Source organism: Perca fluviatilis, chromosome 16 (assembly GCF_010015445.1).
Source record: "Perca fluviatilis chromosome 16, GENO_Pfluv_1.0, whole genome shotgun sequence".
Taxonomy (NCBI): Eukaryota; Metazoa; Chordata; class Actinopteri; order Perciformes; family Percidae; genus Perca; species Perca fluviatilis.
Window position 1 is genome coordinate 20137706 of NC_053127.1, and position 113570 is coordinate 20251275.

The following is a 113570-nucleotide window of genomic DNA, read 5'->3' on the forward strand; positions in this document are numbered from 1 at the left end:
TTGACAAGTTAAGGACGCTGTAACCTCGGTGCTTTGAAACTTACTGTCTAGTTTGTCCTTTGATGACTGCAGGCCACAGTCGTTTTTCCCCAACATGTACTTCAATGCCATTTGCATTTAAAAAGGGAGGAGTATAACAATGAAAATAAAAGACAAAGAGCCAGTTATGAAAATGAAAGAGAGAGAGAGAGAGAGAGAGAGAAGAAATGTGAACTTACCTCTGCAATGAGCTGAGACAAGTGGCTGTGTTACAGCGATTAGCTGGCCCTCTGTGAGTAACATTAATAATATTAGTAAACATTATTAATCATAATTTCATTGTTTAATATAAGTATTAACTTAAGTGTAATTAACTAACTAAAACCTTTAGTGCGTAACTTTTTGATATTAATAAACGTCCGTTACATCCAAGCCATTGCCAAATGAGTTGCTACAAAGCTAATTAAGACTATCAGCTCCACACAACTCTCTCTGTATTTCTCAGCATGGCTATGCTCAGAAGATTGTGTGGTCCGGTGGGGGGCTTGTATCATGTGGATGCGCGGATCACTTAGAATTCCTCATATGGGAGACAGAAACTATGCACTATAGCTTTAAATCAATTTACCATTTATTAGTGGTGGTTATTATTAGTGTAAGTGTTACTGTAGACTCTGTGGCCAAAAGTACACTAACTTACTTTTCAGTGTACTAAGATATAGATTTTAGAAATAAAAGGTTAGAAAATTAAAGAATTTGTAAAAATAATTTTATGTGTTAGGTGGTCCTAACACCTTAGAGAGTTGTTGCTGGATATGAATGAAAAACGAAAGAAAAACAACAGGATATGACCAGCAAACTCTAAACCTAGTAGTTCTGCCCAAAATACTTTGATGCTTTTGATCCAAACCAATCCTGAGTATTTACAGTATTATGTGTTAACTAGGACAAGCACTTGTATCCAGAATACATATAGCAGGTAAACACAATGGAACTCTTGAATGGACAGCACGACTTATCTATAAATGAAACAAGGACACCACGTGACTTTTCTTGAATATCTTTTAATACTATGTTCTCCCCAAAAAGTACAAATAAAAGCATCAACATATTTTGTATACATTACATGTTGAGCTATCTCATTCCTCGTCCTCTAGGCCTCCTACACTACAGTTACATTTTGACACTCACAAATGCAGAGAGGTAAAAGAAGAGAAAGGGAGAGCGAGAAACAGCAAGGACAGAAAAAACATGCTTCTATTATTTTGTTGGTGCACTAAGACACAACTCATGTCGTAAATGTATTTACATTCAAACGTACAAGCAGTGCCAGAACAAACAAATTCAGAAAACTTTGTCTCTGGACCAAATCCACACAGGGTAATTATACAGCTTACCTCCTCAAATTCAAATTCTACTGCTGAAAGTTGATAAGCCATGGAAACATTTGCTACAACAGCATTTAAACATGAACATGGATGTTTCAATCCCTAATGGATTAGATAAATTACCCATGTTTCTTTTGGGGAGGCTCAACGAAGTGCTACATATGAAATAGCTGCTACATAGTGGTCAGACAAGAGGTCTTATTATATCAAACAAAATCACATGAATAACTTCTATAAAATGCAGTCATTACATCTTTGACATTCAGCGCATAGTGAGACACAAATGTCCACAGGACACATTGAAGGGTCATTACAATACCAGTTCATTGTTTAGAAATCATAGTCCATTCAAAGGTGAAATATTAATTGAAGATGAAATATGTGATTTTACGCTGCCATTTGTAAACAATAGTTTTTGTTGCATCTTTGTAGACTTGTATGTTTTTGCAGCTGAAGTGACCTTTAGGGGGACCCTGAAAAACCATTCAATGACGTAGGTGAACTGCAATCCTACAACATTCGAAAACACAGTGACACTCTGACTGGTATATTCTTACAATTGATGGTTATGCAAAGACATTCTCAAAAACCATCAGTGTAGGTATAAAATCAGTGAGAATTGAGATACATTTCTCAAATTCCTTTGCTGTATTTGACATTCTTTCGTTTAAGAGCATTTAACCCTGTGTGTCATACAAAAAATCTCGAAAATCCATGAAAAGATTTTTTTTTTTTTTACTTTTTCACGGCCATCAAAAGTGCCGTTATATAGAAATTAAAGATCTACTTAAAAGTCTATTACTTTACTGAAAAACTGGCAACCCAGAAATGCCATTCTTCACATGCTGGTAAAAGGTTACATTTACTCAGAAAAGTGACTAACCCTAACACATGCTCCCATTAGCAATGTTGCTGTGACTGCCAACAGCCAACACAGATTTACTCTCATCCCTTCTCACTGGCCTTTTTTATTTACAGCGGCTCATTTACATGTGTAGTCTGAACGGCCTTGTTTGTTCATGTGTGAGTAAATCACTGAGATTACACTGTATTATACTGTAGTTTTCAATGAAAAAGCCAGATGAAAGAATAGGACCCTGAGGGTAAGTTAGTCAGTAGAGTACAGTACAGGAGGCAGCTATGACAAACTGTATGCTATAAAATAATTCTCATTTTTATATACCAAAGGTTGGTTTCTCTATTGTATTTTATATAAGTGGAAAATGATCCTGGGAAATATCTTGGGTGTATAATGATCTGTAGAGAAGCTATACAAAAGAATTTCTAATCTAAATTTAGAAAATAATTCCCTGAATGATATATTCTTGCACACAGAGAATTCAGTGTAGCTCGCAAAAGTTTGAAGGTAATCCTAAGGGATAAAAAGTGTCATTCAGATAAAGAAACAAGAAGCATCAGAAAAAAGGTTATGAAGAGGTTAACACAGATTTAGAAAGGGCGACACTCATCTTTGCAACACAAGTCACAAAGAGGTAAACAGGGGGTTAACCCATTTTGTTTAACCTACATAGCTTATAGTCCCATTATAATATCATAAGACAGTCCCCTGAACACTACCTATGTATGTGTAATGACAGCAAGTCAGTATAGCTCCTTTCTCCTGGGGTACATCACATATTCCACTTGTGTCTTATAGGTGATATTTTCAAAGTTACAAACACCATTCATTTCCTTCACACCTCAAACTTAATAAATAGACAGACCACAGCAATAGTAAGTTTCACATTACGACTGGAAGACTTTCACAGTACATGCTTGCTTAATTAGCAAAATACATGTAACAAATAAATAAGATATAAACATCAGATTTAAAAAAAAAAAAGAAAAAAGAAAAGAAATCCACAACATTTAAAATAGTGATTCCTGTGTTAGGTTTCCCGCCCCCTGTAGCGTTGAGCTCCCTGGTAGCTGTGTGTTTTTGTTGTTGCTGTTGAGCTAAACAGACACAACAGACTGCACGTTCCCGATGAGGTAAATACAAAATGGCAGACATAGTTTTTGCAAGTAGACCTGAGGGATCCCAAAGTGAAAAGTAGCTCGGTGGCGAGATGCTGCAGGAAGACCTGGCAAAAGTTTGAACATTAGGTTGTCTGGATTTTGCAGGTAAAATGGCTGGGGTTCCAGGTAGGGTTGTCCCACACGAGTAAAACTACCATTGTTGAACTAATTAAAAAATGTTAAATACACCTTGAGGAGGCTGAAGAACATGATTCACTTTGATTAAGAAACCAATTCTTTATCCAAAGTCCTTCGTGAAATAAAAGGTTGGTCGTTCTCTGCTGGTGAGACAGCAAGACTGAGTATAAGGCGCTTTGTTGGGGATTTTTTCAGACGAAAAACAAAAACAAACAAAAATTGACAATGAGAAACTAATCCCAATGAGAGAGAGAGAGAGAGAGAGAGAGAGAGAGAGAGAGAGAGAGAGAGAGAGAGATATTATATAGCTTATTTTATCAAAGACAAGAGCGTGTTTTTAACACACCATGGAATTTTGTTCTGTTGGCAAGAGTGTGCTACTTTCCATCTGTACAGTTTCTGTCTGTGCGGGACTCATGACTACCCATGCAGGGAGGCTTCACTACATGTCGACACGATCTGTGTCACTATCATACAGTATGTACAGTCTGCGTTTCAAGACTCATTGGGGACAGAGAACTGAGCCGCAGTCATCTGCATCCATTTTCCATTACAGTATTTATATGTTCCACATAATATGGACACCACCGGCTGTACGGGCTTGACAAGTTAAGGACGCTGTAACCTCGGTGCTTTGAAACTGACTGTCTGCCTAGTTTGTCCTTTGATGACTGCAGGCCACAGTCGTTTTTCCCCAGCTTGTACTTCAATGCCATTTGCATTTAAAAAGGGAGGAGGATAACGATGAAAATGAAAGACAAGGAGCCAGTTATGAAAATTGAAGCGAGAGCGAAATGTGAGCTTATCTTTGCAACGAGCTGAGAGAAGTGGCTGTGTTACAGCGATTAGCTGGCCCTCTGTGAGTGGGCGTGGCCGGGCCAGGTGAGTAATTCAGATTGCTCGCTGCCCTGTGAGTGGGCGTGGCCGGGCCAGGTGAGTAATTCAGATTGCTCGCTGCCCTGTGAGTGGGTGTGGCTGGTCCAGGGGAGAGATTTTGATTGGTGGCGGCTCTGTGGGAGGGGGAGCAGTATTGAGCCTGCTGGGGGCAGCCGTGGCAGTGGGTTGGAGAGTCGCACCCTGCAACAGGTGAGGAGGAGAAGAATGGGGATGAGGGGACAGGAGAGGTGGAGAAGGAGCGGTGCAGCGGGGAGGAGGCAGGGGACATGAGGGGGCTGGTCTGGAGACGCCACAGAAGCTCCTCGTTGTTCCGACTCAGCCGCTTCTTCTCACAGCTTTCCTTCTCAACCGAATCATGGAGGTTGGCGTTCTCCTCAGACAGTTGCCTGCACGTAAAAAAAACAAAAAAAACAGCACAAAAGGAAGAAAGTGAAGTCAAGTGAAGAAAACAGCATCAATGATTATGACTGAGTGTGTCTTACCTAGACAGGACTAGGTTATTTTCAATACGGGCCATCAGATCTTCATTCTGCTGCTGCAGAACCTGGACCTTCTCCTCAAGGAACACGTTCTTTTGGGCCTGCTCAAAAGTAAAATACAACCACAGTGTAATCTTAATGCACCAGACACGTTTGTGCATGTGTGTGTTTGTTGAGATAGGTTATTTGAGCCTACCACTTTCTCCAGATCGGAGATCTTCTTCTCTTGTTGGTGTATCTGCTGGTTCTTCATTTCCACAACCTCCTTCAAGCTCTTCAGATCTTGCTCAATGTGCTGGTATGGAGCCAAAGCATCCTACAGACACGTGCGCAAACGAAAAAAAAGACAACAAGAACAAGGAAAGATAAGAGTGTGATTGATGGGGGTTGGAAGGATTTTTTAAGATTTGTTTATTTTGATTAGGACAATGCACATTGATCAACATTTCTGTAAATGTGCCAGTGCTACCCAGTCGGCTAATTTTCAACTGTAGTCCTAGTTACCTAGCGCGCATGTCTTTATGGTGGGAGGAAACCAGAGCACCCGGAGGAAACCCATGCAAACACGGGGAGAACATGCAAACGCCACACAGAAAGGCCTGGAACGACCTGGACCTTCTTGCTGTGAGGAAGAAGTGCTAACCACAGAGCCACAGTTCTGCCCTTATAGCAGTGTCTGTGTATTTTCTTATAGAATAGGAGAACTCACGACTATCTGTTCATCTGTACTCCTCCTTAAAGCCTCCTCAAAACGTTTGGCTTTGTTCTTCAGACTCTGGTTTTGAATTGTGAGGGTATCCACTTGATCCTAAAACACCATCACACACACACACACACACACACACACACACACACACACACACACACACATATTAATGACTGATCAGATTTCATGTGAAAGATCACTTCAAAGCGAACATAATCATTTTGACACATCTCCCATTGTGCCTTTCTTTCTTTCACCTGTTCCTGATACATCGCCTCAGTACATATCAGTGCGCATCAACCAAACAATAAAAAAGTATAATTTTTATGGCAACGTACCTGTAGAGAAAGCCGGAGTTTCTCAAAATCCTCCTCGAGAAGCATCTTCTGTTGCTCATGAGCTTTTCTCAAGTCTACACACAAATTCAGAAGCACAATAGAAAAAAAAGAGAGTTGATGTTGTTTCTAGCAGTGCTGGTGTCATATTTATTTTTTATTTTTAAAAGCGGTCTAAAATCACACCTCTCATGGTACGGGCGTGCTCCTCATGCAGTGTTGCCATGGTGATGTTATGCATGTCTCTGAGCTCCTGAATGGCTGCCTCATGGTTGACTGTCATCTCCTCCATCTAACACACACACACACACACACACACACACACACACACACACACACACACACTAATCAGATTATCATGATTTCATGTGAAAGATCACTTCAAAGCAAATATAATTTTGACACATCTCCCATGATGCCTTTCTTTCTTTCACCTGTTCCTGATGCTGAGTCCTCAGCTCCTCCATCTCTGACCGATGCTCCTCCTTCAGGTGTTCCGCCTCTGCTGAGTGACACTTTCTGAGCCCCTCCTCCACAGCAGCCAGCTCCGCCTCCTGCTGCAGCTGCAGCTCCTGCAGCTCTCGCTCAAACGCCACCTCCAGTGCTGTCTTCTCCCGATGGAGTCTCTCCCATCGCGCTGAGTTGGATGCTGTGTATGAAACAGAGTGTATCTTGTGATGTTATCTTATGACAGAGTGCAGAATAATAAAGCTTTACTTTATATTCATGACTATATACAAACTGGGGTCAGGGTTAATTCACTTATATTTTAGCTAAATAAGTCAATATGTAATTAATTTTATGTTTTTTATTATAATTTATATAATCTTTCAAACTCTCAGAACAAATGACTTGTTCAAATCACTAATGAGCCGTAGGTAACTGTGATTTTCCTACAATAGTCCCTTTCCGACAGGAGGGATTTTTGCAGTTCCTAGAACATTACGTTCCTAGAACCCTTTTTTCTCGTGTTCAGGCTGGACCAATTTGGGGATTATTAAGTTCCTCTGACCGCAGTTCCTGTAACTCTTTCAGCTCCTACTTCAGGGCAGGGTTTTTCCCTTTTCCCTTTTCTGCATCTTTTAAATATTGTATTAACGTCACTGTTTAGCATTCCTTCTACTTTTGTAAACAGGTCTTTTACAAAAATTAAAAATATTTAATAGAAAAGTGGGTTACTACAGTTATTTGTACATGCAGACATAAAGGTAGGCCTACGTGCTTGATTCCTGTAAAAAGAGCAGCAGTAGGTTAAATGGCTGTGGTATCATAACAAAATATTGTGGTGGTTAGACGGCTGTGTTAACAAAAAGTCTTTTGTGTTCATACAGCCATCTAATCACACCTGTTGACATTCTTGTGAATTTTTTGCGTTATCATCTCAAAAGGTCTACACTGGCATTCAGACAACTTTGTCTGAACTCCCTTACCCCTCCTACCAGTTCCTATGGCCACTTGGCCAGTGCGAATGCAAATGGCAATAGGGGGAGAGGGAGAGTAGTTAGTAGAACTGTTTAGAAGTGGACTTTTCCTATAACTAAGTTCCTGTAACTACTTGGTCAGAAAGAGGCTATAAGTCATTAGTAATGACTAGTATCTGAAAAAGTCCCACCTGATTTGATTGATAAGGTGTTTCATTTGTTTGGTTCTCACTCACCCATTTCCTCTCTGATCTGTTGCATTTCCAAAGACAATTTCCTTTGATTTTCTTCTGTAGTTTTATTCTGAAAATTGGAGGGAAAAAACTGTTTGACAAAGTGCAGGTTCCAAGTACCATAAGTACCTACAATTAATTCTGGATTATGGATGCTAACAGTGAAACAGCTAGTTAACATAACTGCTGTATAATTTAACAAGACTACGACCCTACAGCCATGCTAGCAGGTCTGTGAGATTTAAACTTTTGGACAGTGGTGCTTTGAGCTAAACATGAACATCAGCATGCTAACATGCTCACAATGACAACAATGCTAACATGTTGATGTTTAGAAAATCATGTAAATGTTGACCATGTTCATCAGTTTGGAGTGATAGCATGCTAATATGCTAACATGTGCTAATTAACACAAAGGTAAAGCTGAGGCTGATGGGAATGTAACGTAGTATTTGTTCAGTTTATTGGTCATAAACCAACATAGAACTGTTGGACAAGCTTTTAGAGCCATGTGCTAGCATGGTTAAAAACAGACCATAGAAACATGCCAACTTTTTTATAAACCTCAATGCATAATGCATGGTTCTACTCCACTGCAAGCAAAGCATGGACGAGTTTGTGAAAGGACTGCCAGGATAACGTAAAGCAGACAATGAAGCTACACCAAACATCACAACTACCAAAACAAAGACAAGAAATACTCTCTCGCTCTCGCTGCTTCACAGAGAAACAGCTGATCTCGATTCAGCTGTTAGTTGTCCACAGCTATACAGTAGCTGCTGTGTCTGACTAATGCCAGCAGAGGGAGCTCAAACATACTCAAATAGATCTGCACTTAAACCTTTCCTGTCTTATACAGTATGTGCATTGTGGGCTTTGTGATTGCAGCACCCAGACAGTGACCATAAAGAAATCAGACAGTCCCTCGACAGTCTGGCAGCAGTATTACAGCTATCGCACCTCCGAGGCTAAATCATTCCATCAGACACAGAGAGCTGGATGACACCAGATCAGTGACATACTGAACTCGGGAGGACCCTACCTACAGTCACAATCACTCTTGCTCATCGTGCTGCTCGTGGACCATGCTGTGAATCTCAACTCTGGATGTGAAATACTATGTGTTCATGTTTGTGTGAGCATGTGTTTTCTACAATCCAGGCTCTGAGTAAATGGAAAGGTTGAATCATTGTTGTCTATTTACATAGGATCATTGATTTACCCAGTAGTAAGTTAACCCTCGTATTATGTTAAGGGTCAATTTGACCCATTTGCGTTTTTGTGTTGACCAAAATACTGGTTAACCTATATTTTTCTTCATGAAATTGTATGACATTTCCTCATTTAGGGTCATGAACTTGTTCATAAAATCTGGACACACTGATGTGTAGTGGAATGTCTGTTCAGAGTTTGTATACAAAGATGATGTTGCGGGTCATTTTGACCCAGAGACTTTCAACACCCATTTAGGTGTGTGTGTGTGTGTGTGTGTGTGTGTGTGTGCGTGCGATGCTATTGACAATCCGGATTGTGAATTTTCCTATGATGAAGAGGATTCAGGGGACCAGTCTGGTGTAGTATACATTAGCTGAAAACAATGGGCAGCAATCATCCTCAACATGGACAGCTAAAGATGCTAACATAAAATGGTCAACATCACCACACTGACGCCAAGGCAGACTGTCATCAAGATGACTCCAAGCCCCACAAGATTTTCTGCCACACTAGTTGATGATATTCAATCACCATTTCATCTCTTCATATCCCAACCAATAGATAGGATCATAGTGGACATGACCAACTTGCAGGGGAGGTGTGTATTTCAAAAGAAATGGAAGCCACTGGATCAGATTGACTTGCATGCATACATTGAAATCCTAGTCCTGCTGCGTCCGCAGCATCCACCCATGCTCTGCAGTGCCATGTTACATCCCGCAACACCCTGCTGTGATGTTCATACGCACAGAGTAGTCGGGATCCGGTATTGGAGACTGCACTACTCAGTACGACACGATGTGCCCTGCTATGACATGAACTTCCATGACTACCTCGAGGTCACTGTTCCATTATCTCTAATGTGACTATTATTTGCCACTGTTCATCACACCCCCAACCGGCCCCGTCAGACACCGCCTACCAAGAGTCTGGGTCTGCCGAAGTTTCTTCCTAAAAGGGAGTTTTTCCTCGCCACTGTCGCAACAGCCACTGATAATGCTTGCTCTTGGGGGAATTACTGTAATTGTTTGGGTTTTGGAATTTATAGAGTGTGGTCTAGACCTACTCTATCTGTAAAGTGTCTCGAGATAACTCTTTTTCTGATTTGATACTATAAATAAAATAAAATTGAATAGTATTAGCTAGAGTGTACAAGTCAAAGGGAGAAGCAATTGTCAGTCTGTGGAATGATGAGAGTGGAAGGCCAATATTTCTAGCAACAATGTCTTTGGAGTCAATTCATACGAAAGCATTGGGTGTTGCGCAACACCAGAGCTGGTCGAGTGAAAGAGACAAACTAGCTGAGATCAGAGATGTATGGGATGAATGGGTCAAAATTGTACCTGTCTTGTACAATCCTGGTCCCCATGTCACTGTAGATGAACACCTTGTTCCATTCAGGGGGCGCTGTCCCTTCTGACAGTACATGCCCAACAAGCCTGCCAAGTATGGCATCAAAATATGGGCATCCTAGAATGCCAAATCTAGCTACTATGCATGGAATATGTAAGTGTATACCGGAAAGATTTTCACTAAATAATTGGTAAAAACAGTTTTGGGGGAAAAAATGTTTGTGATGAGGAAAAAAAGTTTGTTTTGAGTGTATTTACACTGTACGGGTCATTTTGACCCGTAACATCATCAATGTCATTTTTTTTCAACATAATACAAGGGTTAAGAAATCAGAGGTTTGATTGAGGGGGAAATAGACATAATTATAATGATTTGTACTGTCCACAAAGGAGAAGGCTATTTTGCCATTTTAGGCCTTGTCAATATTTAATTAAATGAAACCTATGTACAAAATAACACTACAATTCTATATGGGCAGGTTCCCTAGTACAGGATAGCCTTAATATGGCGAAAGACAATATTCATGTTATTGAGTGTAGTGTATTATTCAAGCTGGCTACCTTGAGGCAGTAATGCTGAGTGGTGATAATAAAGGCTTCCAGACCCAAGGAAGTCTTCCTCAGTTCTTCTTTAAGAGCTCCCAACTGCCTCTCCTGCTGCTCACAGCGTCCCTGCAGCCTCTGAACCTAAGTGGCGAAGAATAACATTATATACAATAGTGCAAACACCAAGTGGCGCTGCAGTTTCTCAGCAACTCACCTCTTCTCTTTGTTCTTCTTTTTCTTTTTCCTCTGCTTGCCTTTCTCTCTCTTTCTGTTGAGCCTCCTCTTTCTCCCTCTGCAGGCTCTCCTGCTGTTCCTGCTGCAGCCTCAGGGGGGCCACGCGGCGAGGGGACCCCGGGGGAAATGACCCTCGCACTGCTGTTGCAGGCCGCTGCCCACACTGGACTGTAGGGAGAGAACAAAACAAATAATTAATCATTTAATCAAGTTAGAAAATGCATTTTTCACCTGGAAAAAACACTGTAAATACATATAATACAGATATTTAAATGATACATATAGCATATGATATATCCCGCTTGTCAGTAATTAGTCATGTACCAATTCTTAAATTTAACTAGGACACACATATCTATAGTAATGTAATAGATGAGTATTCAATCAGAGGAGATTTGACCTGGCCTATTGCTAATGACTGTGCTCACATGATAAATGATAGCAAGTTAATTGAATCTTTCCTACAGAGGAATCCTTTGGGGTTATTCCCTGTCTGGTGTTCTTCATGATGGACCATCTAATCTCATGATCAATGTGATCATTATCAAGAAATGATTGAGCAGCAGCATGCAATAATGTATGGAAATGTGTTACTGAATACTTGAGTATATGAGTGTATCATGTGTATTGTGTGAAAACATTTGGCACATGAAGTAAAGGCCATTAATGATGGAGCTAATGTAAAGGCCAGTCAAACACAAACATGTGAAAGCCATTTTCACTTGGAGGGGGCACAGGCATTAACATACAGGCGGGCCGATTAACCTCTGTGTGAGTCACCTTGTCATGTAGTGTGAGCACATTTAGCCTGTGGAGATACGCACAGCTTTACCCGGATGGACAGAATTCTTTTAAAATGTACCGTCTGTACACGCTCACACAGACTCACAGACAAGCCTGCGTGTGTAAGTGTCTACACACGCACACACAGACACACACACACACACACACACACACACACACACACACAAACACACACACACACAATAACAAAATCTCTGCAGCTCCACATCACCTGCCTAAACCATGTCATTTAGGCCTACTGAAGCATGTGTGTCTCCATGACAACGTGAGGCTGGGCTTGGGGTGCAGGGTCCCAGGTAATGAGTGAAAGATTGGTTAGAAGGAGGTGGGGGGAGGAAATGAGGGGAGTGCTATGGGCCACGGGTAAACGAGAGAAGAGAGTGGAGAGACAAATAATTCAGTAAGAAGGGGGGAAGGTACCTGAAGGTATGGTATGATTGAAATGGTGATAGACGTTTAAGGCCAATTTAGCTTAAGGTATAAATCAAGTGTGCAAGTAAAACCTCAAATAGGGGAATTTCTCTTTGAAAAATGTAAGAAATAAACATTAAAAGGTAAAAAAAAGATTTATTTCCATGGAATCTAATAATCAAGGCTTTGCTTCTAAAAATGAAACGAAACTTCAAATATCAGCAAGTGTTGCAATATTACATCTTCATCTGTGTCTTTGCCTTGAAGGCACATTAGGATTCCCCATCTTTGAAAAAGACTAGAAGTCTTGTGAAAATGATGTCTCCCTCTTTTGCAGGCAGGCACGCACGCACACACACACACACACACACACACACACACGCACGCACGCACACATACACACACACACACACACCTGTAGGGTCTACCTGCAAGGTAAGGGAGAGCTGAGTGAATACTAAATGAGTTTATGTGATTGAGTGTGAAGTCAGCATGCAGATGATAGCAGAGGGGTTGATGGAAGAGGATTAGTGATGCAAGAAACAATGAGAAAAGGTGACGGCAGACCTTGTGCTTGTGGGGTGCAGAGACTAGTGTGTGTGTGTGTGTGTGTTCCTGCCAGGATGTGGTTAAAGCGTAATTCATGAGGTACATTTGATTTCCATTTCTGGTACACTCTCCAAAGCAGTAAACAACAGGCAAGCTACAATGCTGAAAATCAGAGAGAAAGAAAATGTTTTTATTTTGCGACTGAGTGGGAGGAGACAAGGTCAGGCACAAGATGCAGCAAAGAGAAAGGTGAACAGTAACAGCAGCCCTTTGGTGAAGTGAGCTAAGAGAGAAGTGTAGCCTGAGGAGATGTGTGTCAACTCTGAAAGGAAAGATGGGGAGGCCCTCTGCAATTCTGTAAAAAAAATATTTTACCACCGCAGAGCCAAGACGAAGAAAGGTACAGACTGCATGGATCAAATCATAATATTCGAAAAGGATGCAAGCTGCTGCTTCTGAGTGTGGGTGGATGAAGAAGAGGTTAACATGTATGGACAATTTTTGGAAAGGTTTGGGAAGGTAGACAATTACAGTAGGTGGGCTTGAAGAGGAAAATTAGAAGCCACAGTTTATGTATGTGCATGTATGTTATGTATTTTGTTGACGATACTGTACATACATGCATACACAGATGATGTGTTTTGATTATGAGGGAAAAGACTCACCCGGGGACTGAGGTTTGGGAGGAACCACCGCCAGCCTCTTTGGGGACGAAGGGAGAGAACGAGTGACCTCTGAACTCCGCTGAAACTCCTTCCTGCCAACTGTCAATCAACAAGGATCATTGGGAATTACTTTAGTCAGAAAAGCACACAATGACATTTAGATAATAGATTATGAAGTAAATGCAGCAGTAAAAAAAAGCTACCTGCTATTTATATAACATTATGTCAATCAAACGTCCTCCTATATACAGACACAAGCACCAAACCAACCATCCTTTGAAGCAGACTCCTCACTCTCTTTTCCCTTTCTTTGCTGATGTTTCCCCTTTCCTAACTTTTTTCAATCTTTCTGTTACCCTCCTGCTTTCATCTCCAGCTATCTCCCCCCCTGCTGTGTTGTATAACTATGTCCCAAAGGACTCTGGGTCAAAGAGAAGCAAAGCATACTGGGGGAGATGTGCCCATCATCTCCTTGCTCGCTGCGACATTACACTTTGCAGCCAAGGCAATCAAGAACTCTGTGTCGCAGAGTAGGTGAGGTGTGTGGGAGTAGAGAACGTAGCTGGATTTGAAACAATAAATGTAAGATTCCTTACCCAAGAGAAAAAATGTTGGAGAAAAAAAACAGATGATAGTGAAGAAGAAAGGTTTCAGGAGGTTAGCAAGGAATCTGTTGTGAAGCAGAGAGGAGAAATGGAGAGAGGCCTTGAAAAGAAACTAATTAGACCTGTAATGGGAGAGAAGCCTCTGATCCTGAACAAATCCCCCAAATAACCCTGGAGAGATACTTCAGGCCTGCAGAGACAGTGTGTGTGTGTGTGTGTGTGTGTGTGTGTGTGTGTGTGTGTGTGTGTGTGTGTGTGTGTGTGTGTGTGTGTGTGTGTGTGTGTGTTTTTGCGTGTTCATATTGCATATGTTGGTGTGGTCATGCAAATGTTGCTCTCAGAGTGACTCATTACTGCCAAGCGAACCCCCCCCCCCCCACACACACACACACACACAAAGCATACTGCTGCAGCAAGACTGTGTTCAACTTGTACTTGAAGTTGGAATGTAAAGTCTACTTTAAACAAACACTTTCCCAAATACTTTTAGCTTAGCTGAAAACAAAGACTGGAAAGAGGGGTGAACATACTGTATAAAGTAAAAAAATTAATTATCATGCCTAGATAGCAACTCACAAATGATCTTGTTCACAGTCATTGGGTAGTAGAAAACTGGGGATAAACAATATGTTGACATGTGCATAGGCCTGGGCGATGTGGAGAAAATCAAATATCACAATATTTTTGACCAAATACCTCAATATCGATACCGCAACGATATTGTAGTGTTGATATTGTAGTGCTTTCACAAAATATTTACATAATGAGATTTTTGATAAATAATCATCAGTAATGTGGACATAATGTCTAAGTGGGGAAAAGGAAAATAATAGAACAGCTAGAACATTCTGGTAAGTTCAGAAAAGTGAATCACTTTACTGTAATGCAGCCTTTAAAACCAGGAAAAGACACCACTTATGCCATATTACGATATTACGATATACAAAATCTAAGACGATATCTAGTCTGATATCACGATATCGATATAATATCGATACATTGCCCAGCTCTACATGTGCATTCCATTTGCTAATTATACAATTTATTCTGCAGTATTGATTTACAGTAAACAGAGAAACATCTAGTTGGTTTAGTGCTGGATATGTAACAAGACTAGTCTACAGGCATGGTAGTGTCTCTGTGAGGCTGTATAGCCACAGCAGTGCTTAGAGCTAAATGCTATGTCAGCATGCTAACATGCTCACAATGCAGGTATGAAAGTTTAAATGTTTACCATGTTAGGATAGCCTGTTAGCATGCTATCATTTGCTAATTAGTACTAAACGAAGTACAGCTAAGGCTGATGGGAATTTTAAACTGAATGTGTGTGTGTGTGTGTGTGTGTGTGTGTGTGTGTGTGTGTGTTTGTGTGTGAGATAGAGCCTCAGGTGAAAGCTTATTGTGGGCTCTGTGCAAAGTATTTTTGTCTGAAGCCTTCAAGGGCTCAGCAGGTCCGAGATGTCTGTTGACTGATAAAACGTGTGTGCACATGTCTGAAAAATGTGAGTCTGCACTGTATTGAAATAGACAGAGAATAATTCAACATATAGTAAAAAGTAGGCTAGTGTCTGTGTATGGTTGACAGAGACTCCTCAGGTTTCACAAGGTTAGAGAAGTTTTTTTTACAGCCATTACAAGGGCTGGTTATTGTTCAAACAAATTTCAATCACTAGCATTATTAGATCTTGGTAGACACATGCTGCATGCTTATTGGCTTACTGACAATGATGAAATGTACTCCTTAGGTATTGAAATTTGGTATTGAATGACGAGGCATTTTTCGATACTCAATACTATAAAGTGCCTAAAAAGTATTGAAGTCGGTACCCAGCCCTAGGCACTACTCTGTCTGCATACCTAGCACACAGACTGGCTGGGAAAAAACAACACAAGAATGATCTCTACAATTTATTTGCTGTCTAAAATGCATTTTTTCCTGGTGAGTTGTGGTCATTTTTAGATATTCTGCTCACACTACAGCAAAGATAAGAATTCTGTGTCTTTCATTCAATCAGTCAATGCAAAAGTGTAAAGACATGAGATAAATGTGAGTGAGAAAAGTGTGATACTACAGGGCCTCTGGTGTTAATTTCCATGTGTGAAAAATACAACTCTATGTGAAAAGCATCACTACCTGTGCGCCTGAACTAGAGCTGGGTGATATGGATATTTCAGCATTCAAGTTTTCAAGTGTATTTCATATCTTGTATGTAGGGTACTACACAAGGTTAGTCTGGATATGCGAACGGAAATCAATTCATTACTTCGTCACTGTCTGGTATTTCAACATCAAGTGCAAGTCGATTAAAAGATGTGCATGAGAAATTCAATGTAACTGAACTCATTGTACTCAGCATTTGTTAAAGTCTTCATCTCATTTCCAGATATTTCCCCATATCAACGATATTGTTGACCAAATACCTCGATATCAATATTGCGACGATATTGTAGGGTTGACAATTGGTGCTTACAAAAAAATTTACTCAATGAGATTTTTGATAAATAATCATCATTAATGTGTATATAATAACTAACTGGGTTAAGGCAAATAATAGAAAAGCTAGAACAGTCTGGTAAATTCAAACAATTACATCACTTTACTGTAATTCAGACATTAAAACCAGGAGAAGACAACACTTATGTCATATCACGATATTACGATATACAAAATCTAAGACTATAGCCAGTCTCATATAACGATATCGATATAATATTGATATATTGCCCAGCTCTAGCCTGAACAGACCATATTGGCACCGTCAGATGACAAGGTCATCAACACTTATTAGCCTTAGACCATGTCAAATCTGTGGTGTTTCTGTTTCATTATACTTCACCATAGCTTTAAAAGATGTGTATTTTAAGCTTTGAAAACATGAGAAAATGCTGTCATGAACAGGAGTACACTGGAGTAAATGGCCTAAAGAACACTTGAAATGCAATTCCACTCTTGATATCGCTAACGTAGTTCGACACATTCTGTGATTTGATCTTGTAAGTGAGGTGAAGTGTTGAAGTGTGAAGTAAATGGCTTCCAGCATTTCCCAAAATTACTTTCAACAGCCCCTGAAAGCAGAAGCTTGTGATTAGTTAGGTGCTATCTGGAGGCAGAGGAAAGTTGAAAAATAAAAGTTGTGTAGATTATGCACTGAGAACACAGTATTTCTCTGCTACCATGGATTTCTTATGTAAATATTTGTGCAAAGTGCTTATATCTAGAACATACACACTTTCTCTTTGATTCCCAAGTACTGACTATTAAATCTGTTGTTTGCTATTGCCTTTTTAGAAAGCGGAATGTTCCTCTGCTTCTGAACACCAGTACATACATAATACATCATGTATGGTTAGCTGGTTATTAAATAGTTTACCGCATATGTGACAGCAGCATGTGACAATAGGACACAATCTGTTGCTGGTAAAAATTGCTTCTCTCTCTCTCTCTCTCTCTCTCTCTCTCTCTCTCAAATGCATGAAGCTCAGACTGTATTTGCACATGGATTCCCTGCTTGTTCCCTTTCTGACCACGTTTCAATATTCCTGCACAATACTGAAATACACACTTTGACTGTCCATGTAGAAATTGTGCAGAGCCAAATTACAAAAAAATTCAATCAAAATCCAACAAGAATCATGCTCTGTTCTACCATAAAGTCTTTGACTGACCTCCAGGGGAGCTTCGTGGCTGGGCAGGCAGGTAGCGCCGAGGCAGGGCTGGGGTAGAGGGCGGCTGGAGGCTGTTGCTGCGACATGGTGCCCCTCTCTGGTGATCTGTCGACGGAGGGCCAGTGATCACTCTGTGAAGAGGAGGTTCCTCGCTTACACTCAGACCTGGAATACACACAATTATAAATATGTTATGTGTTATATGTTAATTTATAGTATGTATATATACAAATAAATATATATATATATATATATATCTTCAGAGTTCCCTCTTTTGCTATATCTCACTTGCTGTCTCTTCCTTCATTTCATAATCACATATTGGTTTCTTCTATAGCCTGATGGGGCTGTGTTATGTCTGAATTTAGGTTCACTGGACTGAGAAATGGTTTTTAACCTCTGGGTCTCGCTGCTGCTCTCAATCTTCCTTTTGGTTAACCTTGAGCTCTGCACTTATCCCACACACACACACACACACACACACACACACACACACACACACACACACAGTTTGGAACACATGTTTACATAGGGACACTTTAACGCTTCCCACTGAGCACATAGATACACAGAAAAATGCAATGCACACTCACACATAAGCGCACTGTTCATAGCTCATCCTGGCCTATATTGCAGCTATAATCCATTAAATGACTAGCAGATAGTTTACACACTTGCAAGCACACACTCTCACGCACTGTCTATATCCTGCTCATCTCCCCGATCAATAATGACAAAACAGATTGCCTGCACTTGTCCACCTTGTTCATGTGACAAGCGGGGATGATCAGTTTAATGTAAAGCTGCTTGTAAGAAGACATGAGATTGGTGATTACATAAACCATGTAGCACAATCTCTCCACATCCACAAAGATTAGTACAACAGAGTGTAAACCCAGATTTAGTTGTAATGAAACTTATTATTGGTCACTACTTATTCTTTCATGTTTTGTTACGGTTAAAGCCATATTCTTTACTAAATCACATTAGTTGTTTGTAATAATCAGCTTAAGTATGCAGTACACAGATCATATTAAGCAGAGATATCTAAGGATCTTAAGTATGTATGGGAGGGTCGGGGTCATTCGAACTGTTCTGCGATTGAAGCGATGCAAAGGCTCATGGTAAAAAATTATATGTTCTGAACAGTTTCTGTCCTAGTTAAAGTGTGTTTTAATAATGTTTTGGGTGTGCATTTATGTTATCTGGGTTTTAGTTTTATATGGTCGATTTAGTGTTCATGTTTATCTACATTAGGGGGTCTCGGTCATATTGCACCATGACCGAGACCCGGGTGGAGACTTATGGCCTCTGGGCAGTGAGCTGTAGTTCAGAGGCATACAAACTGAAAATAAGTAACTGTGTCTCCTGAGTCAAATTGTCAACACACACAGACACACGGTACATTACATTTGAAGATTACGTATGATATATCATATGTATGATGTCAATGGTATTCCATACTGTTTTAATGGAACAAATGTATTAAATGCATTGTTCTTACAGTTTTTTTCGATTGCTAAACAACAGTGGGCACAACTGGAGTCACATGTGCAAAACTCAAGCCACAGTCTGCATTACCAACAGTCACCTGAGCTAAACAGTTCACCTGCAAAACTCATTCAAAGCAACACAACTCTTAACACACGTCTCGAAACAGACTCAGTGCAGCCAAACACTATGCACAATCCTCACTGATATAACACACACTGTCACTCAGAACACACTGAGAGTAAAAACACTAGCGTCAAACACCAATACAGAAATTACAAACTTTTTCATCTTTACAGTTTGAACAATTTGAGTGACTTGACACTACTCAACAGTTTAATTTAAGGAAAAATATATAGATTGTATAGCATACCAATTTTTACATAAGGTAAACAAGAAGGAATGAAAATCAGCAGTTTTCTTCAATAAAGTATTTTGTCTCTAGTAATTTATGGAATTACTGGGGGAAAAAAACTAAAGGTACATACGTAACAGTACCAAAGAATAGTGTGACTAATTATGCCTCTCTCCAGCATCATGTGGCAAGTTTTCTCCATCACATTTGATATCTGCATCATCTCTAAATACAAATGAATGTGGTGTTTCTATTGCTTTCACCTCCATTACTTTCTGAAAAACAGTATGAATGCAGTTTTACTATTGTAAAGATAGAGGGCCCTATTTTAGTAAGTATGAAACGCCAAACACAAGTAGCTTTGTGGGCGGATCTCGGCCGCTGTTGCTATTATACCGGCGGGATAAATGAGTCTTGCGCCCGACGCAAATCTAAAATGGATTGGTCTGAAGTAGCTAGTTGTGGTTTGGGCGTAACGTGAAAATAACCAATCAGAGCGTCATCTCACATTCCCTTTAAGAGCAGGCGTGCTTGTTCCATGGCGGATTGCTATTATGACGGCGGATTTGCCTGGCGCACGCCAGCGGAGCTGTCCGGGATGCAGCAAAGTAATAAATGCCCGTCTTGGCCGGGTGGCGATGTTGCTGCGGCCTCTCGGGCGCATCTCCTCAAGTCTGGAGAGGATTGCTGCAGCCATGGAGCGGGGCCTCCAAACGCACCACCTGCTCCTGTTGTGCCTCCTTCCCCCCCCCCCCTCCATCTCCGTCCACCCGCTCCCACCAGGAGCGCATCGCGCATTACTCCCGGACCAGATTCCGCCGGAGTGTCCAATCCCGCCGTAGTTCAACATCACGTCTCCTTAAGTCCTCTAATATTTCCTCATTTATGTCATCAACATATCCATGATTCATGGAAATGTTGTGTAAAACACAACAAGCCACAAAGAATGCTGCGACTTTTTGAGGACTGTACTGTAAAATGCCTCCTGATCTATCCAAACACATGAAGCGCATTTTCAGTAATATTTGTCTTTGTAATTATGTATGGTTTTCAAAAATGGGAACTGCTGTAGATGAGAGAAGTGTATGCGCGTTGTGCACACACTACATTATGGCCAAGCATTCGTCCCTAAAATAGCATTTAAATAACGCGCCACTGACTTTAGACCAGGTTTTTCCTGGTCAGTGGCGGAATTGTTTTCTGAAACTGCAAAATAGGACCACGTAACGTTTGCGCCGGAACACGCCTCCTCTTTTCGCTGAACCGCCCCCAGGAGCGCAAACACATTCCCTAATTTACCGACGTGCGTCTGTGGAGGGAGAAGTCCGCTGTGCGTCGGGTGCAAAATAGGAATGATACATGCGTCGGTGTACAAAGGCAATTGCGCTGAGTGCAAGATAGGGCCCAGAGTGTTTTTCACTTTTTTTGTATAGCTGTGTACATAACCTCAGACATCTTACCTGGACATATTGGTATCTTTGCTCTTTTACTTGTTTCTCTCAAACAGTACAGTGTATAATTGTTTCATTCTTATTTGGTGTTTGTATTACAAAAAAGTCTTTCTGAGCTTTCTCTGTTTAAATACCATATATGTTCAGTAACTAGTCTAAAAGAAGACACCTGCTTAGGCTTTCAGCTAAAATTCCAATCAGCAGTGTTTGATGGGCACCAGACTGAAATCTATTCTGTTTAGAATGTGTGGTTAACAGTTTTGACAGCAGTGTGTTGGCATTTGAACAAAGTGCTGTAAATCTACAGTGTTGTGCACGTTGTGGTTAAAGTCGTGGGATAAGTGTGTAGAGTTTTGAAAACTGTGTTCAAGCAATGAAAAACGAACTAGAGTTTGGTCCACATGAACTGCTGCTGTGCAGACTGTGGTTAGGGTTTTGCACATGTGACTCCAGTTGTGCCCACTTTCGTTCAGCAATCGAAAAAAACTGTAACTGTCATAAAGGAAAGTAAACAATATTAATATGAACAAATTATTTCTTTAGTAGTGATAGTAGTTGTATGGAGCTGATAGTCTTAATTAGCTTTGTATCAACTCATTTGGAAATAGCTTGAATGTAACGGATGTTCATTAATATAAAAAAGTTACGCACTAAAGCTAATGCTTATTTTAGGCAACATGACTCCAGAAAAAATTGCTAATGATTTTTAATAATGACTACTACTGTAATGTAAACTGGATTTGTCTACTGCATCAACTTCCCGCTCTCTGTGTTAATATAGTCTATATCCACCATGTTCCACTTCCGGGATTGCTGCGTTGCCATCAGAAATTCCGCCTGATTTCACTCTTTTCAGCCAGATATCAATTATCTTCCGTTTTGTTTGTTTTGGAATTTTAAACTCTGGTGGATTTATGAAGACTATGGTTAACTGCTCCTCAGATCTCTGCAGGGTAAATCCAGACAGCTAGCTAGAGATCTGTCCAATCTGAGTTTTCTGTTGAACGACTAAAACAACGTTTGAACATACACATGTTCCACCAAAACAAGTTCCTTCCCGAGGTTATTTTGCAGAGGCACCGTGGCTTTTCCCGCTACTTAGCGCTGCCCATGACGATAGTGATTGGTTTAAAGAAATGCCAATAAACCAGAGCATGTTTTTCTCCAACCAGGATGGATGGATGTCATGCCAAACATCTGGCCTATCCCGCATGTGATTACAAGACACAGTTATTTTACAAAATACACATCTAATGGTAGTATAAATACAAAGAAAACAACCCAAAAGAACAAAAACACTAAAAAACATTACCACAGATTGTTGTTATTGTCAATACTATGTTGCACAAGCAATGTTATTTTAATCTGTAACTTCAACTGAGTTAAATGACGTGTCTCCCATGGATTAAAAGGAAACACAAGCAGTGGTTGCTTTACATATTTCCTTTACATAATAAATTGAAATTGACTGGTAAAAATGAAAAAAATTCACTAAAGATAAAATTGCTTACATAGTACATATGAGAATTCCTTTATCTATGATTTCTCACTGCTGTGCTGTTTACATGCTATCTCACCCTATACTAGTGATGCCTGTTATATTCCCGAAAGCTTCGTTAGTCAACCCAGAGCTCCTCCAGGAGTTGATTAGTGAGGCCGTTTACAGTATTTCCGCCTCATGAACCAGTCAAGGGCATGGGCAGTGTGTCCAAGTCAGATCTTGGACAGAACACTGCACTGCTGTTACTGAGCTCTGCAATTACTGCTGTCAACATCCTCTACCTGAAGACTTCCTTTGGTTAAAATCTAAATAACAACAACAAATCTTCTGCATTGACCTCCAATGCTTTCACTGGTGTTTTTTTGAGTTGACACAGATGGATTGGCTGGTTGATATGAACTGAGATGCGCTTATTAATCGTAGGTCAAGTATGTACGAAACAAATTTCCAGAGCACAGAGCACAGAGCGGAGAGAGGAAGAGTAAATGATGCATTAGGGTAGTCAGAGTGACAAAATTGAGGAATGCTGTGAATGATAAAAAGGAGAGTGCAATTCAGGGGCTTAGAGAAAGAGAGAAAAGGGATGTATTTCATTAACGGTAAAAGCAAGCTGATATGCATCACTGATTGGCAAACTGCCCGACAAGAATGGAATAGAAAAAGGGAAGGTAGAGAATGGCTGCATGGGATCAGGATGAAGCAAACAAAAGAATATAAAAAAGAGCAACAAAGAGGAACCAGTGGCAAGCTTAGCATATAAAGGTGGATGAAAAATACCAAAGATATTAAAAAGGGACCATGAGCAAGTATACAGCTGAGGACAAAGACATCAGATTTTTCCAGCTCAGTGGGAGGCCATTTTATTAAAGCAGCTTGCACCACAGCAAAACTAATGTCAGTAGAATAATGCTGACTCCTATAATACCTCAGTGCTATATAGCGACTGAAGAGGGAACAGATAGGTCAGAGATTTCCATGTGCATCCTCAGAGTTTTGGTGTTACACACCCTTGGCTTGGTGTATATGGAAAATGAACCAAGCTGCACGTCACCTGCATGAATATCCTACCAGTTTTAATTTGATTGTAAAATAGCCAAATTAAGACCTCGGAGGTGTTTCATTTCACTGTACCGTGCATAAACCGTCCTGTCAGCTAAATCAGCATGTTCACATTTTGCAAAAGAAGCTAGTCAGTCCAGGTTGCTTACAACACAGATGGCACACACCCAGGTGAACACCAGCATACACAACACTGTCAGCTGCAGCCACTGCACAGCTTGCAGAGCTGACATGCCAAAGAAATAGCTCTTATTCTTCAAAAACATATAGCCCCTGGGGAATATGTGAACACTTTAAATTACTGTATGCTTAAAGAAAACAGCAGCATCTGGTATGAATGGACTCATAGGCATATTTAGCGGATAGCTGATAAGCTGGTGGAGGGTTTGACAACTAGAAATGGAAATCATGGGTAAACAAATGAAATAATCTAATCCCACACAGAGAAATCTTTAGCTGTTTAAAGAAATATATAGTCTCACACACTGATCTTATAGTTAATTTGAAGTCTAACTTTAAGTGTGCCTGTTTAATAAGACTACATGTTCTCACAGACAGATGTCCGCTTGATTTAGTGCTGCTCTATATAGGAGACATTGTGTGTAATTAAGCTTGAAGTTTCTCTTCATCAGAGCCTGCAATTTGTCCTGCTTAATAATCGTTGCTTCCTGTCATTCGCTTGAAGCTGCTTTTAACTGTCTAGCTGTTACTCTTCATCCATCAATCATAAAGCGTGGGACACTTTACTACCTATTAATCCTGTGATCTTTTATGTTTTTGCTATGCAAACATAATATATGCACACATCTGCAAAAACCTTCATGCTGTCACAAGAGAAATATGGAAATCGGTCTAAACAACTGTATCACAAAGCAGATCAGTGTCAGTCAGTGTAATTATTTTGTGCCAGGACATTTGCCAAAATGCATAATACACTTGTGTTTTGCAAAAAAATATAATATACTGTATATTGTACTTGATTGTGAAATAAGCTTTAATAACATGCAAATTAGTGTCAGTTTGAGGGTAACAAGATGTGTCTAGTGTATTAGATTCATGGATTTGGAGCTAAAAGAATAACAAAAAAAATGTAATAACAGCTGTCAAAATGTGCATAACTTGTTCTTTGACTGATTAACTCCCCCTGTTAACAATAAGATCTGCAAATGCAAAGTACAAAACTGTGCATCTGCAGCGATGTGTGTGAAAGTCAAGGTTAAAGTTGCATACATAAAGCACAAAGTAATGGCCATGCTGGGACCTGGGCTGCAGACTGCGATATTAGATAACAATGGAGCTGACAGCAGCATCCACAGGCCTCCTGTCTTCTGCCAGGACCCAGATGTCAGGAGATTAAAGGTTCTGTCCATCCAGCCTAGGGTTGTGCACAATAGTAAAGTATCCTTAACAAGGACAGGTTTAGAACAAGAACAAAAGTTATGAAGGTCTTTCCTCGAAACGTAATTGAGAATGCAGTTTCGCTGCATGGGAACGTACATTTTTAGGTGACAGGGTTACCACAGGATGAAAACATTTACTTGCATGTCGGTAGGGAAAACACCAGATTGACAGTGGTCAGTAGATGCTAGGGAACATAAAGTAATTTATTGGCAATGTAAATAGAAAAGAGGGTTGTCAGTAGGAGAGAGGATGAGAAACAGGAATGCTGTCGTAAAAATGATTTGATGAAAATGAGAAGACCAAGGCTCTGTTTTTAGCACAGTGCAGAATCAGTATCTTTTACATGGTTAATTAATTTTGATGGTCCGGTTTTTACATTCCTAATGTTGTTGTCAGTGTGGACCATCAGCTAAGCTCATAAACAGTGATTTACATGGAGCTGGATAAAATACTAGGAGTTTATCAGTTAATGAACAGGCCCATTGAGCCCATCCTCACTGTCACAGCTCTGCTTCTTCAATAAGCCTCTGCCATGTTAGTTTTCCTCTCCTCAGTTGCAGAATGGCAGCCATATCTAATTGGCCCATCTAATTTGCTGCTCTACTAATGTGTGTGTGTGTGTGTGTGTGTACACACTGCATATGCATACACGTTTGTGCATATCTGTGTGCGTGCATGCACCATAGAAACCATCTGTTCACAGTGAGCTAGCATGATTCACAGACCAGATCTGAGCCATGGCATCTGGGGTATGGCATCCACTCTCCTCCCTGTGCCAATCCCTCCATGCATGCCTCTTTCCGCTCTTTTTTTTATACCACATTCTCCCTTCCTCTCATTGAATTTGCTTTTATCACCACATCTCCCTTCATCTGCCTGCTCAGTTTTCCCTTCCGTTCATTTGATTTTCACCGAAAGAGAAGACGGATAGAAGTGATAATGCTCTAATAATACAAAGTTTGTTTTGGCGATTGAGTTTTCCATCATGAAGTCAGTGTGGCTCAGAGGCAAAGGCTTCCTCCTGCTGGATTCTCCGCTCAGCTGTGTAATGGAGTCTGTCAATCACAGTGGAATTAACAACCTATCCCCATAGGCTTCTTACAAGCGTGGATGCTCTCTTTCTAATGCACATGCAAATACACACATCCCTGAAACACCAGAGGGGATGTCAGCGACTGGGCAATTGGTTTAATGGCTAATCAATGTCATATAGAGTAACCTATAGCCCCCACACACACACACACACACACACACATGCTAGACAAACACGTTTTGCATGCATGCTATTATGCAAACAGGCGATACGAATCAATTAAGGCCATACCAGCTAGCTCAATGCCACATTGGTAAACTGAATGTGAGGATGTGTAAGTCATTTCCAGTTTAGTGTCCTTTGATTTGTTTCACTACAAATAATGTGTATCTTGAAGGTTATAGTTTTTACTTAACAATAAAATACTCCAACAATATTAAAGGGTTGGTACACCCAAAATAGTATATTCTAACATACCTCAAGTGGTAGCCATGCAGATAGTTTTGGTTTTATTTCACCAGTTTCCTTTAGATAAAAGTGCATCTCAACACAGGGTGTTTGAATGGAATTTTGTTTGTGATGTTTACAGCATTGGCAATCAATAGAACAAACTGTCAAAGCTTTTTATTGGAACTACTTTCTACCAGAGAAATAGTCCCTATGAAAACTATTATCTGTGTTCAGTGGATTGTTATGATTAACCATAATATGATTATGACTTTTTTTTTTCAAGGCTGTGAGCACCACAAACAAAACCATTCCATTTAACACTGTGTTATTGGGGTGGAGTAATTTGGGTGACCCATTCCTTTAACATTGTTATTCTAAACTAATGCTTGTGCAAAATATAGCACATTCTCCCAATCAAAGTAGTTTTCCTCTGCATCTCCACTCTCTTCTCCACAGACACACAATTGCACATGCACACATATACACACATCCGCATGTTACCCATGTTACCCATTGATCAGAGCAGGTTGACGAGCTACGGCAGTGGGGGGGTTGAAACTCCAGGGATCCTTCCTCTAACCCACTTTACTGGAGCCTAGCAATCCTTTCCTTAATGATTTCTCCTATCACACAGAGCCCTAATGGAGTCTGTTTTGCTTGCTGATCAATGTGGAAAACGAGCAACTGAGACTGGTCTTTTTTCTCACTGTTACAAAAGGAGGTACTGGGTTGCTGCAGCTCCCCCAACATCCTTGATGGAAGCATGTATGAGAATTCATCTGTAAATCTGTCTGTTCTTTGATCTGAGTTAGAGCACGGTGAGAAGGGGAAAAGATTCCCAAGTGGTAGAAGAAAATCATGGTGTCGCAAACAATCTCCACATGCACACTCCATGTACTGATAAACACTCGCCTGCATGCACAAATAAATGCAGATTAAACAGAAACTTAGAAATTTGAAATTGAAGATTGTTTACTAATCTCACTTAACTTTTCTGTCACCATCTTGCTGCCAATCACAACATTGGTGAATGAATGGGTTTGTGTGCAGTGACTCAGAAACATGCCCCAATATTTAAAACAGGGCCTCTGGCTACATAAGGATTTCAAAATGCAATTAATTTTGGATAAAATTCACAATATCTAAAATTCAAATCATGGAATAGCTTAACTTTGAACGAAATGTCACCCCTATTTTTTCAGCTTTTCTAAATTGTCCCGAGGAGAAAGAAAAAAACAAACCCTCAGCATTTTATCATCATGCAGTACCCAAACTTTGCAGTTAACGCTCTGGGTAATTTTTTATTTTTTCTATATCTGGCCCATTTCATAAGGGTTTAGCATGGAATAAATGTAGGTGGGTCAAATGTATGACAACTAAATCCAGGTCCAGAAAAAACAAGACACAACAACAAGACAGAATTTTTGAAATTGTTCAAGCTTTTAAAAAAAAAATGTAAAAGTGTTCCCCAATTTCCCAAAAAGACATCAGACAATCCCCTGGTTAAAGCTCAACAAGCACTCTCACACTGGGAGAGACAGAGCTGGATCTACAGTCAAGCCCAGTTTAGAAGGTTCAAATAGAGAGAGTTCAAATGCCTCACAGCTAAAGGTCACAAGCAGCTCACACAAACTGAGTAAATGTTCCTGCTCTCCCCTCCTGCCTGTCTCACTGTCTATCTCTCTCTCACACACACACACACACACACAAATGAACATCAAAGGCCCTTAATCTTTTGCCTCTCATGTCTATCATCCTTCATTCTGGTCTCACCATGCTCCGAGCAGCAGCAGTTCAACAGCAGGAAGTGGAACACTGTGCTGCAGGCACTGCTTTTAAAACTTCTAGTCTTTTGTGTTCTGCTGGCAGGTGTTCCTGTGCTTTTTGGTTTTTTTACATCAACTTTTTATTGTTTTTATATATTTCAACATACAGTACAGACAAATACAATTGAACAAGAACAAAAACCCTCTCCCACCCCTCACCCTCTGCGGTCTCGAGGAAACCAAAACAAACAAATAAACAAACAAAACAATCATCAAAAATCACACCTTGCTTAGTCACTCTCCTCTAATTCTTGTGATGCTGAGGTCATTAGGACTGATACTTATGCTGCTGCATTTTTCCATAGGTCTATACTGTCCTACAAAGGCAAAAGACCTTTACTCGCTAGAGTGTGAAACTACTTGCTATAATGAAGAAATGTTTGTATGCAAAAATATTGAGCTCAAAATTGACCTTTGACCCTTGTTTGGCTGTTACTGTTCTCTGCCTTTGTATCATGTGCCAAAAACAAGGAGTCATGCAAAGGCAAAAGGCAGTAACTGACATATATTTGCTTGCTGTTCACCATACTTACATCCATTATAAGAACACCTAACCAAGGTCTAGTCATCATGGTATTGGTTTTAAATTAAATAAAAGACCTTTGGTTGTTCCTATTTAGTGCTATAATGATCAGGATAGTGTGGCAACACTAACACAGTTGAACAATAAATATATTATGTTTAACACTTTTGCAAGGCACTGTATCCGTGTAATATTCTCATTAGGGGCTAAGCCCCCCTAAAGGTCTGATCCTAGAATCGCCCCTGGTTAAGGGTTAATGGCCACCAAACTGCTCAAGATGCACAGTCAACGGACTTGACTTGGATTACTACTTTTTAATTGTGAGATGATGTTTTCGCTTTGTTAATCCTTGCTGTAGAGAGCTCAAGCTTAACTATGTCTAGAAAATACGCCAACCACTGTTTTATACAAAGCGAGTGGGGGGAGCCAGCATTGAGCTATTATTTTCTTGGTTGCGGTTGAGCCGGCTAGCCAAACTTTCTCTCCCAAGCAGGTGTAATTTAGAATCGTCATTAAGTAACAAAACAATCGGGTCAGTAGGAATTCGACATCCTATCACATCAGATATTATTGATGTTGTTTTATTCCAAAACTCATGCACCTGTTCACACTCCCAGACCATGTGTAGGAAAGTTCCAGTTTGCTCAGGTTGACAGAATGTGCAATAGGGAGATTTGGGTTCTTGGAACAATGGAAAATGTTGTCCCAAACTGTCTCCCAATTAATTGCGTTCCACTCAGGGCTCATCTCTCGCTCCAATTTCCTTGCTATTGGGAGTTCTCTTATGGATATTTGCATCAGTTTATCATAGATCTTGGACGCTAATCTTCTCACAGGAAAATCAACAAACCTGGGTGACTGTTTCCCCATGGCACTCCATAACATATATATATTTTTTGGGGGGCTTTTCCCTTTATTATGTAGTGACAGTGGATAGACATGAAAGGGGGAGAAAGATGGGGGATGACACGCAGCAAAGGGCAGCAGGTCGGATTTGAATCTGCACCGCTGCAGGACTCTGGGGCGAACGCTTTTACTGGGTGAGCTAGAGGCCGCCCCACTCCATAACATTTTAGGGCTGATCTTAAGCGCAGATACAAGAAGAAGGATGTCCTGGGGACCTCAAAACTAGCTCTTCGGTCTTCAAAACTCAACATACCTTTCTCATTGAATAGCTAGTTTACAGTATAAATGCCTCTGTCACTCCACTGCTACAAGCTAAGGGTTTGTTACTAGACATTAAGGGCCCTATCTTGCACTCAGCGCAATTGCCTTTGTACACCGACGCATGTATCATTCCTATTTTGCACCCGACGCACAGCGGACTTTTCCCTCCACAGATGCACGTCGGTAAATTAGGGAATGTATTAAAGCATACACTTTGCTTCACTCATCTACGCAGATGCAGCAGTTCCAATTTTTGCAAACCATACATAATTACAAAGAAAAATATTACTGAAAATGCGCTTCAGGTGTTTGGATAGGCCAGGAGGCACTTTACAGTACAGTCCTCAAAAAGTCGCAGCATTCTTTGTGGCTTGTTCTGTTTTACACAACATTTCCATGAATCATGGATGTGTTGATGACATAAATGAGGAAATATTAGAGGATTTAAGGAGACGTGATGTTGAACTATGGCGGGATTGGACACTCCGGCGGAATCTGGTCCGGGAGTAATGCGCGATGCGCTCCTGGTGGAGTGGGTGGACGGAGATGGAGTGGGGGGAGGAGGAAGGGGCACAACAGGTGCAGGTGGTGCGTTTGGAGGCCCACGCTCCATGGCTGCAGCAATCCTCTCCAGACTTGAGGAGATGCGCCCGAGAGGAGCAGCAACATCGCCACCCAGCCAAGACGGGCATTTATTACTTTGCCGCATCCCGGACAGCTCCCACTGGCGTGCGCCAGGCAAATCCGCCGTCATGTAATCAGCAATCCGCCATGGAACAAGCGCGCCTGCTTTTAAAGGGAATGTGAGATGACACTCTGATTGGTTTATTGCACGATACGCCCAAACCACACCTAGCTACTTCAGACCAATCCATTTCAGATTTGCATCGAGCGCAAGACTCATTTATCCCGCCAGTATAATAGCAACAGTGGCCGAGATCCGCCCACAAAGCTACTTGCGTTTCACGTTTGATACTTGCGTTTCAGATCGTTAAAATAAGGCCCTAAGTGTGTATTGTGCCAAATTGGGGTGTTCAAATGCCACTTGTTGGTGTAGCATAGTTGCTCCTCCACCTGTTTAAAGTTGGTCAATGTGTTGGTGATAATAGGGCCATAGGCTAACATACACTTTTTTGGACACACACCTGCAAAGACTTAGACTTAGACTTCCAGTAAGGTTTAGCTCTATTTCTCTCCATCGGACTGTGGATGAGGGGTCCATCCACACTCTGAGGGCCCGTAGCTGAAAGGCTCTGTGATACACTTTAAGGTTGGGGAGGGCCAAGCCTCCCGTGTTTGAGGTACGTTGGAGGGTAGAGTATTTTAGCCTAGGTTGTTTATTATTCCAAATATATTGCCGAATTAAGGAATCAAGTTTCTTCCAGAAATGTATCGGTGGGGTTAAGGGGATCATTGTACTTAAGAAATTCACATGAGGAACTATGCTCATTTTAACAACAGCAATCCTGGAGCATAGTGATGCCGGCAGTGCAGATCAATTGGCTAGGTCCCTTTGAACACTACTTAATATAGTTTCATAGTTGTCCTGGACAACTCGCTGTAGGGATACGTGTATGGTGATGCCCAAATATGTAATTTTGCTTTGGGTTGGTATTTTATCACTAATGGCTGATGCCACATGCCTGTTGTTCAATAAAAGTTTTATTCCAGTTCATTTTATAGCCGGGGATGGAGCAAAATTCGTTGAAGATCTTAAGAATTTTTGGAATAGAGTCCTCGAGATCAGCAATGTACAACAAAATATCGTCTGCAAATAATGATATTGTGCTGCTACTGGATTTAATCTGGACATTACAGATTTTATTCTGCCTTATGGCTTGGGCTAACGGTTCAAGAAAGATTGCAAATAGCATGGAGGAGAGCGGACATCCCTTTCGCAAGCCCTGCTTAATGGGAAATGGCTGAGAGTGCAATCCATTGAGACTATGGCCGTGGGATTCACAATATAAAGTACACACCATGTCAATGAATTTGGCCCCCAAACGAAGACTCTCAATTACTTGCCACAAGTAGTTCCACTCTAGGCAGTCAAAAGCCTTTTCCGCGTCCACTGATAAAACTGCTGCTGTTGTTGGAAGGTTTTTGGCTTCTTCTATTACATGATATATGTATATGGGTATAAAACCTGATTGGTCGGGGTGGACTAGCTTCTCGATAAAGCGCACTAAGTGGAGAGCCAGGACAATCCGTAGGATCTTTGCCCTTCTTTGGCATAACGGAAATCAGCGCAGTGTTGGTTTGTTGGTGGAAAGTACCCTTCTCTATGGCTAAAGTTAAAGCTTGTAAAATGGTAGGTCCTAATATGTCAAAATACTGTAGAAGTTCTGATGGAATTCCATCCAACCCTGGCGATTTCCCCTTTTTAATTGTTTTTAATGATGATTTAAGTTCCCCCAACGTTATAGGTTGACCAGTTCTTCTGCCTCCTCTGGGTCAAGAAGAGGCAGGTTTAGTTCTTTTAGGAGCTTCTGGCACTGTGTCGGATCTGGGTTGCAGGACTCATACAACTTTGAGTAGAAGGATTGAAAAGTGGCGCTGATATCCTTAGAATTCGTTGAGATATCTCGGTCTGTGCAGATGCTGTTGATAGTAGCTCTGGATTCGCTTTGTTTTAATTTCAGAGCAAGCAATTTATAAAAAATAAATAAATAGTAACTCACTTTGTGCATTATGAACTCAGCTCTCCTTCTTAGCAGATCACTCAGCTCTGTTCGACTTGTGACTAGAAGAGTATGTGTAGATTTAGAAAAACAAGTCTTAAGAGGTTTCTCTAATGATTTACAGCGTTCTTCCAACTCCGCTATCCTTGCCTCTCTTTTCCTCTTCAAATTGACGCGAAGGAGGATGTAAAATCTCTAATAAATCCTTTAGTTGCCTGCGTTTGATGTGGTCACGCATCTTACAGATAGGGGAGGGGGTCTGTGGTCTCAGAGGGTTAAGTTCTGAAATAGGCTATGTGAAAAACAATTTCTGGAATAAGCTATGTGAAAAACACACCAATCTAGTTGGAGCAACAAGCAGACTATAAGCTGAACAGACTATATCCCTCATGTTCTTTCAGTCTAGCTAAATGTTAACAAACATAGACTGTAAACTGACCAGCCAGTATTTATCATATTTCAGTCTGGTTAAGTTTCCCATCAAAGCTTGCCCCCAAAACTTACATACTGTGTCCTCAGGATTTATCATGTTCTTTTCAGCCCAGTTAAATGTCCACAAAACATAGACTGTAGACTGAGTAGCAAGCATTCATAATTTCTTACAGTCTGGTTAAATGTTCCTTCAAAGGCTGGTTCCAAAACCTACACACAGCATCCTACAGTCAATCTCGGTTCAATAGCCCAGATACCGTTAGTCCATAGGTGCTAAGTCCTCCAGTCTCGGCCCCAGCACCAAACACGAAGTCCCACCGCCGCCCTCCGGTTCCTCTGTCGGAAACAGTCCGCGGCACGGGGCAACCTGTGCGTGCATTGCACCGCCCTCCACCTCCAACTCCAGCCAGAAAATGCCTGGCTCTGTGGCTGCAGCGAAGTCAAACTCTCTCCTTCCGCCCTGGATTGCTCCCAGGGCGGCCCGGGGGACAAACAAGTCTGAGTTGCATTCAGTGTGTAGCTTGTGTTGTGTCCCTTCAAGCACCCGAAGCCACTGGATCGTGAATGTGACGCAGTCAGATTGCTGCGGCTCACTTACCATAATTTCCTGCCTCTCAGGTTCTGCCCTGAATTAATTAATTTCCGCTAACACTCCCTTCACTGCGTTGTAGATCACTGATTCAAGCATACTTAGTTGCTTTTCCAAGACCTGAGCGATTAAGTCCTCCATGTTAGGGATCACGTTAACATCAGTTGCTATGTTAGCTACCGCTCCATTAGTCGCTGCCATGCTAGCAGATTTCTCTGAACGAGTAGATAGTTTAGGCGACAACGAGACCTGCTTTTTCGTGCTTGCAGGCATTTCACTGAGTCACCGTGCAAACAGACCAAACGTGTTGGCGTCGAAGAAAAAGGAATAGACCTGGTTATTTAATGAAATGCGGAGATGAGTGCAGGAGCTCTAGTCTCTTGCAACCATAGCGGGTGCTGTTCACGTCACGTGATCCCTCCTGTTCCTGTGAGTTTGTGTGTGTGTCTGTGTTTACAGATTTAATATTTATAGAGTGGTCAAAATGCATATAGAGGTTTGGACTGCAGGTGATACAATACTGGAGTAAATCTGCACATTACAGTAATATTGGCAGATGCTTACAATAAATAGACACTATGCTAACAAGCAAGAGCAATGCTATATGTTGTACATTTATATTTAGGGTTTAGTTGATGCACTTGTCACAGTAATATAACGAGTCACATTAAGTCTGCTGTACGTTGCTGAGAATTCATTTGTGATCTTTGGCCAGAATGCTACAGCAGAATCTAATTTCATTGATATCGATATGTGCAAGTACTGTACAACTGAAGCTATTATCTGGAGTAAAGGGAAGGGTAAATTCAATACTGTTGATTAAGTTGCATTTGTGTCTGGCATTAAGCCAAAACAGAAAAATGAAAATCCAAAATCCAGCTGCAACCAACGATCATTTTCTTAATCAATTGATTACACTACCCAAAGCTCCAGATGACGTCTTAACATGGCTTGTATATTCATATTTCAGAGGGAACTGGTAAATGTGAAGAATTACTTCAAACAATAATATTTTATCAAAATAGTTGCCGATTAACGTAATCGATTAATCATTTCAGCCCTATTGCAAACACACACACATGCCAACACACTTGGTCAATACTCACAATGCAATTAGAGCACTATTCACTGATTCATCCTTTCTTCTATACTGGCTTTATTCAAACATAAAAAGCCATTGATGAAAAAACATTATAAAATGAATGTCTATGCCTGTGTAAAAAAGATGTGACAAGTTTTTTTTAATGAAAATCTCCACATTTCTGCCACTGTTTTTTTTAAATAAACACATTCTGCTGAGGAAACCCTAGGGAGTCCTCTTTTCTCTGTTTCTCAGGAGCTGAAAAGCTGCCTCCACAACATTACCGCACTGTTTGTAACAATGTCCAACCAATATGAGAGAGAAAAAAGTACTAAAGATGGAACGAAAGAAAGAACGAAAGAAGTGATGACATAACAGGGGGGCCTGACGTGCGTAAGAATGGAGGTGCATACGTCAGCTGTAACTGGGAGAGGAAGAGCAAGCATTCCCTATGTAGGTCACACTAAAAAAAACATGCAGCTATCACAAACTCAGCCAACTAACCAACCAGCTTTCCAAGCATAATTGAAAACACAACTGTAAGTACTCCATGACTGGGAAAATCCAGTTCTCCATGACTGGGAAAATTAAAAGTATTCATACTATACTGTTATTTCTGCGAGAGATGGAGACTCGAGTCTGAGACTCAGACTTGAGTCGCACTTAAGTTGCACAAACAGCTGACTTCAGACTTGACTTGCGACTCGAACCAAAAGACTTCAGACTTGACTTGGACTCGAGCTTCGAGACACGTCAACAACCTGTTTTCATGCAATTATTGCTTTATAAATGTAAATTCATTCATGTATTTCTATTTTCTTTTATTGGCGCATATAATTTGGGGAAACGTATGACGAGCTGCATGTCCCCTGCCCTTTGCCATAATGTGCAACGTAAGGCATGCGCTGTGCCTATGTGTGCACACTCACATAAATGCATTGCCGGAGCTGTGCCTTTTGTCATTAGTTTTGCTTTAAATAACTTTGTGAACAGTGGCAGTAAGCGAACAGCTACATGCAAGGTGTGTGGCACCAAGATAAATGATGCCGGATCAACAACGTCAAACAACATCAGGCATCTCAAAACGCACCCAAATAGGTCAGTCACTTGCTAATGTGAAAGAGACGTTACATTTAGCATATATCGTCACAGGTAACAAGCTAACCATTGCAAAGTGTTGTGCTAATTCTGGGAACAGGCAAATTGTATCTTTAGAGTTGTATCCATATGATGTGACAGACTTAATATTTCACCAGGTTAAATAGCAATACGGAAAGTATCAGTTCTCACATGTTTGCACCATTCAATACAGATGTTTCCCTCAAACTTTGAAGCACTGAAAAATGTAATGCATGATGAGGTTGGGCTTTACAGCCAGTTAGTAACACAGACAAACATGTATTCTTTGATGCAGATAGCAAAATGTTATGTATGTATGTTATGAAATTGAAACTCTTTATTTGTGTTTCTTCAGATTGCATTGCAGTAGACCCCATAAAGTTATCCTACAACTGATTTTGATACTGTACTGTATGGATGGTAGCTACAGGACATGCTTTGAATTCAAAAGATTTAACAATACAGTGTTAGGGACAGATCAGATGGCCAGAGACTTGAGACTTGACTTGGACTCATGGCAAAAGACTTAAGGCTTGACTTGAACTTGCCCCTCAAAGACTTGAGACTTGACTTGGACTCGAGCTTAAAGACTTGCGACTCGACTTGGACTTCCAAAAAATTACTTGTGAACATCTTTGCTTTCTACTACTGCTGACTGACTCTGCAGCACAGACCTAGTTAACAGCCTGCTAAATTACTGATGAGTCCAGGGAATGACATCATGTGCTCTGTTATTTTGTACACACGTTGACTGTAAGAAAAAAAGGTGGCTACAAGCTGAGCTTTCAAATGGGGGAATTTTCAAGCCTTGTTCAGTATATGAACTAATGAATTATCACTGTTGTGGTAAATTGTGAAAATTCATATTATATTTTCTACTTTTATAATGTACCAACTAACAGCCAGCCTGCCTTCTTGTCTGTAATATCACACCAATGTCACACCATATCATCACCTTTTACTCACGAATCCTAAGAATCATCCTGGAGCGTGTTCTACACCTCTAGTCTAAATGATAATGACTTTAATTAACTAATAGTATTGCCCCTATTTGGGTCAATCATATATGAAACATTCACAAACAAATTAATGATTGTAAAGTAATGATGTAATGATGATTAACACCCAGTAACTGGCAATGTGTATTGCCAGGAACATCCTTGATATTGTGTAGTACTGTGCTTTGCAAAACTGCAGCTCTACAGTTGTTATTGACCTGGAGCTTGAGTATAAAAATACAAAGTGAAGAATAACGGGGTGGAGCACAGGAAGAGAAAGCAAACTGTAACATAATGAATGTGGGTGGGGGCTGTTTATGCAATCTGTATTCATGAGGAGAATACATAAAAGGAAGGCAATAAAGAAGAAGAAAAAAGCCCAATCAATGATAACAGTGTACTCATGAAATCGCATTCTCACAAATGGTAGCAGTGGTGTCAACAGATTTGAGTGGACTCACGGTGAGCTGTCCTGCAGGGGTCACTCTGTGTGCTTTCGGCGGAGTTGGCCGAAGAGACGGAAGACACGCTGGAGCTCCTGACGAAGCCGAAGGCTGCCAGGCGGCCTGCGGGGAGACGGCTGGAGCTGAAGCCTGGGGGGCGCAGGCCTGACTGGCTTGCTTTGGGAAGCAGAGACCTGGAGGCCATCGCCTGGGGCTGGGTTGCTGCTGTCGCTGGAGCAGGAGGACCATTATGGGTGAAAACTTGGTCATCTGTTAGAAAAGCACAATGAAGAATTATGTTCAATTTTTATTTTTTTTTTTGTTATCCATTATTCAACAACATTTTGAAAACAGAAAGTTGTTTAGGAGGTAGCATCAATATTGTCATATGGGGTGTCCTTAAACTGAACTGATATTACAGCAGCAGCCAGACAGTATGCAGACAATGATTAACAAAGCAACTCATCATTCCCTGCATTTCAGCTCATCTGGCAATTAATTGCATTCATGCTTAGTTTGTTTGAGCTGCAGCATGTGGTGCTGAACAGACAGCGCCATAAGAAAAAGAAGTAAAATTGTGTGCGTGCGTGCGTGAGTGTGTGTGTTTGAGTAACTACTGTAAACTCATTAACCACCACTCACATCCCAACCAAAATGCAGGACATTCAGCATGGCTGCAATGTTTATTTCCCCTGTGAATCATTCATCATTCGCGGTGACTAAGCTCTCACTGGGCGCCAGGAAGTTTTCTGTGTTATGACTCTGACTGCTACAGCAAGCAAATATAATAACAATATACACAACAAGCTGCTAACAGCTGCCTTTGGATCTGGCCGTGCTGGCAGACTAGGTTGGCGGCCAGCAATTTCTCTAATGCCAACACTGTAATGACGTTCGATATGACACCCACTATTTAGGACACAGAAGATACATCTTTCCAATACATAAATTTGAGTTTAGAGTTCACATGATCAGTAGTTTCTCATTCTTATAGGTAATACAGTGCTCTAACTGTTACCCAAAAGCGGTCTATCATTAAGACTTCTGGACTTTAAACCAGAAAATAAAATAAAAGGTGGATAAAAAGAGAGGAAAATGAAGAAGAGAGATAACACATTTACAATGGAAGATAAAGAAAATGCAGGGAATCAAAGAGAGAAAGGGAGGATAAAAAAGTAACCATAGCCCCATAGTGGCAGCTATTGTCAGTGAGCAATGGGGAGAAATCCTCTTTCTCAGTAATCTATGGCTTCCAACAGCAAGACAGATGAAATGTGCAGGCATGAACAACCAAGGCTGCACACATTTACACACAGTGGGCAGTGGGCAAATCCTTGGATAGAAGCCCCATCTGGGCTACCCAAGCCTGGGGTACAATGTTTAGATCCTGAGCAGAAGAGGAGCATTATACCCTGCTGGCTGCAAAGATAAGGTAGGCAGGCCTTCTTTCCTCAACTATTTGGCACAGCTGTGTGCTCCAGTACATGCTAGAGGGTAACCACCGCATCAATAAAAGAAAGAAAGAACTGAGAGGGGGAATACAAGCTCTGTTGGTAGAGAAAGACAAAATGGGACAGTAAGAGGAAGAACAGTTTCCAGTTTAACCCCCCTCCAGCATCATCAGTGCCGCTGTTCACACTTATCACCTCTTTCCTCCTTCCTCAATATCTGCCTGTGTGCCACGTGATCAGTTTATTAGATTGGAGCTCGCTCCTCTAGAGTGAGAAGGTCAGGTTCATTAAAGATAAATGTCCTCATTTCCCTCGGCCCCCCACCACTCAATTCGTCCCCTCTCAGAGATGAGGGAGAGAAGTGAGCCTAACAAACATCATCAGCCTAGATATCATGGAGCTATAAGCCCCTGCTAAATGAAGATACACATTATTCATAAAAATCTAAAAGGAAATAGGAACGAGATGGAATTATTAATATGAATTTGACTGTCCTGTCTTTCTGTATTTCACTGTCTTCTATTATTTTAGCCCAGCAAAAAAAAATGTTGGTCTCTTTCTGAAGCCTTTTCCTTACATTTTTTACTTTCCACAAATGTCACCTGCAAAATACACTCTACCTAGTAAAGTGTCTCTCAAAAAGTAAAGTAAAAAATAGGGCTACAATTTATGAAAGGGTGAATCATGAATCATAAAACACATCATGAATCATAAAACTATGTGTGTTTTCCAGGCTTATAGTTTCTCCCTTCAGCCATTCGAAATATTTGAAAAGAAAAACACTTTTCTCTCATCTTAGGTCTGAAACACTACCTGCAGACTCTCAACAACCCCTGAGAAATGAAAACATCAGCATCCGAATTTGAGATGAATTATGTAAACTGGGCTCTGAAAAGTCAGTGGGACAGGTGGGATGAGCACTATAATGACCAACCGATTTTAATTACAGCCCAAGGTATGTTGCGTCAACCTGCATAGGTTTCCTCCACAAAGCGTTAAATTGCATGTTATTAAATATGATACTTGAGTGCATTGCAATCTCTGCAGAGCTACTTTAAGCACAGTGTGAAGACAGGAGGATGAGAGCTTCAATATGCAGAAGTTACAATACATCACAAACGTCCTGTCCTGTAAGTTGAGGATCCTCATTATCATAACAATAGAACGTTTAAAACCTACTCTGTAATTATGTGAGTAGTTAGAGTACTCTGACTGCTATATACAGTATAATTACTATAACATGTGTACGCAAGATGGAGAGATTTCCCTTCACAAAAGCCTTAAAAGTTGTAATTCACAGTGATGAAGGACAAAGCAGAAATAAAGTGCTTAATGGCACATTGTTAAGGGTTACAGAAAAGACAACATGAAAACAACAGAAATCCCTTTATAACATGACCTATAAACACAAGGGTAGACACATGCTACATAAACAGTATATATTTTAGAATATATTTTAGCTGGTGTTTATCCAAGCAGTGTGTGCAGGCCAGGGTACAGAAGGGATGAGAGATGATTCCAACAGAAAGATACTGATGTTACTTAAACGTTAATTGCTGTGCACTTCAAAGCCTGTAATTCCCAGAGGGCCAAGCAGCACTGAGACACCAAACATATGTATTAATAGGGATTATGATAAGAAAGCCTGGCACATCATAACACTATACTGATCAATTCTGTACGTGCAGTTTTGGGTTATGTGTGTCTTTTTATGTCTGTCTCTGTGTATTTTTCATTGTGTGTCCGGGTTATTGCACTCAGGGAGAGAGCAGGTCAAATATGCATTTGAGGTGATAAATGGCAGAGCCTTCCAGCAGCGTGCAGGGCGATGAGCAAATTTCATACTTGAATATTCAGCAGTCAGAGGTGGTATCTGAATCAGCTAAATTAGAAATTTGCTGTGTGTTAAGATAAAGTGTGAGCAAGCTTTTATTTATTGATTTATTTTGTTTTGCAGATGGCAGCCTTTTGGAGCAGAAAAGGTCCCCTCAGAGTATTTCTTTCTTAGAGCACTCCAATCAGATCAGCCAAAAGGAATCTCAGAGAATGAAGAATGAAAGAATTTTAATGAGCTGCCTTCATCTCAGGCCAATATGAGGTGGGGAACAGTCCCACCGCTGCTCGTTGCTACAAAGGAGAAGAAAGATAAAGTAGCTCTCTAGTGTGTCAAATTTTTTGGTTGCTGAATTATAATTTGACACAATCAAAAGAGGCCATCTCTGTCTGGTATTCTTTCTGTGAGGAAATGTTAACATGCTCTGAAACACAATGTGGGGAAATCTCTTACCTGTGTTATCCTGGGTTTTGTGACTGGTCGCTGGGCTGACAGGTTGGACTGGCTGGCTGAAGATCAGTGTTGACCTCTGAACTTGACCAGGTCCTCTGCCCTTGGCTGAGCCAGTAGTCGTCCTGGTGACAGCTCCCAGGCCCAGACGCAGACCTCTGCCGGAGCGCAGGAGGCTGCCGCTCCCTCCGGCTTGAGCGGCCGTCCGTGACAGCAGCGCATCCTCAGCAGTACTCCCTTTAAAACTGGCAGATCGCCCCACCTAGAGATCAAAATAATGAAATTAACTTAAAAACACTATTATCAAATAGTATGTACCCTGGGCCCCTGAAACAGAAAATAAATATTAAGTGTGTCAAGCAAAGGGTCACAGTTAATGTGAATAATGATAATACAGGGAGAATTCTTGGTTGATACATGCATGTGTTTGCTATGACTGTAAAAAAAAAACTTTCAGCTTTCACAGATATAAATAGAGGGCACCTATTGGGATTTTCGGCTGGCGTCCGCATACATGCCAATGTGTTAACCAGCAAAGTCTGGCTGCCATGACATGTTAAAATATTGTATATTTTGCCTGTAACAGTGTGGACAGATTGAGCAGCAAAACATATGTGGCACCCTGCAATTAGCCAAAACCATAATTATATTTGACATAAATCATTGTATCCATGTAAACTTAATGCTGTTTGTCATCAAACATTCTGTATGAACAAAGCAAAACATAATGATATAATAGGGCTGATATAATGTGCATTAGATAATAACTGATAACAAGAATGATTCCATCTCGGAGTGTGTCCACAGCTATGTTGTATGCTGTGAGTAGAAGTAATAATCATGCAGGGAAACTGAGCACCAGAAACATGAGCTGTTTAACATCACCAGCATAATTTGTGTTTTCTCTCAACGGCCTGTGTACTGGACAAAATGCTAACGTGCATGCAGTGACATATAAAGCGCTGCGAATCCTCTTGTCCCTGTGGGCTTTGTACTTCAAAATGCATTAACTATTTATTTCCGCATGTTGGTGTTTGAAGCTGTACGAATGTGAATGCCAAATGAAGCTATTAAATCAGAATCAATAAGGGATGATTTTGAAGTGATAATGAGCAGCTCTTGAGAGAGTGGGTATAAAATGCAGAAGATCTGTGATCAATTATACATAGTTTATGTGGGATAGAATTATGGACTTCAGCTAGTGGAACTGGTATGCAGAATCAACACAATTAACAGAAGAGGGTTGTCTATACTTAATATATATAATACAATGTGATTCATAAAGTAATTATCTCCTGCTAATTGATATGGGAAACGTCATAATTAAATCCTATGCTTTTTTGCCGTTTGTGTGAATGTGCTGTGATAGTGGATTGTGCTAAATCTCAGCATGATAGAAAGTCTTTTGTTGAATGAGAATAAGCACAATTCAAACCATAGTAGAAGACAGAATGCAGAATTCATTCTTACAAAAAAAGATTTATAATAAAGGCCTTGAAATCAGATACTTACAAAAGGGGCTATACATAATACTAACCTCTGATGGTACCCCGTAGAAGTTGCTACCCAGTTTCGAGGGTGCCGTGTGGCTGTGTGTGTGTGCAGGGGGGACGGTGTTTGTGTGTCCAGGGGTCCTGATACTCCTGCTCAGCATTCCTGATGGGAAGATGTTTGTCTGCATCTCTTGGCGGTACTTGTCATAAAGCAGATTGGAGGCACTGAGCATTGGGGCTCCTCTGGTTTCTGTGTCGGGCTTGCAAGGGTCTTTAGGGGTGTCTTTGAAGGAAGTGGGTGTCTGGCCGTGTGTGTATGCTGACAGCCTGGATGGTAGAGAGGATACCTGATAAGGTCCGTCAGCAGCCTGAGGCTTAAACTGAGGATTCTTTCGAACGCATGTTATAATTTTGGGCCGAACTCCTTTAGGTTTAAGTTTAGGTGATGGGGAGCTCTCTTTGGGGCTGGGGTTGTGGTTAGAGCTCTGCTGGTTGTTAAGAGGTGCTTTAGGGATTCCACTTGTGCTTATATTTGTTTTGACTGGTGCTCTCATGCAACTGTTGCCATAGCCCTGAGCTGATGTCGTTACAGCAGAGTTGCATCCTGACGGGATGTGTCTAACCACTCCAGGGACATTCCTGGAAACGAGGTACATGGAAGGTTGCCTGCGTGGTGAACCCTGGGGTGTCCTGAGAGGGGAGTGGGGAGGGGTAGTTGACCTGGAATCAACACCCGTCCTGTTGGGACTAGAGCAATTCCTTCTGTATGTGAGCTGAGTCTGGGGTTTCTTCTCTAAAGTGGAAGGATTTGAAGGACTTGAATTACGCCATGCAGTTGGAGCAGAATGTTTTTCCACAGGTAGAGCCTCCCTCTGGGCTGCCTGGTTGGGCTGCCTGGGCTGTAAGACTCCAGGTGCTTTGTATAGGTTGGAGAAATCTGATGGTTCACGTAAAGACGATTTCGTAAACTTTCTGTTTGACCCATTACTCTGTGAATCTGGAGAGGGGTTTGGGGAAGAAGGTTGCCCTGTCTCAGCTTGATGAGCACTGGGCTCTGCTAAGCTCCTCGCTCTTCCTACCTCTGTCTGACAGAGGGGTCTGACGAGCTGTTGCCGTCGTGGTGGCAGCACCCTCTCCTCAAATCCTGCCTTCCTCCTTTGGCCCAGCCCCCCATCAGAGGACAATCCATTACGATGATAACTTCCCTCCTCCTGTCTCTGATCTTGGCTGTAGTATTGGGGACTGCCATGTTTCTCCTGAGGATGCAGTGGTGGGGAGTTCTGGTTGGCATCTACAGGGGCTGCCCTTCTTCTGGTCTGAGCTGAGGTAGTGTTGGTTGTATTGGGAAAAGGGCTGGTCTTGGAGTTGGACAGAGGGACGAAAGACTGCAATTCTCCGCTGCTATCCAGAGCACTTGAAAGGCTCCCGCTGAGGGAAACAGCTGACAGATTGGAGACAAACACATTTGTCTCAGACTTGGATTCCTTTAGACCTCCCCTTCGTCTCTCCCTGTCTCTGCCTGACCTGGTGTCCCTTTTCTCTATTGAGCCTGTCACACATGTGTCTAGCTCTTCTGTGCTATGACAGGCAATCTTTTTCTGCACCTCTTTGCCCCTCTGTATCCTGCTCTCCACTTTGTTGTTGTCATTGTCATTTCTCCTCACACCTGTCGAAGCAGAGCTGGCAGTTGAGCTTGAGGATATGGACATGGGACCCCCATCCTTTCCATCCCTCATACTTCCTCCATCGTCATCCTCCTCCTCATCCTCCACTTCCTGGTCCCTGTTTCCTAAGAATGTATGTATCTCCTGACACTCCAAAAGCTCAAACTCTCTGAGCTCAGGCTCCAAACATTGCTGCCCAGAGCCCCAGATCACTAACTTGTTGGGGGATTCACTTTGTGAGACCAATGGAGGGATGGAGGTTGTGCTGTAACCTGTGTCCACTATCAATCCTCTCCCTTCTTGATCACCAATTAAAGATAATTGATTGGCATTATCATCTCCAGATTGGGGGAACTGAATTTGGCTTTTATTTCCAATCTTTTCTCCTCTATCAACATTGACCCTCAGTCCCTGAAAACCAGTTGGGATGCTCATGTCGGACCGATTCTTTTGACGCGCTCAAAGACACCTGCAGGCTGTTGAGGCCATCTATGGAGTTACAAGTGTTTCTTCTCTCTCTGTCTCTCCTCTTCAGGGTCTGAGTGATGATGGCCCTTCGGGTGATTATTCCAAGGACGAAATGTCATCTCATGGAACCTATTTTACTTCAACTCGCCACTTATCTGGCATTTACTGTAAGTTAACAAAGCTGTCTTTGATGGCTCTTTGTGGAAAGAGAGGACGGTTCAATCTGAAATAAAAGACAAGAAAGGAAACTGTAAGAAAGGGCAATATGTATGCCTGAAATGCAACCACTTGTGCAGAACCACACAGACCCACTTGAGGTGTTTTATATTTAGTATGGTCTGGGTAACAGCAATTTCTGAAATCAGCTGTGCACAGCCCACAATCTTGTGCTCTTTACTGGCTGCCCATGGGGAAAAAAAAGAAACACTGGAAGCACAACAGGAAGTGGATAAGTCTTGGAACTACCTTTGCATCTTATATGTTTAGTAATAGTAGTAGTAATCTTATATAGTGATAATGTCCGTGTTGTAACCAGCAAGAGTAGTACAGCACTCATAATAGGAATGCAATTATCAAACTATGACTGTGTATGGCAGAATATAAAGATATAAGTGAAGAGAGAAGTGGTAGATAGCTGAGAGGCTACAGACTGTTTGTATGTAAGTGGAATAACCCTTGGGGTATCGGATGAAGACAGGCGAGGAGGAAGAGAGAGAAGGGTGCGAAGTGTTTTGTAATGAGCTTTATTCCTCAAGAGACATTGAAAAATAGAAGGCAGAATGAGGATAGGGTGAAAACATCTGCACTAACAGTATGATTAAAGGGTAATAGAATATACATACAAACGCTGTCTCTAATATCAGGTGTTTGCATGTTACCAACATGAAAAGCGTGAAAATTATGTGTGTGTGTTGAGTAAAAACACCAGCTCAGGAGGGATAAATCCATACGGTTGGTCTGATAACTGCAGGAGGGTTAACACATTCTCTCAGCATGTCCTTTTTAACATGCCATATGGCTGATTTAGCTAATGCCACGATTCGATCGTACAGAGCAACAGCACATCCTGCTTCATTTAAAGGCTACTTTCTGCAGGATGTACAGAAAACTGAGATTGTTGTGTTGCTCTGAGTAGACACCATTTTCAAGTAACAGACTGTCTGTGGTGCCACTGAAACATGTAGTCAATAGATGAGCAGATGGCGGGGAGGGCAAAGAGCTGTTGTCATATCATGACGATCGCAGAATAGTTTAATCACAGCAGTATTAAAAAAAAACACAAACTAATAAACAACCACACATCAACGAAAGTTTAGTGACTCTGACAACATGAAATGACTCTGTTATATTTTTGCTCTCAGAGGAAAGACTTCCGGGTGTCTCTTCACATCTCATTCTCTCCATAATTATGCAAAAGCTCTGTGAGGAATTCTCCTTCTGCCTTGAACCAGAAACATTAAAACTGCAGAATATTAATGTACTCCATTTGCACAGCAAGTATCTTTTGTTTATTCGTTTGTAAAACAGCCTATTTCCTACATCATACACAGAACTAATATAGACCCAAGTTATTTGCAATCATCTTGTCTGTATAGGCAGTGAATATTTATATATTTAGACCAAGATGTTCATTATGTAGTCGAATATATGTCTTCAAACCATTACGCTGCATATTGAAGAAGTTTCCAATGTTCAAATAGAACACCCACCCTCTAATTATATGTGCAGTTGGGGAGTGTGTACTCATTAGCAGGTGCCTTCTCCATGTGTCCAGTGGCAGTGAACTGAGTGAACTGATAGGAAGGAAGCTCTCAATGCCTGTGGTGCCTCTGATGCTGCTCCAGTCGGGTGGAAAGCTACAGTTTGTCCAAATGCACTGGCAGGGGAAACATTCAAGGATATAACTTGTGTTCCAGAAGGTAATCTTATAAATAATTTGGACATATTTTCCTGAAGAGTCTGTTAAAAGAAGGTTGTTTTGCATTGCAATTCGAAAAACCATTTTAACCAAATATCAAAACTTTTAACACTCTAGCATACATGTTCACTTGCCAGTGTATTATATTTTATAAAATGATCAGCTGTTAAAATGATCAGATATTGGTCAAAATAAGCATTTCTTTCCTTTACTGGTAATATTCTGATTGAGATCAGTGATTGCAGAGAGGCAGAGGAAAAATCAATTGTGGTTGACAAATAAACAAACAGCATGTATTATAATCCACACAGTCTTCCATACTCACTGTGAACACTGCTAATATTTACCCTTAGCTGGTGCACACAATCAAATAATTAGGTAATTATAAAACACAATTCAGATAGGCGGGGAAGGAGAGGAATTGGAGAGGGAGAGAGACAGAGTTAAGAGAATTCTCTGAGAGGACATGGTGGCAGATCAATTATGGCACTGATGTAGTACCAGAGGTTGTGCTGATGACAGCAGTCTTGGGAGACTGAGCACTAAGCTTGGTCACAGTGAATGAACCACAATAGGCTGCACATCACCTCGCAGCAGAGGCAGACAAAACCAATCTGGCAATACCCTAAACATAATCAGAGAGAGAACAAAATAACCTGCCTGACTATGTGAATAAAATGACCTGTTGTGATGATAAAAAAAAAAACATTAAAATCTGGTGCATCTTGTGATACTTCAGAAGACATTCGTTTGAAGAAAAATTATTTGAAGTTCTCTCTGCTGTCGCACTGCCTTATGTTGGTGACATAGATGTGAAAAGTAAAAAGGATCACATGGGAGTGAGGGGATAAAGCAGGACTGCTGTTGGTGAGGGGCTGATGTTTCCTTTAACTGGAAAATGAATTATGCAATTACAAGTGTAACAAATATGAACATCTTTGATCACCAAGCCCCTTCTCTTTTAGCAGAGGAGACACTGCATTAAAGAGAGTAAGTACACAGGGACCATTTCTGGCTACATGAGTTGTTTATACACAGTTGCCAACAGTGCTCCAAGCTAATATAATAGCTAATGTATTCCTTTACCAGTTTGTGAGCTTAGAATTATAAGGTTCTATCTCCACTTTTGGTCGAAATTGAGTTTTTGACATAATCTGATCCATTAGGTGTTTATCAATGCCTGTGTGGTGTTATTTTTGTAAAAAAATATTTTGTTAGTTAGTTATTAATAGTAGATTATAATACATAACAGTTTTGCCAGCTGGGATGTAAAAACTTTGATGCTCAATATCTCAGAACTACCCTAAACGGAGATAGAACTCACGAGTTATCCAAATTAATAAATAAGATATATTTACCTTCCGATGATATAGTAACTTTTTTTCTGGATTTAAATGTTTAAACGAGCTATTGATTTTGACTTTTTGATGGATTTCGCAGCATTCCAGATAGAACAAGACTGATATTATTCCTGCATATGCATGCTCAGTTGATCTGGGCTGGAATAAGTAATGAAGGTATAGGCTTTGTTTCACCTTTGTTTCACCGAGTTGACGTAATGTCTCGGTCTGAACTACTCTGGGAAAACAGCAGAAGGAAAAAAACTGCCCTTCTTCTGTTGTCATGGCAATGCCATATCCCTGAGAATTGGAGAATACACGTCCTGACCCCTGCGTCTTCCATCAGGAAAAAAGGGTCGGCATTAGAAAGAGACGGGCTGCCCTGAAGGTCAGCTTCATGCTTTTACACTCTCAGCTCATGCATACATTCTGCTGTGCAATGCTTCCACATGCGAAGTCACACCACCACTGTAAACCCAGCTTTAGTTGTAATTAAACTTTTTTTTGGTGGTCTGTACTTATTCTTTCAAGAGTGAATACGTCATTCTTAGAGTTATGTTGTCATAAAGAAAAAACAATATTTATTTAAACAAATTAATTCTTTAGTATTTAAGTAACCTAATCTTTAATATTTGTTATGTTTCTTTGCACGTTTAACTTTAAGGTGCAATATGTAATACTTACACCTAGTGTTTAAAATAGTCACTGCAGTCCAAATTCAGAAATACTGGTTAGCAGTTCTGGTGTGTTAGCATGGCGGTGTTAGCCAGGACCAGTCGAGATCACTTCACTGGCTGTGTCTCAATAGTTTTTGCGAATAACCAACTTGAGTAGTCTATATAATTCAACGTGAGTACACAAATGTTGAAATGACTGAACATGCCTGTCCCTAGTATCGATAGCTAGATAAATTAGCCTGAAGCTAATGCTTACCTTTTCAGGAGGAAATTAGCCATCTCGGCATCCTTTGGGGCTCTAAGCTGTCTCCATCTTTCAAATACATCTCTAATGTTTACCCGGGGTTTGTTACGTCTCTGGTCTTGCAACTGTTTAGAAACACAGAGTTTTTTTTAGGTCAGGTAGAATCTATCTCCGTTGATCCTATTCATTTGTTTGCTGCTTTGTTGTCAGAAAAGATAGTATTTCAACTTAGCATGTTTCCTTAATATCTGATGACATATTGTGGTCATTTTTGGATTAAATACAGTAAATATTACATTTTGCACCGTTAACATGCTTATTTTAGACAACATTTCTCCAGAAAAAAGTTTACTAATGATTTTTAGTAATGACTACTAATGTTAACTTTATTTTTTCTACTGCATAAACTTACCGCTCTGTGTTAGTACAACTTAACCTGTTAAGTTTCACCTTGTGTGAAAACAGCAAAGGGTTTCCACGCAAATGTCTAGTAAAGTCAACTAATTTGGGATAACAGTGAATGCGCAGCCATGGATAAAGATATGTGCAGCCACGGGAACATGTAGTGCACACACAATACACACAGTAGAATAGCTGAGTGAAAGCCAGGTTTGTTTTTCCCCCACCAGGTACATACTGCTCATATAGGAGCAATCCTATCCCTGCAAGAGGGTAGATAGACGGATCGCTGAAGCGATGAGAGGATGGGGCAAGATAAGACGATATCTCAGCAGTGATCAAATTCAGTGAAGGACAGGAATTTGAGAGTCCCTAGCCTATCAAGTGCTGCATCATCTCAAAAAGAGGGCAAGGACGAGCTGAGAACACAACATTATGAAGGGACTGGAAATGGAGAAATACAATATAGAGTGGAGTAGAATTGGAAAAGAGAAAGGCCTTCCCCATCCTCTCTTTTTCTTCACTGAATGTGAGCAGGTCTGTGTGGGTGAAAAGTGAGACAGACAGGAGGTGGGAGTGATGAGACATGCAGATGGATACAAAGAGGAAGAGAGTTGACGCAGCAGAGCTACTGCTTTATAATTAAGCTGATGGAAGGGAAAACATCATTTGAACCTCTACAGTACGAGCTATAAAGCCCCGTTCTGAAGTGACTTACTGGTATAAGCCCAGGAGTGCAGAGTGAAGTAATAATTGAAATTCCTTTACCATATAGTATATTGCTAACGAGCGCTAAATTACTCCCATTGATGAAACTGGTAACATATCTTCTTATATCTTATCCATTTCATACAGTTTTGTTCTGCAGGTAGCCCAGATAGGAGTAAGCCCATGTAAGTGGTACCTATATAAGTGGCCTATCCTATCCTTGTTTCTCTCTTAGGGACTGTATGGAAATTATTGGTAGGGGAGAAGGGGTCAGAGAAGGGGGAGGATTTGTGTTTCTTAATTTTGCTGAAGGGAAGGTAGCCAGAATTTTTAAAGAGAGCAGGGGACTGTGAACTTTTTCTCATTCCAGATTCTTTCTTTTGAAATGTATTATATAAAATACAATACAATACTCACACTACAAAGATAGCTTTTATTTTGATATTTAAGGCTGTGCTTTCTTAGACAGCTGCCTTGAATCATGTATCACTTACTTGATCTGAGGGACAATCAGACATCTGATCTCAGACTTCTCAGATACAGTATTGTCTGATCTAATGCACATACAGTATGTTTTAATTAAGTGGAATGAGGCAGTGGGGCGACAACAAATAAAATAAATAAATAAAAGAAAATCTTTATAATGATGGGGAGGGTCTTGCTTTCAAATTCATCTCTCCTCCCCACCCAAATAGTTTTTGTACAGTCCCTGAAACCATTTCATGATTGAGAATCAGAATAGAGAGAATGAGGAGATTTCAATTGTCAAGAATCTTATTTTTATTCACTGGATCAAAGTTAGTGCTGCAGAGAGATGTATTGCAGAGAAAAACGTTGTAGCACTTGCAGCAGAATCTCATACATCTTTATCTCAATGAGCCTGTAAAGTCAAGCCAGGTAGGAAGTGTAACACACAACCCCTTTTCTTGTGTCAGTCAGTGAGTTGGTTTGCATTTTCCATGTGACAGCATAAAGACTGTATGTGCATATGAGCGCATTGTTTCTCGCACAAACACACTCACCTGCTCAGACACACACTTCAACACATGCATACGCACACTCTCAGCGTCTTTGTTGTCGGTCCAGTAGCACATGTGGCTATTACAGAAGCCATTTGTCTTTGGCACTTTGCTTTATTCCTCTCCTCCCCCACTGGAGAGCAGACAGGTTTTATAGCTCCCTGGTCCCAGGGGAACCCCAACGACACACACATTTCTCCTGTGCCATCCCTCTTTCATCCATATTTACACACACACACACACACACACACACACACACACACACACACACACACATACGCAGAGATGTGAATTCCAGAACACTGAAATATAAGCAAAAGAGAAGGCGGGAACACAAATGGACAGAGCGGCGACATGTGAATAACCATAATTTATGACTCCTGAATGTTAGCACATGACATAATTAGATTTAGTGCAGGATTTACATTAAAATGCACTGTAGCAGTTATCCGTAAACTCCAATCCTTTTAATACAACACATGCGCTTTGCAAGCATGTAATTAATGTCTAATGACATCATCGTTGCATGTCCGTGTACACTTTCCTGTATTGTGTTAGAAATGTTGTTTTGTGTGAAAGTACATTCGAAAATAAACCGTCAAATGCTGCACACACCGAAATCATCCTCTTGTCCATTTTGAAAAAGCGAAATGCAGTACAGTATTCCCTTCTCCTTGTACTTTGTATTCTATTCACATACAATCATCCAGCAGGATAAAGCTTAGTGAAAAAGTCTATTCAGAAAAAGCTAAGCTTTACTCATCCATTCCTTCTCCTCCTATCCCTGTCAGCGACACAACACGGACAGAAATAGCACTGAAATAAGCTAAACACTCACAGAAGACACAATAGACACCCTGTAGACAGAATTTCACAAGTGGTGATTCACTAAACTGTGCCTGAGTGTTTGTATGTGTGAACCAAGCAATAACTCGCTATGCATAGCAAAATGATTGCCATCACAGGGAACAGTGAAGCAGAACTGGGAAATATCCAGTATCCTTCGGTTGCTCTGCACTTTTTGTATATATGTGCATTAAGAAAACAACAACAGAGCAGCTCCTTATCCACAATGTCTCTATCTCTTCCTCCTCTCCCTCCCTCCTCCATGTCTTCTTCCACCCTAATAATACAGAGTTAATGAGGGCAGGGCGAAGCGATCAATCCCATTTTCACCCTTATATATACGGCACAGCAGCAGACTACATCTGCCCAAATAATCCCTCCTCTCTCCCTTTCTCTGTCTCTCTCTCCCACTCCACTCCCACATACACACAGTCGGAAGCCTTTTTGTACCCCAGGGGGAGTCATTCTATATCACAAGGGGGAACTGTAACAGGATTTCTGCAGGATCTCAGGTCAGAGTGGGTGGTCATACCTAACTGAATAAGGAGAATGAGAAAATTAGATCATCTGCAATAAAAGCTGATTTATTTCTGAATTGGGCGCAGGCATGTCGGCATGTAATTGTCGGAAAATCACAATATGCCAATAATAGGATTTATTAGCTAAAGCGAAATGAAAAATAGAGGCATGTTTTCACACATCCATCCATCAATGCATGTTCACACGCAAGGTTTGTCTCTTTGTTATTCACACAGGCTGAAAAGATGACAAGCTGTACTAAAAAAGTAAAACAGAACATCACAAAGAACATTCAAAGCCTAAACTAAGACTTGTCACTTTTTGTATTAAACGTGAGCTCAAAAAATGCCCTTGCACATGTGCATGCAAAGTTACACATAGAGTACCACCTACACACACAACTACACACACTCAGGTAGTGACAAAGAGACAGCTTCTCACTGGGAGAAAATGTGGCACACACACACTTCCTGATAAAAAATCTCCTTAATTCTTATTTTTTCAGTGTTGCTTTTGGCAAGTACTGGGAATAAATCTCCAGTAGATCATACATTGTCCTGCTTTTGCCGGTTTTGATGTGGTATGCAGCCTGTGAGGATGAATTGTAGTTGATATGGATAAAGGGAAGACAAATGTGCAGGAAATGAAAAGAGAAATGGCAAGGGGAATAAGATGAGTTGGGAACAAAAAGCAACGAGGAGCTGGAAAAGAGATTAATGTGATTAGAAATACACTGACTGCTACAGTCAGTAGGAGAGAATAAGGAGAAGTAGGGGGAGACATTAGACTTGGGTTTATTGGTTCATTGAGCCCCACAGTTAAAACATAGACAGGGGTGGCATGGAGGAGAGTAGAAAAACGGTGTCTGTCCATGCTGGTTGCTGGTTGCACCGCATTGTTATTAGCAAAGCCCCTCCACCCACTACCCTCACTCCTGTCGCAGCGAAAAATTAACTCTTGCATGGCTGGTGGGTAAAACTGCATGAGGGGACAAAGAGGAGAGAAAAAGAGTTCACTTCAAATGCAGAGCAGTTGCCGAAAAGGAATTCAATGATAGTGGCATTCTCTGTGGGACTGTAAGGAAGTTGGCACATGCTCACACAAACACACACACAGACATACACAGTCAGACATAAAGCTGGGAAGGTGAAGCAGCCCAGACAAAGAAAAGCCGAGTGCAACTTAGACGGGCTGAGTCACTTCTGTTTATTTTAGGAAAATATGATAATAGAAAGAAATGATGTTGCAGAGAGTGATGAGGGGGTAGAGAGGAATGGAGGGGGGGGGGGGGATTTAGTTTGTATTGCAATGAGTGAGTGTGTGTATGCATGTGTAATGTGCAAGTGGCAAACCCCAGGGGTGTGGGGGAGGGAAAACTGGCAAAGGATCAGTGAGAGGTGAGCGAAGAATAGAGCGAGCTGAGGGTTTTTTGGGGGGTGTTGATGATGTGCAAAAAAATGATGGGAATGATTGAAGTGGCAGTGTGTATGAAAAAGACTGTTTTCATACATTGGACAAAGGAAGACGAGAGAGTACAGGACAGGGCAAAGAACTCCTAAGGATGCTCAGTTTTTGGATTTGCATACTGTATGTTGCCTTTCTGACACATAAGTTTACTTTTGGGAACATAGATGAGGTTCAAAAAGAATGTAGATGTACAGTCTGGAGAAGTATCATAAAAAATTAATGATTCTGTGGCTTTTTACAGTCAAGTTAAGTATAGCTCTGTCCTAAAAACACTGCTACACACATTAGTTTCAGCTTCATTTATAGAGTAGCATTTATTTGCTTAATAAGGGCTGTAGCTTGCTGCCAAATATAATGTAAATTACACAAAAATACATTTAAAAAAAGTGAGGAAAAAAAAAACTGACTGCACAAATTCAGCAAATGGATACACATGCACACACACGCACAAGTGAAAAAGGTCTTTCATGTTGACTCCCCACAGAACGGGGAAGTGTGTATGTGTGTGTGTGTGTGTGTGTGTGTGTGTGTGTGTGTGTGTGTGTATGTGTGTCATAAGCGGAGGCGTGCCTCGCCATTCACCCTATGATGTCCTGCCTGTGACTGCAGGGGAGGAGCTACAACAACCTCATTGCCACCTTGCAGACAAAGACAGCGTGAATTTGAGAATGTGTGTTTGCATGTGTGTTGACACTTCATTCACACTGAATTAACCCACATGCACACAGACACACACACACACACACACACACACACACACACACACACCACACACACATTTAACTACTTCTACAAAATATGTTCCCAAACACATTACTATTCTTCAACTTAGAAACCACTGTGGTATCAAAAAGCACAATACGTTTGTCCAAATTAAAGAGAAAAATAAGTAATACATGTTTTAAAAAAAAGACTCCTTGGGAATACACATAACATGAAAATTGAGAGGCATACTGACATACTTCTCTCTCTCCTTCACTTATCATCTCTATTCCCTCCCTCCTCCTTCTTCTTCTCTGTTCTGTCCTAGAAAATGACCTTGCAGGTTGTACCGGTGTACTACACTCACAGGCTTTGTGACACACTGTCTTACCTGCAGAAACACACACACATACATAGGCACCTGAGGCCAAGCACTTCAACAAAACACACACATGCATGCAGACACACACACACACACACACACACACACACAAACACACACACTGCTGCGAGATGGTTTTCCTGGCAGAGATCTGCTAAATTGATCGCTGTTCAGACGTTGCAGAGGCCAGATGTAATGAATCAATCACACATGCACCAGCCTCTGGAACAGCAGCTACAGCCAAGGCCACAGGCTCTGCTGCCCTGCTTTGATTCAGAGTCAACCTCCACATTAACATGACTGGGAGGGAATGGCAAGGTTTAGCAAGATGGACTGGGAGATCCATAGACGCGGGAAGTCTCTGATATTGGGATCGATAATAGCAGCAGACAACTTCACTTAACAAAAAAACACACTTTTCACGAATATTTTATGCACAGGGCAGAATCTATTGACCACATGTCTGGGCAGTTCAGCCAAATGCTAAACGGTGTACTGTGAACAGTCACACAGTTGCAAAGCTGACCAATTTAAGTCAAGTAAACAAAAGTGATACACCCGAACAAAGACAGGGAAACATCATCCACCTGCACAGTCTCAAGGACAACCTGATCATCAGACACCGATCAATCAAAACAAGAGACAGCTGAGTGTGAAAGACATGCGCTCAATCTTCTCACCTTTGTTTGATCCATTCCTTCGTGTCTTTCCTCTCCTCCCTCCCCTTTAAGTAGCCTAAAGGTGAGGCTGAGGACATGGGAATCGTTGCAAAAGTAACTAAAGCACAAACAAATACTGTCCACTTGACTCCTTGGGCTTTGCACGGGAGTTAGAATATTCTAAAGAATAGGGGTGAGGTCTGGTGGTAAATAAAGGCGGAGAAGATCAAATTGAAATAAAATGGAAGTATTTTACAAAATGAAACCACTATCTGTGCTGAATCGTGCAAAAATATTTCCTTGATGGTTTGATCAGACTCTGAACAAGGCTTATCTTTATTATATTTATCATTCAAAAAACACTTCCATTAAATGGCTAAAGCCTGAGTCACTAGCCCATAACACAACTATAAAACAAATGGCATGTTCTGGCATTTAAGGATTGGGCTTTGTTTTTGTTCTTCCATTTTTGTTTCTTTTGCTTGATGCCAGAAATTATTATAGTATACAATCCAATGAAACTAAAAAAAACTAACAAATACAAATTATTACTAAATAAATACAAATTTCTTGAAAGTCTCTTTGTTGTCACCTCTCAGTGCAGTGGATCATAGCTGGAGTCAGGTCTAAAGCCTGGATAATCTATGTCTGATCATTAGCATCACCCACAGAGACTTGACCTGCTCCATCCATCACAGCAACCTGCTCTTCCCTGTCTGCCCTCACTCTCTCTCCAACCACGGCACGCTATGCTCTCCTTTAAGCCTACTGCTCCACATACAGTACGATCTGCGGGTCAACTTCCATATTACAGTCTTTTTTTTGTTGTTGATGCAGAAACACAAATTCACCCACAAGCTGCACTGCATCAGACTGCGAAAACTAAACGTTCCGATCCGTTTAGCTCAGAATGCTGCGCGAACCGAGTCAGCACCGAGACCCGAATCCTATACAGGCAAAATACGTGCGACACTTCTTCAAGAAACCGATGCTCGACTCCGAAGCATCGTTGCAAAAACAAAACAGAAATACTGGGAGGGTTGTTTTCAGTTGTGCACTTACCTTCAGGTTCCTCTAGAGTTGATTAATTTAAGAATGTCGGTCAAATGCAGCTGAGTTGCAAAACGAAACACAAGCGTGTCTTTCCACTCTCAGAGAGAGAGAGAGAGAGAGAGATGCTGCGGACAGGAGGAGGTGGAGCGGTGCTGATGCTGCAGCCGACACCTGGCAGAGCATCCTTCTATCAGGCGCCCGGGCTTCTCTCTCTCTCTCTCTCTCTCTCTCTCTCTCTCTCTCTCTCTCTCTCTCTCTCTCTCTCTCTCTCTATTCTCTCTCTCTCAACACATTTGCGCTCTCTGCTGGTTCATGTGAGACATATGATGAAAAGCGATAAAAGCAGTGGGTTTCATAATAAAAAGCCCCCCGAAGGAGTCTGGATGTTGATAAAGCTCGTTCTATTGACAATAATTATGCATAGCCTAAAACATACACGGACTTTAACAAAAAGGACAAGGTTAAAGGACAGGCAAAAACAGTGTCTTAACTTAAGGCAGCGAATGCCTGCTATTTAGCCTACACGTTGACAGTGGTATTTAAGTTTCTATGTGGGATTTTGTGATTGGGCATTAGCTTAAGTTTCTAAAAACTAAGATCCTTCTTTCAGCCCCTCATTTTCAGTATCCCTGGTTCAGTTCGGTCCAAATACTACCAGCAGATGGCGCCAAAGTAAAGACATTTTAAATCCCACCTACTGTCTTTCAACGAAAAATATAACAAAAAGGGCAATATGTGTCTTTTTTCTTTGTTAGTCAGTGACATGTCAGACAGTTGTTTAACACTGTAAAATCTGGAAGCCAGTTTATTCTGGCCTTAGGCAGGTGCATACCTAAAAGCTCCATTAAAAGCTAAGGATGAATAACAAAATGAGAAACCATTTATGTGACTCAAATATACTGTTTTTGTGCTTATTCAACATTTACTGTACACATTTTAAACACACTGAAAGCCAACAACGACCAAGGAAAATGCATGCAAAAAAAGGAAAGAAAAAGTCTGAGAGATGAACACATCAAAATGACATGAAGCCATCAACACTGGTGATGGATTTTAAAACATCAGAAGGCTTATTATGTGACAGACGTTACATAAAGCTATAGGTCAGTAGGGGTTTAAAGTAGCATCAAAGAAGAGAAACAAGAAATTCCTTTTTTAATATATTTTATTTATAATATATGTTTTTTTTACATACAATCCTACTCATTTCAGAAAAAAAGTAAACACTGTGGTTTGGCGTGGCAGAAAATAAAAAAAAACAAGTACTGATTACATCAGAAGATATATTTTATACACATGAATTCCTTCGTATATTCACAACTAACAAGGAGACTTAACACTAAAACAGGAATCAGTTGAATTGTTGTTATACTGTGCATAGTTAGATTTCTTTGAAACATTCAATTTTTGGGATTTTGCATGTGCTTTGACCATTTGTGAAACTGCAAGTTTGTAGTTGAGGGATTATCAAAACATACATTGATAAATTTCAGTATTATTACTTTGTGTAACAATTAAACAAGGTATATTAACGTGTTGAGTAAACAAATGATCAAAACCCCTGTCAGAAATGCATTGTTGACAAAATATACTTTCTGAAGAAGTAATGTGATGTCACAGATGTATTATTACACTCCTACTACAGCCCATGACCACAATTTGTGAGCACCACTTGTTTTTGCCACAGTCATCCCAATATCCCAAAGTTATCATGTTATAACTGCACTTTTTAATAAGGCAATAATGGCTAAAGTCATGACAATAAAAGGTGAAGGCAGTGATATTGCCAACCCTGAGGATAAAGTTTCAGTTGCACTGATCAAGTAAACACGATATAAGGAAAACAATGTCAGACACAAACAGGGCAACATAACATAAGCCTTTTCTCCAATTTACAAATAATTTACTACAAGAAATATAAACAAAATCTTATATACATAATCTTGATTGTACATGTTTTATAGAAAGCCACTGTGTTGTGAAGGACTCCCGAAACTACAATGAATGCACTTACAGTAAAGGTTCAAATTCATGGGAACATGATATAAGTGTTCATGAATAGGTCTGAATTTAAATGATGAATTAAACTTTCGTTAAAGGGGAACTACACCAATTTTACACACCAAAGTCTGTTTGCAGTTCTGGGGGAGTACTACTGCATGAACACTTGTGTGAAAACACCTTTTGTTGTGTCTGATTAATTGCCTCAAGCCATGTTACTTGAGGTAACGTCAGTTGGGTCTGAACACCACAAGTTTGAAAATGTAAAATACTGTGGGTGTGGATTTAGAAAGAAGTGAGATTATCAGCAGCTAGCATAACTACTAGCATAACAAACCCAAATCTCCAACTGAACTGTTGGAGGTTGAGTTGCATTGTGGGCAATGTAGGCGCCAGGTTTCGACAAGGAAGAAGAATGCTATGAGTGCATTGCTTAATCAGTGGAGTACTCTTTTATGTTTATGAAAAAAGAAAATATCTAAGCATTAGATATTTTAATGACAACAACAAAAATGTATGTAAGTAAATGTACAAGCGTGACAAAATCCTACCTGATCAAATTCTTCATTGGCTTTTACTTAACTGTAAATATTAAGTTGAATCAGATCCATAATCTGAAAAGCACACTGGAAATGACCGTGTTTTCGGAAGCGGGTAATCAAATAAGAAAAATGAATAAACACGAGAAAAGGCGTCAAATAAATTGAGAAAAAAAACATGTTCTTCCAAATTGAAGATTTTAAGAAGGAAAAATGTCAGCCTGTATTCTTTTTTGAAATGAGAAGCTACATGTTACAAGCTACAGATGCAAAAAGACACAGCAGCCAGCACTGTGAAAATCAACTATCATCTAATGTTACATGGGATTAACTGACATTCAGCAACTCACAATGTCTTCATCTGATGCTCAACATGCATGCGGGCTCACAAACCAGATTCCATATATTTGCCAAGGGTATTAAATATCCCAAATAAGATTTTGCATTTTAACAACTGTCATTAGTATTGTGAAGAGGATGTAAAATCAGGTATCTGAGGAGGGGCTACATGTAGATACCAACCACGTTTCTTGCCACCATTTCTTCCTGTCATCAACCATGGCCAAAATAACCACTATTGTTGCTTTGTACCTGTTGTGGAAGACCCAGATTTGCCAGAAAACCAAACGCTGTCGTGTCTGGATTAATAACATAATTCAAAACACAGCTCAGTCAATTTCACTGCTCATAGAAGGCTACAATATTTTTTTCCTCCATTTCAGATTTAACAAAGTCAGGACTTCAGGAGATGCTGATTGGCTCTCCTGACACAGCATCACGCAAATTCTTTGCGCAAGTTGAAAGATTTAAACTGGCGTGAATGGCGCAAATTTTGCGTCACATCATTTGCTTCGCCGACCACCAATTAGCGTCTATTCTTGTCTTTGGGCATGTGTCTTTCACATTTGGTGTCAACAAAGCATTAGACCAATCACTTCCTCTGTATCTCTGTATCCCAGCGTAAGGAACTGTCCAACAGCACATGTTGTTTGGTGTCTTGTTACAGACATTTCTGTATCACAATTTTCAGCCAGATCCAAGGCTTTTGATTGCTGGTATCAATGCAATCCTTCGGACCTAAAATTGGACTCATGGTAACCGTAAGCTACAGCTTCCTGCTGGCCCACTTATACTGTGCAGCCATTGGCCCAACCACCCTTTTCTGCTAGTGAACGGGGTAATTATATCATTGACAAGTGTGTTGCAGTGTATTGTGCAAGCTCTCACAGTGTCTCCCTGTCTCTCAGGGGAGGACTGCTAGAGCAGCATTTCAACATCAGTTACATAAGAGTTGTCAGGTTTAAAAGAATGTAGCTATTGGAACTAATCTGTATTTTATCTAATTTTCAGAGGTATGTAGATATATATACATAAGGTACTGTAATACAATAATACAAAAGATGTACTATTGTAAAATGTTCCCGTACCCAGACGAAAGCTGTTACACATGTGCACACAGTCCGACTGCCAGCAATGTAACCCAGACCTCAACTCAACCTCCTGAAACACTGAAATGTCTCAAACACGAGCCCCGCCCCCCAGACAGCCAAGCGATAACGAGCAGTTGAAGCTCAAGGCTAAGCAAAAAGGGTAACGTAGTGTATTACAAAATACTAAATTAACAGAACATGTCAATTATGGCTCAAGAAGTTCTACTTTTGCATGAGTATTCTCACGAGTTTTCTACCCAGCAGTCAATAGGTAAAGTCACAGTTTTGTGAATTTTAGGTCAAAGTTATGTATGATTACTTTCCCCCAAAAGGGAAAACTGCCAGTGAATGACAGGGAGTCGTCAAGTCAAAAAATATTCTTACACAGACAGACTGGCGTCAGGGGAGGTCGAGATGTACACAACATGTTTTAATGCGTCCTACAAATCTTCATCGTCCTCTTCCCTGGCATTGATGCCATTGCGCAGGAAGGCCTCTTTTTCTATTGACATGGCTCCTGAATCATGGTCGCACTTGAAGCCATTCATCTCTGTGTCTGGCGAGCGATGACGAGCGCCCTCAATGCTGTGATGAATCCCATAGCCGAAGTAGATCACAAAACCTTAAAAAGCAGTGCAAGACATGTTAAAATCCACCTCTTTTGCTAGATTTTCGTCTATTTCTCGTTCCCAAAGGGAAAAGCTTATTACAGAAGAACTGCAAGGTCAAAATGCATGTATGAGGCTTCATTTGAAACCTAAATTATTCTAGTTTATGGGAATGTGCTTGATTAGCATGAGATTAAAATAAAAACATACACTACAGCAGTTCAAACATGGTTCAAAATAGTTATTTTGGTCCCGTCAAAAAAAAAAAGGTCATTTTTGAAAAGAAATAACTAAAACATACTTTGTGCCACACTATGCAGAACACAACACATACCTTCTACACCTTGTCAACGAGACCTTTATAAAGTATCAGAACACTACTCCTAACCTAATTGTCGCTGGCAACCTGGTGGATGTAGACAGTTAAAGAAATGGACTAGTAGAGCCCGTTGGGATTAGTAATTAGTAATTAAACTTAAACAGCTAATGTAAGTCGAAACTGCCTGCAAGCTTCTCCTGTACTATACGGTAATTTCTCTACTGTGCGACAGTAAGTCGCATGGTTATGACACAATCGTTTGCCTATTTTTATAAAAAAAACGTCTGCTACGGAGCCATAACGTGAGATACAAGGTAATGGAGCCTTTCGTGTTTCTTTAAAAATAAACAATGGACAAATAAAGTCTTTAAACGCTTCAGATGTAAAGTTATTCGCTGTCAAAGTGACGTCAAAATGAATGGCAGTCAATGGGATGCTAACGGCGGGTGAGAGCTAGGTAGCATTAAAATGGCGCCATAGGAGCTACGCGTTGCGGAGAGAGGTTTACCCCCTTGGTTTCGGAGAGAGGTTTACCCCCTTGGTTTCAACAGGTTAAAACAGTTCCTGCTTGCAACTGTGTTTTGCATAATGATGACATAATAAGGCTGACTGAATGGTCACCTTGTTGGACTGCCTATTTTAAGTTACTAAAATAAACAAAATTCCAGTTGTGTGTAATTAGTCTGAGAGCCTCTGCAGTGAAGGGTACAAGTAGGAAAACCAACTATTTTTTTGCCAGAGACAATCAAGTGAAAGGTGTTAAGTCAAAAGACTTTGTTTCCTTTTAAGGGATCAATACAAATTCTAGAACTAGTATGTCAGTTTAAACCCTGAGACTACCTACCTATAGCCATCCAGACAGCAAACCGTATCCAAGTGCCTCTGTCCAGCTGCATCATCAGGAAAACATTTACAAACATGCTGATCACTGGAATAAAGGGTAGCAGTGGAACCTTAGGAGGCAAATATAGAAAGGAGACATGGCGACTTGTGTTAAGCAAACATAAAGTGTGTTGAAATAGATACAAAATCTAATGCAGACTATCCTACACAGATTAAGTTTCTGGAATCAAACCTTGAAGGAAAGTTTTGTCTTGCTCTCAGGCTGTCTCCAGATGATAAAGGTGAGAAGAAGACACACCATGAAGATGACACCGAGGGCTACGATGTTCCACACAGCAGTGCCTCCCTGCACTGCCATTATACTGAACACCAGGATCAATGTTCCTGCAGAAGTACATATGTTTGTATATCATTTCATGTATAACTCTGCATGAGTGCCATTTAATTTAACATGCAGGACTCAGTTAATATATTTTAAATTAATCCATTGAATGTATGATCACCTACCCATGAGAGAGGCACAGGTGTTGACAGCGAAGCCTGAAAGTGTGGATGGCTCAGGGTTATTTGGGAACAGGAGATTCTTAAAGCTGAACCTCTCTTCCACACCAGGCAGGATACCCATACTGGGGACACTGATGCCGTCGCCCAGGTCCACATCATCGTGGGTATTTCCCATCTGATACACATGATTGGGCTGCTCGGGCTGGTACCTAACACAATAAAAAAAAAACAACACATCACTGAAAATAGTTAATAGTCCCAGCGGTAACACAGTGATAAAGAACACATAACCTATTGCAACACCAGTGCACAATGTCTATGAGTAATGTCAATCATATTGTAGTGTCAACTGCAGTCATAATTTGTCTGGTGGTAAATTAATGGAGTAGGAAACTGCTTTCAACAAGGCTGACTTTCACTGTTTGCTAAAAAGAGATATAAACATATGTGGCAGCAGGAAGATAGTGATGGAACTGTTAAAGCAATAGTGTGTAGTTTCTGTTGCCCCCATGAGGAATTCTAAGTAATGACAACAACAGTGACGGCGCGTCCACATGATACAGCCTTCCATGATCGCGCACGCGCCCCCACCCCTCCTCCACGCAGTTGCTAGTAGCCAAAGACTACACAGAGGATTAAAAAAACATGATGGACTCTTCAGAAAAGGTAATTATCTTCAGTCGAGCTTCTGCGCGGGAAAGTCACCGGACGACACAATCTTCTGAACATGGCCATACTGAGAAATGCAGAGAGAGTTGTGTGGAGCTGACAGTCTTAATTAGCTTTGTAGCAACTCATTTGGCAATGGCTTGAATGTAACGGACGTTCATTAATATCAAAAAGTTACGCACTAAAGCTTTAAGTGTTTCAGCTTTAAGCTGGACCAACTCTAAAATAGTGTCCCTGGTGAAAGTCTATAGTTATGTTGCCTCACTGACCTGAGAACCAAAACACAGGCAGCCACTAATGTGTAGGCCAACAGCGTCCCTATTGACATCAGGTCAACCAGGTCCTTCAGGTCGAACAGAAATGCCATGATAGCTAGAAAGAGACAAAAAAAAGAAAGGGTTGGAAAGATTATAATACTTATTTTGATCCTGGGAAGCTTTGTTACTGTACAAAATAATTAGAAAGGACTATAATGACTTTTAGAAACGGTCCTCTGATTTTCCATAAACATGGAGTTTAAATGTGTTGGTCTTGTGTGATAACTTTTACTTTTTAGCTACGCTAGCTAGCTAACATGCTAACATCATATCGGCTAAACATCAGCATGTTAGCATTGTCATTGTGAGCATGTTGTTAACATTAGCATTAAGCTTAAAGCACTGCTGTGTGCTACTACAGCACAAACATTTTCAATTAGAAATGAAATGACACTAAGAAATGGTTTAAATGTTTGGTAACACTTTACTTGAAGGTATCTACATAAGAGTGACATGACACATGTCATGAAACAGTCATGACACATGAACCTAAAGATAACTTGTCATGACAAAAACCGAATGACACTTACTAAAAGAAGCGTCATGTCATAAACGTTTATGACTTGTTTATAATGTTTATGACACGTTCATGAGTGCACTCTTATGTAGATATACCTGCAAGTAAAGTCTAACCAAATGTGCAATGGTTACAAGTAATGGTTATGCCACACTTTCTCTGTTGCTATGTGTATGGCAAAGAGGTCAAAGTTGATTGTGCAGGTTGTACTCTTTTTTCTCTCTTAATTTTTTTAAAATAAACTTTCACATCATCTCATACCTTTCTTCTCCTCTGTATGCAACAGCCCTCTTAATCCCCCTCTCTTCTTCCCTCTCCTTAAATACAGGCCTCTGTTTTCCTTATCTGTTCCTATTTCACATTCCCTATCCATCTTACCAGACATAACCCCGGCAGCAACAGTAGACGTTATGGGGGATTTCCTCTCGCTGACGTGGGCCAGGAAGGAGAAGAGCAGGCCATCCCGAGCCATGGCAAAGATGATTCGGGGTAGGGGGAACATGGAACCCAACAGACTTGGGAAGTGTGGGAAGAAAAACGTCAGATTGGGACGACAGTTGAAGGTGTAATGGTAGAGGAACAAGGGGAAAGGAAGGATTAAAGGAGGTCAATAAGGGGAAAAGGGGAAGAATTTGCAAAAGATGACGAATACGGTTAGCAAGATGGGAGTTGCGGATTAGGGTGGGAGAACGGGCAACAGGAAATGAGACTAGCTGCACTGTATAGCAGCAGGGCATGATGTTGGGCCAAGGATATTCTGATGCCAGCATGCAATTTAACTCCTCCTTAAATAGCAAATATAGTGCTCCACATGCTTTCCGTTCACTGTAGAAACCTTTGGTTACTTTAGCAAGCAGTTTAGTTTTGTTGTTTAAATTCCTTTTTACACCAAGAAAAAAACAAAGTCCAGCCACTGACCCATGTTAGAAAAATGACAAAGAATAACCTGGTGAAAATAGATGTTGTTTTAAAACATGCATGTTAGTGTCTCACCTGCCCCAATGCCAGAGGTGAGGGTTGCAGTTAGCAGGGTTTTGGTGCGGGGGCTGATCCTCGCAATGAACTTGAAAAGCAGCCCATTGTTAGCCCTAGCCCAGATCACACGAGGGAATAGGGAACAAAGCACCCAGCAGGGGGGGAGACCAGGATATATATAGTATCCACCAGTGTTGCAGTCAAGAACACCTAAAGCGAGACCAAGTCATCACCAAGACCAGAGTGTATAGAGACCAAGTCAAGACCAAGACTTTGAGGGGTTGAGACCAAGTCAAGACATAGACCAGACCAGTGCCAGAGCTTCTCCTGTCTCTCGCATTCCCTTTCTTGGGTGTGCGTAAGGGGGTTAACAGTAACAAATTCCAAATTAGAAATGAGTCAAGTTATTGGTTGCATTTGAAGCAGGAAGTTTTACATCCAATCACAGTAATGATGTTAAGACATACAATTAGACAACGCAGAGGCAATTTAGTGATGGCCTGTCTATGCAGTTGTGGTCTTGACCGGTCTTGAAATAAAATCTAGAGTCCTCTTTATCCGAGACTAGACCTTCAAAAAGTGGTTTTGAGACAAAGACCTCACAGATGCAAGGAAATCATACAGTACATTTACATATAATAGTGGCATGCAGGAACATGTTTAATATCAAACCACACATCTGTTCACACCCATTAACCATTAAAATCAAGGTTAAATATACTACGCAAACCTTTTTAAATCAAATATAGAATAGATAATTATTTATCAATACAAAACAGTCATACAAAATAAAAGTCTGTATGTACAATAACTCCACCATAACCATTAAAATCTGATTATTATTAAAAAGAAACTTGTGGTGGCCTTTGGTGAGTTACATAATCACACACTGATAGTACAATATATTCTTAGCAGTACTCTTATTTTAAGTCAAGGGATCAAATCCCTTCTGAAGTTAAATATACATTAACATAGTCTCACACACATGCACATGCACATGAATGAAAAGCACACAAGCATGCATTTAAAGCTAATGGCAGACCAATGCAGGTGTGTGTAACTGCTTACCTAGTAGAGAGGGCACAAAGAGAGCCAACAGCTACAGCATATTTGGCTCCTCCCCAGCCCACATAATTAAAAGCTACAGGCAGGGGGCTGTTGTTATCCAGCAGGTAGTATGGCATCATGAGGGTGAGGGCTGCAGAAACACCAAAGTACGCTACGAAGCAGATAAGCAGCGAGGATACAATGCCAATAGGGATGGCTCTCTGGGGGTTCTTCACCTCTTCACCTAGGGCGTAGACAAGGAGCAGACAGTTAAACGGGGCAAAAAGTAAAAGTTTGCCTATTTGTTACTTCACCAGGTACTGACATTTGCATTCAGTTTTTTAAAGGAAAAAAATCCTGCCTTTTGTAGTTTCAAGACACACATCTCCCTTCCCAGTATTAGCATTATCAACTGCTCAATAGCATTGGGCAGTGCCACATATATGTGCTACCAAATGGAAGAAAAGAAAGAAAAGGACAAAGCACATTTTATTTTTGTCAGACACAAAGGATAAAGAAACTATTTCCTGCATTTCACTTAGGAGACAATCACTTTTACTTTCTGAAATAGTCATTTGTCTGAGCAGATTGTACACACCATTTACTCTTTTATGGTTGTATTGGAAGAATTCCAGTAAATGTGGAAAACGGGGCAAACAGAAAAAAAATTTTGCACAGTACTTTGCAACAAACTGAACAAGGATTTTCCCTGTACACCAACCAGACTGAAACACCCAACCATTTAGCTGCAGGTGATTATGCAACAGAGCTCCTCAGGCAAACACTCACGACTTGTTCTGCAATGAAATCACATTGCGATGATGGAGTGTGTATAAAACTGTCGGGATCCTCTCCTACACCACTATTCATGACAGGTGACAGCGATTGATAGGTTCAGATTATTGGAAGGTCGGGGGTCTACATATGTGTGTGCGTGTGGAGGGGATAATGGCTTCATGCCAACTTAACGGTTGGTAGCCAGAATAACACACACACACACACCACACACACACACACACACACACACACACACACACACACACACACACACACACACACACACACACACACACACACACACACACACACACACACACACGATATAATGGTTTAGTGCTCTCTGAGAGTGTGTGTGAGAGACATGCCCCCACAAGGCATACTCAAGCAATCACTCAGGGTCAACCTCTAACTAGCCAATTAGAATTCAGGAACAAGAGGGGTGGGAAAAGCCGGGGGGGCCAGGGAGCAGGCAAACTGGAAGAAACTCCCTTTTTTCTTCTTTTTTTACGATCCAGAGGCCTTGAACCGATTAAACAGAACTACATGCATAATGACACACACCCACAGGTGTAGATCTCAACATAGGGAACATATTCTCCTCAAACCTCATACCATGATGTTGGCCCCCAACCTGTGTCACAGTGCTTTATGTTCCACCAAGAGCTAAATTGGGCCAAACACACTAAACTGCATCTTTTTCACTCCACCCTGTCCCTCTTCTGTAACACTTCTTGATGTTTAGACAAGCTTAGGGTGGAAATGGTCCCAACTCTAGATTGAGTTACAAAACCCCCACCCCCTTCAAATACTGACACATACCCAGGAAGCAGTAGAAGGGATACGACAAGTAGAAAAAGAGGAGAACAGGGCCAACTGAGTGAGTGTTTTCTGCTTTCTTCCAGCACTGACCTGTGGTGGCAATGCAGTCAAATCCAACAAAAGCATAGAAGCAGGTAGCAGCTCCCGATAGGACGCCTGAGAAACCAAACGGCATGAAGCCGCCCTCTCCTAAACTTTCTTTGGTTGGCAGGATTTCTGTCAGACTGAACAAGGAAGGAAAGTATTATTAAAATTAGCAAAGAATAACCTGTATGTGATAAAAGACATTGAAAGGGTCAGTTCACACAAATTACAAACAAACTATGTCGTAAAATCTGTGGATTACCCAGAGTAACTGAGAACCATTAAGTATCAAATATAACATAGGCTGTTTCACAGAAACGTATTTCAAGTTTAAAGATAATAAATTGCAATATATCCAGAATATCGAAATATGTTGAAAAACGCAATAATATCGTATCGTGACATACATGTAAGTATCATAAAATTATCGTATCGTGGGGCCTCTGGTGAATCCCACACCTAGTTCTTACTTGAGGCTGGAGTTACTGGTATTATTGGCATGTAGGATCTCTTCAGGGTCAAGCTGCCAGTTCTTCAAAGTACCTTTGACCAGACCAGACACCACCATGAACAACAAGACTAGGACGTTGATACACGTAAAAACCTTGTTCACCATTGCTGACTCTTTGACCCCAAATGCCAGCAGACCTAGGAAATAGAGAAGACATGGAAAGGAAAAAGGAAATTACAACTTGTTTCGGGGAAGAAGACTGATCTGGAGAGGCAATAAATTTAACTTCGTACAGAAGTTGTGTACTCAAATTTGACAACCAAGATTCTGTAGAGAATATCTGCCACAGCAGCAATGTCAACAAGTTACACGTGTACAAAGTTCAACCGTTGGAAAGAGGGACTAGAAGAAATATGTTTTCCTACCTGTGAGGGTGATTATGATGACAACAGCAAACATGTCAGGGTACTTTGCCAATACACCCGGCGCATTCATCGACATGTACTCTCTGCAGAACTGCTCTATGCGCTTCCCTACCAACTCGTCGAAGGTAGCGCTCCATGCTCGGGCCACACTGGAGGTACCTGAGATGGAGAAAGACCGGTTGAGGTAGGTTTTGTGGTGTCTGTGCTTTTGGTTGTCTTGTTGTACCCTCTCATTCTGTTTCTTTATCTGCATGTGAACACAAACAACAAAAAAAGGAAACAACATAGTAGTAAATACAGCGTTCCATGATATTTACCAATGATATAGGAGAGGATGAGGTTCCATCCAGTGATGAAGGCCCAGAGTTCCCCTACAGTCACATAGGAGTAAAGATAAGCTGAGCCTGTCTTTGGAACACGGGCTCCAAACTCAGCATAGCACAGACCGGCCAACACTGAGGCCAAGGCTGCTATCAGGAAAGACAGCACAATAGCAGGACCTATGGGGCGGGACAATATATCATATGATCAGAGGCTTTAAGATTTGTCTTACAAGACGTCTTCTTTACATTTGCAGCAATGTTAACTTACCTGAATTCTCTCGTGCAACAGCGCCGGCTAGCACGTAGACGCCAGCGCCCAGGGTGCTGCCCACGCCCAGGGCCACGAGGTCAAAAGTGTTGAGGCATCGGGACAGGCGGGAGTCCTCTGTGTTACAGTCCACCACCTTCACCCTCAGCAACTGCTTCCCGAAACTCAACAGCTTATCCAGCGCCATGGATCACAGTCTGGCCTCAGGGAGGTTGACCGGGGTTCAGAGGTCACAGACACCCTAGTGGGAGAGAAAAGATGAGGGACAGTGATTTAAAGTTCCCCACAGTTATAGTTGACTCTGTTGCTTAAAAATAAGACCAGAATTTTTCAATAAACACTGGTCACACAGTGATTTTACATGGGGGGGTGTTATATAACACAGCCCAAATCTGCAATGTTTGACTACTAGCCAAAAAAAAAGAAGCCTATAGGGATAATCCATCTTATTGCTGGATACGTTGCTGACATGTGTTACATAACTCAACTCACAAGAGAGGAGGCAAAGCCCTCGAACCAACAGTTCACAAAGAGAATCGTAGAAAACACTTTCTCGAAACATGCCGCGGAGGCTCATCATCACATAGCGTTACTCCTACATATAGCAGCAGAAACTAAACCCACGAAGACTGTTATTATTTACCTTTGCTCTGGTAGTACAATACAAACAAGGACAATGCGCTACAGTAGTTTCAAACTATCTCTACCCTCTGGAGGCAGCTGAAAGACTTATTTCCTAAGTGGTTGCTGAGAAGATACTCTGTGTCTGTCCAACATGCCATGCACATTCCTCAGTGCTGAGTTCACAAACTGAGAGGTAATACGTGGTGTGTGGATGGAGAAAAAATACAGAGGGCAGATGGAGAAATGAAAAGGGGGGGAAGAGGGGGGTATAAACAATGTCCTGCAGCTACAGTATGTAAGTTGTGGCGGTCTGATAGAAGTCCAGAGTGACATGCAGCGGCACAACACTGTGACCCCTTCCCAGATAATGACACCTCTCCACATGAGGACATAAACCCCAAACGGTCATGTCATGTGGACAGTGCAACAGTCATGTCACACCTCATGGAAACTTCCACATAAGGGTAAGCTAAGGTGACGACCTTGTGGGTTTCGTTTTCTTTCCAGAAAACATTCAGTATGCTCAGATACAACTTTCCTTCCTGGAATTAGACCACGCATAAAAAATAAATAAATAAAATGTCTAAGGGATATAAATTACTTGTATACAAAAAAAGCTTAAATTTGCATTAGGAGAAGTTTACTGTTAGTTTTCCTAGAAAACCGTCAAACACAACCAAAACACAACTATTGCTTTCCTAGAGTATGATATGCCTGACATGCAACCAGCCACATTACTATAATATATAGTATAGTCTAATCTATAGAGATCTAAAAAAAAAAAAAAACATTTCCAAAACACTTTCTATATTATCTATATATTCTATATTAAGAAGCTGTCTAAACGCTGACCAAAAATACTGCCAGTGATACTGACACGATTGTTTGTGGTTGCACCAAATTGTGCACCATAATCAAGCTGAAATTAGTCAGAAGACATTACATTCAGCCACTCCCACCTGCAGCTGCTATTTAGTGTTGCAGATGTCACTATTGTCTGCGCGGTGTCACTGATAATAAATTATGTTGCATGTCAGCAGTAAGGCTCGCTGAATGTTCTTTAGAAATGGTGTGGAAAGGTTTACACAGGTGCAGGCTCTCCTATTGTACCATCGTGGTACTGCCCACCATTAGGATCCTAGAACATGATGATGTTGGTTTTGGAGCTGATTAATTAATCAATTAGTAGACAGAAAATTAGTAAATGTGCTTTGTTATTAAGGAGAAATGGCAACATTTGCTGGTTCCAGCCTCTCAAGTGGGTCTTCTGATAGTAAACTATTTTGAGGTTTTGGACTGTTGGTCAGAAAAAACAACTAAGATGTCACATTGGGCTTTGGGAAAGCTGTAATGGGCATTTTTATAGACCACAAATGTATCTATAAAATAATCAAAATATGAATGGATAATCGTTAGTGGCAGCCCTAGATTATTACACATCTCATTACAGCATTTTGGAGATAATCATACCCAAATAAAATTCCTCCCAAATGAAAATTTAAATGTTTGTGTTGCATTTACTCAAGATGCAAATAGTACTATTATGCCATTATTGTAGCAAAGCTATTTGCAATTTTGTGTGGAGAGTTGTGAAAATGTATCTCAAACCGTGTGTGTGTAATCAGATTTGCAAATGTGTAAAAGAATCTCTAAATGCAAACTGAGAGTTGTGAATGTATAATAATAATAATAATAATAATAATAATAATAATAATAATAATAATAATACATTTATTTTCTAGACACTCAAAGACGCTTTATAGTTTTGGTTACATAGATACAACAAACAGACAAGCTACATAGACAAGGTTACATAACAGACAAAAGAAACAGGAATAGTATACAGGAATTTGCAAATGTGTATTCAGAATCTGTGTGCGTAATCAGATTTGTATATGTGTAAAAAAAAAATCTGCAAATCTGTATTTAGATTTACAATGTCCTGAGAAATGTATAGAGAAATAAATGCGTACACAGATCTGTAAATGCGTACACAGATCTGTAAATGCGTACACAGATCTGTAAATGTGTAGACAAAGCTGCGTACACACCGACTGGAGGTATGTAGGCTGTATTTCTACTTAAGCACAGTGCGAGCAGAGCGCTAAAGACAAATCGCCACACGCATTTGCAGAGCTGTAGCAAAAGTTGCGTGTAAAAAGACAATCGAGAGGCCTGCTGAGTTGTTACTGATGACTGTATTTCCAGCTCTTTTTTCAAATTTAAAAATCTGATTATGCATACATGGATTCTAAATACACATTTACAAATCTCAGTACGCATTAAGGGATTATTTACAATTTGATTATATGCACACACGGATTGAGATACATTTCCACAACTTTCTCCACACATTTGCAAATAGTTCTTTTTTCTTTTTGCTACAATATTGGCACCATATACTTTTTACATATTCAGTAAATGTAATTGCATGCTTAAGAAGTGCAAACAAAGAGCAAATTAACAGTAAATCTAGAGAAATGTCTTTCTGTTGACAAAAAAAAACTATAACGAAAACAACTGTTGCACAAATAATCCATTAAATTACTGGTCCAAACCAACAGCAGTAAGACATGCTTACAGTATATCATTAGAAAATAAGTAGCTGATAATTACACGGCTCGTGTGCCACATTATCGTAAAACCCGGGAAGGTCATTAACAAAAGCTAAGAATGAAAACACTATTTAAATATCCAGGACTAATCTTACAGGAACACACACACACACATACATGCACATAAACGCAGAAGAAAGTAACCTATATGAACCACATGACCCCTCACTGACCTGGGTACTGGGATGTATTATAAGAAGGTATACAGTTCAGTACAATCAGACCAAATAATGACACCTCAAACAGAAGGAAGTCTGACTTCAATACACCATCATATTTGAAACATTAGGCACAACAAAATACACGTACAATGTCAATGCTGCAGATCAATGTCAAAATGCCAATAACCTATGCCCACATGTTGGAATGAGAAAATACATGGAGTACTTACTTGAAAACCACTTACCGATGTGCTTCACCTGTTGATCTGAGTGAAAAGTTTTAAAGAACGCTGACTAATAGTGATTAAAAGACGTATTTGTTAACTATTCTTCAAGCTGCTGTGAACACTGCAGCGCGTTTGACAGCAGCCGTTCTAAAATAGAATCTGGAGGAATCACATGGCTTGGCTATTCCAAGCAGTGCGCGCATGCGCGCGCATACACACACACACACACACACACGCACAGTCAAAATCTAGCAGAAGCTGGCTGACCGTGAACACCTTAATAAATGTATGACTCTGGATACCTGTAAACTCTTATATAATTAGAGTTGCAGTTGCATGGATGAAAACAGTCACAGTAACAGTGTATCTACAAAAGCAGTAGCTTTTTTATGAAATTTACCCCAGCAAGCTCCAACAAGTGGCTGCATCCAGACAAGCCTTTGCATTGGTGTCACTCATGCATCTATGTACATAAATGCATACTGTACATGCATGCTTTGTTTGAATTCCCTGTAATTAAATAATAATACCACTGGAATAAATAGTAAAGTTTCAAAAGTGTAGGGATTAAAGTTACAATAAAAAAAGCATGGTCCCTTCTTATCTCAGTGTACACTCACATACACACACATATCCGACCCAATGTCACTTTAAAAGTGTTTTGGCAGAGAGTAGAGCAGATGAGATGTGGGTAGAGAGCAGAGCCCATCAGTGGGAGGGAGTGGATGAACCGGAAAGGGGGTGTGAGCCTTTGAACCAATGAACGTCGACCATAAATATGACACTGCTTGACATTTAGGATGGCTAGAAGTTCTTTTCAATACCACCTACAAAATAACTAGGTTACATTTTTATTAAATTGCACAGCATTATGTTGGAGGAATAAAAACATGTATGTTGGTGGATTGTTTTCCTGTTTTGGGGTCATTGAGTTCAGCTTTATGCCACATTCACTATAGGCGTCCAGCTGAGTGGAATCATATTCTGAAGGTGGGTTCAGTAAGGAGAAAGAATGACATGCAACAGCAGAGTGTTGAGTGTAAACAAAGTGATGTGTTGCTGCTTGACCAACCATGTGCTCACTGGGTCACCTTGTGCTTGTGCTGGTGGATTTCAACAATGCCTTTGAATCAGTCGGTCAGATAGTTTGACAGTAAAAGGCAAAGACATAGGCAGCCAAGTTTTGACTATAAAAAAGAATGATCCTCCATGATCATCCATGCACTTTACATACACCTTACATTATGACATTTTCACACCTCATTCCTTTTTCTTTGTTTAAAGTTAATAGTTTTGATTTACAATAAAGTATCTTTTTGATTGGCCTATACTTGTTGTTGGTGTCCCCTCATTTCTTTGCCACAGGCCATGAGCCGGTTTGTGACAAGTGGGACATGAGGACTTGAAAGCATATGAAAGAAAGCAAAACAGATATCTCTGTTTAACACTGGAGTCTCTTTGCTGATTATTTGCTGATAATTTGGGCAATCGCTAAAGATTTGGGATATTCAGAAGAAAATGTGCAAATCAGAATATCTAAATTATCCAGTTTTAAACCTATAATATGTTTACATATTATTCAAAAGTTGAAAAAAAAAAAATTGTACACACTGTAATCCATGCAGCTACATTTGCTTACATTTTGCACACAGCTCGTAGCCTGGTTGACACCAGACCCTTCTCAGTTGTAGAGCAAATCTCGAATTTGCCGGAAGTTCGTCAGGGTTTACCCAGGCTACACAGCTCAGGCAAGTCAACATCAAAAACCGATCCATTGCAATGTGTTTCATCCCAACTGTGAGTATAAACTAGATCCACACACTATTCACAGCAAAGTTCACAAGTTATGCTGGTATTACTAATTATACAGGCAACCAAACATGTAGCGTGGAGATGCAGCAGAGAGGAAATATGAAGCCCTAGCATCTCAGGGAACCTGGAAAGCATCCACACACACACACACACACACACACACACACACACACACACTTCAGTGCATTTGTATAGGCAACAAACAGCCCTGCAGTCAGCAACTTGCACGCTAGTGACCCACTTCCAGACCAGCTAAAGTTAGACCGACTGAAACTGCTTTTGCCATGAAGATCTAAAAGGTCAACTCTTGTTACCGAGTCATTCTGAAAATATAGTTAATATTAGAATATAAAAATGCTGTTGTTAATTCAGCAATTATGTCACTCTTTTCGTCACACTTTCTTCTGATTCCGCTTTTACCAAACAGTGTTAATGGGCTGTCACTTATGCCGTATTTCCAGCTGCTTTTTCAAATGCCAAACTCTGGTGAGAATCCATTAGGCTGAGGCAGGTAGTCATTCCTCCTCATCAAACTGGAACACTGTGTAAGCTTTATAATACTATGATAGTTCACACTGTTCTTGTATTATTGTATGTTTACCACAGGAGACTTGACCTTTCCACTTTTATTTTTCCAGAGGATTAAAGTAACAAAGTGTACTGACAGGTTACAGACATCAAGACTACATCAATCTTTTTTTTTATGTTTAAGCCACAGCTAGCCTAATTACTTTTCCTTTACCGTGAGTACATTTTCCACCACTTCTAATTTGCGGCTTGCTCTGCATGTCAGTGCCACTTGCTGCTTTCACTCTAGACCAGTGGTTACCAAACTTTTTTGCATCAACGACCCCCTAAACGATACAAATTAAACCAAGGACCATTTAATAAGATTTCGTCCCAGGATCCCCCTTCTGGTTATAGATGTTTTATTAAAAAAAGTATATAAAAACACATGGCCAAAATATTCATACATTCTGTCATTGTGTTACTTTAAGAATTATAGTGAAAATAAATTATTCCCTATTTTGCTGGAGACCCCCTTAAGGACCCCTGACCCCACCAGCGCCCTAGAATATATTCACCACCGTCCCCCTACAAGGTTGCAAACCTCTCATGGCTGACTTCAGACCAGTTTTGAATCCAGGATAGTTGCATTCCTATACTCCAAATCCCACAGCCACCCCCTTCCTCACATGCATCACCAGCTCTCTTTGGTCGGCTACACTCTACTGACACAGTCCAAGCCAGTCTTAACCTTAACACACCCCAGGGGCCACCGCTCTCATATTACATAGTTACAGACAATGCAAGTAGCCCTTAAATGTAGAACCACCCAAACTACTGGTTCTGCATCATTATAACTAAGTTGCAAGTTGCATGAAAAGGAAATTGTGCAACAAAGTTTAGTTTCTTCGGATTGTGAAGCCCCATTCACAGGCATGCGACAGGAAACAGAACCACTTGGGCTTCTATGAAGCAGTGAAAATGGGGTCCGAGCAAAACGAACATGTGGTTTACAGCATGGGTGCTTTCGTGTATTCACGCACCCATTCCATTTTACGCAAGGGAAATTAGTTTCTCTACTGCTCCGTAGCTGGTGTGCATCACCTTAAAATCTACCCTGAGGCACAGATACTAAAAAGTTAGTAATTACACACTGCTTATCTATTTGCATGTGGCTATGTAGCATAATGCAACGCTGTAAGAGTATTACCTTGTAGACCCTCCGGGCGCGCATGAAGCAGTGATCCAAGATTTCGAGGTGTAGAACGCAAAACTGCGTCGACACAGGGTCGTCGGCAAAGTTGTAAAGTCTCTCAGGTGGTAAGGAGTTTAAAGGGTTTCGGGCTGCTCTGTTTTAGCGCGTTCAGATGGAGGAGAGGCAAACAAGCGGCCCCGCCCGCTCATTACCATAACTGTTGTGCAATAGCCATTAAAGGCCGTTTTATTGTCGTTTGTAGTCTCAAACTGCATTAGTGACAACAGCGCTGTGCATGAAGGTCTGGCAATGCTTGAGTAGTTGTCGACTGCCACAAGGGGCAACTGGCTGAATTTGTTAAGAGTTTTGATCATTAGACAGGCAATCGGCAATATTGAAGAACTTTGACACGGAATGCAACGTCACAGCTGCTCAGTTAAAAAATGTTCCTTATTGGACATCATTTTGAATTGCCCCTTTTATGGTCAGAATGTACAAAAATGGAAGAGCGCCACCTAATGATCCACAGTTTTCACTTAATTGCAACAAGACAGTGATTTATTCAAATGCATATTTTATTCACAGGCAAATACAATACTAAACCAAAAGTCTTAGAAATACAAAGCTCTCAGCTGTAGTAGGGTCATCAGGGCAGTCCACATGTGACACAGGAGAACTGTAGGGTGAAGTGGGAGATCAAAGAACAATGACAATATCAACTGCCCTACAGAGTTCTGGGAGACAAGTTGGTTGTCTGTCTTTGCCAGTGTGCAATTTCTACCTTTTAGCCAAATAGAAAGTTATTTTGGCACATATAGAAAAGTAGAGCATGTGAGGGAAATAATGGTGGTTATGCAGTCTTTACAGGTAGCCAGATTGAAGATGGTGTTAATTTAGAGATCCGATAATTTCCAAACATATGCCAGTAACCCATGTCAACAACTGTACTCTTAATAAATTATGCATTTAAAATATTGTCAGCATGTAGTATAACAGAGATGTCCTTTAGAGCTGACAATACAAGGCCTCATTTCAGCGTCAGTCTTGTGTTGAGCATATGAGCCCACCTTTCTATACATTATTCACAATATTTACACCAAGGTTTTTTACCATCTCTTTTCAGGCAAGGTAGCAACAGTTGAGTTAAATTTCAAATCCATTAATGCACACTTTTTTTAGGACTCCAACTTAGTGACCCCCATGACTTCAAATGTGCTGAACATGACAAAAGATGAATGAAAAGTTGCTGTTGCCATGTCCTTCTCTATGACTTGGCTTCCAAAAGGGGCTTGATGTCTTTAATGCCATGCTCGGCTGCCACAGTGATGATGTGGTCCAGGGCATTCATCTGGCCTAACATCTTCACGACCTCTTTGACTTGGTCCCTGTTGGCAGATATATGTTATGTAAGAAGCAGTATAGAGATAGGGCACATTTAAGTCCTGCTCACACCGGAGGGGAAAACAATTCGTCGCTCTCCATGGACTTTGTACTGCGTGAAGGTTCCTCCTTGTCAATTCCGTCTGCTTGCAAACAACAGAAAAATGCCTAAAAGCTGCTGTGTGGTGGGATGCACTATCAACGAAGCAAAGCTAACTATATTTCTTAAAAAGGAACACGCCGACTAACTGGGAATTTAGCTTATTCACTGTAACCCCCAGAGTTAGACAAGTCGATACATACCCTTCTCATCTCCATGCGGGCTGTAAAGCTGTCTGACGGCTCCAGCGGCATCAGCCCATCACAGAACAGGCAGGTGTATGGTTCCAGTAATCCTACTGCTCCGAATAAGTGACAAAATAACGCCAACATGTTGTAATTTACATGTAGAGTACACAGCGTGTACAAAAAACAACGTAACATGAGACACAGCCATCTTCTAACCGTAAACAAACCGGGAACTATATTCTCAGGCGGAAGAATATAGTACTTGGGCGGAGTGATATGCTCGCAGCAAGCCTGTCTGAGAATATAGTTCCTGGTTTGTTTACAGATAGAAGATGGCTGTGTCTCATGTTAGCTTTTTTTTACATGCTTTGACTCTACAATCACAACATGTAAATAGGAACATGTTGGCGTTATTTTGTCACTTATCTAGTCGAGCAGTAGGCTGAGTTGGAACCAGTTACCTGCAGGATCTGTGCTGGGTTAAGCTAATGCTGGAGCCGTCAGACAGCGTTACAGCACGCACGGAGATGAGAAGGATATGTATCGACTTGTCTTACTCTGGGGGTTACGGTGAATAAGCTAAATTCCCAATAAGTCGGCGTGTTCCTTTAAGCTAAAGCATTTTGACAGTATGCAACTTGTGCTATAGTGGAATGTGGATAAATCAGAAAGATATGCAGTATTATGAGCGGAAGTGCCTTAAGGCCGTTTTATGCTTCTGCATCGAATCGACAGCGTAAACCCCCCCTGCAAATCCCTCTGTGTCTATGCCGGACCTAAGCCATAGACTGACGTGCACCTCTCGAAAAATATAACTACACGTCGCTCGGCCGTGTCTTGGAAGCGTTGCATTTCCCCAGACTCATTTCCTGGTTCTCCTTCTCCATAAACAACATGACATCAAGGAGAGGGTTAACGTTTCCTGCTACAGATTTCCCACCGTGGTCAGAAAACACAGGGGGGGGCAATTTGTTTCTCTCACTATGACTCTAGAGTCGGCACTCGCTCCGAAGCTAATCGCTGTCACTCTCTCCCCCCAGTCCATGGTTGCATATTGTTGCAATGAATGTTTTCCCTTCCGGTGGGTGTGGCTTTCAGAGTATGACCCATAGAACCCCATAGCATTACAAGGTAGTGATCAAGGGAGTCATCTAAGAACACTAATTAGTAAATTGTTATTATGTCATTTGACAAAACAGCACTGGCAGTGCAATCTTTTATTGTATCCTTCGAAATGCACCTTCCATAAAATTACAGCAGATAAAGCGATAACAGAATTCAAGTTCCCCAATTTAGACAATTAAATTGTATATGCAGAGTCTAGCAAAGCCTCTTACTTGGCAGTGCGCCGCTCCACATCAGACCCACCCAAACTGTTGCGGTGCAATGAGTTGGCCATGTGGGTGAGGAAGCGACAGAACGGCTCCAACTGAGGCAACGTCTGCTGGCCTTTCAGTCCAGAGAACCAGTGCACAGGCAAACACTCCACCACCTGAAAAAGGTAAAAGAAAGAGTTAAACACTAGCTCTGTGTCACCCTGTTTAGTGAGTCATAAACAACCACGCTTGACCACCTGCTCCTCCACAGCAAGTGTGTTTGTCAAGTTAAGGCTGCAAGCTGTAAAAAAGGCACAGGAAAGTGGAGTGCAGCCAATCACATTGGCCTGGGCTGAGAGGCTTGCATTTGAAAATATTAGCACCTTTCATCAAATTGTCGGATCCAGGAGAAGAGCCAGTTTCCATTGCTCAGGCGGCTAAAACAATCCTCTTTTTTATTTTTATTTTAGACTGGATAGGCACATCATGTACTATTAAATACAGATAAATAAGATGTCTCTTGAATAATTTTGAAACCATGGAATCAGGAATCAAATATTTAAAAAAATGTGCCAACAGTGTGGGCTTCTTTATATAATAAAATGGACCTCATGCAATCTGTGTATACCTTTTCAAATTGTAATTAACATGAGACCCCCTGAATATAAGTTGAGGGGCTCTTGTACTATGTACCTGCTCGTAATGATGTTGCTCTCTGTCAACCGAGTGATAGGACTTTAAATGTATGGTATTCTCATGGTTGCACATTGTAAATCATTTCAAAACAAGTCACAAGCATTCTGACTGTATGAGCTCTGCTGTGTCTTTTTACACATGAAGCATACAACTACAAAATAATTGGTGTGTCTCATACCTTCTGGCACTTTGGAACATTGTCCTCCCCAGTATCCGTGGTCTGCAGTGCAGAGAGGATGTATCTATTCAGAGTGCTGTCTAATGCCAGATCCCTCAGACAGGAACTGGATAAAATACCTTCCCACTGCAGGATGTTGCCCAGCAGCTAGGACAGAAAAACAACAGCACATAACGTCAATATCCCAGTAGTTCCATTAGCTGCCACAGAAGTAAATGTTACAATCAGTGGTTAGTGTACAAACTACATCAAGGACACACACAAACAGTTGTAGATGGAAAGCATTTATAGTTGTCAAGTACTGTAAACACCTTTCACACATCCTTTCTGTATGTGGTGTGACTTCCAACAATCATTCAGGACCTTCATTTGAAGGTAATGGTCAGTGTAATTAGTATTGGAATAAATTAATTAATGTAAAAATACTCTCTTAACTCCTTTTGTACATACCTTCACACAAGACCAGAACTGCCTCTGGTAGAATAAGTAAGGGCCGCTATTCTTGTTCTCCAACACACTTAACAAAAGCGAAAGCACGCGTTTAATCAGTTATGAAGTCTTACCATATTAATTGAAAAAAAATGCAAACTGGAATTCCTCTAAAGTTAACAATTGTGTAACATACTTTTTGGGGTAGAGTGGAAGGAAGACATCTTCATCCAGAGTCCGCCTGGTCCTAAAGACAATAGTTTTCAAAAGTTCCTAATAGAGAAAAAAAAGAAAAAAAGAAAAGGAAATTAAGAAGACAATAATTCTACCACAAGAGCCAAAGTAATCTCCTATTTTGCAGACGTAATACAACATATTTATGTAGGTAGTAAGAGAGTGGACAGTACCTGTGTGTATCGGTTGTCCCCATGCAGCACAGTAGGGTAACCTTTCATTATTCTGTGAATGAAGCCCACCAGCATGGCTGTCTGACTGTTTGACAGCGGGTCCCACACTTGCTCTGCCAACACTGACACGCACAAACCAATACATAAATACACATGAGATATTTGGTACTGGCATGTATTATTGTGCCAAGCAAATCTCAGTATGCTGGGTGCAGCTGCGCGGTTACTCTACCTGTCAGTTTGGAGAGGATGACCTTCTCCACAATAGCAGGCAGCAAGCTGATGTCCCCGTCTCCCCTCTGCAACGTGCTGTGCTCCTCAAAGCCGTAAAACAACAGCGACTCAAACCAGAGCATGTACTCAAAATTTGCACACTGAGCCTGGCCAGGGAAAAAAAGTGGATTTCAGAATTCACCCCTCTCATTTAAAAAGAAAAATGTTACACTAAAAACACATGCCTTACCTCAAGAGGGTTCCATGTAATCAGCTGCAGACGGACTAAAGGGTTAAAGAGTTTGGGCAGACAGAGGCCTATGTAAGCATCTCTGTAGCAGTTGGCATATTCTCTCCTCCACACTTCAAAACGGGATTTGATGCAGTCAAGAGAATGAAAGTCCTCCACCACATCTTCAAATACTTTCTTGCATTCCCGGATGATACGATCTGGATGGGATGAAAAGCTTTAGTTAGGTATGAGACACAGAATGACTGCCAATTCTCCTCATTATGGTCGATACTGTAATTTTTGCAGCCAATTAATGATGTACCTCTCTCCATGTTGAAGCTGGTGATGTCAGTAGAGGTCTCCTCATCATCCGATGATAAGCCTTCTTTATGCTCAGCCCTCTTTCCATTCTGCTCTCTAGCTTGTCGCCGCCGAGTTCTGCACCCACCCACAACCACAATGGCAGACAATTAAAACCAATGAAGAATTTATGATAAACTGTAACCAACTTGGTACTAAAATTACTCCCTCAAATTGAGATCGCTTGCATGGCAAACCTATGCTTTACAATCCAAGATACAATCATGGCTGTATTTTTGTGAATAAAAGTGCAGAAAGCTCAGATGCGAGTTTTGGCAATTTGTGGTCTGAGGCAAGCACAAAAACACAGCCTACATGGACAATAGAGCCTGTGCCATTAGCCTGGAAACATTTAGCATAAATTCAGCCCACAAATCCTGGAAACATGTCTTTTGAATATGAGTGAGCGTCATACCGTCGTGCTTCTCTTTCTGCTATCCTCCTCTGACGACTGTTCTCTTGGTATGCTGTGCGGTCTCGACCAAACGAGTCCAGATTAGGAGCCATGACAGCTTTATCTGAAAGAGACAGGAGCCAGGTTAGAACCGGCATTGAAAAAGTTAAGACAACCCATAATCTTATTCTTGGCCCTCAACATCTCACACAACCAAAAGAGTACACACATTTAGAAATGCTTAAAAAAATTAGATGAGATAGGCAAGTGATGGGCAAAAGGAGGGTTTTAAAACGTATGAATAAAATCACAATATTGACCTAATAATATAAATATATATACAAAATATACAAAAAATAAAAAAATAAATAAAAGGTACCACCGGCAATAAAACATCTTATTTGTTACAAATGATTTTGGTTTCAATCATTTTTCTAGTGACTTACCTGGCTGCAACGTCCTACATGTTACAGTGAAAGTGACCGAGGACAAGTCACTAACAGATAGGTTTTTATCTTTACTTAGTGACTCAATGCTTGAGCTGAGTTACAACCACTCAGCTGACTGTGAGACTCGGCCAATAAAGAGTAGCCGAAACAGCTCCTCCCTCCCACCCCAAAAAAAAAAAAAAAACAGTTCTCATGTACGTACATGCTCACTCACTCAAAATCACATCTCCATTAACCATAACCACACTCATGAGGGAAACAGGGTGGGAAATTAACTAAGTGGCTGGTCGATGCCCAATTTTACCAGCCACTTATATTTTTTAACCAGACACTTTTTCCAGAATTCAAATTTATAAAAGAAAGTGCACTAGCATATTTACAATTGCTTCAATAAATTATTTTGTATTATTAAAACATATTTTATTAATATAATTTATTTATTATATATCTAATTTGAACATATGTGTCAGTGGCTTGTTGATCTTTACATTGTTAGTTAATTTCCTATCCTGGCCTGGGACACACATTCATAGGTTTGATAAAGGACTTATTGGACTTTAACTTATCATTGACCTTACAATAACGAGAATAGCTGGCCTCACGGCCTCACTGGCCCTACATGGTCACGGACTAGCGCTGAAAACTACTCGACTATGTGTGGTCAAAGCCCCGGCTGTGAACGGTTTCATTTCCTATAAGTTCTTCACAATAGAAGTCCTCCGTTATTTTGGTATTTGAATGTTTTTATTATGAAGCAGCAAAATCCGGAAATGTTGGGGATTCATTAGCAGTAACGTAACGCGACTCTTATAAGCATTGTTACTTAGCAGCAGCATTCTTTGACAAAAGCTGTCCAATCCGTTTCAAGGACTATTTTACAATCCACCCGCCACTGTGGCTGGTTTACAAGGCAAAGTCACCCACCACTTTGAAAAAATACCCGCCATTGGCTTGTGGCGGGTGCTAATTTCACACCCTGGAGGGAAACATAAATGGGGTTGTGGGAAACAAGAATGTAAACAAGAATGTGAACCACGCGCACACACACACACACACACACACACACACACACACACACACACGCACACACGCACACACACACGCACACACACACACGCACACACACGCACGCACACAGAACTAACGAGGCCGTTCAAATAAATCATAAAAACCTTCAAGATGGACTGACTTGAAAGGCTTGCAAACTCCGACGATTCATCTTTAATATCATCCTGTCTTCTCTGGACAAGTCGTGAGGCCCGTTGCCTTAGTAACTGGTGCATGGCAGCCTCCAGCTCCAGGACAGCAGGCACCTGAAAGATATGATGTCTTCTGTGACCTCTGACCCAAATAAAAGCGGGGCTCCGAGTCACAGGGATGCCTTGCTGGAGGGACAGGAGGAGCATGATGGGCAATATAAAACTGGAACCAAAATATCACTAGTGTCGGGTGAAAACGTAATAGCTCTAAAATATCCCATTTCCTTGAAGGAAAGCTTGAACACTACAGACATTTATTTAGCCAATGGTTTAAGCTGAAATATTGACAAACCAAGTTAAATGCATAGTTAAATGCATTAAAACCACACAATTTTAGTAAAATTGTAGAGTTGAAGGTTTTTACCCAACATTATCAATATACAGTTCCAGTCCTGATGTTTACACTGTATTCACTCCATACTAAGTCATACTGATAATGGTGGGTAAGTGTCCTGTTCCCATTACCTAACAGGGTTAAAACAGACATTAGTGTGGCATTAGCTGGCAGGCCATGTTCCATGTAGTTGCTGCTCTGCTGCTGCAGGAACAAGACTGAATTATTCTGTTCAGACATGCATTTCGATTACATTTCACTGGAATTGTACCTCATACGATTTCATGTGACAAATAAAATTGATTGATTGATTTAGTAAGTAACTATAGGTGAAGACAAATATAGATTGTGTCAGAGACATCATTTAATTATGTTTTCACAAATTGGACTTTGTTAAGATCGGACCTCTGTGTATATAGTTGGCTACGCCACTACACTGGGTTCTCTTACGGCTCCAACTCATTTTACACTAACTTTGTTTACTTTTGTATGTAATGAGCAGTATGAATTAATTATTTTATGAAGTAGCTGAAAACAACCAGATTCATTATGAAGAAAGAGCATTTTCTTTCTATACTAAAAACATTTGCAAAAGTATGTTGCTGAGATAATAGATCAAAGTCATAGTTCTGACTAAAATGAGGGTAGTTGTGAAGCAACTGGCATATACATGGATTGTGCTCCAAGTCACATTGGCTTTTCAGCACTGTTAATTAGTGTAATTAATCGTATCTGAAAATGTAACTAAGAACTAGGCTTTTCATGACTCTCAATTCATGTTTCCCAATGTAGATTTCTTATTAGATTAATCTCCTTATACATACATAAAGTGGTTAGAGATCACACAGACACAAAACAGCAAATCAGACAGCAGATAAATTCTCCCTCACCTTTTCACTGAAACACTCAAGCAAGTCTCCAACATACCCTCGCATCTCTTGCAAGAATTTATATTGTTCTGCATTGTCATTGGATGAGCCCTCCAGCTGCTGTATGGCGCTCTCAGAGGCAGCTAGGTCCTCTTTGATCTGTTTGTAGCGCCTGGCGTTTGAGTCGTGGCCTGCACACATTTGGCTGAGCCTACAGACATGACATACAGGGAAAGACAGTAATGATGACTTAGATGGGGCTGAAGACAAACAAAGCTAGTCTAATCTTAAGTATTGACATACAAACTAAGCAGAAATCGCGTTAGAGTGCCCCCATCAAATAAACAGAAGCATCATGAAAACTGATTAACAGGACACAAACAGCTAAAATAATGCACTCCTTTGTAGTTGTAATAAGGGGGAGGGACTAATGTAACCCCCCTCCAGACCCCCACATTCCCTATCTGGCCCTCAGATCTGGTGATAGCTTTCCTGGGTCTTCAGGATCACAGCACACAAGGCTGGCAGCAGCTGAGCTGAAGACTTATATTAGATGTTGCGGCATTTCACTGAACCTACCTATCCTGCAGGCGTTTCTTTACCAGATCAATGGATACCGGGGTAAGATCACTAATAGGGGTCCCGTAGTGAACTGAGCCATTGTCTGCTCGGCCAGTTGGCTTGGCAGTCTGCGGGGCCACAGTGCTGTAGGTAAAAGGCATGCTGTAGGAAGCGCCATAGGGTTGGCTCTCGTAGCTGTTCTGGTAATAGACCGTGTTGTCCTCTGGCTGGCTGCTTTGGACCTAGTCATCAGAAACAAGAAAAACCCATAACGCTTTTAGTACGACAACCAACTGCTGTTGTCTACTACCAATAAATTAGGGATGCAACTAATGGTTATTTGCATTATCAATATTTAGATTTTTGGGATTGACATATAACAGAGGAAAGCATTATTTAGCAGTATTTTACAGCTGTTCAGAGATTTAGCACAGCTTACCTGGGGTATGCTGATTCCTTTCCTAATCTGCTCCTGCTCCCAACGGCTCACCTCCTCATCCTGACCTGTATCCAGTGCCTCATCATCACTACCCTCAATACCTGTACATGTGAAAGGGAAGTTCATGTCTTAGAGACAACTGATTGAAAACAGTAGTAGTATATATTGAATAAACGGTCAGTGCACCATTTTCTTATAGTACCTATCTCCTCAGCGATCTTTTGTCTCTGGCTTTTGTTCTTGACACCGCTAAAGCGGATCCTCTTCTCTTCCTCATCTTCATCGTCGCTGGCATCTTGGTCTTCTCGTGCCATTCGTTTCTTGGGAGTCTCTGTCTCAACCAGAGGTGTTTCACCCCCCAGCTCTCTAGCTAGTTGCCGGCGCTTTCTGGCAGCATGGATAAATGCTGCATCGGGAATCTCCCCTGGAGTAAGAGAGAAACAGGACATGATGTAAGTACTTATGTTATTGTGTGAGTGTTCATTATTCCCTCACCGCAGCGGTCTTTTTGGTTTTGCTCGTTACCAACATTTTGTTGTACCGTTTAACAATTCATTGATATGTTCTGAGGGATGTCTTTGTGTCGCCGAGCTGTTAACTGGTGATTTTGTAGCACAGAATTTGAGTGGTTCTTTATGTCCCAGTTAGGCTTAACAGCAAATTCCCTTTGGATTTTGGGGGGTCACTTATGTGACATCCTGATGTGTTATTTAATCCACCAATGTAGCACAAGTATATTTTATATTTCACAATTATTATATTACAGTAAGTTGGTTGGTAGGCAGCTTTCAGCAGCAGTTCAGGTGGAAGGCGCAAAAAGTTCATGCCTTGTTTGGGTGAGTTTTGTTGAAGCTGTGGTCTTCGTTGTATTGTGCGTCTTTGAAAGATGTGGTTGGCTAGGGAGCCTTTTTGTTTGGAGGGACCATCTGGGTGCTGCGCTTAGTTAAGTGCATGTGTAATTCCAGTTCAGTGTGCTTTGGGTTAGCTGTAATTCTGAAGAGGCAAGGCATTTCAAAAGGTTCATATTTTTTTGTCTAGCTGCAGATCACTTGGTTGGACACTTGAACACTGGTACTAAATGTGTTAAACAATAAGAGTATTTTGGGTTAGGAGGTGTAACACTAGGCCACTGCCCAAAAACATCTCACTTATACGGTAAAAGATCTCACTGTTCCCAAGTTGTTGTTCGATTGTTGTTGTTTTGAAGAAATGGAAACAACCCAGAGTTTTTTTTCTCCTATTCTGCAATGTATGTGTTGAGGAGCCAGACCTTATTTTGCAGCTCTGTGGAGTAAGGTCTGGCAATGCGAGACAAATACAGACACAACCCAATAACCTTTTTTGAACTCTTTGCATGGCCCAAACCACAGGTTGATGTGATGGATTGTCAGGTGCACTTGGCTCTTAAATGTTGTGCTGTACCACTGTGTAGTCTTCTATCTGTATTGTCACTACAAAATGCTTTTATTAAACAAAAAAATAATTATATATATATGCTCATATGAGAGTTACAGCTGGAACACACAGTGGCGCGTTAAGTGGCGTGTAGTAATGCCTGGCCATTCATACCCAACGCGTATTTCTATGTGCTGGTCACAAAGTGATCCTTCTCCTCTCGGTTCTCTCTCTCCGATAAAAAGAGACAGGATGAGTGGGGAAAACTGTGGTAATTATAGCCTATATGTGGCTCGTGTGTGTGTGTGTGTGTGTGTGAGTGAGTGAGTGAGTGAGTGAGTGAGTGAGTGAGTGAGTGAGTGAGTGAGTGAGTGAGTGAGTGTGTGTCTCTCTGTCTCTGTGTGCCTGATCGAGTGTCTCGCTGTGAGAAGTCAAGACAGACCAAATCACCATGAACCTAGGAGTTTTATTTTGAATGCGTTTTATTTTTGTAGAGTATCCGGCTGCACTGTAGTCTTCCTGTATTTGATTACCTGCCTGGCTTGACACATTCCCTTGCGTACCGCGCAAGAAATAGGAGCTGCGCTATGCTGATATTAGCTACTCTTAAACGCCCGGTGTGTTTTGGCTGTTAAGACTGGTTGTGCCAGTGATGATAGCTGAAACGTTGTGCCAGTGATGACAGTTGAAACAATGAACAAGCATTTCAATTTGAGTGAGTGTGTGTGGGTGTGTGTGTGTGTGTGTGTGTGTGTGTGTGTGTGTGCGTGTGTGTGTGTGTGTGTGAGAGAGAGTGTGGAGGTGTGTGTTTGCTACCTGGTCTCAAGCTGCTGAGGGAAGAAAGTGTGTTGAATGTTGCTGCAGTGTTGTTGCTCTTGGAGACTTGACCTTGTGTCTGGCCACCTTGACTCTTTGCATCTTCCTCCTGCTCATCAGCACTATCCACCTCCATTTCCTCTTCCCCCTGTTCACTACCCGCTCTGCTGGTAACTTCTTCTTTGATTGAAACCACAGGCTGAGGTGGAACATCTAGAAAATCCAGATGCAGAGAAAGTTGAGGCAAGAGGATAACAGACTTTACAAACGTCCATTTACATTATAGCCATTTAGCCGATACTTCGGTGTGGCTGATATGAATACCTTAATTGTCATTGTACATGTACAACAAGAGTTCAGTGTACTGTACCATGCTACATAGGAGCAAAAAAGTAGATCTGTATCTGCAGATAATAGCAACATTTCCAAGTTAAAAAATGAAACCTTAGAAATTAGATTTAATTTGGGAGACAATTTAGCTAATGTGACAGCAGACACGGCAGATGTATCGCATTGACAGTGGGATATCCCACCTGATTTGATTTCCTGTTTGACTCCAGTCTTCTCCAAATCCTCCTTGTATTCTTTCTTCAGCTGTTTGACAATCTTCTTACTGTGAGTGGATTTCTTCACTCTGAACACTTCGGATCCTTCTGTTTACAAACAGTTCATGCGATAAAGTGAGCGGTGAGTCAAAGTTAACCATGCACATCATCCGGTGATCATAGAAATCAATCAAGAAAAGTACTTAACTATCTGTAATGATTGCAGTTACAAATACAATGCTGTATCCTAAGCAGAAACAAAAAGTCTAACGTTAGCTACTTAAACCTGTCAGGACAACACGCTTTCTTAAGCTAACCGGCAAGCTAACTTAGCATTGGTTTACTAAAATAGCTTACCTTCGTCATCGACGAAACTCAGCAAACTGGCTTTCGTGGGTCCAGGAACCGTAGCTGCTACGACGGCGGTTTCTTTGCCTTTCTTTTCTTTTTTGACAGCTCTTACACTGTTCGCGTTAGGCTGAAAGCCGTTGCTATGATAGTTATCCGTGCTGCTAGGTGCTCCAGGAACGCTGTAATTGGAAGTCTCCATAAACGGGATTTCCTCCACGGCAGGCCCAAACGATATCGGCGCCACTGACGGCGGCTGCCGACTCTCGTCCTGTTCGTCCTCGTCGGACTCATTCCTCCGTCGAAAGTTAGCTCGTTTCGCCTTTTTAAACATGATGTATTTTTGCTAAACGCAACAATGCATGGTCTAACGTAGGACACCTTAAAATTGTGCTTAGAGCAGAAGGAAATTATTTCCACACTGCCAGTCGGCCATTTTCTCTCGCGTTTCTTCTTCTTCTTTAAAATTTGAAGCTGAGCACATGCATCACCGGCATAACTCTGCCCTCAGCTGGTCAAAAGTGGTACAGAGGCGCAACAGTGACGTGCGAATGTAGGTTAACACTGAATCATTATTATTATGTTTATTGTTATAGCCTATGCGTATCGTTAGTCTTTTGTAGAACCAAACCTATGGAGGGTTGGTGGTATGTAACACTTGGTACCCCTAAAATCGCACATGTGCCCAGCCTGGCCCCTCCATTTGAAATAACCTCCACTTTATAAAGCTTTCAATATATCGTGATGGGGTTAACTAGTGCTTTATTTGAGATTACAGTAAAAAAAACAACAACAAAAAAATGTATATCCTGCCTAAATGTCAATTCTTCTTAAGTTTGTTTGCCACATGTAAGCCTGAGCACTAAAATAAAATCCAGTTTCTGCATTTGTGTCTGAGCTATTGCAATCATTGTGACAACTCATAATACATTTGAAAGATTTGACATTTGACAGTAAAACACACTATATTCTTATGTACCTTCAGAACGCAACTATTGTACTCAAGAGTGACACTGTGACATATAATAATACCTTTATTTATAAAGCACTTTTATGGGGTTGACTTTGACAGCCATTGTGAAATCAGCCCAATTTTTACTTTTTACTAGTTGGCCCTGTTTGTACAGCTGAGTGCTTGCCTATTTGGCCATGGACATATTGACTTGACTTAAATAAATAAAACCCATTTTGCATTGAGGTGTATTGTCATCCTATTTTATCTGATCACTCTATATAACATGTATTTAAGCTTTATCTGAACATTTATGACTGGTATCTAAGATTCGACAGGAGACATCGGATGAACTTTACTTTCAGAAGACACCTCTCTGGAAACATCTGGGATCCGTTATCAATGGGACCTCCTAGAGAGAGCCAGTTGGCATGAAGCCATTGGTCAAAGTATTGTTTCCTCCCCCATCTATGTTACACACATTATAGAATATATACCATGTTCAAACAAAGAAAGTCAGAAGACCACTGGAGAATCTGTGAAAACAGTCCTCTCCGAGCTCTGCAGGGCTTGTAAATTGATGCTGATTTCTTGGATGTGAATAAACCTTTATAATCAAGAAACAGTGTCAGCGGATTCCTCTCCACATAGCATTACAGCATCGCTACCAAATACACTACAGCATCCACATTATATGTTGTTGAGTTGGCTATCTATGCTTGTCCTTAGCAAGGTCTGTGGTCATCAGTTTATGTTTAAGAAGATAAATAGGCAGACAGATAGACAGACAGACAGATAAGTGAAATAATACCAGTTGAAACTGTTGAAAGACTTCCAACTGTATGACCTTCCCACACTTTTCTTACAAATTTATTTTCCTCAAAATAATCTCCTCTCATTTTAGCTCACTTTCATTCACCCCTCATTATCTCTGGGCTATTCCCTTCACTTACCTACTACCTGATGAAAGCTTTTTTGAAAAAATAGTCTGGAGAAGATGAAAGATCCAAATGCACACCTCTGAAATTGCACCTGATCTATATGTATAGTGGCATGTTGAACACATTACGGTCAGACAATATGGACAACGGAAGAGTTGAGAAGAGCATATGTCTCTCCTAATAGGAACAGATAATATGCATTCTGGACTACAACAGCACTCAGTTCCTTTAATAAATGCCAGACATGAGCTGCAGTTAGTGAGGGTCATTACAGAGCCATTACTTGACACAGTGTCGTGTGCGCTGTGGTAGTGATAATAACTGCTGAAATTAAAGTGTCACCATAGATGAAGCTGGAGTGATATGTTGTGATTAATTAACATCAAGATGACCCTTTGCCATTAAAACAATAATTGGAGATAAATATCTTCCCTTTGATGGTAGCGTTTCACTTTTAAAGTCCCAGAGTCCCCTTTTTGTCTCCATGACACATGCACATTCATCATTAGAGCAGACAATGTATTCTTATCCTATTGTAATGTAGTAAGTGCAAGAAGCCTATCCTCGGCTCAAACCAATCAATTGCTACTGAAAAAGCCATGGTGGTTAACATTTACTTCAGAAATCTATTTGTAAATGCAGTAAAGGCTGGAGTATGCTTGAAACAAACGAGTAGTGACCAAGTACAGTCAAGGAATGTACTATATGTGCTCAACTAATCAGGATAGCTTTACATCCTTATAATAACTCACTGAATTCCATATTAGATGATTGATACAAGTTTAGTTTATGTACAATGTTAAATAAAGAACAAAATGCAACCCGTGGTATTACGTAATATAGAATTTTTCCATTATGGGAACTTAACAATTTGTAACCTGGAGCTTCCCATAGCCTGATAATTTAAGAACTTGTGTGGCTTTGGTTCTTGGATATCTGTCTTTGAAAAAGCAATACCCCATTACTTTTTATTCTAACGGTGAGTAGTCCCCATTTCTTAATACTGACATTCAGATCCATTAATCCATTACAGTTTTTTTCGATTGCTTAACGACAGTGGGCACAACTGGAGTCACATGTGCAAAACTCTAACTACAGTCTCCACAGCAGCAGTTCATGTGGACCAAACTCTAGTTCGTTTTTCATTGCTTGAACACAGTTTTCAAAACTCTACACACTTATCCCATGACTTTAACCACAACATGCACAACACTGTAGATTTACAGCACTTTGTTCAAATGCTAACACACTGCTGTCAAAACTGTTTCACAGAATGTGTCAAACCACACATTCAAAACAGAATAGATTTCAGTCTGGTGCCTATCAAACACTGCTGATTGCAATTTTAGCTGAAAGCCTAAGCAGGTGTCTTGTTTTAGACTAGTTAGTGAATATATATGGTATTTATACAGAGAAAGCTCAGAAAGTCTTTTTTTGTATACAAACACCAAATAAGAAAGAAAACAATTCTACACTGTACTGTTTGAGAGAAATGGGTAAAAGAGCAAAGATACCAATATGTCCAGGTAAGATGTCTGAGGTTATATACACAGCTATAAAAAAAGTGAAAAACACTATATCTTTACAATAGTAAAACTGCATTCTTACTGTTTTTCAGAAAGTAATGGAGGTGAAAGCAATAGAAACACCACATTACAGTTTTTTTCGATTGCTAAATGACAGTGGGCACAACTGGAGTCACATGTGCAAAACTCTAACTACAGTCTGCACAGCAGCAGTTCATGTGGACCAAACTCTAGTTCATTTTTCATTGCTTGAACACAGTTTTCAAAACTCTACACACTTATCCCATCACTTTAACCACAACGTGCAGAACACTGTAGATTTACAGCACTTTGTTCAAATGCTAACACACTGCTGTCAAAACTGTAAACCACACATTCAAAACAGAATAGATTTCAGTCTGGTGCCCATCAAACACTGCTGATTGCAATTTTAGCTGAAAGCCTAAGCAAGTGTCTTATTTTAAACTAGTTAGTGAATATATATGGTATTTATACAGAGAAAGCTCAGAAAGTCTTTTTTTGTATACAAACACCAAATAAGAATGAAACAATTCTACACTGTAATGTTTGAGAGAAACGGGTAAAAGAGCAAAGATACCAATATGTCCAGGTAAGATGTCTGAGGTTATGTACACAGCTATAAAAAAAGTGAAAAACACTATATCTTTACAATAGTAAAACTGCATTCTTACTGTTTTTCAGAAAGTAATGGAGGTGAAAGCAATGGAAACACCACATTCATTTGTATTTAGAGATGATGCAGATATCCAATGTGATGAAGAAAACTTGCCACATGATGCTGGAGAGAGGCAGGATTAGTCACACTATTCGTTGGTACTGTTATGTACCTTTAGTTTCTTTTCCTCCAGTAATTCCATAAATTACTAGAGACAAAATACTTTATTGAAGAAAACTGCTGATTTTCATTCCTTCTTGTTTACCTTATGTAAAAATTTGTATGTTATACAATCTATATTTTTTCCTTAAATAAACTGTTGAGTAGTGTCAAGTCACTCAAATTGTTCAAACTGTAAAGATGAAAAAGTTTGTAATTTCTGTATTGGTGTTTGATGCTAGTGTTTTTACACTCAGTGTGTTCTGAGTGACAGTGTGTGTTATCTCAGTGAGGCCTGTGCATAGTGTTTGAGACGTGTGTTAAGAGTTGTGTTGCTTTGAATGAGTTTTGCAGGTGATGTGAACTGTTTAGCTCAGGTGACTGTAGGTAGTGCAGACTGTAGTTTGAGTTTTGCACATGTGACTCCAGTTGTGCCCACTGTCGTTTAGCAATCGGAAAAAACTGTAATTTGTATTTAGAGATGATGCAGACATCAAAAGGGAAAAAAAAAAAGCCCACAATGGGGGGGAAAAAAAAAGGGGGAGAAAAATTTTTTGGTTTTTTTGTGTGGGGGCTTTTTTCCCCCAGTAATTCCATAAATTACTAGAGACAAAATACTTTATTGAAGAAAACTGATGATTTTCATTCCTTCTTGTTTACCTTATGTAAAAATTGGTATGCTATACAATCTATATTTTTTCCTTAAATAAACCGTTGAGTAGTGTCAAGTCACTCAAATTGTTCAAACTGTAAAGATGAGAAAGTTTGTAATTTCTGTATTTGTGTTTGATGCTAGTGTTTTTACTCTCAGTGTGTTCTGAGTGACAGTGTGTGTTATATCAGTGAGGCCTGTGTATACTTTTTGAGACATGTGTTAAGAGTTGTGTTGCTTTGAATGAGTTTTGCAGGTGATGTGAACTGTTTAGCTCAGGTGACTGTTGGTAATGCAGACTGTAGTTTGAGTTTTGCACATGTGACTCCAGTTGTGCCCACTGTCGTTTAGCAATCGAAAAAAAACTGTAATACTTGTGCTCTGGTGAGCTGATAGTGTTAAAGTAGCTGAACAGTAAGGCAATCTCATCAGTTTAAACCAAGTTGGAAAGATAAAAGTGGCCTTTAATCACTCAAAGTTAAAATCAGACACACACACTTGGACTGATTGTTCTTTAGAGTTTCAACCAAACAGGGGCACAAAATTCATAAAAAATCCACTTGGGGGCACTATAGCCCTTTGCAAGCCAAACGCTGTATTATTTGTGGCCAAGGTTCATCCATGTATAAATGCTAATGGAATACAATGACATTTCCTGATCCAGTGAATGTATCTGAAACAAGCCAGCAAGAATATAGATGGCATCAATACTGCTACTCAAAGATTCCTAAGGCTCATCAAATCACTCCTCTTATCGCTAAGAGGAGGCTGTCGCTATGTGGCCAGTACGGGTGATTATTTGTATAAGAAAAGCAATGTAATTTTTGCGAGATGTAGCCTACATCATTATTTGTTTGGTTGTTGTGTGTGTTCAGGGGACCGTGGTAAAATTATGTCTTTCTTCTTTGAGGAGTGTAGCGGCAGTGGTGCCACTTTAAATTATCTCTGCAGGATACAGTAACTATAAAAGGAAGTTATAGAAGTCAAGGTTTCATTTGCACTGATGGAACAAACATCAGGGTTGAATAACCCAGCTTATTAAATACACAGTGTGCATGTCAAGAGGTAATGAAGATGGAATGAGAATGAAAAAAAAGGGGTGCTGTAATGGAAGGACAAGAGGATCTACACCTTCCACCTCTTACTGATGAATCCCATTAATGCAAGGCTATATATATATATATATATATATATATATACAGTATATTAGTTTAGACAAAATTTAGCGGTCAAAATTCATCCATTTTTAAAACAAACATTTCATCACTTAAAGCATGTCTGTATATGAATCATAAAAACCATGTGCTTTCATGAATGCAATCATGTTTTTATAATAGGGGGAGTCCATTTTCTCTAAAGAGAGAAATCTTATTTTGGAATTAGCTCTTCATACTCTCAGGTAATAACGTCCTTTGAAGACAGAAGATTAATGTTGTGATACAAGCACGCATGCACAAAGCAACAAAATATGACTACTGTGAATAACTAATTATACTTATCTCTAACGGGGGATCAGGATTTACTGAGGTAATTTCTGTTTAGACACTGTATGCTTTGTGCAAGCAGAGTACATTAATAAGAGTAGGAATAAAAAGAAGAATAACAAGTGCGTGCGCCATCCTGTACTGGCCATTCTTACTATCAATCACTAAGACGAAATCAAGTAACTAACTGCAACTGTTAAGGGATGCAGGCTATTTCAACACAAATGGACCGAAAAGCTCTGACAAACAACAGCACGCATTTGAAACACATGTGTGGGACTGTCTGACAGTTATTTACTGTATAGAGAAACAGTTTTTTAACATCCATTCTCTTATGCTGGTTAATGTGTTTCTGTGTAGGCTATATGCAAGAAGATCCATTTTGTATGGATTGTGATTGAGTATGTGTGTGTCAGTGAGAGTAGTAGTTCTCCTCTGGCTGCTTGTGTCACATAGCAGAGCTTTCTGTACGTGGCGACGATCTGACTTGATTACGGTGCGGGGATGTGTTTGTCTCAGGTGTTAACCCGCACTTGTGAATGCTGCAGTGACCTCCAACTACCTCCTTAATGCATTCGAATAAAAGTTGACATTACCCATTTCATGCTTCTTCTCAAATCCCCTTTGGCTGCCGCCCCCCATTTCCAGTTTATACTCTTCCCATCTTTTAAGTGAAGCAGCTGGTGTTGGGGCCGAGTTGTAAGAGTGCAGATAGAATAGTTGCAAAGTCTTTTTTAAAAGAAAGTATGGAGAAGAAAGTTGTCTCAAACTGCGATGTCAGCAACATCACCTTTCCTCTCCTCCAACCCTCCTCCTCCTCCACTCTCATCTATCACTCAAGGTAACATCAAAGCTTAATCACTGGGAGCCATAGTTACACACCCTGTCCAAGCAAGGAAACTCTATCAGGACTTTTGCTCACATGAACATTTACGCACACGCACACGCACACGCACACACACACACACACACACACACACACACACACACACACACACACACACACACACACACACACACACATAAACACACACACATAAACACAGCCTACATGTATCTCAAAAACTGTCCCTCTCCTGACAATTTCTCCACTTCCTGGGAGCAGGTATTGGACTCGTATTGAGGATTTAAGAAAACTAGCACACCCTGATCCGTAACCTCACAGAAACATATACATGCTTTCAGAGACTACTTCCCCAGAGCACCTTACAGTAAAGCGGATGGAGGCTAAGGATGAGGAGGGGGGGTGGAGGAGATGATGTGCCTGATTAAAGAGAACACAGAGAGAAAAGTCTGATATTTAAACCCACTTTGAAGCCTCAAACTGGTAAATAAATGATGTGCTCAAGATAACTCAAGAAATGGCTATGGCTCACACCTGCGGCTTAATGCTTAAATATTCATTTCCTGTCATAGTCACAAACACTTGAGTACGTGTAGGGCCTATAGCTTATCGGAGTGAATTTGTGTGTGATGCATATTGAATTGTAAAGATGTGTGCGCTGAGATATGTTGCTCACAAACTGCTTTGAGTGCAAGTGGAAGAGAAGAGAAAGAATTCAGGATTTATTTTCTCCTAATGATCTACTCATCTAAACATCCTCAAAACCCCCTCATCAGCGGACAGCACAGCGGAGAAGAAGCGAAAGCCCTTCGTGCTTTTCATCCACGCTCTTACTATTCTTTCATCCCTGCAATGCTCATAATGGTCCTGAGATTAGTGCTGGATGTGTTAACTAAACTTCTCATTTGGCAGAAAGGGAGGGTGATAAGACTCCTGTTTGAGAGAATTACTGCAGGATAAAATGAAAAGAGAGAATTTTCAATGCGGATGTTTAGAAGATGAAAGGGGAGCTAATTCAAAGAGGAATTTCAACAACATTTTAGTATAAACTAAAGTAATAAGTATGTCATTGTATCCAATTACACACATTCAGAAACATACACACTTTACACTGCAGATGTTCCCAATTGATGCTAGCCAAACAACGCTAAATAAATGCAATGACTTTGATGATTGCAGATAATACATTTAAATTCAATTTAGTTCATTGTTCTTGGATTGATAGTGTATTGCCGTGTTTTCCACTGCCTGGTGCTCATGTTTTTGGAACCAGCACTTTTTGCTATTCGTTCACCCCCTCAGTGTAGGCGGGACTCTCACGTGAAACTGCCGTTAGATCATCTTTGAAGGGACACACGCTGGATCCTTTCATCAGCAGTTTTGCAGGCTGACATTTTTTTAAAATCTGGGTCGAGTGAATATCGCTATTTACGATGGCTTGGCTATTTCAAAATCGTGGGTTCCTGTGTCGCGCTATTGACAATCCTCTCTGAACAATCAGCGGTCTGCAGTGTTGTTCCTTCTACGGCTCAGTTCGCCTGGAACCTCCACAAAAAAATAGGTGCTAGTTACTATTCACAACTTTTGCTAATGGAAAACCAAAAAAGAGTGAGTCAAGGAAGAGTCAAGCCGAGCAGTATCCAGTAGAAAAGCAGCATATGATACCTGAAGTAGCCTAGTGGAAATCATCATAACTATTGGACTTCGCTCACACAAAGTATGCAAGTACACACACTTTCTCTACACTTCTCCACACTCCACTCTTCATCACTGTCAGCTGATTAATCATTGCATCTGACTGCTCATTAGACCATCTCTTTTAAAACTGCTTGACCTTGCATCAACTTATATCACCTCTCATCTCTACATTTTGCATTTCTTTCTCTGATTTGCTTCTCTTCTCAATCTCTTCATTTCCCAGGCAGCATATGTTTCAGACAGTCTTTCAGGGGCTTTTCTCTTCTGTCAGCCTGAGTAGGCTACAGATATTTCAGCACCTTGATTTCAGAGTAATTACATAGGGATAAATGATGACTCTCCCTGAAAGCATTTCTCCCCTCGTTCTGTCAACCCATGGAACCGGACCTGGGGCACAGCAATCACTCACTGCTGCTCTGCAGGAGGGAGTTTGAATCTGAATGAAGTTTACAAAGACAAATATATATTTCTTTTTTTCTTCTTGATTTTTAGAGTAATTACATAAGGATAACTCTCCTTGTATGCATTCCCCCATCTTTCTGACAGTAACAGGACCTGGGGTACAGCAATCACTTGCTTGTGCTCTGCAGGAGGGAGTTACAATCTTTCAAAAGTTTACACATTACATTTTTTTTCTTAGCATTTGACTTTTTGAATCTCTATTTACACAGGGGCTTTAGCTGAGCATGTGTGCTATTTTTCAGCACCACTATGTCACATTCATGCAGTTATATAGATTCCCACCTGGGAGTTGCCAAGGGCAACTGCATTCAGCTGTTTGCCACTGAACAGTCACCTGAACAACTGGGGATTGCTCATAGGTACTTCAATAATAGCTGTAGAGGGACATCTCATTTACACCTGACCCAGATTGTTTCACCTTCTCCTCTGTTTCAATCCTGTAGTTTTGTACTCAAATACTTTTCATAATTCCCAAAGTAAAAGGACATCATAACTGAGACATTCTTAATCAAATCTGGTTTGTGTGCCTGTGTGAATATCAATTGAAGGGCTTTTCACACCTTTTTGTGATTCCTATCACCTTTACAGAGTGCCTGTTGTTCTTCAAGTCTAAGGGCTATGTGAAGTATATCAGTGAAGAGCATCAAAAGCCAGCCTGATCTTATGTTTGATATCCAGCAGGTTAACAATACCAACTTGAGATTCCGAACAGGTGTGGGGCATCTGTGAGTGATGCATTTGGCTCATGGTAGGAAAAAAAGAGTCCTGTGAGGGAATGTACAATGAATCCAGAAAACAAATAACAGGCACTTTTTAACATCTCTTCTCAGGGACACATCCAAGCTCACTAGGAGTAGAAACCCACTGGTGTCCCAGCAGAAGGCCTCACACCAGGGCCTTAATTTAATCACTGCCCAGCAAGGGGAGAGGCCAAGCAGGCAACAAAGCTGCCCTCCAGCCTTCCATCCTCCTGCCATCAATGCTCCCTGTAGGTTGACCCAGGAGAGGCCCTCCCTCACCCTCCACCCTCCAACCGGGTCGTTTGAAGATAAGAGGAACGGGTGTGAGGGGAGGGACAGCCAAGAGGAGGAGAGGTAGATGAAACCCTGGTTGTTCTCTTTGAACTGCTAATCACTGTGTTTAAAGCTGACCTCGCTTCCTGTCTCTCTTTATGTTTTTGGCTCATTAAAATGTGTACCCTGATAAAGCATCCAGATGGGAGTTCACCATGAATCACAATTCCTACCTCTGTAATCCAGTCAAACATGCATGTCTCATTTTCTTCCCCAAAGATAAAATAATAAATAGAACTGCCTATGAGTCATTGCAACTTGAATGGGAAATGATTAATAATCCAGACCTACACTAATTTGCTATTTCACCAATACAATAATTTAGGAATGAGTCCTTGCTGCTGATACCTGGGGATACTTTATAGGAGAAAGGTTGAGGCTGTTGACAATGTGATCAGGGATATTAAATCAGCCCTGCACTCACCTAGCAATAAAATATGTCTTGGGTGATGTCATCCTAAGTGGCTCTAAAGGCAAACTGTATTGGAAATGCACTGGGATTGGACAACTCGATTAATATTCAAGGAGATCAGGGACATGTGTCCATCTCCATCCACACTGAAATGCCAAAACAATAGGTGAACAGACAAATATTTTCTTCTGCTTCTTCTTTCAGTGTGCAGACAAAGTGGGCATTGCAGCCAACATGTAAGGAGTGGGACAGCCACTGCCCTTTTAATTAGCACAGTTGTCTCAGCTGGTTAGACCTCTGTGCTGTCCCATCCTGCTCTCCATGATCACTTAACTATGTTTCAATATAGATGAACTGGAAAAAGAGTTGTTATTATGGACAAGCATATTGATTGTCAGATCACAGCTTTATTACTGCAAAATCCAATGAATGAAAAAACACACAAAAGGTGTGTAGTGTGGATGGAAGGCCAAAATTGAGTAAAAAATATGTGCTCAGATTAAACTAGTTGATTGTGGACATGGTCTTAGATGCATTCTAATGCAAGGTGTGAACTTCAGTCCATGTCTACTGGATTTTGATCCAATTTGCACTGAAGATACTAAGTCCACAGAGACTGCAGGGAGGAGGGTGGAAGGAGGGCATGATGAGGCGGAGTAGAGAAGGAGAGTATGGTAGCAGGGGATCAATCAATCAATCCCTCCTGTTGGTTTATATTGACTCTGCAGTCCCACTGGGCTACCACGGTCAATGTGCTTTCAGGCATTTTGTGTGGGTCGATGAAGGAGCGTGCCTGGCTTAACACTCAACTTTATAGGGATACATGCGTGTTTGGTTTTTGTAATATATTAGATGATTTTATGCTGAGTCTCTATTGACAGCTGTGCTTGGAATTCATTCTGTCATATAAATCGGTGATGAAAAACTGTCTACATCACACAGTACAAATATCTGTGTAACCTATTAGCCCACACTGATGTCAATGGCCTTTATATTTTGAGCAATGATGGCAAATCCTTCTTCAAATGAGTCAACAATGCTCCAGCCTGTGGGCGGTGCTTGGTTTTTGCTCGACTTGGTCACAAACTTTCTCATTTTACAGCTAAACAGTACACTAAAATGTTTCCTGAAAGCGTTTAAGGCAAGAAATAGGCAATGCAGTAACATAATCTTGATTCATATTTGATCAGTGCTGCCTAGTTTTACAGTTTACAGTTCACAGAAAAGAAAAACAGTCAAATGCAAATCTTGGACATAAAAAAAATAGAGACTAACAAATAGGCAAATAGATGTCAGGTCCTGTTGATCTTTCCCTCCTTTCTGACAGTCCAGATTTTAGGATATGTGAACTTAATGTATGTTCATTTAGTTGTTACAGGAATATTGAATTTAAACTCAATTAAAACTTGATTTAACTTCACTTCACTTCAAACTGATCAAGTGTTACATCTGGGTTAGTTAGTCACAGGCACTGGTACTTAATAATTACTGAACCCTTTCAAGGAAACTCAATTTACAGATGTCACCATTAGGTACCGTAACTCACAGTGACTGATCTTTTAAAAGCACTTAAACTGAATAGAAGTCAGCAATGCTGTGAGTTAACTAGTCCTTGTCTGTCTGATCGGCAGAACAGGTGTTTATGCAACTTAACAGACAAGGTCCTTTCATTGGGACTACATCAGCTGGCTCTGCTGTTAGGCAGTCACTTGCTTTATTGTGTTGTGTTGCTTTGAGTGATGTAACGTGCCATTTACTGTAATGTGTCAATTACTGACGTTTAAAAAAAAATAATAATGCAGAAGCCCAAGTTATGAACAGATACTCTGAAGAGAAACCACAGACTGAAGGGAGCTTGAGTATAAGAAAGTACTTCGAAGAGAGGTAAGTGCCTTTAGATGGAGAGTTCTTTTTTCTTTTTTTCTTTTTTTTATGAGTGCAATAACATTACAATAGGACAATCGGTGCAACAAAACATTACAAGAAGACATAGGACAATTGGACGGTGATAAAACATATTAGGACATTAAGACAAGTACAGTACAACGATTTATGTCTTAGGTTGAGTTTGGCTAGTGTTAGATAGAGAGTTCTTCTGATGAAGACTGGATGGGGTCCAAGGTGAGCATCTTGGTCGACCATCTTTCTGCTTTGGAAAAGATTTTCTTCTGTTTGCTGATTACAGACAAAACCCTTCTGAGCAGCTCATTCTTCCCTGGACATGATATTTGTTCTAATTCTTCCATCTCTTTACATAAATGATAAGAAGACTGTCGGAACACTGGCTAATTGTGTCACAGTGGTGTGTAATAAAAGGATACATATGTAACCAGTTAATTTCCATGCTTGAGTGTGTATGTTTGCAATGAATGTGCATGTGGAAATCCACAGTATTTGTTAGAAATAGATTACAAGACTACTTCTTTTTTTTTAACCCAGCTGGTCATCAATCATCTAAATGACGTGATGCCATGAGCGTACTGACAGGCTGCGAGTGATGGATGATTGACAACCGATGATTACCTGAGCTGAGGGGTGTTTTTATTCCCAAGTGTAAACCTCTCTGGGGCTTTTAGCTTGTTGGTTCAGATTGCAAGATGACATGAGATGGACTGAGAGGGAAATAAATGTACACTAAATAAATCAAAATCAGCTGTCAAAATTGATCAACTGTGTCTATCATTGTTGACTAGATACAATTTGCAAACAACAACAACAACAAGAGATCACATGTTTAACTGTTAACTATTAATGAGCATGCAGGTCTATTTGTAGAAGTAAGAAAACCTTTCTGAAACATTGCATGACTACACAATCCATCCTTCTGAATGGTCAAATCCATCTTAAAATGATATTAGCAGGGTGCTGTGAAAAAGTAGAGATCATAGAAAAGGGTGAAAAGCAACTCATAAGGTGTTACTTTCTATTTAAATTATTAAAGTTCTGCACACGAGTTGGTCACTGACAGCATTGCACATTGTTCACAGTATAATTTTACTTTAGTCTATTTAAAGCTAATTGAACACATTTTCAGCGTCATTTCAATAATGCACCTAAAACATGAATGAATATTATTGTGAATGCCAAACTATCAAAACTGGAGCTTATTTAAACACTGAAAATGTAGGATGATATTTTTTTTTTTTTTCAAATGTTCATGAAATCCACAATTTAGCTTTGGCGTTTACTGTTGCATTATGCTGTAGGTAGATTTATAAAAAATGTGTACTAAAAATGTTAAGAGCATACATTTTTAAAAACAACTCTTATTTGACCTCAATTTGGGAAAAAAATGACCTTTATATCTTTGAGTTACTGCAAACATCACTAGTCGTATTAGAGCTCAGATAATCATTTTTGAAGTGACAAAATGTCTTCAGACAAATTTTGGAAGTGACATACTTTCTACCGACATTTGAGAAGGAAGAAGGAGATGGTGGAGGTTTGGTTTTACAGGAGTAACTTCATGCTTTGTAATGTGTGGTTTTTCCACCACCCAATTTACTGAGCATCTCTGACACTGTGACCCTTCTTTTATTATGAGTCTGAGGAGTGTAAGAATGGACAATGTTTCTTTGAGCTGGCAGGCCCACTCAATAGACTCAAAGTAATAAAAATGAGTTTGAGAGAAAGGCTAAAAAAAAGGAGAGAGCTGGATTGAGTTGAGTTGAGCAGCAGCGGGTGGACTGGCTAAAAAGTGAAAAGGCTTTTTTTATCTGACAGGTTATTGATTGGCTCAAACTTCCCTAAAGGAGACTTTTACTGTAAAAGGAGAAATGGATGCTCAAGCAACCCCTCCTCTCCAATGTTGTCAAACACTTGCAATTATTTGAAATCTTGATGGTATTTGAAATAGTTAGAAAAGTGTAGATCATTGGAATGAACAAGAATAAAGAACTGACACTGTAAAGACAACACAGTTTTCCTCTAAAACATCTTCATATTATTTGCAATATCAAAGGGCTGTCTGTAAAGTTTAATACTAACCAATAAGGCACTGTATAAACATTATTGGGGTGATTAGGGCTGAACCTTATCTTTCCCTTTGTAAAAAAACAAGATCCCAAAAGAATGCAGCATCCTCCCCACAACATGTCAAACTAATAAAATAGTGTTAAATTGGCACATGTTGTTTATTTGTGAATGCAAATTTAATAAGTAATGTCTTGATAAAGCAATCTTGTTGCAAAGGAAGGCTGACATAAAACATGAATTTAGGACGAGAAGAAAACCCTGCTCTTGTCTCCCAAAAATTAAGACTATCCTACCTTCAGCCAAAAATAAAATTTACAATACCCTTCCCCACTAATAATTTCCTTACAGTCCCTAACTGTGAATTAAAAAAAATTGCATTTCTATTTAAAATATGAAAAATTGTAGTTTAATTTCTGACTCACTGAGATTCAACTGTTGATCTATGGTATTTGTTATAATATCAATGGTATTTATGGCCTAGCTTCTTCAAGTTCTGTGTAGATCTCTTCTGATTTTTAAAATCATGTAGGCTACAGTCATTAAAGGCTCATTTAATTTCAAAGCCATGTCATTATACCAAAGTCTTAATAATGCAGCTAAATGTGGCCCCTCAAAAGACCTTTAAGATTTAGACAGAGTCATGAAACTATATTTCGTAAGAGGCATAGCGAGGGTTTTGAACTGTCTATGGTTTGTCTTGGTAGAGAAGAGTTCTTATATGACTAGTTAAAGACCTGTATTATGTCATATACAGTAAAGTAGCATATAGTTTAGTTGGGAAGGTTCAATTACAACATTTTGATAAAGCTTAAAAGCATGCTGGGTCCTGCTTCTCTTAAAGTGTACAGTACTAACATTCATTAAGCATATTTTCTTAATAATACTTTTCTGCAATAGCTCCTTATCAGTTATCACCTCAACAACTGCCCACATAGAGGTTTGGATTGAATAGGGTTTGCAAAACATATATACTGTATAGTACAGTTTTTTACAATCACTTTGCTAGTAATTTCAGAAACTTGACGTAATTTTTCAAAACTCTAGACACAACAAAACTCAAAATGGTCATCACTGTCCAATGTTCAAAACGTTGCATTGTGCAGTCATATCATTAAATAAATCTTGCACTTGCACAATCATTGGTTCCAAAAACTAACTGACTGTGAAGATACCATTGAAACGTTACTTTAGATCACCCACACACAAGCTACCCATAGTTTCAATGGGTCATTGTTCGTACAATCATTAAATATTGTAGTACAAAATAGGTGATACATGTTTCATTATGGTACTAGATGTAAATACATCCCTGTAAAAGTACTGCAGTAGTAGAGAGAGTACTACAGACACAGTGGAATCATTGAACAAAATCTGAAATGTATTGATGAAAAACAATACAGTACAATCACAACATAGGTTTATTTGAATCAAAGCAAAAATACAGGTTTTTACAATCACTTTGCTACTAATTTCAGAACCTTGACATAATTTTTCAAAACTATAGACACAAAACTCACAACGGCATCACTTGTAACACAGGCTGTCCAATGTTCAAAACATTGCATTATGCATTCATATCTTTAAAGAAATCTTGCACTTGCACAATCATTGGTTAAAAAAAATGCCAAAAGCTAGGAAATAGAAAAGAAAAGACAGTACTGTAAAACATCAAATGCAGTGTTCCTCAACTTGCTTGTACTTTACTGTAAAAAGCAAAACAAAGAAGTGATTACTGTATTCTACATCTTCATCAACTCTGTCTTGTGGATTAGGCCACAGGTTGTCATCTACATTGCAATTAGCCAAACATCTTGGAAAAAACCTTCAGGCATGGCAAACAATGTGGTATGAGTATGTATGTATATGTATATACAGTATATATATATATATATATATATATATATATATATATATATATATAAAAAGTATATATCTCAATCATCAGTAATGAGTTGCAGAATTGGACAAGCAATTCCAAGGGCTTGCATGCATACAGTGCAGTACTGTCAATACTGTAAATAGTCTCAAAGGTGGTACATGGGACCATAGAAACAGTGTCTGATAAACAGTAGTACATTACAGTAAAGAATGATGATGAAATATTACATCCATAGATAATGTAGTCTAATTGGTTCATGCTCCACACTAATTGGTGACAATGAATCTCGTTATCTTGAAACTTTCATGATCTAAACATGGAATATTGTTTGTTTGTTTCCATACAACTATGCATTAAGAGTAATGCAACAGTTACTTATCATTTCGACCAGTTGTATCAATTGATAGTTAGATGATTGTAATGAAATGAATAGACAATCATCTGAAATGTAATGTGTGAATTGCTTTTTGAAATAGTAGTATTTTGATGTTAAGTTATGTCATATTAAACAGGTGATCTTTGTTAAATGAACATATGATCTCAGGTTTATGTGTATTGTATCCAAGCAATTGAAACAAGTGTTAGAGTTTTGAAAAAATTTGTATTTTGATCATTGGCTGTGAGTTTTGTGTCTAGAGTTTTGAAAAATGACATCAAGGTTCTGAAATTAGTGCCAAAGTGATCGTAAAAAACTGTAATATACTCCTAAATGCACTGACACATGCACTGATGCATGCAAATGGAAGAACATATACATGCTGTAAGTCCATTCAAACTATATTATTATCTTTCCTGCAGTCTTCACTCAGTTTTCATCAATCCATTATCCTCATGACATATTTCAATTAATCTGCCTATGATTGTGGATGTGTGTGTGTGTGTGTGTGTGTGTGTGTGTGTGTGTGTGTGTGTGTGTGTGTGTGTGTGTGTGTGTGTGTGTGTGTGTGTGTGTGTGTGTGTGTGTGTGTGTGTGTGTGTGTGTCTAAGCATGTACAATGTGTATTTATGTGTTTGTGTGAATTTCACAAGAAATTAAATTGTGAAATTGAAAAATGTTCATAGTCTAGTTTTTGAAGATGAAATTACTTGTATTATTGTGTATTTCTAAATGTTTTACATTAACATAACTGACAAGCAAGAAAGATGTTCCAATCTTGGTGCTCTTCCTCAGACAGCATCAAGATGTTTTGTAGCATCACTTACTAGAAGTGGGAAGTGAAGTCATTGTTATATAATGCCCAGATACATGTAAATGTAAATATTGTATTTATTTCTTTTCCATTTCGCTTCAGAACTTTAAGTACACAATGTCATGTCCACTCACACACCCTGATCCCAGAAAAAAATCTCAGGTGGTGTCCCAGTGGGATTAGTGAGAAAAAAGCACAACTGAAGTGGCGGAAGTATAGATATATAACCCGGTTATCACTGAATGAGAGCTGTGACGCTTCTTTTTGATAATGTGCAGTCTATTGGCCCAAGCCCCAGATGACTGAGGTACTTTCATTCTTGAGGCCTCTGACACAAGCCCCAGCTCTTGTTTATTATTGCACTACAATATATGATTAAACTTACAATTTCTGATACAACTACAGAGCTGCAGAGTGGATTGCTTTAAAGTCTAAAAGGTCGCCCTTCCAGTTAGCCCATTATTAATGATACAGGTTGTTTTCTGAACAGCTCACAGGGAAGAAAGTTGAAAAGTATTGGATGAAATTATGTGAAGTACGCCTATATAGATAGCTGGTAGTTGTATAATGTAGTTTTGAGAGTATAATGTACTTCTCATTGATGCTGAGAGTGGGTGTATTGTGGCTTGTTTCTGTGGTGTCAAAGGCATAAATCAATAAAACATTTGTAATTTTTCCAGTTTATAACAATATGTAATATATGTAAATAAATGTTTCCATGGGTGAATGTGGTTATGTGAGCATAGAGTGCCCTCTTTGCTCACTCGTGAAAAAAAAAATAATAATTGTGCTAAAATATCATCCACCTCCTCTGATTGTGTGGCAGGCGTGCATGCATGGTGTGCACACAACCCATGCTCACACACACACACACACACACACACACACACACACACACACACACACACACACACACACACACACACACACACACACACACACACCAATAAACACTTGCACACATACACACACAATTCTTTCCACCTCACAAAAAAATGTCCTAACTCACCTTATCTCACAACTCATTCGTAATCAAAACTGACACTCCTTGCCTCCACCCAACCCCCCCATCTTCCCCACCTACCCCCTTCTGCTCTCACATCCCAAAATACCAGGCTGCTGAACACTAGACTCTCCCTGTAAGCCCCAGGCCAATTAGTGTGGTGTTGCAGCATTGTTATCTGCCTGTCATGGTGGGTTTCTCCTGCCTTCTCTCTGTATGTGGAAACACAAACTGCTGCTGCCGCGGCTGCTGCCAATGGGCCACAGGCGGCCTGAGAGCCGGAGCGGAGATGGATGAGAAGGAGAGGAGGAAGAGAGGGTGTGTGAGGTGTAGGAAGAATCGTCCTATTTAAAAAAGAGTGACGTTCGAAAATGACTCAAGTTTTTGACTTATATTGTGCACAATGTTGTATCCAGTCATACTGTCTTTCTCTGCTATCATACACAAAATGAGAACAAGGCCAGGGAAAGGTTAGGCTACTTACCAGATGAGGGACCTTCAAAGCATTATTTTTCTCTCTATCATCATCGCATTATACTAGATAGATAATCATCATGCTGTGGTACGGAGAATTAGGAAAAAGAGGAGGAGGGTTAAGATCGCGGTTGTGGACTGAGTCATTTTTAGTAAGAGCTTCATAAAAGCTTCCTAAATCAGGACACTGCCTAAGACTGCTGCTGTTTTCATGTAATGCACGTGTATAAAAAGATATTTTACAGCTCGCTCAAACCTTGTGTGTTGAATTTAGTTGGTGGTTGTTTACCTTTGGATTACAGTTATGCCTTTAAAAACATTTACCAAACCATGTTTCCTCTGACAGAGTTTATCTGCCTATTTATGTCTCTTTATCACCTCCATTCCTGGGATGCTCCTGAAACAGTTTCACTTTTTTTCCTCCTTTATATTTCCTTTAAATCTTGAGTCATATATAGATATGTATTGTATACTTTATCCATGTTTTCTCTATTTTAAACTGACAAGTGCATAAAGCACTTAAACTCACGTGTTAATTACAGCAATTGTGAATTGAAAACATAATACAACATCATTAATGGCAGAATGTTGTGGGAATATAAACTGACGCAGACAACAGTGCCCCGATATAGCTGCAGTCAATGTAGTGCATGGAGCAATAAATACATGAAATACATACGAATGGCAGTGCATTACTTTTCGTAGCTATATGTACGAATGGTTCATGAGAACTGCCTAACAAGCTCAGTATGGATAGAACAACATTAATGGCCATAGGCATAAATGCAATTTGAGAGGTTTGTAGGTGGCATTTATGTGGCCTTAGGACACACAGGGCTAAGGCCACATGAATGCCATCTGTATTTACTAAACCAAAACAATTACATATTTAACAAATTTGATTCATTGATTTAATTTACCCCGTGTACCCCAGCAAACAACGTCATTTCTCCGACAGAAAAAAAAATCAAAAGTACATAGCTATGCCCTGGCCTTACCAAAAATGAGGTTGTCAAACAGTAAGGAGAAAAGAGTTAGTAATAATGACAGCAAAGCCACATAGAATTCTCAGCTCAGAAAGTTGTTTGAGCCAACATGAGGTAGAGCCACAGTAACTAATGCCAGAGATGAAGCCACCACTTGTGAGCTCCTCAGGGTGTGGTGCTGACAACCGCCTAAACAACAAAAAGCCCCCCCCCCCCCCCAAAAAAAAATTATTATATATAATTTTTTTCTCCTCCGTACTCAAAAGACAACCGCCAGACTTTGAAACAGAGGAAGCCTATCACAACATTGGGTCTCTGAAGGGAAAACACCTTGATGGTGTTAACACACTGACAACGTAACTGCTGGAAGTTTGAGAAAGAGAGAGATTGTTTCCCTCTCATACTAAAAGCCAATAATAAAAACTGGTATGCATGTAATTCTCACTGTTTGAGAGCAATATCCTGTCACTCAGAGAATGAAAAAGTAATCCAAACATGGCAGAATTACATAAAAGTGTGTTAATGGCTCACAGATAAGCACATTAAATGCACACCCAACCTGCTAGGCACAATGCCTCCCCTGTGCAGCATATAACACGTATTCTTCCTGAACAATTTTGACAGTGTAACAAAGCTATGTGCCTTGTAATGACAAATGTCAAGCTTCTGTCAGTTAACTACTGTACCTTAGTGAGAACAAAATGTCAACAAGTTGTTATCTGAAGCCCACCACTGTAGCATTTGCTGTAAGTTGAGATGTAGAAATGAGAACATGAATTATTCTGTAATTAATACATGTTTACATAAATCATGGATGTGACATATGGCTTCATTCTCAGCCTACTTTTTCTCTTTTACTCCTGGGGCCTTAAAAGTAAAGACTGACTTTCTTCTTGAAATTAGTAGTAGTAATTCCCCATGAAAAGATGTGACTTTCAGGGGGATTCGCTCCTTGAATCACAAGACAAAAATGGCCCAACAACTCTCTAGAATGTAATTCTCAAAGAAGAAGAACTTTGACTCCCACAGCTCTCACTTGAACTTTGCTTTGTTGGGAGACATTTATGCTGCTTACATTTCACACCCAGACATTTTTGCAACATGGACAGAGGGTAGAGAAGAAGAATACAGATGATCATTTGTGCCAGTGCACATGGATCTGATGTAACTATCAGGACGAGTGACTGAGGAGGAAACGTCCTTTCATGTTGGCAGATGGGATGAGGGTTGATAATTGAGAGCTGGGGCTTTCTGTTACCATTGGTGTTGTCAAGTGGGCACCTCCCCCTTAAGATACTTTCATCCTCTCTATTTTTGTTTTTTAAGCATATGCCCACACAAACTCCTAGAGACTTTGATAAACAGACCCACAGTTATTCACTTCCACCATCAATGCCGATCAGACTTGTAATCATCTACAATAGAGGCAATAGAGAAATAAAATCAGAATCCTGCAGGACACACGGATCGCCGTGGGACAGGAGCATCGCTGCGTTGTGTGGCCAGGACTTGGACGAGACAAGGCTTAGTTTTAGTCTGGGGAGCGAGAACATTTGCATGTAATAATATGTCAAATTAAGTTTTATCAGCTATTTCAGCACACAGTTAGAATACGTAAGCATTTGCATAACATGAATTCATAAAAACTGTAGTACATTGGCCAATTGTCATGAATTACAACATGATCAGAACAGGTAACAGAGTCCCAATAAAGCCTCACCATTATCACTTTAACCTGGTATGTTCTATTATATTTAGAAATAAGGGGAAAAGTCCTGTTATGGTAAAAAAAATTTAAAAAATTACCAAGGAGATAATGTCAAAGAATCGGGATAGGACAAAAGGATCTATCTTCTGTATCAGCAAACCTTAAGCGTAACTTTATAACATAGAAGCTGATAACAATGTTCTAGTGGTAAAATGATTTTCCATATTTTTGACTTCAACTTGCATTTTTTATTTTCAGCTTGAGTCACTGGTTGCCCTTTCTGGTCCTGTGTACAAATCTCAAAACTCATATACATGTGGCATACAAATCCGTAAAGGGTACTCTGCCCTCATCTACCATTCCTCTAGTACCAGCGTCAACTCTACCAAGTAAACAGAGGGGCTGAGTGCTGGACTGTAATTCCGATTTGGGCCTCAGACTGCTACTGACAATCTCTGGAGGGACTGCAAGTTGCTTACATTTGTCTGCTTGAATCCTCTAGTTCCCTTTCTCCCTTAGCTGTCTTAACATACACCTACACAATAATACATTTTTCCTGACTTCAGCATTAGTTTCAACTATTACCACTGGTTTCCTCTATGTGCTGTCCACTGTTATGACTAAAAGCTAGAGAAACTATTTTGTGCTGACGCCCATTGGTCTCCTGAACATGAGGAGCAGAATGTGGGTTGGTGTTTTCCACAATATGACCTAGAGTTGTGATGGGTGGGTGCCCACTGTTGCTTGTTGTTGTTATTGGGGCATTGTCCTCATGACGTTTTTAATGTGCCAAGTTCCTGTGCATTTAGTTTTTAAATTACATGTTTTTTATCTGATGTTTTTTTTTAATTTTTAATTTTAGTTTTTATGTGCTACCATTTTGCACCTCAAATCAACCTCTTGGGAAAAAATAAAATTGCAATAACTTGTTTATTGTTCTCTAAGATAAAAAAAAAGAAGCTTTTAGCTGAAGTTCAAGCAGGAAGACAATTATCATTTTAATTTCCTCATCACGCCTGGTCTCCACCTCTTAATTACTATCCAGTCGACTCGTGGGTTATGTGCACAAGCTTTTCTGTCTCTTTGCTGTCACGGTGCTATGACCCTCTACTTCACCACCTCCACTTCTGTCAAGGACTCATCAACAGTTCCACAGGAGGAGGCCTCTCCAGAATGGATGCAAACAATTGTTGTTGATTGTTTTCAGTCCCAACAGTAAAAGATTTCTGTTTACTGTCAGTTGCTGTGCTGCCATGGAAAAAGAGCATCCTGGCAGGATATGTCAGAGAAGTGATGGGTACAGGTATCTTAGCAATTGGCTGAAGTTTTGCCAAGTTTTAAACCATAGTCCTATAATAGAGCTAAAATGACTGCACTCTTGTAGCTAATACTAATTATCTTCCTCTCTGTTCTTTTCATGCTCATTTATTGGGCCTGCACAGCTTGTGAATCTTCTTTGGCACACCTTGATGCTTCCCTCACGTAATGTATTTTTCTCTATGGGGGCTGTTTTTTTACACACACATGGTTGTGTGGCAACCAAGACTGCCATGGTATTTACTCTTGACTTACAACAGCCCTGTTTTATTTCATTTCTCATAAGGCCAGTTTGATTTTGTGCTATGTTAATTCCCCCAAAAACTTTTCTTTACTGTGTGTGGGAAAATGTGGAGGAGCATTCAGGTTCTTTTTTTTTTTTTTGAGTGGAGGAGAAAGAGACCCATGAATAGTAGTAAGTCTCATTACTTTGGTAAATGGGTAAATGCCCCATGGCCTGTACCACCTACATTATGCCAGCTGCAGGAGCAAATTGGTCTCCAGGGATTTCATAGACAGCTGTGTGTGTGTGTGTCTGTGTGTGTGTGTGTGTGTGTGTGTGTGTGTGTGTGTGTGTGTGTGTGTGTGTGTGTGTGTGTGTGTGTGTGTGTGTGTGTGTGTGTGTGTGTGTGTGTGTTTTCTTTACCATTCAAACT

The 113570-nt window shown here is 40.4% G+C and overlaps 3 protein-coding genes across 8 annotated transcripts; all 3 read right to left on the reverse strand.

Annotated features, from left to right (window-relative positions):
* Positions 1–1027: 1027 nt before the first annotated feature.
* Positions 1028–56712, reverse strand: mtus2a (microtubule associated tumor suppressor candidate 2a). 4 transcript variants are annotated; one of them, XM_039777896.1, is made up of 16 exons: positions 56545–56712; positions 42515–44825; positions 40981–41239; positions 37261–37512; positions 17643–17807; positions 13372–13470; positions 10923–11110; positions 10724–10849; positions 7599–7665; positions 6376–6590; positions 6128–6233; positions 5945–6018; positions 5610–5708; positions 5097–5216; positions 4904–5001; positions 1028–4807 (listed from the first exon to the last, which is right to left on the reverse strand). In XM_039777896.1, the coding sequence occupies exons 2-16, from the start codon at positions 44567–44569 to the stop codon at positions 4327–4329; spliced, it is 4404 nt and encodes a 1467-aa protein (XP_039633830.1). In that variant the 5' UTR covers positions 44570–44825; positions 56545–56712; the 3' UTR covers positions 1028–4326. The 4 variants fall into 4 exon arrangements, with proteins under 4 accessions (XP_039633830.1, XP_039633827.1, XP_039633828.1 ...); XM_039777893.1 differs by having other exon boundaries at positions 4904–5004; XM_039777894.1 differs by lacking the exon at positions 56545–56712 and adding an exon at positions 55504–55524 and having other exon boundaries at positions 4904–5004.
* A 1026-nt stretch (positions 56713–57738) lies between these two features.
* Positions 57739–76785, reverse strand: slc7a1a (solute carrier family 7 member 1a). 3 transcript variants are annotated; one of them, XM_039778215.1, is made up of 13 exons: positions 76611–76785; positions 69455–69695; positions 69181–69363; positions 68864–69022; positions 68458–68635; positions 67994–68127; positions 66326–66548; positions 64661–64797; positions 63718–63820; positions 62783–62988; positions 62508–62659; positions 62277–62385; positions 57739–61127 (listed from the first exon to the last, which is right to left on the reverse strand). In XM_039778215.1, the coding sequence occupies exons 2-13, from the start codon at positions 69639–69641 to the stop codon at positions 60946–60948; spliced, it is 1953 nt and encodes a 650-aa protein (XP_039634149.1). In that variant the 5' UTR covers positions 69642–69695; positions 76611–76785; the 3' UTR covers positions 57739–60945. The 3 variants fall into 3 exon arrangements, with proteins under 3 accessions (XP_039634149.1, XP_039634150.1, XP_039634152.1); XM_039778216.1 differs by lacking the exon at positions 76611–76785 and adding an exon at positions 73085–73240; XM_039778218.1 differs by lacking the exon at positions 76611–76785 and adding an exon at positions 73100–73230.
* A 350-nt stretch (positions 76786–77135) lies between these two features.
* On the reverse strand, positions 77136–89966 carry paxbp1 (PAX3 and PAX7 binding protein 1). The gene is made up of 18 exons (XM_039777711.1): positions 89513–89966; positions 89144–89263; positions 88611–88823; positions 86602–86823; positions 86400–86500; positions 85979–86202; positions 85421–85610; positions 84127–84250; positions 82510–82612; positions 82057–82172; positions 81753–81952; positions 81522–81669; positions 81290–81411; positions 81079–81155; positions 80904–80970; positions 80454–80600; positions 79601–79755; positions 77136–77980 (listed from the first exon to the last, which is right to left on the reverse strand). The coding sequence occupies exons 1-18, from the start codon at positions 89835–89837 to the stop codon at positions 77860–77862; spliced, it is 2775 nt and encodes a 924-aa protein (XP_039633645.1). The 5' UTR covers positions 89838–89966; the 3' UTR covers positions 77136–77859.
* Positions 89967–113570: the final 23604 nt, after the last annotated feature.

What these genes read in the sequence shown, in the direction of transcription:
- mtus2a (XM_039777893.1), bottom strand. Translation starts at nt 44,569, where the DNA reads ATGAGCATCCCAACTGGTTTTCAGGGACTGAGGGTCAATGTTGATAGA. An exon ending in TCTACGGGGTACCATCAGAG is followed by an intron (nt 41,240 to 42,514) that starts GTTAGTATTATG and finishes TTTGATCTCTAG; the next exon opens with GTGGGGCGATCTGCCAGTTT. An exon ending in AATAACCTAGTCCTGTCTAG is followed by an intron (nt 4,808 to 4,903) that starts GTAAGACACACT and finishes TTTTACGTGCAG; the next exon opens with GCAACTGTCTGAGGAGAACG.
- slc7a1a (XM_039778215.1), bottom strand. Translation starts at nt 69,641, where the DNA reads ATGGCGCTGGATAAGCTGTTGAGTTTCGGGAAGCAGTTGCTGAGGGTG. An exon ending in TGACTGCATTGCCACCACAG is followed by an intron (nt 66,549 to 67,993) that starts GTCAGTGCTGGA and finishes TCTACGCCCTAG; the next exon opens with GTGAAGAGGTGAAGAACCCC. An exon ending in GCCTGTGTTTTGGTTCTCAG is followed by an intron (nt 62,989 to 63,717) that starts GTCAGTGAGGCA and finishes TTATTGTGTTAG; the next exon opens with GTACCAGCCCGAGCAGCCCA.
- paxbp1 (XM_039777711.1), bottom strand. Translation starts at nt 89,837, where the DNA reads ATGTTTAAAAAGGCGAAACGAGCTAACTTTCGACGGAGGAATGAGTCC. An exon ending in TTACATGGAACCCTCTTGAG is followed by an intron (nt 81,670 to 81,752) that starts GTAAGGCATGTG and finishes TTCCCTGGCCAG; the next exon opens with GCTCAGTGTGCAAATTTTGA. An exon ending in CATCCTCTCCAAACTGACAG is followed by an intron (nt 81,412 to 81,521) that starts GTAGAGTAACCG and finishes TGTGCGTGTCAG; the next exon opens with TGTTGGCAGAGCAAGTGTGG.